Genomic DNA, 143,012 nt, shown 5'->3' with positions numbered 1-143,012 from the left:
CAATTACTGTTCATTTCTGAATGGACTGGGCCAAGTCTGTCTAAATAAATTAAATGTACTGGTTTAAGTGTCAAAAATACTTCAAAATAGGTGACAGGTACACTGCTGGATGCTCAAACTGAACAGGGACAGTGTCTTGTCAAAGTTTAGTACAGTTTATTTCAGTTCTGAATGTGGGAGCTGACCAGGTCAAAATCCACACCCTAATAGGAAAAAAAAAACACCTGGACATAAGTAGAAAAAAAAAATGGGTGGGTCAGATTTGTGTTACAAAAAATGGACTGTTATCAGACAAAATCGCTTGGCCTCAATAGACTTATTTCGCCTGCTCACGGGCACCTGAGCGGAAATCCCCAAACTCTCAGCTGCAACAATCACATCGGCTTGAGGTGCGCAAACAAAAGTCTGCCAGAAATTTAGGTCGTTATAGTTGTTAAAATAAAAGAAAAGCAACTTTCAGATTAGATTTTAAAGAAATGTATCCGCCAGGAAAAGCCTGATCTGCTTCGCTTCGCCATCCATCATTTTGGATGAACAGTTAAATCATTGAGGGGGGTTTAATTGCGGTCAAAGTCCCTAATTGGATCAGAGCCTGTTAATGGGTCTGCTAGTGATGCTTGGAACCAACATTCTTTCTCTGTCCCACATTACGGCTCTGTAACTAACATAAATGGCTCTGGGAAATTGGATTTTAGTCGGTAAATTACTCTAATAAATCATTAACCCCACTACAGGAATGACGAGGTGAATGATGGGCCTTTCATCACTTTCTATTCCAACATGCCTGTTTTCTTTTTTTTCCTTTCTTTCTTGTTTTCTTAAAACTACTGTCTAAAGTTACTTTGTGTGAGTGTGTGGGAACCACTCCAACAACTCCGGCACCTGTTCCCACACTGCTGTACACTTGCTAATTTGTGCTGAATGGCTCGGCGCGAGATGCCGAGTGGTTCTTCCCTCATCATGAGTGGATATGAGATCCTTCACGTCTGCACAGATTTCGCCGCATGACTAATGAGTATTGACTCACACGTTTCCTTCATATGCTAATCGCACATTCTTCCCTGCTCCTTTTTGTTTCCGTCTATCCGCAGGAGCCAGAGCGTGTTGGTCGCCCAGCATCACCTCTTGCGCAGATTGCCTACAACGTGGACCACAATGTGCTTGGTGTTTCCAGGAGGTGGGAATGTGTACACAAGTGTGTGTGTGTGTGCTCTTGTCCGTAACAGACAAAACAGAAATAAAGCAAACAGTGGGAACGTGGCAGCCTTTCAGCAGCATTCCTTCAGATGACACGCACCAAAGCTTTCGTGGCATTCGCAAATGAGAATATAATGTGTATGTTTGAGCCCAAAGCGGTCTGCGTTGTGTGACCTGTGTGAGCGCGTCAGCCTCTGTGTGAACATTTTCTCCGAGACGGAGCCACACTCTGTCCGTGTGTTTAGTCTCCGTGCTCACGCATATCGCCGCATCTCCCCCTCTGTTTGTCTCTATCTGTCTTTTTCTGTCTCCCTGTCTTGTCTTTCTTGTAAAGAGCCCACCCCTGGATCAGCTTTGAGAAATTCCAAAGCCTCTCAGTGCCACACCAGCTGCCACACACACACACGTGCAGTGACATCACAGTAGAAGTATAATGTCAGCAAGTGTGTGTTTGGACTCTCGCATGCCAAATTTCTTCTGAATGCATGTTGTTGGGCCGAGTCCCTTCAAACATCACCTCCAAAACCTTCTACAAGCTCACACAGCCACGCTCAGACAAGCACTAAAAACAAAGCGTTAGCGGCTTTTATGTAAATCCAAATGTGTGTTTACGTAGGCAGTTACAACCCTAGCCCAGAGAGGAAAGTCCCAGGAAGTCCGTCAGAAACGTCTAGGTGTTAAAGAGCTGGTCAGTGATAACTAAAAATAAACAGAAGCGAGTCTGGCTTTCAGGTTCAGCTCATGGTCATGAAGCTAGAAAGAGTCTCAACTCCTGTTGTAGACTGGCAGACGCTTCGCTCCGGTGGTTTTTTCTGTCTTGCATTAGTAGAAATCCCCCAGTAATTAAGCTGCTCCACTACACGCCTGCACAATCTTGTTGGTCTCGTCACACGCTTGAAATCAGACCCATGGGAGGTTAATAACTCACTGGAAACACACACACACACACACACAGCAGTGAGGTTTTACAACTGTGCTGCCACTGTACTGCATTTCCATGCCTCAGTCAACAAGTACGAAATATTAGTAACTCGTTCCAAAGCTACGAGTCGTGACACTGTTGGGCTGTGCAGTCAAGACAACTAACAATTAACCTTTTTACTCAGTGTTTAGGTGGTCTCTCACCTTATTTTTTTTTTTTCAAAAGCTTAAATAATTGTTATATCTTTATGGAGACATGAGAGATTACATATTAACTGGCAGTACTTCAAGAGGGGAAATTTAAGGGCTTAAATAATGCATGGTCTGTGGTTTTCATGTCTAGTCTCTCTGTCTCAAATCAATACAAACAGAATGAAACGGCTCAAAATAGAAAATGAAACTAAGGTAAGTGATAGTAAAAGTGGTTTCAGTTTTCCATCACCAACGCACCTTGCAAACACCAAAGGTGAAGTGAAACCACATCCTGTTAACGGTGTGTTCATGTACCACTACTGCTATGAATGGGCGAGGAGTGAAACTGAGGAAAGACTGACAAAGAAAATGAAAACTGTTCCACCTCACTATGACAGCTTTTACTCCCGCTTAGTCAGATTAGCCCCACTAATACTGGACGTGGTTCTGTCAGTCCAGTCTTCCATCTTTGTATGTATCCATTGTCATGGATTATGTTAGATCCACTAGGGAAACCCAAACATAAATTTCTGCAGCAACACACTCCTGCTCATTAGAAGAGATAACAAGGCGTTCGTTGTTCTGAAAGATCTTTGCTTTTTGGCTTAGCTTGTTCTCCATCAGCAAATGTAATATTTACACATTGAATAGTCATACTGGATAAAAACTGAAACTTTTTAAAATCTTTTCACACATTTGACACCTAGGACTATCTGCACGGGGCTGAGCAGAGCCATCGCTGCGATCTGCCGGACAACCTTCGCAGGAGAGGTTGCAGGCCTGAGTTCATGGAGCGGTCGGACGTCAAAGTGGAGGTCGATGCCACGCTGAACAGCACACAAGTGTCCCCACGGGAAATCAGCATCACCCTCCGGCCAGGTGCACAAGCTGAAACTCGGGATTTTGTGTCTCATTTAAACCGAAGTCACTTCACGGTTTTCTCATCGTTTGTTGCGTGTCTGTGTGTGTCCAGGTTCAGAGGCCAGTTTTGTTGTCGCCGTGAAACAACTGGAGCGCTATCCTGTAGATCTCTACTACCTGGTGGATGTATCAGCCTCCATGCAGGAAAACCTTGATCATGTAGGCTTGGCTGACTGTCAGTCGTTGTTTTATCGCTGCCCTTGTGTGGGAAAAAAGTGATTCATCACTAAAATTTGATTTCAAAACTGAGTTTACACAAATTCCCTGAAAAATAAAAAAGAGGAACTAGGGGAAGAAATATTGTTCTACTTCTTGTTCAAGCTTTTCCTTCTGCTTTGTCTACTTAATTTTTCTCTGTTGTTCTTTTTGATCCAATAATATCTCCTTCCTTATTCGCTTACGCTCTTTTCCTTCGTCTTTTCTGACCTGCAGCTCAAGACAGTGGGCGTCGCACTGTCCCTCCGGATGACGCAACACACCTCAGACCTTTGGCTAGGTTTTGGCTCATTCGTCGACAAACCTGTCTCCCCTTTCATGAGTGTCCATCCCTCCAAAATCGACAACCCCTGCAGGTACAGAGGAGAATGTGTCATTTGTCTTATCTAGTAATGTCTCACTTCAAAATTTACCTCATTATCCCACATAGCAATCATATTTTCATGATACAAGGAGAGTCATGCAAGGAATCCAGCTATTAATTCCTTGCACCAAATCTAGAGGTGCTCAAAATATAGATAAATATTTTTTTATTGCAGTAGCATAATCTCTCTCTGAAATATTTTGAAAAAGCACATCTTAATTTGAGTACATTTGTTCAGTGGGAAAAGCATAAAGAGTTTGTGAAAGAGGCCAAATTCTCCTAATGAACTCAATTCTATGATTGAGTTCAAATAAATTAAATATTTTATTATGTTCTCAAGTAAATGTCAAATTAAAAATGTCATGTCAAGGCACTTTACTAGAAAAGACACCTCCAAATCATGAATAGTTTTACTGATAATCCTAACAAAATCATATTCAAACTAACCAAATCAAATCATATAGATGTTAGATCCAATGTCCCTGTTTTAATTAACTGATTAGGTTTTATTGATGGACACTGTATTCCTAAAAGTTGTAAATAAAAACTTGTCTCATTCAGTTTTTTTTTGTTGTTTTTGCTTTTTTTTTGCCAGTGATTACCAGATCCGCTGTCGTCCAGCCCACGGTTTCCACCACGTCCTCAGCATGACCGGCAACATCAGCGAGTTCACGCGAGTGATGAAGCGCCAGCGCATCTCCGCGAACGTGGACACGCCAGAGGGAGGACTGGACGCCATGCTGCAGGCCGCTGTCTGCCAGGTGAATAACGCATTGAGCCACCCGTCTGACGCTGAGAGTGGCATTTGTGCTGGAACAATTGGGAGCATTCTGACTCAGCGCTGCGTGTTGCTGCAGGAATCCCGTTTAAGTAATGACACCACTGCACACAGTCACCGAGGCTCACAAAACGACTGCAGGGGGGCTTTGAGTCACATCATGTGAATAGGGGCAGCAGAAGGCAAGATTTCAGTCACCTCGGTGGTGGTCACGTTCAGAAATAGACTCTCCATTACATCATGCATACTATAAACTCAGTGAGTTTCCCTAAATACACAAACGTGCACACATGGTCCCATTTTCTCACACTGTCTCTGATGATTCACAGACATGAAGAAGGAGCCACTCTGACTGATAAAGGGGGGAATTTCTGCTGCTTTTGCTTAAATTTGGCATTGCAGCGAGGCCCGATCATCGAGGAAACTAATGCAGTTCAGATGAATAAACTGCTTCAATATGCATTTTTTTCCTCGACCACACTTGTAAATCCTTAAAATAAGAAGCCTGCAGAGTTTTCCACATCAGTTGCTGTGACTGTATCGATAAGGAGTGATTTAAGAGTTTTTAACAATGGGGGAAATTTTGAAACGGCTTTCCAGAAACAGAGTTGAAGTAGATTTGTGGTGGTATTTGTCATAAAGCAATCACATTTCCAACAAAAAAAGTTGTGGTGCAGTGTGTCATAACCCCCATACAATCATGTATATGAGTTATCTCACATCCAATGCAGAGATTTCCTCCAAAGAGTTCTTTAATTCTGGTGGTGTGACTAAATATGACCTCTTTTTCTTGTTCTATGGCAGCGTTCTGTTGGTTGGCGGCCAGAGGCAAAGCGCCTCTTGCTCCTGATGACAGATCAGCCGTCCCACCTCGCCCTGGACAGCAAGCTGGCTGGGATCGTAACGCCGCACGACGGCCGGTGTCACCTGGACAACAACGTTTACACTGGAAGCACAAAGATGGTGGGAACGTCATTTTTTAAAATCTGTAAATCTGTAAATCTGAATATTTGATTACGCTTTGCTTCACCAGGATCACGGGTAAACTCCATGCAAACATCTCCTTCACAGGACCATCCCAGTTTAGGTCTACTGTCTGACAAGCTGCTTGAAAACCATATCTACCCCATCTTTGCGGTGGAGAAGATGCAGTACCAGTGGTATGAGGTAATTAATGAATCAATACCATTTACTTGTTTTTATTTTGATACAGAAACTTAAGAAAAAATTGCATGTATGCATAATGAAGCCCCTTTTCTGATTTGGACTATAAGATTCGGATAAGAAATGACTTTCAGCTACGTTTCCTTCTTTAGGAGTTGGTGAAGCTGCTGCCTGGAGCAATCCTGGGAAAGTTGGGCCTCTTTCAGGCACCGAACCTTATAGATCTGGTGGTAGATGCGTACAAGGTAAAATCATCCACCTGTGGTTTCTCTTTAAAAATCCCTTTCTTCTTTCATTCATCAAAGGAAGGTGCGAGTGCCATCGAGAAGAGCAAGAGCTTCACATTAGAAAAGCTTTTGTGATGCCTGTATTTTTTTCATCTATTCACATTTCAGAACTTGGGAAATCCGATAAAGGGAGAAGTTTGTGGTTTTGTCTGGGCAGATGAAACAGAAAATAAAATAAAAAATAAAAAAACATGGTTGACCTTGTGTGTGTGTGTGTGTGTGAGAGTCTGTGTGTGTGTGTGAGACTAGGAGGTTCAACTGCCAGTAGTCTCTGGGCTATAAGCTTGCCTCGGCAAAGCAGGGCATTGTTTGCTCCGAGAATCTGTCGAATCCACAGATCTGGGTGTTCTGTGATGCATTCAGGCACACACACACACCTAGACCCATCCACACACACACACACACAAGCAGCGATGCCTGAACAGAAGCTTCCATTATAAAAGCTATCAGATCCCTACAGAAACCATGTGTCCTAATCTCGGACAGACACAAAGATGCTATTTTTAGCCCCACCTCCTTGTCCTCAGAAGTCTTTTAATGAGACGGAAAGCAAGGAAGGAAAAAATAAAAAGAAATAAGGAAGCTTTCACAGTTTGTTTCTTTTATCTTAACCTTGATTTAAATCATCAAATTAACTTTGATTGTTGAACTTCGGACCTTAACCTAATGCTGCCGGTTCATCTGTTTTTTGTTCTCCACAGAAACTGTTGTCTGAGGTGGCGGTGTCAGTGTCAGTGGAGGACAAGGCAGTCAGCAGGTACTGGGTGTCTGTTTCTCCTCTTTGTCCCCGCGGATCCACCGCCAAGGACCAGAGCTGCTCAGGGGTGCAGCCAGGCCAGACGGTAAACACAAAAAAAACCAAGCCATTATCGTGTACTTAAAGAAAAAAATTCTAAAAAGAGGCATCCGGAGAGTGCATTATATCGGATTACTTTAGCACATACAAACACATCACTGAGAGCTTTACGCGACAGAAGAGATTTGGTAAATAATCCGAATTGAGCGGATTATAGTATGTATTTAACAGGAAAACATTCCCATGTGATTCCATGACCTTTACTTTTCATAAGCCTTACCTTGCTCAATATGAGAGCATTAATGTTGGCAGGTAGAGCATTTACTTATTTAGAAACAGACTCCTCTGGTTGCCAGTTCCAACTCAGAAAGCTCCTTTCAGTACTCTACTACAGTAGCTTCTTGCTGCAGTAGTTTTGAATGCTACTGTCAGAAGAAAAAAAATAATTTTTTTTATATCCACTGAGAAATCTTCTGTTCTTCTACTTGCTCCCTAAGATTTGTTCCCACCAAAAGATTTGGTGTTCTCAGTCTAACACTGAGGTGCTTACTCACTGCCACATAATTACTCCTTTGTGCACAAATTAATGCCCAGCATTTTCATCCATGGGCGGATTACACTGTATTATGGAAAGTACCGACATTTACCAGAAGGTTGATAAAAATCAAGAGAGGTTGACTGTAGATTCAAATCTTTATGTATAGTCAACAGCAGTATAATTATTCTGAGTCTTACTGTTACTGTAGTTGGATTTTATTAAAGACTTCCAGTCAGTGAAGCATTGGTTGTACACTGTGCCAAACATCCTGTATTCAGAATTGTCTTCAGCCAAAATCAGCAAGGGAAAGTTTTGTGCTGTCCCGAATCAGCTTTTATATTAGCTTACTTTGTTAACTGAACATTATACCTGATTGTAGACTGTAAAAAAACAAAAGAGTTTGAGAATTTCCGTTTCATTACATAATTATTCCAGGCTTACATTGAAACTGAATTGGTGTATAGGTTCAAATAAGCGTCAGCAGACAACATTCAACATGTTCACAATCGGAGTGCTAAGATGTTTATCCAATATATCATTCAACAAAACAACTTTATTCACAAAGATATTAAAGTTATAAGTCCCAAAATGCCTCGTTATGTATTATATTTTGTTATGTTGTCCAGAATTGTGTTGTATTACACCTATATAATATTGTGTCACATCATATCATAGCATATAGCATCATATCTTTATATTTTTATATGTCACAGTTTTATCACTTGTGTTGTATCTAGTGTGGGCTGCACAGTGGTGCAGGTGTTAGCACTGATGTATTGCCTAAAGAATATCCAGCAGCATTAATCTGTCCCATGCGGACATCTTTTGCCCACACTATTTGTGGAACACGCAGCTTATAAAATATAATCTGCATCAGCTTTTCTGCTCCTTCAGAACATCAAGACATAAAACAGTGTGCTGCCATAAAAGTGAAATTATTTGGTATGACCCACAGCTCAATGTCTGCTTTTCTAAAGGATATTTTAAATCTATATTTTATTATTTTAATTTACTGTTCTTTTAATGCTCCAAATAATTGACAAGTAAAGCCCCCTGTCATTGCATTTCAGCCTCTCTCTTGCCACAGTGAGCACAGATATTTTTGCTTGCCAGTTTGCACCTGCTTTTCAGACATGCTAAAATTAGGTGCAGAAGCAGCATTCACAATTTAGTTTATTTGTTGCACATGCTATTCTTCTCATTTTGCTGACGCAGTCCTGTCTGCGTGTTGTTTATAGATTTGGTTTGTGTGAGCTTTCAACCTTTAGAAACCCTTAGTCATTTTTCATGTATCCTCTGAATCATCAGCAGCCCCCAGATCAATCTATGCTTCTTCTCCTGTTCTGCGGTTTGTAAGTAAACTGACAGGGCGCACAGACCTTCGTTTATGATGCCTCTCTTAAAATACTGCCAAGCTCTATATTGCTTCTGCCTTTTAGAATATTGAAAAACATACATAACTCCATTAGTGAGCAATCAGACACTTAAACATCATTCAGAAGGTGTTGAGCCAGCAAATAGTAAATTGAGGGATGTTACTTTTTCCTGCAGGTCTACTTTAACATCACCGTTGGCCAACACTCCTGTACTGATGATGGTGAAGATGAAGATGTGAGAATGTTGGTGCATCCGGTGGGCTACAATGAGTCCACTGTCGTCAGTATCCGCTCTAAATGTCAGTGCAAATGTGGACCAACAGGTCATTGTGATGGCAACGACCAGTCACCCTGCAGTGGAAGCCACCACGGTGTCAGTCAAGAGCAGAGGCCAGATCACGGACATATGAAAGACTCGAGCTCAGATCCAAATAGAAATTGCAAAGCAGATGGGTCAAATGTGAACTGCAGCGGCAGGGGAGTGTGCGAGTGCGGAAAATGTGTGTGTGAGCAAAGCAGGCTTGGGACGGTATACGGGAAATACTGTGAAATGGATGACTTCTCCTGCCCATATGAGAAGGGACAGCTGTGTGGAGGTAAGGTTGAAAAACATTTCATTTCATTTCCAGTTGAATCACAAATACTTTAAGACGAGGCACTTCTCCTTTAATGCCCCTGAGTTCTTATTGAGACTCTTTTTTTTTTTTTTCAATTTCAGGCCGAGGTGTGTGTGTGTCAGGCGAGTGTGTGTGCGAGGTCGGCTGGACAGGTGACAGTTGCAGCTGTCCCACCTCCAAAACCAGCTGTCAATCTGCAGACGGCTTGCTTTGCAGTGGCTGTGGAGAGTGTGTGTGTGGCAAGTGTGTGTGTACTGATCCCCAACGATCTGGAGACTTCTGTGAGAGATGTCCTACCTGCCAAGTCATCCGAAAATCCTCCTGGTATTTAGTCAATTACTACTTAAATCCTAAATGCACAAAATAAACTCCTGTAGCATTTTTTTCAAACTGTTTTAGCAATGACTTGGTCATTTGTTTTGTCTGTTGTTTGTTTTTCTTTCTCTTAGTAAGAATGTGGACTGCCATCATTCTCAAGGTCTCTCCCAAAAAGAGGCAGAGCTATGCAACACCACCTGCTCTCTTCATATCGGCTCCAAAGCAGATTTTTCAGGTACAACAAGTAGAAACTTGGATTGTGAAGAAATGTCTAATGCCTACATGCTAACAAAAATGAACATATTTTAAGTTGAGATCAGTACCCATGGTTTTATTTAAAGGTGCAGCTCAGCACAGCAAAGAACTTATAATTTCCCCTCATATTTCTATAAATAGCTACAATAACCTAAGATGGGCTAAAAGAAGAAGTTAGTGCCACACAATAATTGTGTTGCAAAGTTATGACAAAACTCAGATAACTGTGGATTGGGCAGTTGTTACTCTGTACACATTGGGTCATGTTTTTTTTGTAGTTTTTTTTTAAGCTAGAGCGCTGCAGTTTCAAGTTACAGTGTCAGCAGAACAATCCTAAAACTCTGAGGACTTCATGGACTTCAAGCTATTTAGTGTTCACCTCACGTGTTGTTGTGCTTATTGGCTTTTCTGAACACACAGCTCAGTGGGACGATGTTCTGGGTTTGACCTGGATAGAGCAGCATTGTTTTGTGTGCACACATTTCAAAAGATTTCCTATCTAACTGACCTTCCTCCTGATATTAGAAACAACAACAGATACGGTAGTGCATCTAGAGCTATTGAAAGATAGTCACAAAGTTTGCACAAAGCTTCTGGACATACATGGAACATAAACAAAAAAAAAATCTGTGACTAAGAATAAGCTATCATGCTGGAATTGAATTGAAGATAATGCTGGTGAGAAAAAGTATAATTCTTCGTATCAATTTCCCAAACCAAACCAAAATCAATCATTGTTTATTTGGACACAGAAGAAAGAGTTCTGCTGCAGACTTAATAAGTAAGGTTTTTATAGGCGTGGCAACAATACCTTGTTGCCACGGTTATTTGTTATACCAACTTTCCCTAAAATAAAAAAAGCGAGAGCAAAAATCCTTCCAGCAACATGACCCAAATCCGGAGGGAATAGCTCTTCAAAACACAATGCCTCAGGACAGAAAAAGTTACGAACAAAAGTTTATGAAAAGAACGAATCAAAACTAACGTCACAGAGTCACTCCGACATCCTCCCACCATGAGCAGCGCAAGGCAATCTAGGCGCAGTCTTACTGGAGCAACTCTGGCTGCCCTTCACACTCGGAAGGATTTTATCGCAATTTGGAAAATAATGTAGGATCTATCTTTCTACAATGAAAAATATCTCTCCCAAGTGAAAAACATTCAAGGCAGCTGCCAGTCTTTCCAGAGGTGGATAGCCATACGAGTTCATCCAGAAGTCGAACAGTGGAATGGAAATAGACGTTACAAAAGAGCTGCGTGTCGGAGTCTCCCTGCTGCAGATTGGACATGAAATCCAAAACTGTACAGATGTTTGAGAGGTTTTACAGAAGAAAACAACCAGCCACACAGTTTAGGTTTTCCATTTGCTTCTACACCAGTTCTTTACATGGACAACACCAAATTAGAGATGTTTCTCCTCAACACAGAGTGCTAAGTTTAGCCTAAACACATCGCATCATCTCAGCACAAATGTGTGACATCAGCTGCCAAGCACGGTGGTGGAAGAATGATAATTTGGGGCTCGCTTTGGTGCAGCGTGACCTAGATAATTTCAGATTTACCATTTGCAACTCTGAATTACATTTGGATTCAATTCAATTCAAAAATATGTTAATGATCCCAAGGTGATAATTAAAGATCATTACCCATCATGACTCCATTTATCGCAAAGACATGTCACAATAATCAGTAAATCAATTAATGATAAATTAAAACAAGCTCAATAATTTCCATTGGCATGATTTTTCGTTTCATTAAGAATTAATCATTCTTGCCTTAAAATCATCTTCTTTAAGGCATCGTTAAAATATCTCTTTGGGACACTTTAATGTATCCCAACTATCTTTATTTAGTACCTCATGTAACACGAGGCACTAAAATTTTAAAATGAATGAATGCTAAGTTAAGCTACATTTGCTAAAGAGGAGCTATTACCAGTATCTCCAGTATTATCAAGATAGTGAAATCTATTGTTTATTTAGTTTTTCACAACTGTTGTCTTTTTCTAAGTTAATAGCAGCATTTTTATATACCAAGACTTTCAAATTGACTTCAGGCTTGTTCTTGGTCTGAATCTTTAACATGTCTGAGATTTGAATTTGCTCGGTAATGACAGCTGTCAGTATCGGTTTCAGATCAACTCGCACTCCGGTCAGGCTCAGCTTCACATTAGCAAAAGACCAGAACAATGTAAACACACACACACATGCTTTCCTGCGAGGTCACTTCCGTTGCTACCACGGCTGCTTCAGTACACCCTGGTGGATTGGAGTCAGCAGGCCGGCTGTCAGTGCTACAGCTGTATTTTACATTTTCTTTCAGTTTCCAGCTCACTTTGTTAGTTTCTCATGCACAGACACTCACCTAATCTGTGCCGGTGTGCGCGCGCACACGATGTTGCACATCCAAGTGTTACAGTTCATCCCCGCCTTCCAAATTTTTGGAACAGGACTGTTCATTGTGCGCCCCCCCCCCCTCTTTTTCCCCAGCCCGACGGGACACTTTCTTCCCGTTCACACCCACTGCTCCCCGGGTGCAGCAGGAACCAGGTCTCTATGGAAACACAGTTACAAAATGTCAGAGCGCTCTTTGGACTCTTTGTTTGGAGCGATCAGCTCGTCATCCGCACATGCACCCCAGCAGACACACAGCCAGCTAAATGTTCAGCAAAGCACCACTGGCACAGCTGCCTCTGACTGAGCACTATGTGTGTGTGGGCGTGGGCGCGCGCGTGTGTGTGTGGTTTTAGTTGTATATGGGTGTGTTTAGTGTATCCCTTTAGGATTTATTTCAGTTATTTGAAAGCTCACAAAAATGTACTAATTTAAATGCAAGGGTCACACTAATTATTCATTTGTCTTCATGAAATGTATGATCTAGATGCACATATATATGAAAAGATGTGCTCTGGGATATTTATGTTGCATCTTACCAGGATAAGATCAATATAATGCATGTTCTTCTGATACTTTTTCACACTCTCTTATAAAAATTATGCTTTTGCCTAGCAGACTCAGTTTTAACTTCTGCTCTAGATAATCAGAAACAGTGGAATACAAGGCATTTTGTGTTCCTTATTTGTTAGACTTTCACAGCTAAGAACACTGAACCAGCTGTCTAGTATGGTGGTGGTAGATGATGCTTTGGGTCTGCTGAGCTAAGCATTTAGAAGGTTTTATGGAAAAGTCTGGAATAGAAAGTGGTTCAGAAATAGTGTCTTCTTTGGGATTAAAGGCATGAACTTTTTAAAAGCAGTGAAGAGGAAGAGGAAAATTTAACAAGTTGATATTTAATCACTCTTGGATTAATCACTTGTAGTTGTTATGGAGCAAAGAGGTTGTAAAGCATTAGAGAACTGAAGCTATTTTCAAATATAGCTTTTCTCAGAAGTATAATGAGGAATTTCTAACCTTATAGATATTATGAATCAAACAAGTTATGTAGCCACAAAGCACAATGCTGTGTGAAGTCTCAATAGTTTGAATGTCATATTGGTTTGGGGTTCAGTTTCAATGAGTTTTAAAAGCAACTAGTCCTTTGCAAGTTTCAATTTCAGAGGTCTTTCTTTATCCAAACAAGTTTAAAAGTATATGTGCAGGCTCAAATGTATGCCTCTAATATTTGGATAAATGCCCCCCAAGAAAGTTTTGGAAAAACCCCCCACCATTTCTCATTGTCCATACATTTGGAAAAGCAGTTAGGTCTGACCTATTCCAGTACTGTTACTTAGAGTTGCATTTTGCTTTTTCTATTCAAAAACTATAGCTTTGATGTGTATTTGGGATCGTTTTCCAGCTGAACACCGTGTTACAGTTGACCGGAGGTTTGGCAACAGCCCAGAAGTCACTAAGGCTCAAACCTATCATAAACTGGAATATTCTGGATACAAATATCCAGAATTATTCCAGAATGATTTCAGAAACTTGTTGGTGGGTAGATAAAGTGTTTGTTTTTTCTTCAACTTGGAAAGGGACATTTAACCAAGTATTAGTTGGGGTGTTAATCCAATCCTTTTTGGATCAGTGAAAAAATCCAGCAGTAATTTAACCATGTGCACACTATTCTTGGTTGTAAAGTTCATCAAATAATCATGGAAAAAAAGTACGCTATTAAAAGATCAAACTCAGTGAGATTCATTTCCAGAAATTGTAAGTATACTGTAAGCATTTATAGGCCAATGAGGAATGCGTTTCATTTCCAATCAATCAATCAATCAATCAAATTTTAGTTGTATAGCACATTTCAGCAGCAAGGCATTTCAAAGTGCTTTACATCATTACATACACAGAAATATATTTTCCATCTTAGTCTTTAGTTATTCCATCTTTTTGCTAGTGCTACATCTTTACAGTGAAGCCATTTGAATGTTAATGTGCTGGCGTGTCCCTCCACAGAGCGAGTCAGCAGCGGGCGGCTGGTTGGAACTTTCCTGTGTGTGTGCGCCCTGACGGTGCTGTGTGGGCTCGTGGTGGTGGCCGTGTCACGGTTGCTGCTGCAGAGGAGAGTCATGCCACGAGGGGGCGCTGGTGCAGATTTAGGCTACCATTGCTCTGGAAAGGTTAGTCCTCAACTGTCATCTCATGAGCACCGCAGGATTTTAATTGAGGGGAAGCCCTATGTCCCTTGAGTCCTGAGAGGCGTAAGGGAGTCCTTCAATCCAGAGAAAATGTATGTTAACGAGTTTTTCTCTACTGAAGACTGAGAAATTTGAGTCTGCTCTGTGGGGCACAGCTGTTTTTAACATTTCCTCCCAACTCCCTGCTCCACATCTAAAGCTCCCAGATTTTTGACCTTACACTGACATACAGCACGTTTGAGGAGCAAGGGTTCGAAGAAATATGGAGATGCAGAAGAGATGTGTTGTCAGGATGTATGGGCTAAAATTGCTCAGCCTGGCTCAAGGGAGGTTTGAATCATCATGTTTATACCTCATAACAAAACTGCAAAACAGTTTAATGGAACTCTCTGCTTTGGCCCTTTAATGCATATACTTGTTTTGGTAATATTTGAAACCTCAATTTGTTATTTTAATGTTTAGTTGCTCTCAAGGGGAGTTTAATTCACAGCACTGATGGTGTGTTAAGATTTAGTCACTTCGATATTTTATAATACAGAAAATTGATATTCTGAAAGTTGCTCAAGTCCACTTCAATGAGGCTGCTGTTGAGTAGACAAAAGAATCTACATCTCATGTTTTTGTTATTAGAAAAACATACGACAAAGCCTCTGAAACGCAGACAGCAAAAGCTTCAAACAGGAAGTTAAAAAGGTTGTTTCATTATTTGCTCCATTTTGCATAACTTTTTGAGAGCAGTACAACACTGATAGAAAGCATCATGAAGAAATGACATTTGGTGGAATTGTTAAAGCAAAATCTCAAGATCTCAGCCAGGAAGTGAAAACGTGGGCACAGATATGTCTTCAAAGAGGACAAGCATACTGCCAAATGAATTACAAAGCATCTTAAGAGAAACTCCGTTTTAGAATTGTCATCACAAATCCCTGATCTTTATATTTGTTGAAGGATTTGTGTGAACATAGCGGTCTACAAACTTGACTCTGCTGTACCACTTCTGACATGAGGAATGGGGCAACATTCCAACTATTGTGAGAAGTTTATAGAAAAATACCCAAAGTATTTGACCCAAGCCATGCAGTTTAAAAAGCTATTCTACCAAACACTAAGTATGTTTTTGCAATCCTGTCAGACCTAAAAAATGAAAGCTATAGTCTGATTTAAAATCAGTGAGAAAAAAAACAGGTTCTGTTTTCTAATGGAGTGTGTTGAAATATTTGACTACAACTGTATATTTTTACCAGGTAGTTATCTCTTAGTATTCTATATACAATATAATACATACAATTAAAAAGTTCAGATTTTAGTAAATCTTTATGCTGGAATGGCTCAGTTGAGGTCCATTTGTGGTAGAACTGATGTTTATAGATGACCTTCATTCAATCTGACTGACCAGGAACAGTTTTGTACAACAGAACGGTCAAAGCAAATCTTGATATCTTGATGATTAAAGCTGGTAGAGACATTAATATGATGCTCAGGCTGTATATGATGCATCTATAAAAGGTAGCTAAGTACAAAAACACTATTCTGTTATTTCCATTTCACGACACTGAAGGTTGTGGTAGTACCGTAACGAAATGAAAATGTTTAAGGTTCACCAATACCTCTAAAAGGCACTGATTGTTTTGCTGGAATGTGGGACTTTTGCTAACTGTGTGTTTCTGTCATCTGCCAGGATCGCTCATATTTTCCTACAACCAATGAGAAAACAGTGACCTACAGGAGGGACCGTCCGCCTGACCAACCCGTGGAGATGCACATACAGGTTCCCAAGATGCCTTTTGATGATCACTGGTAGTTCTAAGCAGGGCACAAATGTTGAAGTCTGAAGGAATGCGTCAAAGACAGAAAGAAGAACTGGACTAGAAACGTCTTTTCTGCTCCCTACAGTCCCAGACATCAAGAAATCTGTATTTGAAGGACAAGGTGATGCTGAACTTGACCCCAAAACCTCAATGGAATTAGACTCTGTGAAATGAACTAGCCAAACCATGGGAGACTTTTTGACTACAGTGGCCAGTATCTTTTGAATCAAGATGAAACAAAGTCGCCCACCTCTTCTTCTTCTGCAGCAGAAAGAGGCCACAGGGTAAAGAGGGATTGTGAAGGTTCCTATTTTCTTAGATATGCAGAGCAACTTATCTATCATATGGATGAGTGAGAGAGTGACTGTGTGTGTTGTGCCTCTGGTTGCATTTGTGCTTTCTATTTATGATTTTAAAATGTAACACTACATGTTTGAAGTTGATATTTGTTTTAGGAGGCAACATTCCACCTCCACCGTCTCACTGTCTTTGTCTGCCCCCATGTGGTCAACTCCATGTACTACAACCTCTCTAAAAACACAATCGACCTCAGCTGCATTAACTGTTCTACCAATGACTGTTCGCTTTTACTAACCCTTTTTTAGTCACGTGTAATGGATGATTAATTTTGTTCTGTGTGTTGACCTGCTCTTTACAGGATAGATTTGCACTAGAAAGCTGCATTATACTACTGAAAACTGTGGGCACTCTGGGGCAGGAGAAATGTGAACTTTGGGCATTAGAGGTCGTCTTTGTGCATTCAAAGCTGATGTAACAAATGCACCCCAACACTGGAACAAGAATGACTAAGATTTATATTTAAAATATGTGTAATCACAAAACAAAAAAGGTTATTTATAGCGATGTAACATCGGACACTTGAGCACGTGAGCTCTACATCCCATCCATACTTTCCTGCTCTTGCTGAAGATCTATTTTCCAAAACCTCTGGACAACTTGAGGCTTTAAGGTACGAATGGGCTCAGATGGCAATGAGGACAGCAGTGGAATCTATGTAAACTTTATGCACTAGTAGAGATTTCCTGAGACTTTTGCTTTTGCTCAATCCTACTCAAATTTCTAATTTTTCAAGTAGTTTTTTTGTACTGTTTTACTTTTTCTGAAAGTTTAAAACACTATTAACTATTTATTTTTGATCAAGTTATAGGAGATCAGGAGATCTGTAACTCATAATAGCGCTGCACAATAAGACAGATATTGTAGTTTTTTAAGTGAACTGCGGAAGGTTTCAGCAATAAGTAGCATTATTAATAATCTCATCTAATATGGTACTGAGTTTTTACATGAAAACAGCACTTTTTGTTGGTAGATTTGTTGTAAGTTATTGTCTGTGACCGTTTTTACCACAATAAAATGTGCAAGATTTTGTTTAGTTATTACTTGAGTTATTGTATGTGTATGAAACAACATAGCCTTATATAAGTAAGTCTTTACCATTTAAATATCTGAATGTAAAATATAATAATAATGACCATCTTTTGATTTTAATGTTAGCATCCAAATCCAATGAAGTTTCTGTTAAAGTAGGTGTTTGATTACTGAAAAAAAAAAAAAAAATTGCAAAAATGAGTAATTCAATTTGTTTTTCAAAATAAAACATGTCTGTTGAATTAACTTGTTCAAATTCTTTGTGAGAGGTGCAGGACACAACTGGAATCATTTTACAGTCTTTATGAAGCAAAAGATCTGAATAAAAACTGCGTGGCCTATTATTATTAATATTTCTTTTCAAGATCTGCAAGGTAACCTTAGTTCAAATTATGGAGAACAATATGTCTTGCCATCCAGACTTTGAATGGCATCTGAACACTGATGTATCAGAAACTATTAGAGGATGTCAACTCTGCATTTTACACAACTGATGACACAGAGAGAGCAGAAACGTGGGAGAGAACTTCTGCTACTTTTCGATAATTTTGTCTTTTATAAATCTGAACAAAAATATGGCATGTGGGGTTCCTCATGGGGCCGTTGTAAGACCACTTCTATGCAATATCGACATGCTCCATCTAGTTTAGTGGTTTGTGAGCTGTGGCTCAAGTGGTTCTTAAAAATGTCTAAAAACAATTTTAAAAATTTGATTTTAGATGCAGGTGTTTGCTTTTTATTGGTGGAAAAATTGCATTGAATGTCCACAACAGAATGCTACTAAAAGTACCAGTGATATTTTTATGTGTGCGTGCGTGGAGGTGTGTGTGTGTGTGATTATGGGCTAAAAACTGCATTTATGTTTTACATCACTTCCTATGCATAGCAACGTCTCATTAACGGAAATGCATCCTTCCTCTTATTTCTAAAATTTCATGTTGTTCTTTATTTTAAAGTCCAAAACTGGAAGTGAAATTGTATTTTAAAAAATTACAACAGCTGTCTTACACGAGAATTCTATAAAAAGAAAAAGAAAGCAGATATCTTTTTATTTTTTCAAAAGGTAATGTAACATTGCCAGTTCTAAACAACTTTTATTGCTCGTTGGGTTGAAGAGGTTGCAGCACAACCCTGCCTGACCTCAAGTTATGAAGTACAGCTACATTGTTCACATGCCTAAACTAATGAGAAAAGAAACTTTACACTTCTGTGCAGTCACAGAAACTGTTTGTTTTCACTGTCATGTAGTGGATAGATCAGAATATTCTAGAACTACTTAAAATTAGTTTTATTGTCCCAGAATTTGTGACATTTGTCTCAGTTGGGACTAAAAACTGCATGGCATGAATGCAGGTGCTCAGATTTCAGTCTGCTGCAATCTCCGATTAAATGTGTCACTGGCACAAAAATGACACGCATGAATTTGGCATATTATTTTTTGGTAATAAATTATAATAATAATAATAATCTCATTCACAGTACTGTTCCTGGCAAACACCAGGAAAACGAGTCGCATTATGAATCACATCAGTCTTTAACTCATTGTGTCCACAGGAAAAAAACCTTTTTTTTTCTGTGCCATAATAAGACACAGATAGATTATAGATGATGTCAATAATCTATAAGGTACTTAATGAAATTGTGTGGAAATGCGTCTTAGAGCTACTTAGGGATGAACCCATTCAACCTCCTTACTCAGTGGTCCCAAGACCAGAGCTAAAAAAGACGAAGAAATATTAAGATTTTTTTATGGTTCTCACTTCTGGAACCAAGAACAAAAAACAAAAACAAACCCTCCACAGTTTTTCAGTTCACTTCTGGAACTGAAAAACGGTGATGTCCAGAAATGTTTGGATTGAAAACATTACTTTAGCTAATTAGATAATGTCGTCTATTTATTTGATCAGTTTTGATTATCATGTCTTATTATTATATCATTATTCCTTAGATTTATTTTATACCCAACAAGTTTTTCTCAACTTTTTTCCCCAATGATGCACTTTAAATTGCCTTAAGAATACATCAAAAGCGTGCCTTTCCATAATTCAATTATAGGTAAGACCTTTGACTATACCATTCTGAACATATTAATAATACGATAAACAGTTCGACATAATAAATCTTGCAAATTTCTCCTGTTTTATTAATTTAACACCAGGTACAAGCAATGATAAATTATAACAATTTAGTTTCGCAAAGTAAGATATTTAAGAACATAAACTTAAATACGTGCGTACTTGTCAGATGCATCAGGATGATTCAAAAGAATTATTGAATGTGAAAAGCACGTGGAATAAATAAGGCGCATGTATCAAATGTGACCAAGAAACTGAAGAAAACATTTCTTTTAAGACTGCGACGATCCGATGAGGTAAGGAAACAGTGTTCACACAACTGAAGTTAACCATAAAGTGCTAGTTCAGTCTTTCAGTGTCCAAAGAAAACCCGTTTCAGCCCTGCTGTCATCAAATTCCTACTCGTTGTGACTGTTTTTCCGCCGGTCTCTCGAGCTTATCGCGCTGGTCGCCCTTTTCCAGGCCCGGTGATTCTCCCGGGCAACTAGAGGCGCCTCTGTCGGTGTCGCCGCTCCCGTTCTGGGACCCCGGGTCCACGCAGCCCTCGGAGCCCTCAGAACTGTGCGTCCTCAAGTGTTTGCTGAGATGGTCGGAGCGCATGAAGCGCTTCTGGCACATGTTGCACTCGAAGCGCTTCTCGCCGGTGTGCGTGCGCACGTGTCGCTGGAGCTCGTCCGAGCGCGTGAAGCGTTTCCCGCAGAAGAGCCAGTTGCAGACAAACGGCCGCTCCCCGGTGTGCCAGCGCAGGTGCGCCTTCAGGTGGGAGGTTTTGCCGTAAACTTTTCCACAGCCCGGGATGTGACAGCTGTGCACGCCCCTCCGCCGTGGACTCGAACCCCCCTGACCGAGGCTCTCTGCCTCCTGACAGTTTGGACAGTCGCAGGTAGCTCTACCAGCGTATTTGCGCGACGAGGACCGGGAGGGGCTGGGTAGAGGAACAGCAGGGGTCCCCGTCGAAGGAGGAGGAGGAGGAGGAGGAGGTGGTGGTCGTGCGCTCGTAGACTCCGTGTAAGCAGGTGGCCGGAAGCCGTCAAACATGTGCTGCGCGCCGGGGAGCAGGTGCTGAGACGCACCGGTGCTGAAGGCGGGGCTGTAGTCGTTACTGTAGCCGCTCAAGGCGCACTGTAACCCGGCTGAGTTCTGCGAGTCCACCCAGCTGGTGCCCGTGTCCCACCATACCGCAGGCCCGTTGCTGACCTCTCCAGCTGGCTTTCTCCAGGAATCGTAAGGATGCATCCTCTGGTAAATCCCTGCTATGCCTTCCACCGAGGGGGGAAATTTTGGCATGAACACCGGGCGCTGAGCGGACGCGGAGTCAGAAACATCGTAATCATAGGACGACACGGCGCTGTGGTACAGCGAAAAATCACTCCCTGAAGAAGAGCTTGGAAGTGTCACTGAGAAGGCGCTGGAGGCCTCTGATGTCAGTCCTGCACCATTATTCCTGGGGATCCCAGAGGAAACTGCGATCGCGCTGCTGTTGGCCTGGAAAGTCTTTCTCCAGGGATGAAACCCTTTGGCGAATGCCGGGACTCCATCTGACACAGCAGGGGAGCAGGAAGGGGTCGGGTCCCCGATTCTACTGCAGGTGGCGGCCAGCATTGCCAGCGGGGTGCTGCCCAGCCTTGGTTCTTCCTGCAGTAAGAGGGGGGGAAAAAACAGCAAAACAACCTTTATGGTTAAAGTTTGATAGTCTTCTCTGCCTGAAAATGTAAACAGTTTTTTGTGACATATTTTTAATTGCAACAGGTTAAAGTGAGTTTTGACATTTAAATCAACAAAGAAAGGGGGTCAGATTTGGATACGAATAAAATGTTCCCTAACACTGAACAATATTTTAAAAAATCACTAAGTTACACCAAGTAATATTGACTAAATGCTACATAAAAGATTTAGAAATTAAAAAAAAAAAAAACAACAGCTTTTTTCTGCAAATACACCGAACTTACGCCTAACAGTGCAGCCATAAACTGAGCGGTGATGCCTTCCTTTGACGGGGATCAATGTGTTTGTCTCCGAGTGTGTGTGTGGAGGTGTGTGTGTGTGTGGGTGTGTTTGTGTGTGTGCCCTGACTGGATCCAATCAGTCTGAGGTTTCGTCTCCGTTCCCTTTACCAGTTGTAGATCCTTTGCGCCTTTGAAGTGCCGTTGGGAACTCCCGGGCCAATCAGAGAGCAGCGCGAGCCGTCTCCAAACTGCGCGCTAACAGGCTCGATGTCATCATCAATCCGACAAAGTCAGCTCTCGCGAGCGAGTTCACTTCAGCAGCTTTTAAAAATAATCATAGGTATTTGAAGACAAAAAGTCCAGCGCATAAAGCTTGAAGACAGTGTTTATAAATATATATTTATGGCAGTTGGCCAATTTTATTTTGTTTTGACATGTATGTAAATTTTCCATAAAATATATCAGATTAGACAAAAGGGCATTATGCGTCTTAATTTCCCTCTGGGATTAAGAAAGCATTTTTGAAATGAAATGAATTAATGTCTACAATAAAGGGAAATAGATTGAGATTTCATCGATAATGAAATGTAGTCAATGATGCAATTTATTATACGGAATGATTGATTTTGTTTAGCAATTTATGGTTTATTTCTAATTGATTTAACTGAGTAAAAAAATGAATGCAAAACAATAATTCTGAGAATAAATGTACAATTTACTAGTAAAACAAAGTAGGACGAGTTTTGTGAAACAGCAATGAACCTTCACAATATTCGCTAAGCTTGTAGAAGTTGTAAGCTTTATTAAAAGTTTCGCTTTCATCTTTCCTCAGGTGGGATTGGGGGGACGTGACAAGCTGATCAACCAATCAGATGTGGATTTTGGGACTTATAAAGCTATATCGCAATAAATACCCTTTAAGGAAAATGTAATATTTTATCAGCATTCTTTCAACTCAAAGTGAAGAAATTTAAATGACCACTGTAGATACTGTTATTTATTATATTATTTCCCGTGATATTTGCTTTTCATTTGAATCATACAGATTATGTCACATTAAAGGTGGAAAAAGTGTTTAAATGTTTTTAGTGCATATTCTTTTCTTGAATAAAAAAAAAACTGGTTTCCACAGAGGTCTGTAAACTTTTGAAATCCATTATGTACATCTGTATGTTTTAAGACACTTTCTAAATCTTAAATGATTCTTTTGTGTGTGCGTGTGTGTGTGTGTGTGTGCGTGTGTTTTTGTGTGTAGACTGGCTTTGTCAGAGAACGCTAAAACCTTTAGGGTTATACTTTTCTCTTTTTTTTCCCGGATGTGAGGCCATGCAGAAGAAGAGGCTGATAAATGAGAAGCTGTGCCCATCCTGTCCCTGGGGCGTTTCCAGCCTGCCCTGGGGGAGGGAAGGAAGGACACCACCACTACCTCCGCAATTTCATCTCTTTTAACACCAAACAAATGTCTTTTAAACTACAACCCTTACTGTGCCTTTCTAAAGCTCAACTAGTCTGAGGATTTCATCTCACCTCTTGAGTGTGAATGAATAAATGGGAAATCCCATTCTTAAACTGAGCACAGTTGACTAAAATCTCCCCAAAACCCTGGGAAATCAGTGAAGTCAGCTGGTCTCATATACTGTGAATAAGTCAATTACTGTATATCTAAAGTACCAAACCACTCCCATGACCAGAAAGCCTACATGTTGTAGAGTCTAAGAGTAAATCTGAAAAATATTATTTAACAATTATCAAAGAAATGGTAAAAATATTCAACAAATGATAATACAATTTAATGTTTGCAGCTATGTAGAAGCAATAATGCTACTGTACAGATGTCTACTTTTTTCTTTGCTACCAAGGAGGCAGAATGGGGCTCAGATGAAGACCATTGATTCAAATTCAAAAACAAAAAGCATTAACAGAGTTTCAGAACAGAATTGGGCCTATTTGAGTTCACCATAAAAATCACAAAACCAGCTCTAGAACTTGCCGGACCTAGCTGCATCTTGCCGGACACTCCCTCCAGCATGTCGGACCACACGCTGGTCTTGGCTGCTCTCTTTACATTTATACCCTAATATTCGTCAAGCACACATGCATGTTTACTGGACTGTCAAAAGAAAACCGCTCAAGTGCTCGGCTTGTCAATACCAGCAAAGTCACAACACATATTGATGGATTGCTCCATGCTGCAGAGCCAACGAACCCAAGACCCAGTCCATCATTTGTCTGTTGGTGACCCGTGCAGCAGAGCGCTGTTTATACACCGCATCCTACCTGAGTGTTATTTCTTACAATGTCTGTCTGTTTGTGATCACAATGTGCCAATCTTCTGCAAATTTATAGAGGATGTTCATGCCTCCACTGGGACGTCCTTAGTGGCACTGTTAACACTTGACCTCCATGCTTCCATTTTTCTATGTATATTCCCACTCTACACAGTATGCTATCTCCAAATCCAAACAGAACAACAATGACAAAGTGGTGAAATTTTAGAGAACCACTAGGACTTGCACAAAAAGTCCTAATCCATAAAAAAGAGGGCTTAGACATTTTAAAAGCAGTGTAAAGTTGCACAGTACTGCACACGACGCAGTAAGCCGGGTCTTCGCAGGCATGGTTCTATAATATTCTGAACATTTACTGCAGATTTTACAATCTACCCAATCTAGTTATCAGAATGCAACAGATCATGGCTGAAAATGTAAAATTGAAAATGAGAGATTTTGAAAAATATTTTAAAGTCATTTCAACAAGGTCCATTATTCTGACAAAATGACTGGCGTCTGCTGTCCTTCGCGGCCTGAGGCACGACTGTGTGCACAGGTGGACTTTACAGTAGGCCATCCTCCCTTTAACCTGATCGCTATCCTCACACGCAAGCCCAACAGCTGTCCCTCTCTTTTAGAGGCATTCTTTTCCCACACTGAAAGTGTGTGTGAGACTGGGCATGTGTGCGCTTAAAGGGCACCCAATGAAACCCTGTCCAAAGCCTCAACCTGTTCCTTTTGGCGATGATAATGACCACATTATCACGCGCCATCGAACGTCGACAAAAAAAGATTGTTGGGAGCTTTCCAATCACTTTGTGGGCGCTGAGACAGAAAGAACAGAGAGAATAGAGTGAAATAAAGATCTGGCACTTCTCAGGGAGAGGGGTGGGTGAAGTATTTTATTTCCTCTTGCTGCTCCCCCCGTACTGTCCCAGTCCCTTGGGGTGCTTTCTGCAGCTACTGTGATCGGCTGTCCCGCTGAGACAATTAGCAGGAGAATTAGAAGAGTCAAAAGACAATCTGCTAAACCTGACATAAAAATATTCAGGGTGGCCAGGTGTTTGGCCAATCTGTCCGTGTTTGAGAAAGAAAAAAGGAAAGAGGGCAATACAGTACCTTGCAGAAGTAGTCATACCCTGTTTCCACATTGTCCCATTAGAAACCCAACCTCGGTATATTGTGTTGGCCTTTTATGTTCTACACCAACGCATAGCAGCGAATCAGAGTTCAAAATGTGAGGCATTCATTCTCTTTTCCTCCGACGCTCTTAATAAAAGTCCAGGGGAACTGATTGCTTTCAGAAGTTGGCTAATTAGCAAACAAAGTTCAGCTGTCTGAGCGGCTCGGAGGTATGTTAGAGAAAATTAGAGGACAAACAGCATCATGAAGACCAAGGAACACAGCTGACGGGTCAGGAGTCAAGTTGTTTAGAAGCAGGCTTAGCTGATAAAGGAATACTCAAAGCTTTGGACATGTGGTATGTTCTGCAGTCCTAAAATACCACAACTGTAAACCTCCTGAGACAATGCCTTCTACCTAAACTGACGGGCCATGCAATAAAGACATTAATCACTGAAGCACACAAAGGACCCAGGCTAACTCTGCAGAGAGCCACAGCTCAGTTCTGTGAATGGAGAAAGAAAGAAATAGAACAACGGTCACAAAAACAACAATTTTCAGGCTGCCACGCAGCAAATAAGTAGAAAAAGGGGCTGCTGTCAGATAACCTTTGATTTTTAACTTTATTTACAATACCTTATATGTTTCAGAAGACATATAGCATTGGTAGAAGCTGTGGAGATGCTTTTCTTCAGGGAAGCTGGTCAACATTGATGGAGAAATAGATCTAAACACATGACAATCCTAAAAGAAAATCTAAATGAGTTGGTCAGGAAGGTCAAAAATTGCAGCAAATTTAGAGCCTGGTATATCAGAGTCAATTCCGAATGGCCCGGTCAAAGTCCAGACCTAAAATAGGAATTGTGGCAAGACTGGAATATTGCTCTTAACGGATGCTTTCCACTGATGAATTACTGGAAGAAGTTTCCAAGTTTTCTCCAGTTGCTTGTGTGGGTTTTCTCCAAACACTCCAGGTTCCACCTGAAAACATGCCTGTTAGGATAACGGGGCACTTTTGATTGTAGTTGCTTATCTTTTCTTTCTGTGTTGCCCTATGTAGGAACTAGTGACATGTTCAGAGTTTAAACTACCGCCGATCTAGTGGCTACTGGAGTTAGGCACCATTCCTCCCATGACCCCACAAGGAGCAAGAACATATAGTTTTTTTTTACAAAGACAAACATTTCAATCTCTGTTTTCAGAGGAATGAAGACTTGCATCTGTAATCACAGCAAAAATCAGATAGACAGGCTGAATACAAATGCTCTGCACACGTCTACATCCACCTATCAGATTCTCTCCACTTTGCAAGAATGCAACACTCTTTGTAGGCATCACATTAAAACATAACGAAATGTTGAAAAACTTCCAGGAGTCTGAACAGAATCTGTTCAGACCTCTTGTGACAACCGTTGGGTGTGAAAACAAGTTTTAAGAGGTGCCTCCTGTTTATCTAATTTGTCTTTTCGTTCCCATAAACTTGTAAGACTTAAAACAAATTGATCTGGTTTAAGAGTTGAGGGAAGTCATCCAGGTGATGCTTGTGCCAGGATGTGCCTGAAGCTGCTCCTCCTTTGCTTCCTGTAATTACGGCTCTGCGAGGGCTTGTCCGCCTACGGTCAGGAAAGGGCTGATAGACGACTGTCGCAGTCGTTGCTCAGATCGAACCATGAGATTCCCATTTAGTTTGGAATCAAATGAATCTCTGCATAACGTTTTTTCTTATAAGTTCATGGTGTTAATTGCAGGAGCGCATTTATTTGCTCATATTTTGCTCTCAATGTGAGAAAGTTTCTGCTCACGGCACACACATGCAGGGGTCGTTTAGCACATTTCTTATTCGTCTATGAAGGCGGGAGGCCAGTTCAATCACCCTGCCGAACCGCTTCATTCACATTCATGTATGCAGCACATCCACCTGTGTACCAGCAGACGCAGCCAATCATATAAAAAGAGGGAAAAGCGCAGAGTTAAAAACCTCTGCAAATTTGGGGCTGGATGTGAATTCAAACTGCATTTCAACAGCAGTGGCACTTTTATGCCCCCCAACACACCAGCACACGCTTTGGTGTGGTGTTGATGGATGCTCTTGGTTTGTTAAGTCATACATCACAGAGGTCATTTAAGCTGCCAACACATCTGCTGTCTCTGCCCTCAGACGGAGAGGAAGAAGAGGAGTGAGGAGCGAGATTTATCAAGGCGGGGGGTAGAATTATGCGGGGCCGGAGAGAATGAGACTGTGATTAGTAAGTGGAGTGGATGAAAAGCTCTCATTCAGTTTCTGCCACACACACACACACACACCCCAACACACACACACATACACATTTGAGGTTCAGAGCTGTGTCTTTTCTAAGAGCATTTTCACCAAAAGCTGCTTACAATATGAGGTTGATCTTAGTGAGCATGGGACTTATTATTGAACAGTTGTTTTTATTTAATAACGCCACATCTTTTTGTACATTACCTCAGTTGCCTAACTGATAAAGAGTTATTGTTTCTTCTAAGTTAAGTTATTGTTTCCTCTAATATGATCACATGTGAGAGGAGAAAGACAAGTACTATGAAGAACGAATCAAAATTCTGCCAGTAACTTAAAGGAAATTGCCAACGAACAAACATCAACTTTTAAAATTCACGATCAAAGACAAAACATCATTGGCCGTAGTTCTGCCATGTTTCTTCAAAACTTGGACGACTTGCTGTACAAAAAACAAATAAAGCAAAGAGAAGACAAAGAGGAGGATTGAGACAGATAAAGAGATAAACTGGTGCCGTCTTATATTTATTGCCTGCAGTTTCTATAAACTTTTGAATTTTTTTTTAATACTTTAACCTGCGCTGTTGTTCAACTCCAACCACCGAAGACAACAAGTTGCTCTAAACCCACATTCTAGGTAACTTGTACTGTCTCTTTCCCCTTGATTAAATCCTGCTCTGACCGTGATCTCTACACTGCTCTCCCCACACATGCCTCCTTGACTTCACACACACACACAGCTTTCAGAAGACGAGATTAATTTACTGGTGTTCATTTTTCAGGGTTTTGTGTCTTCTCCGCGCTTAATGTAGGTGTGTCCACTGATTGATGCCCAGAAACCCAGGAGAATAATCGTACACTTCCAGGCGTCATTTTTCACTTTCAGAACTGATGAATGGACTCGGTGCGTCTGATGAGTGCTGCCTCGACGAACCAACAGGTTCACCTGTTGGTGTGTGCGTACCGGTCTTGCGTCGGGCCATCTGTTTGTCTGAGCAAGTAGTGATTGAACAGACCCCTCTGATAATCAGCAATGGAAAACTCTATTTTTTTGTGATTTAAAAGTAAATAAAATAAGTAAAATAAGTTTTCAAAATTTTGTGACAACATGTGTAGAAAAATTCAAGTAAGCAATTCTTCCCATTAAGTAACTGGATATGCTGTTACTTGTATAAACTTCAGTAGGCAGTATAATGGCAGCCACGTACTTCTCACAGTAACTTTTCAAGCCTTCTTATTGAAAATTTATGATTATTTGCCAGGGCTCAAAATTTGATAGACATGTTGACACATTTTAGATGACGATTGAAAGCTTTTAAGCACAATTCTGTTACTATTTGTTAATGCTTGAGCTGCAACCGATTGCATGGTATCCAATTTACTTGCAGTAAAATCTTATAGGGTTTTTTAAAAGCTTTAAACGTGTATTTCTCAAAGTAAAGCTCTTTGAGAATGTTTAGAGTTCATTAAATGAAATCTAAAAAAATAGGAAGACTCTTGGATTCATTTATCATCAGAATTTATGAAAGTACAGCTGAAGTTAGAAGAAAACAACCATCAATTTTAGACTTGAAGGCTGAGTTAAAAAAAAAAAAAAAACACTTTTGAACTGGCTGGTGATGAGTCTTGATTTATGTTCCACCGAGAATCTCTAAAGTGAACTGAACTCTTTCTCTGCAAAAATTAACTCACACTCCGGACCGTTGAAGAATGGGAGAAAATACCAAAAAGAAGCAACACAAATCCCTTTATTATTACTAAATTAACTAAACTCATCTGGTTTAATACAAAATCCTGTATAGTTCAGGTGGAGCAACATTATCATCAGCTACAGGAGGGAACAAAAAGTTAAAGTAATTTCTTCGACATGCATTCTGTCATTTAAATGCGGAGTTTATGCTATGTCCCTTGTTAACAGCTGTTCCTCCCTCTCAATGCGCTTCAGCTCTCCACAATGCCTGTCCTAAAATTAAGCGGATGGGGGCACGGAGGAGGTGAGGGGGTTAAGAAAAGCTGATGTTAAATTGACTGGAAAGAATCCTCTTGCATTTTTATGCTAATTGCCAGAGCAACAAATTGTTAATTTATTCCACAAAGAAATGCAAAACACCCCGAGATTGGGCTGAAAACAGGCACTTCTTTTTTATGTGCATGTGACAACCAAGTGTCTGAACGGACGAATACACAAACCTAACTTTGCAGGATTCTCAAACAGAGCAGGTTGGTTGAGGGCATTAAAATGCATTTGGTCAGTACGCATCCTCTAGTCTCTTTGAAGCTCTCTGTCTTTCCTCTGACTAACATGTAAATTCGGGCACACTCTCTGAGACCAGGCAGGTTCAGGTGGTTTCTGAGATGATTTCATGGTTGCTGTTTTTTTTTTTCCCTCTTCTCCTTCTGTTTTTTATGGTTCCCGTCAAACATAAAACGTTTATTTCCCTGGCTAACCACACACACACACGCACACACACATCACCTGCCTCTGGGGCTGTCATTGACATACACAGACAGCCAAAAACAAGAGGCTGGCGTCAGCTCTACCAGGTCTGCAAGTTGTGTCTTGTCTTGCCTGAACTACGCGCTCCCATGGTCACATACACACACTTATATAGTTATCTTGGATCTTTATAGTGTGCTGCACCCTCCACTTAGTGCTGGCAGTAAAGGTCTTCCTCTGCTTCATATAAGAGTACCATCTTCAAAGAGGTACATGCACGCACTGGGGCAACACACACCATACATCCATGCAGACTTCTAAGCGGACTTAATCATTTCGCATTTAGCTTCAAAGAGACTGTTTGAACACATACTTGCTCGCAGTCTGAGAGCAGCGCAGCAGGGGTCCCGTCCTCTTTACCAGTCCTTTGGTTCATCTTAGTTCTGTGTCTTTGAGTTCAGATCTTAGATCTCTGAGTTTGGTTGTGTGCTTAAAAATCCTGAACCTATAGTGGACTTCATACAAGAAATGTAGCTAAGTGTTACTCAAAGAATAGGCATTGTGCTCTGTAATTCTCACATTTCAAGCTGTTTAAGCTAAAGCTGAGACGACGAGTTAAATCACAGTTCACTTCCAGTTCAAGGTCCTTCCCCCCGCAACCTGTCCTATAGTACCTTTTTTCCATCCTCCCTCGTGACCTGTGACCTCTCAGTGTCATCAGGTGGACCACAGGTTCTCTGGTCCCTCTCCCTTAATGCTTCTGTCAGGCCTTAAGTGACAATTTGCATCTGTGTATAAAGGAGTAAAAGGAAACTATTTGACCTGGAAGTTGCTGATAAGGAACGGACATGGAGGCACACAGCTCTGCAGATGAATGAGTGGATGGGAGTGAATAACTCAGCAATGTGTCGCCAGCAGACACATTCTGTACATTCTGCCGGTTCGCGGTGTTTCTTTGAAGGCTCGTTGTGAACAGCCGGACTTGTAATTACAGGCCATTCAGGAGTCACAGTTAATGTCAGACAGAGGCAGAGCAGTAAAATGTCGACGTTAGCGCAACTTTAGGACACAACTTGGTGCTGATAACGAGGATTTTGAGATTAATCTAAATCTAAACCGGTCAGTTCTGAATGTAACACATGTTTGAGTTTCGTATGGATCAAAGTGGTGTCATTAAAGATTCACTTTGATTAGTGGCATCCCAGAAGTGCAGTCCCCTACTCAAGTGTTGATGCTAGTCTGCACAGTATTTGGCTTTAGACTCTCAATGTGATTTACATTTGGACTAATCCTTTCAAACACACAAATCTGCTTTGAACTAACCCGTTCCATTGCATCGCTTGAAGTGTGTTTAGGGTCGTTGTTGTGCTGGAAAGTGAACTTCCACCCCAGTCACGTATCCTCTAGCCTTGTAGTAAAGTCCAAACTGGGTTGTTTTCAATTGTGTCTTTCTTGTTGACTCTCATCCACAAAAAAGAAATGGAAGAATGACAAGAAAAAAGTCATTATTAAAAAAAAACGTTTAATAGAAATAGAAAGCAAACCTGGCAGAAAACTTGTTAGAGGTCGCTAAATAGCTAAGACTGGGGCATAACTTCCCATTTGGACAAATCAGTTACCATAAAACAACCAGAATTGCAATAGAAATGTTTAGATCAAAGAACGCTATTGTGATGGAATGACCCAGTCAAAGTTCAGACTTTAATAAATTGAGAATCTGTGACAGGATTTGTAAATTGCTGTTCACAGATGCCGTCAATCCAGTCAAACTGAGCTTGAGCTATCTCACAAAGAGGAATGGGAAAAATCTGAGCTTGCATATGTGCATCTGGAAGAAAGCACAAAAAACTTACAGCTGTCACTTCTATTTCATAGTTATTTGCTATTGTGTATTTGCAAATCAAATAAGAATCCCAATAATAAGGGCAAATATATTAGTGGTAATATGACAAAATGTGAAAAAAGGTTTAAGGGGTATGCAAACATGAAAAAGTTACATTCATTCTTTTTAATATTTTGCAAAGTACCCTGTAATCAATTGTAAATGCCAAATGAACACCAAAACATTCAGCGTACCCTTTCCTGACACAAAAACTGCTGTATGTAAAAGCATGTTGCAGCACTGTACTTGTAAATACGATATAATGGTGCAGAAATGTAAGCAAAAAATATGATCCAATGCGGGATGAGCTGTATAAATGACTGTCAGCCTGACATTAATCAAAATGTGATATGATTAATCATTGTTACGCAACTGGGAGGGACGGTAGGCGTTAAAATTTTTGCAACTCTCCACGTTAAGCAGGAGTTTTATAGTGAACCAGTTTGTCGACTCATGGCGTCAACATTTTAAGGAGGCAAGAAGGCTCAGGGTTGAATTTATTCACAATAACATCGGATTTATCCTGCTAATCTTTATCTTAATGCAGACTAGCATGGCATTTGAATATCATATATGCAGAATACAAAATAGATAGTAAAAAGGTGAGAAACTGTTTTCCTGAAAGCGAAAACAATTTTTTCCCCTTGAGGACTAGACAAGATGCCTTACACACCCTAAAGCTGGCACGGTGTCTGAGGAACGACAGCGGTTGTTTTCCACTTGATCCAGACAGCAGAAGACATCTGTTATCAGCTATCATTAAAGTGCGACTCTTTGTAGAGTTTCCTACGCTGTTTGTCTAATTTGTAGGAGACATGAGTGTGTAGCCACAGACAACTCACCGAATTGTTTCCACAAATTTATAGCTAAAGGAAACAAGTCAGCAGCTAAACATCCAAAGAGATGTCATGATGATGAGCCACAGCTGTGGAGTGACGCCACGTACTTTCAATCATGTTCAGTGGCACAAAGTGGTGAGTAAAGGGATGACTACTTATTATTACTGTTCACATATTTATCTGCCTATCTGTCCATCTTTTGTCATAGTTTGTCTTTTATTGCTAAACATGTATGGGAAAATGCTGTATATATATATATATCTGTTAACACTTTTTTTTTTCTTTTGGCAACCTCCTTTCCTTCCACGCACACACACACACACACCAACACACACACACACACGCCCCCACACACGCGCACCCCCACACGCACACACACACCCACACACACACACACACACCCATTCAAATGTGGCATGAACAACAGAAACAAGTGCCAAAAAATTAACACGTGGCAGCAGAAGTCATAAATCTCTTCATGTTTACAGCCTAACCTTTAGGAGACGGAGACTTTCTGACTCCAAGGCTTCAGGTGACAGACACACACCTATGCTTATGTGTGCCCAGAAAGTCTGAGGATAACACGCAACGAAGGACAAGTGGCACGCAAGCATGCAGCTGATTCACTGTTGCACGGGCTCATGCATTCATCTGTTTTATAGCCCTTACGTTGTTCCACACATCTTCGAGATGTTGATTCACGAAAGAGCAAAATACAGCGTGAAGCAATCACCTTCCAACTCTGGGTGAAATCCATCGTCCTGAGGTGCTCAGTGTAGCTGGATTTGGTGCAAAGGTGGTGTCGTAATCCATTTTCAAAAGAAATTTGCATGCATGTGTCACCAGCCTGAATATCATATTAACATTTGGCTCTTAACGAGATGAAATGATGGTGAAGTAAAGAAGTTGGGAGAGTTTTAATGACAAAAACTAGTTGCACGAGATTGAATTAATTGTGGATTTTCTCCCATTCACATTCATTCTCACATTTAGGCATGCAGCCCCTTTCGTTTGAATTAAAGTGATTACACTTTCTGTAGCCATCAACAAAGATCTAGGCCTAATTCTACCTGGAGATTTGTCGACTGTTCTTTAATTATCTAAAATGGGTTGAGGTCAGGAATTTTGGTGATGCCATTTAGAAAGTCTAATGAATACCTTCCCGAAGTAATTTCAATAAAAACTGTCTCGCTAAGATGAAAGGAAATGTCCAGGGTCAAGTCTATTATACAGTAAACTGAAGAATGCTGGAACACTACTCTTTCTGACTACGTTGAAGCACAAGTTCAACATCGACTTGGATTGATCTATCTACCTCCTTTCCAAAGAAAAAACATGGCTGGTAAAAGATAGATACTTTGCATTTCACCTGTTTTCCATTTTCAAAATTTTAAAGTAACAGTTTTTGTGGGGAAAATGATTTTAAACATCTCACCAATAAAGTCAACATTATACATCAGCGGCCACATTTTAAGTAAAATTTATATAATTACTGTCATACTTTTGTTCTTTAAAATAATTTGACAGCAGTCACTGAAAGTTACGACTACTTAGCAAAAACGTATTATAATAAAGATTGTTTCAATTTTCCAAGTCCGAGTGTTTATTTTGTGAAGCAGGATATGATTTCCTAAAGCTCAAAGACAGAAGAAAGTAAAACATCAGACATCTGGAATACTAAAAATATTTTTTTTTTTGTGAACAATCCTTATTTTTCTGTTCCTTCGTTGTAGTGATAGGTTGTTATAATTAGGTGAGTGTATCATTAATGTCATTTTTGTTTGGCACTGTGAATAATTTTTTTACTATTAAGATTATGAATGACACCGGTGTTTTTATGTGGTTATGATAAATTAACAAGTAAAAGTCCAAGTGAACAAATATAAAGATTTTGGCAGGTACAGGTGTGAAAATATTTGACAGCAATATTTTTGCATTTTATAGTCATCACATAATATATGTGATGACTAGAATTTGTATGCTGCTCCCATACACATTTCAAAGTTTGAACATACATCGTCTACTTTAGTGGACGTGTCAAAGATTACTTTAAAATTTAAAAAATATACCCAAAGAAGATTAAAAATAATTCTCATGTTTAATTTTTTAATTACCATGTTTACTAATAAATCAAATAGTGAACTTTTATGAATTAGTTGTTTTTACACTGAATTTTCTACCAACAGAAATAGGCGCAAAGTGAGCGGAACGCATGGGCCTGTCAGGTCAATGGCGCCATCTTGTGGCAGTCACAGCAAAACAACCAAACAAAAAAAACTAAAAACGCTTTAATATGTTGCGTTAAGCTAAAGTAAGAGGAACTTGACAATTATTGGTTTGTGGCGGACAAATCACAGGTTCCACTTAGATTTTCCTTACCTGTAAACTACAACGTTACCTATTAAAACAGAGGTAAACATTCATGTGAACGTCTTGATTTAACGACGTTGCTGGAAATGAACCTCTCGTCTGTGCATTTCACTTGTCAGTATCAGAAGACGCAGCCGTCTGTTCACCACACCTCTTCCCATCACCGCCACCGTGCATGCAAACGCAGACGACACCCCTTCATCGGAAAAGACCACGTTGCCTAGCAACGCCCTGCCAAGTGGCCCAGGGGGCGGTGACGAGGCCCTCAGCTTCCGCAGTAATTACAGCGCATGTGTGTAAATGTATGTTTCTGGGCCACACCAGGTGTGTGTGTGTGTGTGTTGCTGTACTGTAGTTTCACTGTGAAACCATATTTAAGCTGAACACAGGAACACATCGAGAGATGGTGAGAATATAAAGAGTAGACTTAGAAGCAGCAGTTCTATGTTATACTTGAACGCCGTCTGCCTTTTTAGACTTTTTGGAAAATCCACACATAAAAATTTAAGATGAACATATCAGTTATTGTAATAATGCGGATTCGATTCAAGATGTCTTCTCGAGAACGAGCCAGTACACTGGTTCTTTCTGGTTCACACTAATTATTTCTGCTTGGCAAACTTGGGCTGTTACTCTTCCTGGCTAAGATCAATGGTTTGGGAGAGGCTCTTGATCGTCCAACCCGATCCCACAACATGTTGACTGCTCCACTATTCTGTGCTGAAGGTTTGAAATGCAATTTCCCTGTGGCAGCGCATCACGTTTGCTACTTGGAAATTTTGTTTCTGTTCCAGTTCTTCTGCTCATGTCCCACAGAAACCTCTCTGTGCTTCAGAAGAGGAAATGCCTTTTATAGCATGGATGTTGCATGTTGAAGGTCTATTAGTCAGCAAGAAACGGTTTTGAGGGACGCTGATTCAGTGTAGGGTTAAAAAAAAAGATCTCACAAATTGATTATTGAGGTAGTCTTGAGATAAATCTAGAAGAAGGAGGTGCAAGCCACAAATAAAGTCAAAATGCAATGTTTTGCTCATAAATGAAATGAGCTCATGCTTAGAATTGCACAAAGTAAATGGCGATGTGGGAGGAAAATCTACTCAAAACAAAGTAGCTCTATGCTCAGTCTGATTGGACACCATTTTTTAAGTATTGTTCTAGATTGTCAGCTGGATTTGGGTCTGAACGTTGACTGGCTCATTCTGACACATGCTTCGCTCTATTCTAAATCATTCCACTCTGACTGGATGGTGGAGAGTGAACTGCTTCCTCAGTCTCAAGTGTTTTGCTGTGCTTAACAGATTTTCTTGCAGAATTTCTATGAATATATTGCTCCCTCTGTCTCCCCCTGAATTCTGATGAGTCACCCTATTCCTGCTGAAGAAAAGCATGATGCTGCCACCACCATGCTTAACTGTGGGAGTGGTGTTCAGAGCCATATGAAAATCTCAGTTTTGATCTCACCTGACAGGATCTCCTTCTTCCACATGTTTGATGCCTCCCGTGGCTTAATAACAAATTGTGGCCAGATTTGAGTGAAATACACAAAAAGTGAAATACTAACACCTGTCCTGTTCACAAATTTTCCCACCTGAGCTGCACATCTCTGCAGCTCCTCTAGAGTTACTATGGATCCTTTGGCTGCTTCTCATATTAACCCTCAGACTGAGTGCATGTCCTCACCTCCGATGTGTCAAGACTTTAATTATTTCCAGAAGATGAAATGAGAAAAAGATAGTTTCTACATACTGTTTACTAATTTGGCAAAAGACAATCAATTGTGCTGCACTTTATTTAGGGGTGTAAGAGTGAGTGGAATCACATTTTTTTTATTGGTAAACAAAAAACAAAAAATACATATTTCTATTCCACTTCACAACACATCTCTGTGTTGGTCTATAAATTATGAAATCTCCAGAAAATGCATGAAGCCTTATGGATGAAGTGACTGAACTTAAAATAAGTATGGTGTTTATGAATAATTTGTGAGGCTCTGTAAGTAGGGGTATAAACCCGGGGTCTTCAAATTCAGGCCTCGAGGGCTGGTGTTACTGTGATGTAACTGTTAGATGTGTCCCACGTCCAACATGCCTGAATTAAATGGCTGAATTACTTCCTCAGTTTGAGGTCACGTTTGCAAGAGTCCTAATGACCTCCTTATTTGACTCTGGTGTGTTGAAGCAGAAGCAGCAACTTTTCAAAATGTGTTCAACTTTATGCTCTCTTTTTTCACAAATGTTAACATCAGATGTTTGCCAAGTGACTGCTTGACTATAAAACAGGAAAGGGGCGATGACAAGATTTGGCTGTAAACTCGTTAAGAACTTTAGTGACACTGATCTTCTTTTCTAATATGGTGCTGTTTCACCGTCGTCTAAAGCGTCATCCTGAAACCAGCTCACACGCCTTCCTTTCCCGTTTGCCCAACCCCCCGCGCCATCAAACCTTCTCCCTCGCTCTCACCCCAACATGACTACAAGAATCAACGCTCCTGAGCATCACGGGAGTTGTAGTTCCCGCCTCGCTAGCACGTTTGAGAAGGCGAGGCTTCAGCAAAATACAACTCCCATCTCGACCTTCGCACGCCGAGCCCCGTCGTCCAATCTGAATATGTGGGAGGAGCGCGTCCGCCCACAAAAGCCACAGCTATCTCCCCGTTATCGTACCCAATTGTGCACGAATTAAAGAGAATAGGCTGAAAATACAAACGCAGGTGGCGGCTCGTTTCAGGTACGCGGCGGACGGCGACGAGACGTCCGCGCGTCGTGTGTCGTCGGGGGAAGAAGCGGCGGGTGACAAGAGGCAGGAGCAGCGAGGAGGGTGTTGTCCTGGTGCTTAAATGGAAGTGGGTGGGCCTCCACGGTCACACACCGCCAACTTCTCTGTGGCCATCGTTCTGACAAGCACAAATTAGCTCGTTTATGGACTGCCTGTTCGGCGACAGCGACAGAAGACGGGGGCAGCGAGGAGTCCGAAGGTGCAAAGACGGTCACGGCGCGTGCTGTTGTACCCCTTATTTTCGGGGGGCTGCTTGATTGTGCCTCCGCTTGGCACCGCCCTTCCTGGCTGGTGGGTGGTTTCGTCAAACGGGCTGATCCGCGACGGCCCAGAGCCGAACATATAGGCCGTCCTCCGCCTCTGTACCCGGCCGGCCTTCTACCGTGAACTACACCCTCTCCCTCTCGGTATATTAATGCGTTATGAGTGGTAGGTACCCTCCCCCCTCTCCGTCTCCACCCCTCTCTCGTTTTCTCTCTCTCCGTCTGACAGTTCGAAGGCTCCATGCCCCCTTTGATATTGATGATGAGGTTACTTCTTTCTCTTTAGTCTTTATTGATCACCTTTGTTTAACTATATCTGCTTTCCACTCTCGTTTTATTTACAGTCAACACTATCTATATTACTGTCTGCTTTTGCCCTGTGACTTTGTCCTGGAAGTGATCATAAATGAAAAACAGAATTTGTTCTGAAATAATACTTTCTTTTCCACAGACTCGAAGAAGGAATCATCTGGAACAGAAGGAGGGAAAGCATCTAAACGGGGCAAAAGTTCAGGATCGCAGGTAAAATGAAAACAAGATACTTTGTTTTAGTTCATTAGTTTTTTCTTTTTTGCATTGCCTGTAGGCCAAAAATGTTCTCATTCCCTCTCAGCCAGTCAGCCAGACACCTCTGGGGGCGTTTCTCTGGTGATTTCCACTTCCTGCTTCTGTGCAGCCCTGCTAAGAGCCAGCCCAAAGCCTCATGAATAAGCCTATATGACTGTCACACTCCAGCAGATCTGCTTTTGAATTTGTCTATTTGAATTATAGTCAAATTCAGTTCCACTCATAGTTTTATCTTAAACACCTGCAGTTTTTTCTTTTACTGTTTGGCTGTATAATTTCTATTTTTAGCAAACCTGTAGAGGCTGCATACACATCCTACAGCCAGTAATGTCATGCACATGTTATGCATATGTTGTAAACTGCAGACAATCTAAGACTGTTTCCTTCTTTTTGTTAAGAGGTGTGTGACATTGAACATTTGCTCACGACCTATTTTTTTTTTTCAAAAAAGGGAGGAGAGAGAAGGCAGCATTTTGTTTCCAGTGTTCTGAGAAAAGAGAAATGTGGTTCTCACATGCCCACCCACTCGCTTCCTGTAATACCGCCCACTTCCACTGACAGCTCTCTGTCTCTTTGCTTTCTTTATGTCTTTTTTTTGTCAAACATATTTCCTCCATTCCTCATTATTCCATTAATCTTTCCTCTCTTGTTCCAATTGTTTAATTGGGCAACTGCTCGTAGTGATGATTTTGCACTCCTTACCTTTTTGCTTTATATATTTACACGATGTACTACAGTTTTTTTTGCAAAAGTATTCATTCCCTTTGAACTTTTTTACAGTTTGTCATGATAAAATCACAAACCTTATCGCATTTTATTCGTTTTTTTTGTGACAAACCAGCACAAACTAGTCCATAATTGTGAAATGGAAGAAAATGATTTTAAAAATAGCTCAGTCAGATTGGATGGAGAGTGTCTGCAATTTAGGTCTGGACTTTGACTGGGTCATTCTGACACTTGATCTAAATCATTATGGTGTAGCTCTGGCTGCATGATTGGCAGTTTTTGTCCTGCTAGTGAACCACTGTGTCCATCTCCAGTCTTTTGCAGCTTCTAAAATGTTTTCTTCCAGGATTGCCTTGCATTCAACTCCCACCATTTCTCAGTAAATTCCGAACAACCTCCCTTGTCCTACAGTAGAAAAGCATTCCCACTGCATAATGCTTCCACCACCATGAATCGCCATGTGGTTAGTTTTCCAGAGTTTGAATGGGCCTCTAGGATTAGTGCTCTCCATGCCTGGCCTGTCAGTTTAGGTCGACGGCTGCATTTGTAGGACGTTCAGAGTTTGTTCGGTATTGTTATAAAACCTAACACTGCTTTGAACCTCTCCATATCGTTACTCCCGACCTGTCTGCTGTGTTTTCTGGTTTTCATCCACTGCAAGAACACAAAGGCGTAAAGTATATGTGGTCTAGTTTCCAGTGCAAATATCTTGGTGCACTTAAAATAAGACAAGAATGACTTAAAACTAACTTTTCAGCACGATATAGGAGCTTGTTTTAAGTATATAATTCATTGATATTGATGAAAAAGTTCTAGTTATAAGTGAAATAATATGCCAGCGGAACTACTGCTTTTTCTGTGTGTCTTATTTCAAGTGTACTAAGATATTTGCTTTTTGTTCACTAATGTTGAAACTAGACCAAAACTACTTTACGGCTTTGTGTTTTTTGCAATGTGGTGTTTTTTGTTCAATAATGTTCTCTAACAAACCACTGAGGCCTCCACAGAAAGGCTTTTAAATAATAAACTAGGAAACTCTGGTTACTAATTAATTCCAGAGGCAATGTAGGTTTTATTTAGGGGTTAGACAGTAAAAGGGATCATTTTTGAGTTTTTGCTTTTAAGTTGCGCCATCATCATTTGTCTGTGCCTTTAACAAGATCTCACCTTTTCATTACTTAAAGGATTCCTCTCAGCCGTCTCCGCTGGCTCTGCTAGCAGCCACCTGCAGTAAGATCGGAGGGCAGGGGGGAGCAGAGGGGTCCCAGGCCCAAGCAGGTGCCCAGCAGATCCAAGTCCAGGCCAGTCAGATCCAGCTCCAGGCGGGTCAGCTTCAGGGTCAGATCGTGTTGGACGCAGCCGGGGGCCAGGCCCTGGTGCCCCAGCAGCTAGAACTGATCCCTGCTCAGTTCACGGGGAACGGCTGGCAGATCATTACGACAGCGCCAACGATGGCCAAGGAGAACACCAGTCAGCCTGTTGCTGTGACGGTGGCTAGCACTCTGGCCAATGACAGCTCACCTGGAGGACGCAAGGTAAAGGTTATTGGGGGAATCGTGGCTTTGGCAAACTTGATTTTATGCTTCTGCGCCAGCATGCATTACAACTCGTCTCCTCTTTGGCAGCTGAAAACAACAAGTGGCACCAACAGTATCCCAGCCAATCAGCAGCAGCAGCAATTCCAGATCATCCAGGTTCAGAACCTGCCCAATGCTGGAGGCGGCGTCCAGTATCAGGTCATCCCTCACCTGCAGACTGCTGATGGACAGCAGATCCACATCAACCCTCAGCCGGCCTCCATCGGGGCCCTGTCTGAGCAGGTGCAGCTCATCCAGACCCCAAACTCAGGCCAGGCCCAGGCCATTCTCCAACCAGCCAACCAGCAGGCTATTCTACCAAGCACAGCCAATCAGACGGTCCCGTTGCAGATCCGTCCCGCACAGACTTTTCCCATTCAGCTTCAGACGCTGCAGGGCTCCCAGACTCCCGTTATGACGACCGTACCCATAAACCTCGGCGGCATGACTCTGGCTTTGCCGGTAATCAACAACGTGGCGGGGAGTGGGGCAGTGCAGCTCATCCAATCGGCAGATGGCACGTTCTCTGTCGCTAACGGCAACCAACTGGTGACGACGGCAATGCCGGGAGGAGTACCCACGGCACCCGGCGCCGGGTCGACGCCAATGGCAGCCGAAGGGGACGGTGCGTCAGATGGCGCTCAGGGGGTCGCGGCCGCACCTGACAGCACCCCCGATAACACCCAGGTACAGAGCAGCGAGGCGGACTCCCAGAGCCAGAACCAGGCCAACGGGCTCCAGAACCAGTCGGACGCGGCGGGAACCATCCAGCAGGTGATCGTGGGCCAGGTGGGACACCAGCTGGTGCAGCAGATCCAGCTGCAGCCCCCCGCTCAGAGTCAGGGTCAGACGCAGAACCAGCAGCAACCACAACACATTCAGACCCTCCAGCTGGCGCCTGGACAAACCCTGCAGCCCATCCAGGCCTTCCAGAACCCGGCGCAGGTTCTTATCCGCGCTCCCACCCTGTCCTCCTCTGGGCAGATCACCTGGCAGACCATCCAGCTGCCCGGCGGGGTCTCCTTGCAGGGCGGCCTGGGGGCGGCGGTGCCACAGCAGCTGACTCTGGCTCCGGTGGCCGGTGGGACGGCAGTAGGGGGCGGGGGACTGGTGTCCCTGAGTGGAGCCCCCCTGACGCTGAGCGCGGCCCAGATCAACCCGGGTTCAGGCGTCCAGACGGTCAGCATCGCTGGACTTGGCACTGCAGGGGTTCAGGTGCAGGGTGTTCCTCTCACCATCACTGGTCTACAGGGTAAGACGTTATAGACTATGTATAATTTTCACATTTACAATTCAAAGCTGCTGTATTTGAGCTCGTTTGTTTCAGCCAATTTTCATTTGATGTAACTAAAACCATTTTGGATCTAGTTCTGCTTCCTCTGTTTTCTGGCCACAACAACGTGCTTATATTAAAAAAAACTACACAATGTTTCAATCTCTCGTAGGTCAACCACAGAGTCAGGACGCGGTTAAAGTTCAGCCTTCTCCTGTGACGGTCACTGTCGGCAGCGTGGCCTCGGGTTCGTCAGTGAGTCCAGACCAGCTCGGCTCCGTTCAGAGTTCTTCGGACCAGGAGGGACCGCCCAGCAAGAGGCTACGACGCGTTGCCTGTTCCTGTCCAAACTGCAGGGACGGAGAGGGAAGGTACAGATTAGAGCAACGCACCACAACACACAGGAGCGGGTTGGACTTTATTATTTTTTTACTCAGCAGTCTTTCTTAATTAAAAGACAGAAATATGACAGAATGAATGCCGTATGATGCAGAAGATAGAAATGAAGTGAATGCGGTCTTTCTGAACTTTTCACGTCGACACTTGTGACTCACAGACGGAACACGCTAACATATAATTTGAGTAATCCTGTAGGAAGTTTTTGTTTATTTTTTAGATGGTTTTTGTCTGGGGAAAAAGTTTATTAACAAAACTATTTGATCCACAAAATTAATGCTGGAACACGTCATCATGTCGTGAGGACATGACAAACCAGAAAGTGGGTCAGATTTGATTGGAAGATTGATGGAGCTAAACATAAGAAGAAGAAAAAAAACAACGTTAATGCCACCAAGAGCTTTGACTAAACAACCAGGAATGATTTGAATGAAATGTGTTGGAAGGGTCCAGTCAAAGTCCAGACTCACAATAAATACAATAGAAAATTTGTGGAAAGAATTGAAAATTGCTGTTTATATATCGTCCAGTCTGTCTTAAGCTTGCTTGATTCTGTTGTAATTATAGCAAACATATGCTAATTTGTGAAATTTCTTTCTTTCTTGATGGAGACAATGCATATTAATACATCAACCAAAATATACCAATTTGAGTTTTTTTAGACATGTCTCTCCTCTTTGCATTATGCTACCACAAAAATGTTAGGTACTATAAATATATTTGAATGACACCTTGAAAATACTGGAATTTTCTTTAAAGGTCTTGCTGTACACTGCAGTTAAACTGAATTCCCACCTTTCGTGTTTGTAGGAACAGCGGAGACCCGACCAAGAAAAAGCAGCACATCTGCCACATGGAGGGCTGCGGGAAGGTGTACGGCAAGACGTCTCACCTGAGGGCCCACCTGCGCTGGCACACCGGCGAGAGGCCGTTTGTCTGTAACTGGATCTTCTGTGGGAAGAGGTTCACCCGTAGCGACGAGCTGCAGAGACACCGGAGAACACACACTGGTAGGCCAAACACACGAGCCTGGTCTGAAAGGAAGCGCTAAGGTCCGGTTGCATTTGTGACACTGAACCCATTTCCTTTTGGAAAGCTAAAATCTAAAAGAGGTGGTAAATGTCTGGCAGAATAAACGGCAACATCTAAAAGAAAAAAATTCCAGGATGCTGGTTAGCAGCTGTGATTTAATCTAATTTCCTTTCATCTGCTGTGCTAAAGGAGAGAAGCGTTTCGAGTGTCCTGAATGCTCCAAGCGCTTCATGCGCAGCGACCACCTATCAAAGCACATCAAGACTCACCAGAACAAGAAGGGCGGCGCCGCCGTCGCCATAATCACCACTGACGACATGGAGGAGGACCCTCCCGAAGGTCTGGCAGAATCCCCCCAGATTGTCGCCGTGGGAACCCTCACGCGGGACTCTGAACCCGCTACGCCCACCACCTCCAACCACCTGGAGGAAGAAGAGGAGGAAGAGTTTGAATAGACAAATCGGAAGTTCCTGATATTTTTTTTTTGCTGTTGTTGTTGATTTTTGGAGGCGTTTGCAGGGACTTTTGCATAATTTTAAAATTGTTTTCTTATAAAAAGGAACTTAAAAGAGGATCATTTAATGGTCGTGAAGTGGACAAAAAATATATAGACAATACAATCTGAAGAAAACTAACATATAATGAAATATTAGTTTGGCTTTTATGTAATAATCTATAACATTTCCATGTGCATTGAGGGGACAGAATGTAAGTAAGATGAGCACAAGACAGGGGGACCTGAGGAAAGTAAAACCATCCAACAGTGAGAGGCATTTTCTTAACAAGAATCCAACTCTATGCACAAAGATGTGTTCCTGTTTCATACCTGTCTGACAGTGCTGAGGTCAATCATGGTACAGGGCGGTTGCAGAGCGGCAACAGCGCAGGGGCAGTCTGGGACATTGTGTGTGTATGTCTGTGTGGATAAGTGTGATCCGTGCAGATGAGTGTGTGTGTGTGTTTGTGTTCCCGTTCTGCTCCAAAGATGATCTACCTATGGTGAGTTTTATTCAAGGTTCAGGTTCAGTCCTCAGATCAGATTCAGGTGTTGATTTGTTTGATTAGTCAACAAATTATTCTTAAAGAGGAAATTCTAAAAGAGAAGAAGAGTAGCGGGGGGAAAAAAAGCACATATAAAAAAAAAAGATTTATAAATAATGCATTCCTTATTGAAGCGCAGTGGCCATTAGAATACAAATAAAAGGTTTCTATAGAGAGAGAGAAAAAAACAATCTAGCTTTCTACAACTTTGTTTGTGTAGGGAAAGCAATACTTTAATGACAATCCTTGTGAAACCATGTTTACATTGTCAGGGCAAGTTTTCGTTGTTGATGCGATGAGCCGGTTTGTTTCGAGAATCAGAAAGGAAGTGCTACCGTTTGAGCAAACCCGAGAGCTCGCAGTCGTCGGACGACTGGCTTTCGGCATCAGAGCTGCATCATCGGTTTTTACACGGCCTGGCGACGGTTTTCTCAGGCGGCAGCAACGTCACTGATGCTACTTGGTGCTTCTTGTGCTTTGGTGAACCACAGCGCAAGCAGCTGAAGTAGCTAAGAGCTACAGTTGAGTTAAGCTGTTTAGCAATGTGGATGTAATATTTTTTTGTTGATGTTGCTCTGTGTTAGTTCAGTGCGTACCTTCTTTGAATTAAAAAAAAAACAACAACTTTATTTTAAAGAATTTGAATTTTTTTTAAAGCCCCTTTTCAGGTGTGTGGACACAGGACCCCATTGTGTATGGCTAATTTATTATTTATCCTTTGATTTGTAATATTTGCCTTTTGCTGGACTTGTATTTGTGTGCGTTGGTTCTAAGGTTGTGTACAGCATGTTTCAGTTCTTGCCGTAGTGCTGCTTTTCTCTTCTTCAGTCTGCTCTTTAATTAAATTTTTTTTTTCTTTGTGCCATAATGTGTTTTTGGGAGAAAAAAATAAAATAAAGAAGAAAGCAAAAAAAAAAAATTGTCTAAAGCTAAAAAGATTGATACCAAACAAATTTAGATGTTTTTAAAATCTTTTTTGTGTGACAACTAACTTTTCTTTTCTATTTTGTAGTGACATCTCATTTGTAAAATCTTTTTCTAAAGATGTTTGTTTGTCTCCATGACATTTGATAATGGGTTTTTGCCAGGTTAGCCTTAAAGGCTCCAGTTTATTGATATTTTTAAAACTGGTTTGTACAAATGTGTTATGTCAGCAAAAAAAAAAAGAGACTGAAAAAGAGATAACTTCAAGCAGAAAACATGCTATGCCTGCTTAACACTTGACAATAAAGTGAGTCTTACATTTCTTCAGATGCTTGTGTGTCTGTATAAACAAAGGTTGGGAAACCTGTTTGCATCACAAAGACTTATTAAAAAAAACATTTATTTTATATTTTACTGTGTAAATGTACACTGAAAGTTTTGAAAGGTGTCAAACTTAAGGCGTGGGGGCCAGATTCGGCCCACCAAAACCTTTTATGTGGCCATGTAGAGTCCAGATGGACACTTAAATAGAACCTTTAAGATAAGTTGCTTGCTGTTTTTTTTTAAATCAAATCAATCAAAGCTGTTTTTATCTATATACTGTCAAATTACACCAAAGTGGAAAATATCCAGTATCATTTAATTTTATCGAGTCATCAAATGCAGGCAGCTTTTTATTCAAATCTATCGGTAGTTTTATCAACACCATCTGCCCCAACCATTCCTTCGACGATGTTTGTGATCTTGATATGGCCCAAAATGAAAAGGAGCGCGACACTCCTGGACTAGAACATTTGTTCGACTACTCATGTAAATTCTTACTTTCATTTTTACTCTTCCAAAAAGGCCAGATCTGAGACGTGGCTCTTTGCTGCTCCTCCAAGGTTACCGTCAGCCTCTCGACAGTCAGTGAGTGACCTTGGCTCAGCCGCTCTGATTTTTGCTCCCCTGTTAGTTTAAGTTTGGAGTTCTGCAAGACTTTTTTTCCCAGAACTTTCCCAAAGCTTGAGATGTTGTATTACACAACCCTGGTTTAAACTTTTACACACTGTCCCTGACTTGTGTGATCTGTTCCTTGGTCTTCGTGGCGTTTGTTCACTAATGTCCTCCAACAAACATCTCAGGTATTCTTAGCTCAGATAAATTAATGTGATGTGAATTGCACACATCAGTTAAAAATCTTATAGGTATAAGAGTAATGGGGTCTGAATGCAAATGTCTTTAAAATAAAAACTTCATGCTCCACTTTGGCCCTAAATTACCATACTTCTGGTAGATTTTCTAATGGGACAGGCATATTTCAAAAGATAAAGTAAGATATAAAAAAAATGTTTCAAATAAAAAAGTAATTATGGCTGGGCCACACCAAAACCTTAATAATATTTTCTGTCACAATAAACTACATTAATAATAAATAATGCTGGGCTTTGTATAACATCAGGAAAAAATGAAGCCAGCACTGTTCTCCTTTTCACAAACTTTATTAAGATGTAAAAAGTAAACCAGTGGGAATGGTATAAAGTGTTACAAAGTTATTTGAATCAAAGCTTCATAGTTTTTGCTATAAAAAGGCACACTATAACATTTAGGTAAAAGAAAACAAATCAAGTTTAGGAACATTTTTACAATTTAAAGGTCTGACATAAAGAACAAAAACATCCCTGCAACACAAACCAGGATATACATATAAAAAATATCTATAGTATGATACTCATTAAGGTGACATAAAAAAAAAAATTCCCAACAATGTTGTTTTGTCAAGTTGGATAAAAGGTCAGAAATGTGTTGGGGATTAAAATGTGCGTTAAAATATTTTTACAGTACGGTGAAGCACCAGAAGAGGTTTAGTTTTCTGGATTTCACTGCAGCTCCTTCTGGATACTGCAACAGAAAAAAAAAACAACAACATGAATTTCAACTGTGTGAACGTTTCTTACTAAAACTAACAAAACTTAGTTTTTTCACCCTATGATCTAGATAAAAAATCATGCGATAATTAGCTTATTTTTCCTCAATGTTACAGCTCTACAGCCAAACAGTAGGTCCTTAAAATTGCTCCGACTAACAAATCAGGAGTTAATATGAATAATCCATGTCATCTTAACAAATACCATCTTTTTACATGTTAAACTGAGCGTGGAAACTTTGTGTACTTATCTCTAAGGACACAAATGCATAAACAGCCACAAGAAATGATCTCTAATAGAATCTCCTCTTTATGTGCTTAAACACACCAACAGAACAGATTTCTTTTTTTTTTTATTCCTAAAACTTAAGTTTTAAACTTTTTTTTTGCAACATAGCTGTTTTGGTTTGATTCTGTCCCTTTAACATTCAACCGCACAGTGAAAACGAGGAAGCTCACCTCTCCAAATACTCGTGGACGTTGTCGTGGCCGTTGTAGCGCGCCAGGGCCACCAGGGTCCCCGTGGCGCAGCGGCCCTCCTTCTTACGACACAAACTGCAGTTACACATTCCCCGGCAGATGGGACATGACCACGTCTGACAGAAATAGAAAGCAGGATAAGTAGATGTTTTGTTTGAGATCACAGGTGAGAAATGTAATATTTTGTGAAATGCTGCTGCATTAATATGCATGCAGCATTATCCAACTGTGATATAACTGCTAATGTAGATAGAAAGATGAGAGACAAAAAAAAGGCAGTTCCTTTAAAATGCATGTTTGAAGTTCGAATACAACCTTTAAACACTAAACATAAGCGCCTTCATATAGATTTGCAAAACATTTTCTGGACTTTTATCTAAAGTGTAGTTGAAAACATATCACAGATTACTTGTCAACAGAAGTTAAAACAAGTATTAGCTTATTTACAACCACGATATCCAGGCCCGTTGTTGGAGGTGTGGTTAGAAAAGACAATATATAACGGCTTGCATTTCGGTAAAGAAAAGAAAAACCCAATAACATGGCGGTTCGGGTACTTACATCTGACTTGAGGGTCATTTTTGGGGGCTATTCCTTTAGTTTAAAGTTTTCTGGAGAGAAAGTTTAAGGTCATGAAATGAAATCAATGAAAAAAGGTGGATTTAAAACCGACCCGCTCAAGAGTGTCGCAGAAAATGGGGCTCGTGACGTCGACGTGAACACACGTAAAATTTACTTTTTGCACAGGAACGTCACTAACTTGCCAGCATATTTACAATTTGACAAATAAGTAAAAATATTACTAAGTTTCAGATACAGGCACAGATTCTCCAAGTCTGAAGAAGAAGTGAGTCCACAGATTCCCCTCCTAAACTCAGAATGGTTCGGTCCGACTTCGCGCGGAAACAGCACGTGGGGGTGGCCAGGATCCTCGGCCTAAACAACAGCTCGCGACTCCTTCACTTCTTTACTGTGTGACGTAAATGCGACCATGAAGGCAACATTCTGTAAATCCATCGTCTGTTTCCTAAGCCCCGCTTCTAGATACCTGAATGTTGAAACAACGTCAAGTCTATTTCTGTAGCACATTTAAAGCAAGTGAACGAAAGTACTTCACAAAGCCTTAACAGTAATTTGTTTATTTAAAATAGACTATTAAAAACAGAATAAAACTTAGTGATGCATTTAAATGCAACTGATCTACAGCCCATTACATGAAAGTTGTTTCATAAAAAGACAGATTGACTTTCTAACATGCGAAAGAAGATTGTTTCACCAGAAACTCATTTTAAGGAGTTTCACCTCCTCTTATCCAGGATTTGTTGATATGTAGATATTAAAACTCTGGGAAAAGTTTAGGGAAATATAGAGGCAGCGGCACCATAGGTGTCATGATCCTTGGGATTTTTTTGGCTTAATTTTGTTTTGTATTTTATGTAATGCGTCGTTTGAAGTCTTAGTCTTGGTAATTAAATGCATTCTTTAAGAATCAGCCAGCAAACCATTCAGGAATAAGTGATGACAAATGGAGAGAAAAGTGTTTCCTGGCATTACAAAGTTACAGACGACTTATCACAGAGATTGATATGAATGTGATCAGTCACTGATGACATAAATGTACAATAATAACATCTAAAATACTCAGAGTCTCATTTTCATTGTTTCAGGCAATAGTTTGATCTCTGCACCAAGACAACTTGTGTATATCAATCACATGGTCATGGTATCTAGGGCATGCCTGGACTGATGCTGTTGGTATGCAGACCAGTTTACCTACTGCTCCAATTTTCTCGCTGTGGAAGAACATTTCTCCTTTTCAGACCCCCTGTTTCTGTCTTAATTTGAGAATATCTTTTCTTTTGGGCAACATATTCTATCATTTCTATCCTTTTTAATGTAAGTGGACCTGAATTTGTGTCACGTTTGTTTTCGTATGTCTAGCTGCTCCAGTCAATTCAAGCCATTTTATTTCTAATGGGACAGGCATATTTCAAAAGATAAAGTAAGATATAAAAAAAATGTTTCAAATAAAAAAGTAATTATGGCTGGGCCACACCAAAACCTTAATAATATTTTCTGTCACAATAAACTACATTAATAATAAATAATGCTGGGCTTTGTATAACATCAGGAAAAAATGAAGCCAGCACTGTTCTCCTTTTCACAAACTTTATTAAGATGTAAAAAGTAAACCAGTGGGAATGGTATAAAGTGTTACAAAGTTATTTGAATCAAAGCTTCATAGTTTTTGCTATAAAAAGGCACACTATAACATTTAGGTAAAAGAAAACAAATCAAGTTTAGGAACATTTTTACAATTTAAAGGTCTGACATAAAGAACAAAAACATCCCTGCAACACAAACCAGGATATACATATAAAAAATATCTATAGTATGATACTCATTAAGGTGACATAAAAAAAAAAATTCCCAACAATGTTGTTTTGTCAAGTTGGATAAAAGGTCAGAAATGTGTTGGGGATTAAAATGTGCGTTAAAATATTTTTACAGTACGGTGAAGCACCAGAAGAGGTTTAGTTTTCTGGATTTCACTGCAGCTCCTTCTGGATACTGCAACAGAAAAAAAAAACAACAACATGAATTTCAACTGTGTGAACGTTTCTTACTAAAACTAACAAAACTTAGTTTTTTCACCCTATGATCTAGATAAAAAATCATGCGATAATTAGCTTATTTTTCCTCAATGTTACAGCTCTACAGCCAAACAGTAGGTCCTTAAAATTGCTCCGACTAACAAATCAGGAGTTAATATGAATAATCCATGTCATCTTAACAAATACCATCTTTTTACATGTTAAACTGAGCGTGGAAACTTTGTGTACTTATCTCTAAGGACACAAATGCATAAACAGCCACAAGAAATGATCTCTAATAGAATCTCCTCTTTATGTGCTTAAACACACCAACAGAACAGATTTCTTTTTTTTTTTATTCCTAAAACTTAAGTTTTAAACTTTTTTTTTGCAACATAGCTGTTTTGGTTTGATTCTGTCCCTTTAACATTCAACCGCACAGTGAAAACGAGGAAGCTCACCTCTCCAAATACTCGTGGACGTTGTCGTGGCCGTTGTAGCGCGCCAGGGCCACCAGGGTCCCCGTGGCGCAGCGGCCCTCCTTCTTACGACACAAACTGCAGTTACACATTCCCCGGCAGATGGGACATGACCACGTCTGACAGAAATAGAAAAAGGAAGTAGGGGACAGTTATTGTCTCGACTTACTCTCTAGTCTCTGTAGTACTGGAACTAGAGGTGTTTCATTCAAAAAAATATTACTGGAGGTCAATAAATATTCAACAAATAAGGTGTACCCTGTGTGGTTTATTAGGGAACATCCATTATAGATTTAAATTTGACGACTCAATTCTTGTTTATAAAATTCAATAAAAGTACATTTTTTTTCGTCATTTCATTTTAGGAAAAGCGTCTGCTACGTGTGTAAACACTGACCGGGTCGAGCAGAACAGTGCACACGTCCTCTCCATAGCGATTCTTCAGGCACGGGCCACAGAACTGACCTTTCACCCCCACACAGTAACCACTACGGCACACTGTCTTGGTGTCCAGAGTCTTCTGTCTGCACTGGTGGCATGAGCTTCCCTGAAAAGGGGGGTGAAGAAAGCGACTCAGGCGCTCTGATCGTATCACGAAACAAATGGAGGCCAAAGGTGAAGGACGTGAAGCGACTCACATTGTCTTTGTCCCAGATCTTGTCTTTGCTGCGGTACGCGACGTTTTCCAGGTCCTCGTCCGTGATCTCATCGACCGACTTCACCATGAACTGACTCTTCCTGGACTTGGGGCTTCTTTTCTTTTTCTTTCTCCCGTCTATACGTTCCTCGTCCACCTGACCAGTGGGGAACACATCACAGGCCTCAAACAAGGTTACGCTAAACCTTTGAACTCGTTCTTTTTCAATGATTCGAAATCTCTGGGAATTGGCTAAAAGAACATCTGAATGGATCGTTTAACAGATTGCTTTTAGTAGGAAACTAAAACTAAACACTAGATACAAAGTGCATTCATTTGAATCCTGCTGCAAGAATAAAGTCTAACAAGAACATGCTCCTATGTTCTGCAGTATTCTTTTCAACCTTTTCTTAAAGCGCACCTCCATCAGTCTCCAGATGTCCAGAGTCCTTGGTTTTCTAATGCGACCTGGCTCAGGCTTTTCCTCCACCCCAAAGTTCTCCGGAGGACGAGCCTTTCGCGACGGGTTCCTCCTCTCTGACCCTACATCAGACTTAAACTTGCGCTTCTGCGGCGATACCTTCTGCGATATCCTCTTCCTCTTCTGCAGAAAAACAGAGCAGTTTTTGTTTTGCTTCCTCTGGTTTCCTGATGATTTATTTCGTCTTAAACGAGGACATGGTGAGACCCTCAGGTCTTTAAAACCTAAGCTGCCACGTTGGTTATTTTAAATTGCACATTGCAAAGCTTACATTCCCCACACATACACCAATCAGTTTACTGATTATCACAACCCATTTCAGAAAATTTCAATAGTAACTTAATTTGTATTAGCAAATACAGTAAGTCTCAATTCTTTTCATCCAAGTCTCCAGTCGAGTCAAAGTCCTAGACTTTTAAAGCGGGAGGTATTATGCATTTTCCAGGTATTTGGTGCCATTTTATAGTAAAATCAAGTAACTATGTTACCTTCAGTTGTTATACAAAATGCTGTAAATATCTTAAATGAAATTTGACTTCACAATTTAACAACTTGAAACTGGCCTCTGTCTCTTTAAGAAACTCTTTGCGACACTCTGCCTTCAGCACATCGTCACAACAATGCCTCTCCATTATGCCGTTAACCGTTCATAGGCGCTTCAAGGATTTTTCAAACGCGCATAAAAGAATCAAAGTAACACTTCAGCTAGGTTTTTGATTATGGAAATCGGTGTACTCAGAACCTGAAAGAAAATAAAGACGTTTCCAATCATTTTTGAAGGCCTCCATTCATTTTGACTTGTTTGTGTTACTTGTTTGCACGAAACGCTCACCTGAGGCGTGTCCAGCGGAGTCAGGTCAGCGAGGGAGGTCAGACCAGCAAACAGCTTCGCGAGCTGGAAAAAAAAGAAAGAAAAAAAAAATCACAATTAAGGATGAGTAACAAGTTAACTAGAAAAAATACTAAAATATTCCACTAAGACATTACCATGGCTTTGTTTTCCTGTATGTTGCGATCTCGTTTTCTCAGACTTTGGCACAGGATCTCCTCCTTCTCCTTCTCTTTCACCACCTCCACCTCCACCTCCTCCTCCTCGTTCACCTTCCTCGGCCTTCCTCTCCCTCTCTGAGGCGGGTCACTCCGTCTGATTGGCTTAGTAACATTTTCTTTATTCTGTTTTTTTGGGGAGGCAGGTTCTTTCTTGCCTGGAAACCTAGAGAGCAATTTTTTAAATTTCGGCTAAGCCTATTAGTACCCTCTGCATTTTCTTTCTAGTTCAATCCTGATTGTTTAGTAATCTACAAATCCTCACCTAAGTGCCACTAACAGACTCCTCCTCTTTGGCTCAGGTGGCTCCTCGCCGTCCGAGTAGAAGCCTGTGTCTTTGTCGCTCTCCGACTCTGAGTCAACAACCTGAAGAAAAACCAAAAAGAATAAAAAAATAAATAATCAGGGCGTAAAGGATGGACTTTCACTTTGTGGTCAAAAGCTTTGATTAAGAATATCCTACTTTGGTCTTTTGCTGCTTTTGGAAGCATCCTCTGTCCTCTGCTGCCTCATCCTCGCTGAATCCCTCAAACTCCTCCTCGCTGTCTGATTGGGTGAACAGATGAGCCAGCTCAGCAGTTATATACTTGGATTTGAAAGTTTGAGCCTGTTGGCAGACACACCCAGCATGAAAATAAATTGCTGTGTTTCCGTGGAAGGGCAAGGAAAAAGAAGTGCACAACAGGTATTTATTTGTTCATTTCAAATGATAGATAAGAGAACTGAACTTTTATAGAACAATATTTAGGCTTGCATCCTCGGGATTCTTGAGCTATACACCAGAGGGAGACAAAGTTCATCTCTTAGCATGATCTGACACTAAATTAACTGTGTGCAGCTGGAAAAAGGAGAAGAATTCACGCCGGGATTAACAGAGCTGGAGCTGGCCGGATAAAACTTATCTTTCGGACTTTGAACGAGCAGCACCAGAGAAATCCTTATCGCTGCAGGTCGGCTGGGCCGCAGCTTGGCAGGACAAGTAAGAGCAGTGACAAGATGAAGTGAAAAAGGAAAAAGACACTTAACAATATTTCATTCCTACCAGCTTCACTTCCCCATAGTAAGAATCCTGTATATACAACGGTTTCTTGCCATGTAAATGGGTCATAACTCACCAAGTCCTCCACTTCAGAATTCTTTAAGCTTTTCTGTTTTACTCTAAAGAGTACAAACCAGCAACCACAAAGACCAGTGTTTTCATAATTTATGGCTTATCGTAAGGCCCTGCTAGGTTCAGTTAGGAAGTATTACATGCACACTGCTGTGTTTGTAATTAATAAAGATATAGAAATACACTTTTTTATAAGATAGTGCAACACTGAATTTGTACATCATTCTTATGTATGTTTTTGTTTACATCTTGTCTGCGTTGTCGGACATTAACGATACCAGCTGGACCTTACTGAAAAATGAACGACTTTTTAGATGCAGTTGTTCACCTACAGGATAACATACTTCTTGTAAGCAAACAAAAAATAAGCACCAACGTGCAACTGTTCCTGATGACATTACATAGGGCACAAGCCAACTAACTTACATTTTTTTGAGTAGACACATTTGCATTTGTTTTTCCCCTCTTTATTCAAATCTTTTCAATAAACTTCATCCTTAAAGAGTGGTTAATTGTGTTCTGCACGGCTTCAGGAAAACATTTAAACCATATCTGACAACAAACAGCAGCATTTCCTTAAGAGTAAGAGGATTGGCTGGAATAAAGAGATTTAACCATCAAAGATGTTCAGCAATTATTTAGAACAAGTCTGGGCGACGTGGCTCATTGAGTCCTAAAAACATTTTTCTTGCAAAACCACCAATGATAATAAACGATCATCTGGTAGACACACTTCTAATGGATCAGCATGCTGCAGTACAGCCCATTCCATCACTATCTCTCCACTTAATATCAGCAGGAAGAAAATCACTCAGAAACAGATGAGTTGTTTACAAATCCCTAGTGCCTCTTGTGGCGTCATCAATAAAAACAGCAGGATAAGTAGATGTTTTGTTTGAGATCACAGGTGAGAAATGTAATATTTTGTGAAATGCTGCTGCATTAATATGCATGCAGCATTATCCAACTGTGATATAACTGCTAATGTAGATAGAAAGATGAGAGACAAAAAAAAGGCAGTTCCTTTAAAATGCATGTTTGAAGTTCGAATACAACCTTTAAACACTAAACATAAGCGCCTTCATATAGATTTGCAAAACATTTTCTGGACTTTTATCTAAAGTGTAGTTGAAAACATATCACAGATTACTTGTCAACAGAAGTTAAAACAAGTATTAGCTTATTTACAACCACGATATCCAGGCCCGTTGTTGGAGGTGTGGTTAGAAAAGACAATATATAACGGCTTGCATTTCGGTAAAGAAAAGAAAAACCCAATAACATGGCGGTTCGGGTACTTACATCTGACTTGAGGGTCATTTTTGGGGGCTATTCCTTTAGTTTAAAGTTTTCTGGAGAGAAAGTTTAAGGTCATGAAATGAAATCAATGAAAAAAGGTGGATTTAAAACCGACCCGCTCAAGAGTGTCGCAGAAAATGGGGCTCGTGACGTCGACGTGAACACACGTAAAATTTACTTTTTGCACAGGAACGTCACTAACTTGCCAGCATATTTACAATTTGACAAATAAGTAAAAATATTACTAAGTTTCAGATACAGGCACAGATTCTCCAAGTCTGAAGAAGAAGTGAGTCCACAGATTCCCCTCCTAAACTCAGAATGGTTCGGTCCGACTTCGCGCGGAAACAGCACGTGGGGGTGGCCAGGATCCTCGGCCTAAACAACAGCTCGCGACTCCTTCACTTCTTTACTGTGTGACGTAAATGCGACCATGAAGGCAACATTCTGTAAATCCATCGTCTGTTTCCTAAGCCCCGCTTCTAGATACCTGAATGTTGAAACAACGTCAAGTCTATTTCTGTAGCACATTTAAAGCAAGTGAACGAAAGTACTTCACAAAGCCTTAACAGTAATTTGTTTATTTAAAATAGACTATTAAAAACAGAATAAAACTTAGTGATGCATTTAAATGCAACTGATCTACAGCCCATTACATGAAAGTTGTTTCATAAAAAGACAGATTGACTTTCTAACATGCGAAAGAAGATTGTTTCACCAGAAACTCATTTTAAGGAGTTTCACCTCCTCTTATCCAGGATTTGTTGATATGTAGATATTAAAACTCTGGGAAAAGTTTAGGGAAATATAGAGGCAGCGGCACCATAGGTGTCATGATCCTTGGGATTTTTTTGGCTTAATTTTGTTTTGTATTTTATGTAATGCGTCGTTTGAAGTCTTAGTCTTGGTAATTAAATGCATTCTTTAAGAATCAGCCAGCAAACCATTCAGGAATAAGTGATGACAAATGGAGAGAAAAGTGTTTCCTGGCATTACAAAGTTACAGACGACTTATCACAGAGATTGATATGAATGTGATCAGTCACTGATGACATAAATGTACAATAATAACATCTAAAATACTCAGAGTCTCATTTTCATTGTTTCAGGCAATAGTTTGATCTCTGCACCAAGACAACTTGTGTATATCAATCACATGGTCATGGTATCTAGGGCATGCCTGGACTGATGCTGTTGGTATGCAGACCAGTTTACCTACTGCTCCAATTTTCTCGCTGTGGAAGAACATTTCTCCTTTTCAGACCCCCTGTTTCTGTCTTAATTTGAGAATATCTTTTCTTTTGGGCAACATATTCTATCATTTCTATCCTTTTTAATGTAAGTGGACCTGAATTTGTGTCACGTTTGTTTTCGTATGTCTAGCTGCTCCAGTCAATTCAAGCCATTTTATTTATATAGCACTATTTAAAAGATAATAATTGTTGTATCAAAGTGCTCCAAACCAGCACAAGGTTAAGAATTTATTCATGTATAACATACATATTGAATAAAAGAAATAAGAAGTCACGTCGTTGCTGTCTGGTAGGACTGTAATGTGAAAAGTAACAGGTTTCACAGAGTATATCTTGTATAATTCGATTGGTCAAACACATTTAGCAAAGACTTGCTCTTGTGTACAAAATACACTGAACATATGTTGCTTATGCAGTTAAGCAAGCTCTTGAAAATATCTCATATATCTCATATATGGCTCAGATTTCTTTAAGACACAGAAGAAGAAAGAAATCTCAGTGGTATGAATTAAATCACAACAGTGCTCCGGAACCTTTTAGATATTATCTGGCAGTCAATCAAATTTCTACACAAATTTATTGTTTTTCATTAAATCAAGAAGAAAATAATTTTCATACTTCACAATAAAATTTTGTTAAAAAAGCTACACCATTTTTTTAAAATCATAAACCTTTGTATTAATATTTTCTGGTCAACACATTTAAATTAAAGCATCATAAAAAAAGACTGTGTTAGAATGATAAACAAAAAATCAAATTGAAAAAAAAAGTAAAGAAAATTTGCCATGTTTCATTTCTCATGTCTAGCTTGATCACTTCTGATCAGATTCAGAATTTAATTCTCAGCAGTCATTGACAATATGGACGAAGTTTACAAGCAAAGGAGTATACATCTGTGCACACTTTATCGTTCCATCTCCTGGCCGGGCCCCAATTTGTGTGCACACACGGTTCTGATCCTCCTGCGTTATTTGGTTCTCCTGTGTTCCAAAAGTTAAAGTTGAAAGTAGACCCGTCAGACCAGAAATATGTTCCATCCTTCTGAGCGTCAGAGAGTCCGATCCAGTTGGCTCCCTGAGCGGGATCAAAGTTTTTGATCAGCAGTTTGACAAAGTTCTCTTCTTCCAGACTGTGGATGGACACCAGGTTGGCTCCTTGGGTCACACAGTGCTGCTCCGCATCAGCCCAGGTCATCAAGGTGGCGACGTACTTGTAGCAGCGGCCATTGAAGCTGAACCAGAACGGGGGACAGCCGCCCCGCTGGAGCTTCATCTCCTGTTTGTCTGAAGGAGCCACAGCAGCCAGAGAGAGACCAAACAAGAAGAACAGCAATATCATCTTGGAGTCTGAAGTTTATGATTCTGAGAGATTTCTATGTATTGCTGGACTTTATCTGCAGGGATGAATGCTGAAGAGAGTTCTGGAGAGACAGGAGTTCACCGGGTCTCTTTTATATTCCTCATGAAGGACGTCAATCGTGTTCCTGTTAATGAACTACTTTAATGTTTGTTATGATTTCCCATAAAAACTATCCTTTAAAAGAAACTCTTTATCAGTTTCCTTTTCATGGAAGTATTATTTTATCATTGTGGTTGTGAACACAACCATCTTTTCAAAAATCAGATGCAGCAAATGGCGTTTGCATCAGAGTAAGCATCAGATTCACAGTTCGCTTGTCTTCAGACGCAATTACAGAGGAAGAAGAAAAGGTGAAAAGGGAAAGAAAAACAATGATATTAAAATATTGGGAGCATCAGACACGGATCCTGCTCCCCTTTCAAACTTTGTAAGCAAAATCTGACTGTAACACAAAGGAGTTGTGTTGATCATAAACTAATAAAGGCAAAGATGGTTCCAAGCAACAGTTCTAGATTGTATACAACACTGGGCGAATTCTCTTTAAGTCATTCAAAGGTAAAAGAAAAAAGGAAGAACAAATTACTTGTACTTAAATAATAACCAAGTTCTATCACACTTTGTTAAAAAAACCATTTTCTGACAGTGGTTCATGAAGCTAACACACCATAATGCACCCTAACACTGTTTTACTGAATGCTCTTGCTGCCCTCTAGTGGCTAGAAAACAGCACTAAATCTAATTTAGTTTACGGCTTAAAAAAAATCTTGGCATTGCACAAACAAGAAAAGAAAACACATGGATTTTATTGTAATACAGAAATATTTCAATCAAAAAGTTCTTTGAACATGACAACCGCATGGACAAAATATGTAGGACTTGATAATAACCAAAATATGTTTGTGTAACTCAACTTCAGGAGTTTTTCACAAGTCCAAAACTCAGGGACATTGTCTGCAGGTTTTGTGCACATTGTCCACATCTATACTGAACAGTAAGCAATAGGTCAGCATAACATATTACTTTATAAGAAGAGAATCATGACTTCAAAATTAATTGTTACTGTTGATAGAAACTAAGATCTTTGTAGAATTTCATTGATTCTAAGTGACCCTATGGGTTTACATGATGCAGTATACCTCCAACACCCCAGTTCTATGGCTTTAGATTTTTAACTTAGTCATTTTCTGTCATGTTTGCAAGGAAAAAACAGCAAAACACTATACATAAAGCAATACTACAGTCACATTAAAGTACAACTTTCCCTCTCTTTTGCTTTTCACTATTGCAGCAAAAGTACTTCTTCCTACAGTTTGCATTTTTCCTTTTCTCTCCTTAGTGCCATAGAACAGATTTTCTGCAGAAGTCTAGTCACTTTTGTCAGCAGTCGGCTGCTCCCAGTCATCTCATTCTCCATCATATACACCTCTCTCCTTCTCCACTCCATGACAGTCTGAGACAAAACATAAAAGTTACAGAGGCAACTATTTGAAAAAATGAAAATACATGTGCAAAAAGTGCACATGTATATGCACTTTTTGCACAGTAATGTTTCTGAGAGTGTAGAAACATCACTTTACTTGGGTGTAATGTTTATTGGGCAGTGGAATGTGAGATCCTGAGAAAAATGACTGAACTCTGACAGACAGAGTGATGCACATGACTCTATGATTCGCTTTTTTGCAGTTCATGAAACACATAACATAACGTAATTGAGCTACATTTAGAACCATGGCCAGAAATCAGGATAATGCTTCTTCTCTGTGCTTGTACAGTTTTTTTTTCAATCCTGGTGGTTAGAGCCCACCATCCTTAATGTTTTAGATGTTCCTCTGTCCCAGCAAACCTGAATGAAATTACTGCATAATCTCAGTTGTGTAGAAGCCCATTTATCACCCATTTATCAAAATCAGGTGTGTGGAGTCCTAAACCATGCAGAATAGTGAATCCTGAGGACAAACATGGAAAACCACTGTTCCAGAAGATTGAGACTTGTAGAAAGCATTGCTCTCTTTCAAATTATGTGTCTATTTACTATATTTGTGTTAAATATGTTAATTTGTATTAATTATTTGACAGAATTAAATGGTTTTGTTTTTTGAAGCAAAGCTCATTGTGATAGTCTGATTGACTACTACAGTATATGTGTTTATAGTAACTGGTGGTCTGTAAAAGAAGGGTACTGTTGCAGTCATACTGTCACTTATTGAGACAAGTAAAAAATTAAAGGCTAACATACATCTCCAGAATATGTTTTTCTTCCTCTCAAGGGTTATTTTGGGGAGGGGGAAGAGGAGCGGAGTTCTGGATTCACGTTGAAAGCTAAAGGACTTTAATCCTAAATGGAAGTGTGAATGTGTGGATTTTCACCTAAGGTCAGGTGCAGGCTGGGGTTGAAATCCAGCTCAAGAACTTGGCTTGAGGAGGCGTTTTATTCAACTGTAATTTTTAAAACAAAACAACTTTATTTGCAGAATAAATTCACATTTTATTCAACAACCAAAACAACTTTGTTTATGTATTTAAGGACAAAAGTAAAAATCAATCAACAAGAGTTTATTGAACAAACGGCTTTTGAAAATCAAAGCAAATATTAGGAAACAAAAAACCTCCAAAACTATGCAGACCAATCTTAAGAAGTTAATATAATCCTTAGGAAAAATGTAATGCCAACCTCATACTGCACACTTCACCTTCATCTGGGACTTTTTTGTGGTTTCTATTTCATTGTCATAATTCTTGTTCTCTTTTATTTCCTTCTCCAGTCCCTTTGCATTCTTCTCCTCTCACTTCTATTAAGACAGTCTGGCATTATCCTGTCCCTCTTTTATATCTCTACAACCTTGTCTATTACTTAATTGCAACAATAAAAAACTCTACAGAACTTTTACAAAAAATTCATAATGTTAGAAGAGAAATACAACATAAAAATCAACTTCCTCACAGAAAGTGAATTACTGATGATTTGCACTTGTCTTGAGCTTTAAATGAAAGCATTTCCCTACAGACACAATGAAATATCATATTTTCTTTTCATTTTATTTAGAAAATTAAATCTTGAAATTATACACTGAGAAAAAAAAATTCACCCTGATAAATCTCAAATACTTTTAGTGCATGAAGCTCTTACAAATATTTGATCAAATTAGAACATCTAAAGTCACAGACCGGACTGAGACAGTTTTTCTGTGGCTAACAGCAATTTATACGAGATGCACAAACAAGAGCTTTTTTGTGTGAGCACAAATGATCATTCCAGTAATAGTTCGGACCAAGGTTGGTGTGACCACAATGTTCTTGTCCTCCAACATTGTTAGGCTCAGCAGGAGCCCAAAGGGAGAATTCATATTTGGACCCATCAGACCACATCCACGCTCCTTCCTTATGAACATCAGTGAGTCCAATCCAGGTGAAATCTCGAGTAGGATCAAAGTTCTTGATCAGGTCATTCACAAAATTGTGTTCATCCAGACTGTGGATGGACACTAAGTTGCCTCCCTCTGACAAACAGTGGACCTCTGCTTCACCCCAGGTCATGCGCGAGGCAACATACTTGTAGCAGCGGCCTTTGAAGCTGTACCAGAACATTGGACAGTTGCCACGCAGTAGTTTCACTTCGTTTCCATCAGAAGGAAGTTCAGCAGCCAGACCCAAAGCAAACAGGAAAACGAGCAGCAACATGTTGGAGTTCTGAAGAGTTTTAGTCTGGAAGGTTTTACAGTCTTGAAAGGGTTTATCTGCAGTCATCGATGCTTAAGAAGATTCTGGAGAGGCAGAGTACAGACTGCTTGCTTTTATATCCTTCAGAATGGGAGCCTGCACTACTGATCTAATGTGATTGGTTAGTAAATAGATAACACTATGGCACAGCACCTGGATTGCATGGCTGATTGCAGTTAACCTAGAAATTCCGGAAAAGTATATTAACATGATTTTTTGTGAAAGCAAAATAAGATGAAACTCCATTTCAAACTGTTAATGATCTATTTTAATTATTGATATTCTGCTTGTGGTATTGCTCACGTTGTACAATGCAGCTTTTGCTGATAACAGCAGGTTGTATCCATGTAGGCGATTAGATTAAACACCATATACATTTTGTTTTGCATTGTTATCTATTTAGGGCTGTGGGATAATTCAGGTGTTAGTACTGCCATGCTGAAGAGAGAAGGTTCCGGGTTCAAATCCTGCCTGGGTTAGCATAATATTTTAAAACAACATTTAAAAGATACTACGCATGAAAAAGAAACTTAATTTTCATTATTTAGGCAACAATACAACAAACTGGAATTAATTTACTATGGACGGGAATAGTCAAAACAAGGGTGTGGAGGAAGTGCCCTTGAAGTTCACCTTCTCTGCCATCCTAGGGAAAACATTAAGGCCAAGATTATTCAACAAGAATTTTATGTCAGGAGGAATCATTCAACATGCCGAAAAGTTCCATATGTTTGTTTTTGTCCTTGTTTTCCATGTAACCATGTGTTTATTGTACCATAAAATCTCATTAAAATGATTTCAGTCCAAACAAAGTAGGTTGCCAGAACAGAACAGGAACATAGAAAAGTATGTGAATATCTCCTAAAATAAACAACTTTCATTGGATAACAATAATTTTTAATCTGTTTTTGTTTGTGTTTTGTGTGTGTGTGTTGTTTTACATGATGACTTCAAACAACATAAAACCTAAAGTTTAATTTCTAATTTTGCAGTCCATGATTGGTCTATGGATTGGTTTCTATAGGCCAAACAGAAGTACCTATCAAATATCTAATTAATTTTTGTTTTCTAATGAAACATTTCCACTTTCCAGGGTTGGAAAACTGCACAAAAATTACACCCAATGTTCAAGAGCACGAGCCAGAAGAACCAGTTTGAAAATGTGGAGGATTTTTTTTTTCATTCACATTTGACCATTTTTTCTCATTTGTTTGATGAAAACCCAACATTCATACTGGTTTTGGTAAGGATAAGGTAGCACTAGGCAAAAATACTATTCCACTTAAAATACACCTAAGAACCATGTCTGTGCCAGCATAGGAAACCATTTAAATTTGCAATGAGGTTAAATCTTGTTTCATTTTCAAGATTTAACCCCATAAATAAAACAACGTTTAACCAAAATGTAAATAAAATAAGGATTGTTGGTTTCTATGATTCACCGTCTAATTCTACAAACAATAAACCACATAATCATTTTTATTTATATATAGTGAATCTAATGACTTCAACAACAGCATTGTATCTGGAGATATGTTTAAAAGTGGCCCTTTGTTGAAAATGCATAAAGTATACACGTTATTTTATTGTCTGCAGTGAAGACCAATTTAAAGATTTCAGTTGTCTAAATATCATTATAAGCAAACATAGATGTTAACATAATAAAATATGCACATACTGACTTCAGACTTGTACAAAATGTTTTCAATTCATGTGAGATTTCTCTTCAACTAATTTCTGTACCTCTCACATTAATTACTGATTTTTATTTGCAAAACACAGAAACTTATACTTCATGTTTTGTTTGTTTTTGTCAAAGGTCTGTGGAGGTCCTTCTCCATGCACCTTGGAAGTTGAAGAAGTTATGCCACAAACTTATGCATCTCCAAGTTTTATGGCAAAAACATCTCTGTCATATCTGAGAGCTGCATTAATAGCTTAAATTCCTTATTTAGTGGCTGTCCTAATTATAATTATGTCTTTAATTACAAAGTGAAGTTTTATCTTTTTACTCTACTCAAATATATGTCCTAACAATGTAAATGTGCCATTACTAGTGTATCTAATCTTACTAAAAGCTAGGGCAGATTCAACGTGTCTTATCAAGTGAAACTAAATGTGTGCCAGTGACTGACCTACTTTAATTTCCTTTTTCTGTTCCAATAAATGTTCACGTGTAAGTTTTATCTATAATTATATGTAATTAGATCTATAAGCAGTTTTAATTATCATAAATATGCTGACATCAACCAGCATATTTTGAAAGTCCTATCTGCTGATCACACCTTGAAAGACTACAGCTTGAATGTTTTGATCAGGACTCCTAACAAGGCACAGCATCCCAACAGCTGCATAACATTGCTGCAGCATTGTACAAATGTAGTAACTAACAACTATATGATCTGCTCCTGACCAGTTGGTCTGTTAACTGTTCGAATCTGGAATCTTTCACAGCAATGTTTAATTGTATGTAAATAATAAATAGTGTTGGGAAATACCTAAAACAGACTTGACCTACTTTCATTTCCTTGTGTAGTTCACATAAATGCTAAATACAGCTTTATCTATGTTGTGCTGTTCAGTCCTGTTTTTATCACCATGAATGAACCGACATCAACATAACCGAATCTCGGAGCAAGAAAAGTGAAAAAGACAGTGTCCAAGTGTTCTTGTGTCAGTGCAGGTAATCTTCCCTTTGTCAGGGGTATTGCTTATTTGTTTGTAAACTATTGAAATGAAAAACTCTTGACACATTTTTGTTACAACCAGAATATCTGAAGATGTGATATTTTGGACACTCTCTTGACTATTTTTTGTCCCTGTTTTATTTTTCTTACATATCTGCACAATCACTTACTGAATCTTTTTTCAGTCAACCTTTCTCCAACTGAAGGTAGACTCAAGCTTACACCATCTCACTTTGAAATCAACTCTCTCTAAAGATAAACCTAAAACACCAAAATGAGAGAAACTCATTTAGTTTCTTAATTGTTTAAAATGTTAGCAGGAAGTAATTTTACATGTGATCATTCTTGATTCTTCCCTCGCACACTGATATAGGGGAAAAATATAGCATAAACTGAGCAATATCCTTATGCTCATTGATAGATTAGTGGGATGAGAATCAATTGGTTCTAGAAGCAACACTAATAAAATAATTTATTACATTGTTATATTCTCCCTAATATTTCCACAGAAAAATCATATTAAGTTGGATGTTAAAAGTTTTTCACAAAGATGTATTTTTACATTTAGGGTAGTATAAGAGTGCATACAGTGTATACAACTGTTCTAGAAGCAACTCTAATAAAATATTAGGCATTATAATATTCTTCCTAATACTTCCACAGAGGATAGGACCAAAGAACAGAGAGAAAGCATTTAAAGTTGGAAGTTATAGAGTTTATTACAGTTATATATTTTACATTGATGGTTATGTAAGAGTACACACATGCTATGGAAATATAATAAACAATCACATTTCCATTTCTTTGCCTTTATGTTGGCTTTTTGAAGAAAAAAAATCAGTTGAATCTAAACAGAAAAATCATCAAGAAATGCAAAACAATTAAGATTTTTTTCTTTTTAATTGTTTTGTATCTAGGGACAACCTGTACGAGTTGCACACACAGAAGCAAATCTATTTGAGCACGCATGATCGTTCCAGTAAAAATTGCTTCCGGGGTTGGTGTGAACACAGTGTTCATTTCCACCATCATTGTCAGGCTGTCCAGAATTCCAAAGGGAAAATGTGTATTTAGACCCATCGGACCACATCCACCTTCCTTCCTTATGAATATCAGTGAGTCCAATCCAGGTCCATGACTGAGTAGGATCAAAGTTCTTGATCAGCACATTGACAAAATCTTGTTCATTTAGGCTGTGGATGGAAACCAGGTTGGCTCCTTCAGACACACACAGGAGCTCTGCTTCTCCCCAGGTCACTCTTGAGCCAAAGTACTTGTAGCAGCGACCCTCGAAGCTGAACCAGAACAAGGGGCAGCTGCCACGCACCAGCTTCAGTTCCTGTCCATTTGAAGGAGGCTCAGCAGCCAGAGCCAGACCAAACAGGAAGAGGAACCACATCATCTTGGATCTCGATGTCTCTGAGGTGGAGGGATCTGAAGTTCTTGCTGGAGTTTTTCTGCAGTGATGGATGTTGAAGAGAATCCTGGAGAGACAAAAGGCAGACTGCTTCCTTTTATAGCACCAGAAAGGGCGTCTGCATTGTTGGAGTGTAATGATTGATCAATACATCAGTTAATATTTAGTTAATATTTGTAGGAAAATAACAATAAAAGTTGTACACAGCATCACAGCTTTTTAGACATCTTTTTAAAGTTAAAAGTTTAACATGTTCAGATTTATATATTACATATTTCAGGGTAATATGTTAACAGGATAATCTCAAAAGACAAAGTTTGTTTAATTAAAATAATCTCAAAATTGAAATATTATACATTAAGCAATTAAACAAGAAAACTCCAAGTAGGAGCTCTTTAAATTTCTTTATCAGGTTGCAATGATTCAATACATTAGATCAAGTATACAAAACAGTGACCCTAGTTTGGAAAATTGTTTGGAAAATTGTGGATAAATTTTCCTCCTAACTATTGCTCAGTAAAAAAAGAAATGGTATTATGATTCCGTATAAAACAAAATAATCAGTAACATTAATTCTGTTTGGTTCCTTCTGAAAAAATGAGTTAAGGAACAAGTTCATGTGTACCAGATAGTTATTTCTCTCTTAATTTCCTTGTTTTGTTCCTGTAAATGTTGTTGATTTACCAGGAAACTATCTATTCTCTGAGCATGCAGAAGTTCAGTGATAAGGTTGAGTCATATATTTTATACTCTTTAAAATAAACAATAACACTTCATATATGATCCTGAAAAATAAGATGCCAATACCTAGAAACCAACAAAAAAGTCATGTATGAAGGTTTTCCAGAGCTAGGCACTGATCATTAAAATCCCCCATAAATACACAGCAGAAATTCAAACTTTAATGTTTTCAATTTCTGGAAATTCTGTTTCTCATTTTATTTTCTTATTCTATCCAGCTGTTTGTTTATTACATTGCAAACCAAAGTCCAACCCCTGATCCTAAAAAATTAAACTATCTAAATAGTCTAATTATTTTGAATCCTCATATTGAATAATACCCTAATTATAAAGTTTGCAACCAAAAAATCATCAAACAACATCATCAAATGGCGATGCTATCATTGCACTCTACTCCTCACCTCAAGACCCTCAAGAGGACTTGAGCAAAGTTGCATGTAGATGTTGCATCAACTGTGCTTTGACATCTGATGTTAACTCATTCACACAATAGTTCTTAAACCAACTGCAGTTCAAGCAGAGGATGAGCCTCAATGCACTTAGAAAAAAAGACACAACATGCAGCTCAGTTTCTGTAAGAGAAACCAAAAAGCATTTATGGGATCTAACAAAGATCAACAAAGACCTGAGTGAAGTTGGCCCAGCCATCTTCTTCAAATCAAACAAAATAGTTATGAAACGCTTGTGCAGTTTGGGCAGCAAGATGATCCAGGATGTGAGACTCATATTTCAAGAAAAGAGTGATTGATGAAGGCTTGCATAAATATAATAACCAGTGGACACAGCATTCTTGCAACACAGATTTTTGATCTTAACAAAAAAATCATCCAGGAAAATATTTTATGATTTTAAGCACAAAGCTCTTACAAAACGTTCATATGATTAGAGCATCTGAAGTCATAGACTGGAATGAGACAATGTTTCTGTTTCTAAGGGCAAACTGTTTGAGATGCACAAAGAGCTTTTTTTTGTGAGCATGAATGACAATCTCTGATTGAAATGTGAAATCTTTTATAACAGGGTGTTGAGGAAATACACTTAAAGGTTGTCGTGAATGATTATTGGGAGAAGTCCAAGGACAAGATTACACATTAATCAGCTCCATGGAACATCTTTGATGTGTTTTCCACGTGATCACAGGTTTATTGCAGCATTAAGAAATATGTGCTTGATTGCAGTTCAATAGAAACTAGGTCAGTGGAGTTGAAAATGAAGATAGCTGACAAACACAATAGATAAAATCTCAGATTATGTACGTTAATGTTTGTAGGATTAGGAGATGCGTAATCAAACCAATAATCCTTAAGTTATTTAAGTTTATTCAGTTTCTTTTTTTTAATTGTGACAATATATGACGTATCCCTGCAATATTCTAAAGAATTCTATTTACCAATTCTACCAATACCTTGTCAGGACTCTTACTGAGTCCTTAATAAGAATAAGTTTATCCATCCTGTTAGCTAATGATCTCACCTTGCCCATTACAATGGATGGTAGAGATGGCCTTCTTTTCAACTCCTCTGGGATTTCTGGCTTCAGCTGTGGTATGCTTTCAGCTTTTCTGATGTTGATGAGCTGCTCCCTGTTGTAAACGACCGTGTTGCTATGGTCGTTTACAACATCATATCAAAATAGCAAAAATATAAACAATATTGCCAAAAATCAGCCCAACCACACAGAATCCAAAACAAGAAGGAATAGTTATTTTCCTCTAAAAAAGCAGGAATGAATGTTGGAAATAAAGAAAAAAAATCTCAAAGAAAGCACAGAACTACTCCAACGTGCTGCCACCCCCAGCGGAGCAAATCTAGGACAAACAATTATGGCTTATATTATTTGAAAATTATAATCCAGTTTTGCAAATAGACTTCAGTACAGGCACAGGTATACAAGGGTTCTTTATTACCAAGACACCATAAATGTCAACACAATGTTGAACTAACAGCAACCTGGTTGAATTAGATACTAAACCATCTCAGCTGCTATTGACCGGTTGTGCGGATCACACAAATGAAGGGGTAGTGGACAGAACAAGGTACGTCATTCCATTTTTTATCTCCGATATAGTTAGTGTGCACACAGTGTTCAGCTTCACTGCCGTTGTCTGGCTGCAAGGCACTCCAAGCGAAGAATCTTGCTGCAGAACCATCAGACCACATCCATCCTTTTTCATAATGGAGATCACTGAGTCCAATCCATGTGCGTCCCTCAGCTGGGTCGAAGTTCTTGATCAGAGATTTAACAAAATCATCTTCTGCAGCGCTGTGGACAGACACCAAGTTGGCTCCTTGTGACACGCAGTAGAGCTCTGCCTCAGCCCAGGTCATGTCTGTGGCGAGGTACTTGTAGCAGCGGCCGGTGAAGCTGTACCAGAACATTGGACAGTTGCCACGCAGCAGTTTCACTTCGTTTCCATCGGAAGGAAGTTCAGCAGCCAGACCCAGTGCAAGAAAGAAAACGAGGAGCAACATGTTGGAGTTCTGAAGAGTTTTAGTCTGGAAGGTTTTACAGTCTTGAAAGGGTTTATCTGGAGTTATCGATGCTTAAGAAGATTCTGGAGAGGCAGAGTACAGACTGATGCTTGTATATCCTTCAGAATGGGAGCCTGCACTACTGATCTAATGTGATTGGTTAGTAAATAGATAACACTATGGCACAGCACCTGCATTGCATGGCTGATTGCAGTTAACCTAGAAATTCCGGGAAAGTATATTAACATGATTTTTTGTGAAAGCAAAATAAGATGAAACTCCATTTCAAACTGTTAATGATCTATTTTAATTATTGATATTCTGCTTGTGGTATTGCTCACGTTGTACAATGCAGCTTTTGCTGATAACAGCAGGTTGTATCCATGTAGGCGATTAGATTAAACACCATATAAATTTTATTTTGCATTGTTATCTATTTAGGGCTGTGGGATAATTCAGGTGTTAGTACTGCCATGCTGAAGAGAGAAGGTTCCGGGTTCAAATCCTGCCTGGGTTAGCATAATATTTTAAAACAACATTTAAAAGATACTTCGCATGAAAAAGAAACTTAATTTTCATTATTTAGGCAACAATACAACAAACTGGAATTAATTTACTATGGACGGGAATAGTCAAAACAAGGGTGTGGAGGAAGTGCCCTTGAAGTTCACCTTCTCTGCCATCCTGGGGAAAATATTAAGGTCAAGATTATTCAACAAGAATTTTATGTGAGGAGGAATCATTCAACATGCTGAAAAGTTCCATATGTTTGTTTTTGTCCTTGTTTTCCATGTAACCATGTGTTTATTGTACCATAAAATCTCATTAAAATGATTTCAGTCCAAACAAAGTAGGTTGCCAGAACAGAACGGGAACATAGAAAAGTATGTGAATATCTCCTAAAATAAACAACTTTCATTAGATAACAATAATTTTTAATCTGTTTTTGTTTGTGTTTTGTGTGTGTTGTTTTACATGATGACTTCAAACAACATAAAACCTAAAGTTTAATTTCTAATTTTGTAGTCCATGATTGGTCTATGGATTGGTTTCTATAGGCCAAACAGAAGTACCTATCAAATATCTAATTAATTTTTGTTTTCTAATGAAACATTTCCACTTTCCAGGGTTGGAAAATTGCACAAAAATTACACCCAATGTTCAAGAGCACGAGCCAGAAGAACCAGTTTGAAAATGTGGAGGATTTTTTTTTTCATTCACATTTTACCATTTTTTCTCATTTGTTTGACGCAAACCCAACTTTCATACTGGTTTTGGTAAGGATAAGGTAGCACTAGGCAAAAATACTATTCCACTTAAAATACACCTAAGAACCATGTCTGTGCCAGCATAGGAAACCATTTAAATTTGCAATGAGGTAAAATCTTGTTTCATTTTCAAGATTTAACCCCATAAATAAAACAACATTTAACCAAAATGTAAATAAAATAAGGATTGTTGGTTTCTATGATTCACCTTCTAATTCTACAAACAATAAACCACATAATCATTTTTATTTATTGCGTTTGTCAATATCAGCTCTCGTCTTGTGCAATTCCACTGACCTGTTTTTCATGGAACAGCAATCAAATACTTTTTTTTTTTAAACGCTGCTATAAACACGCAAATACATGGAAACCCACAGCAACAAAGGTGTAATATGGAGCCTATTAATCTGTAATCTTGACCTGGATTCTTGAAGTGGATGTCGCTGCATCTCTTAATAAATCACAGAAATGTATAAGTGTGTAGTCATTTAAGTGTGGTGTATTTTTATACTATGCAGTTTTCAGTTTATTAGGCACACTTTTGCAGTAATCTGTCAGCACCAACAAAATGACTAAAAAGATTGTTGTACTTCATCGTCCCCTTGGGGACATTTGTAGTACGCAATCTTTTGAATTACTGAAGACTGACTGACTGCTTTTGCCATAAACAATCCAAAAACCTGAAGTGAAGCCAGTCCTGCTCATTCTTTATGCAGCTTCTATTATCACTTCAGTCCAATTGATTTTTTTTTTTTAACAAATTATCAACTTAATGCTGCTTTATGACAAAGATTTTATGCATTTGAACATTGTCACTTCAGCTTAATTTGTCAACCTTCCTGTCGATTTGAAAATGTAGATAACTTCCTGACCATCTCATGACCTCCCACATTGTCTGTCTTATTCTTTACAGTTCAGCTTCCACAAGATGGATCCCACTGATTTTGTTTGACGAATGGAATAAAAGTTCTTCTGATGTAGGAAATGTGTTCTATGGCTTTGTTGTTTTATAGCACATTATATTGTATTGTGACATTGTTCTTTATGACATTGCGAATATGTAAATGGATTTTATTTCTACAAATCTGCTGAAAATAAATACCTGTTATTCACAGTACTTGGACTAAAATTTCTTTTCTGAAATTTTTTGGTTTATGGTAAAATATTCTTATATTAAAAAATGTAAACTTTAATTTACAGTAAAACTCTGACATTATAAGAGGAACAGCAGCATGTTAAGGTTTCAGTCTCTTTTGAAGACCAATTTCTAGTAGTTTCTATGGAAAGATGTATGCTTCCACAGGAGAAGTTAATATGATACTTTCTTTTATATTCCAGAAAGGGAGCCGTCTTCAAAGCGCTTTGCAAATTTTTACTAATTTGATTGGTCATTTCTCAGTGACAGGTTTTTCTAGTTGAACACTACTTCATGGAAGTTAAAGGTCATGTATCAAACCCAATGAGCTGAATTGAATATAAAAAATAAATATATATATTTTTTGACATTCAGCAGGAATGACATCATTATTAAAACTGCTGTGTAAAACGAACAGTGTGTGTTTTTCTTGCTCTGTAAACAATATTTTATTGCATGCATAAACTGTAATACCGTCTGCAAATGGGTATTTTATTTAATGCAAAGCCGAAGCAAAAAATAATTAATCTGAATAGATAAATGGATACTGACCTCTAGTGGCCAGGAAATATGACAAGCACTTCCTAAATTTCACATTTTTAGTTGCTGCATTCTGCATGTTCTTTTTTCTCGTTCACAGACTGTAGGAATATGCACAATAATATGTTCTCATAACCTTACTAAACATAAAAGAAATTCTGAATAAATCAAAAATTGCAAAGTTCTCAGTGTGTTACATTGTCATTGTTTTGCAAACACTCCAGAATATTGTCTTCCTCATATTACATTGGAAGTTCATTCCGATGTAAGTTCAAAACAAGTTAATAATTTTATATCATCTTTGAAACAGACATTTGCTATCATAATCTCTTTCAACACATTTGGTTTTTTGGCAAATCTAAACATATTTCAGTCAAATTTCTTCAAAGCTTTATTTTTTCAGTTGCTATATCTGATAAGCACATGTAAGGAATAGCAATATCAGAAAACTCTGCAAGCTTCACAAAAAAGGAGTATTTATAAACAATGATAAACAAAGGTCAAAAATCATTTTTAAAAAAACCAAATTACACAAAACCTTTTGCAAAAACCTTAATACTCCTGTTGAGTTTGATGTTTTCTGATCAACACATTTTAAACAACTGAGCAGATTCCGAATTACATTCTCAGCAAACCGGACGAGCTTTACAAACAAAAGTGTATTTAGCTCTGCACTGTGTGTCGTTCCATCCTTTCGATGGGCCATAGTTGGTGTGCACACACGGTTCAGGTCCTCCTTTATTATTTGGTTCTCCTGCATTCCACAGCTTGAAGTTGTATCTGGACCCGTCAGACCAGAAATATCTTCCATCCTTATGAATGTCAGAGAGTACGATCCAGTTGGCTCCCTGAGCGGGATCAAAGTTTCTGATCAGCAGTTTGACAAAGTTCTCTTCTGCCAGACTGTGGATGGACACCAGGTTGGCTCCTTGGTCCACGCAGTGCTGCTCTGCATCAGCCCAGGTCATCAAGGTGGCGACGTACTTGTAGCAGCGGCCATTGAAGCTGAACCAGAACGGGGGGCAGCCGCCCCGCTGGAGCTTTATCTCCTGTCTGTCTGAAGGAGCCACAGCAGCCAGAGAGAGACCAAACAAGAAGAACAGCAATATCATCTTGGAGTCTGAAGTTTATGATTCTGAGAGATTTCTATGTATTGCTGGAGTTTATCTGCAGGGATGAATGCTGAGGAGAGTTCTGGAGAGACAGGAGTTCACCGGGTCTCTTTTATATTCCTCAGGAAGGACGTCAATCATGTTCCTGTTAATGAGCTACTTTAATGTTTGTTTTGATTTCCCATAAAAACTATCCTTTAAAAAAACCTCTTTATCAGTTTCCTTTCCATGGAAGTATTATCTTATCATTGTGGTTGTGCACACAAAAATGTTTTCAAAAATCAGATGCACACAAAGTGCAGCAGCTGGAGTTTGCATCAGATCATGCATCAGGTCACAGTTCTTCTGTCTTCAGATGCAGCAGAAGAAGAAAAGCTGAAAGAGAAAAAAAAAAACAATATTAAAATTTTGGGAGCATCAGATGATGATCCTGTCCCCCATCAAAGAAGCAAAGTCTAACTATAACACAAAGGAATTGCATAGATCATAAGGTAATGATGGCTCCAAGTAACAATTCTAGGTTGCATTCAACACTGGAATAATTCGCTTTGACTCATTCAAAGGAAAAAGAAACAAAAATCAAGAGGTACAGCAATATATTCTTGGAGTTTGACATTTTTGATTTTGAGACATTTCAGTGTTTTGCTGGAGTTTATCTGCAGGGATAAATGCTGAAGAGAATTATGAATAGACAGAAATATATATTTTTCTTTTATATTCCTCAGACAGGAGATCTATTGTATTCCTGCTAATGAGCTACTATAATGTTTGTTTTCAATTCCCATAAAATTATCCTCATAAAATCTCTTTATCTGTTTCCTTCCCGGAAAGTTATATTATCATCACGATTGTGCAAATATAATTGAGGATATAGATGCCAGCTGCTGGTTGTCTTTATTACTTTCTCCGGTAACTCAGAACAAGTTTGATTACTAAAGAAGTAAATCAAATATGCTTGATATTAACATTACATTTATTCACTTTTTCAACTCCAAAAACTTCCTACTGCACACTTTTCACAACTTTATTTTGAACTGAGTTCACAACATTTTACTTTTTTACAAATTAAATCTCAGGAGCGTGTGTTGGTGTTGCAGGTGTAAAGCGTAAGACTCCTAAATGGAGGCCTCAGTATTTGACACAGCGGTCACAGATTTGAGTCCTGACTCATTGATGTTTGCTGTCTGTCTTTCCCACTTTCCCATCATTTCAGTTTCAAATAAAGGCCACTACAGCCAAAATAAATCCTTAAAAAATGTACATCACACATTCAGCTGTTCGGCACATTTTTTGAGCACTAGATTCAGACATAATTAAAACTTTGGAAGCAACATCTGACTGTAACACAAAGGGCTTGTGTTGATCATAAATTAATAAAGATAAAGTTAGTTCCACGCAACTGTTCTAAATTGCAACTCATTCATAATTTAAATAATAATTACCTGTAGTCTATATAATTATGTTCAGAATTGATTTTGTGGTCTGTTCTTGGAATAATCTCTTTCCTGACCTTCATCCTTTTGTGTTAGATTTACTAAATAAATGAAAATAAGACTTCTGTTTGATTTTGCAGAATGTTTGGAGCAAATTTTCCTTCCCAAGTAGTTTGACAATGAAAGGGACTTGTCAACATGTGTACACATTTATTAATATAACACAAATAGCCTAAAAACATACTAAATAATAAAAAATATGTTCTGGTCCAATAGACCAGATATATGGTCCAATAGATGTAATTTTCCAACAGAAAGCAATGTCTTGATTCTGCCCCATGTTTACAGAATGCAATTTAGGTGAGTAAGTAAAGTTTTATTTCTACATCACTTTTCACAAACATATAGATCACAATGAGCTTCACAATGGCAAAAACAATTACAACAAAACAAAAACAAACAAACCAAAGAAACATTAAGCAAAAGTCTGTCTGAATAAAAATGTCTTTAGTTGTTCCTTAAAAGAGTCTGTGTAGTGGGACAGAGTTTCAGAGCCTGTGAGCCATCGCCCGAAAAGCACAATCTCCACAGGTTAAATACAGGTTTGGGGTTCACTGAACAACATTTTCCATGAAGGCCTAAACCAGGGGTCTCAAACTCCAGTCCTCGAGGGCCGCAGACCTACAGTTTTTAGATGTGCCACGGGTACAAAAAAACGCTGGAATGAAATGGCTTAATTGCCTCCTGCTTGTGTAGATCAGTTCTCCCAGCCTCGCTAATGACCAAATTATTATATTCAGGTGTGGTGCAGCAGAGGCACATCTAAAAGTTGCAGGACTGCTGCCCTCGAGGACTGGAGTTTGAGACCCCTGGCCTAGACAAAGCGAAATGATGCAAAAAGTCAAGAATGTATTTAGGTGATTGGTCATGGATAGCCTTGAAAGTTAAAACTAAAACTTTAAAATTAGTCCTCAAGTGTACGGGAAGTCAGTGCATGGAGGCAAGAACAGGAGTAATGTACTATCCATCTCTGTGTCTGTGGTCTGAAGGATTAATTTCTTACTTTCAAAATGTTATAGGTCGCAATATAAGTAAAGATCATTTATCATGATTAATTAGGCAACTCTGATCCAACAGACTCAAAATATCATATTTAGATCCACTGAACTGAACCCAATCTCCCTCTTTTGTAAAAATCTGTGACTCCAATCCATGTGAATTGCAAAGTTGCATGAAGTTCTCGGTCAACAACTTAACAAAGTTGTTTTCCTCCAAACTGTGGAAGGACCAGAGTTTAGATTTATGGCTCGAGCCTGTTCCAAACGTTCACGCAGGACCAGGTCAGAATTATTTGCTTGATGGTCAGGCTTTGGTGGCGTGTTTAATAAGCTTGCAAAACATGTAGAACAGTAAGAACCAAATGAGAGTGCATGATTTAAAGTTGTGTTGATCTACTTATTACAGTGTAAATAGAGGAGTACATACTTTTACCTGTTGAGGATATAAAGAAAATAAGTAGGTGCAGAAGTTAATCCAGTGGTAACAAGTGCAGCACACTGTGTGAAATTTAGACATTAAAGAGCTATTTTAAAAAATTAACCTGTCTAAATGTTTTATTAGATGAAAACATGGTTAAATATAAATATATATTTTAATGCGATATTTTTTATGCACAAGATGCGGCTTTCGAATATTTCGTTAAACTGGTTGAGTTATTAATTTATCCCCTCCTACACTGATTTAAAAAGAAAATATTGCATGAAAATATGCAATATTCTTATGCTTACTGATTTGTGGGATAAGCCTCCATTGGTTCTAGAAGCAACTCTAATAAAATATTAGGCATTATAATATTCTTCCTAATATTTCCACAAAGAGGAAAGAATCAAAGAACAGAGAGAAAGCATTTTAAGTTGGATGTTAAAAGAGTTTATTACAATTATATATTTTACATTGAAGGTTATATGACATACATATGGAAATACAATAGAAAATCACATTTCCATTTCTTTTCCTTTATGTTGTTGAAAAAAAAACATTTGAATCTAAACAGAAAAATCATCAAGAAATGCAACACAATTAAGATTTTTTCCTTTTTAATTGTTTTGTATTCAGGGACAAACAGTACGAGTTGCTCAGACAAAAGCTAACTGAGTGAAGCACAAACGATCATTGAAGTAAAAATTGCTTCCCTAGTTGGTGTGAACACAGTGTTCATTTCCACCAGCATAAATGGATACTGACCTCTAGTGGCCAGGAAATGTAACAAGCACTTCCTAAATGTCAGATTTTTAGTTTTTTGGCCTGCATGTTCTTTTTTCTCGTTCCCGTCCTGTAGGAATATGCACAATAATATGTTCTCATAACCATACTAAACATAAAAGAAATTCTGAAGAAATCAATTTAGAAAATGGATGTAATTTTGGTCCTTCTAACTAAAACAAGCCTGAAACAAGGGAGGCTTGGTCTGACTCAGCTTCAAATTTCTACTGCAAGAGTTCATGACAAATAGTTTGTGTACAAAATTGTAAATTATGGCTGTAATTTGTGATGAACTTTTAAACTGAAGAATATATATGTTTTTATTTGTAGTAAATATGTTTCTTGGGAAATAAATATTAATTACAACTGTTTAAATACAGTAGACCTGTGAAGTTTCATACCCATGTATAATTCTATTTTAAATAAAAAAGACAACTGTCTACACAAGCATGTGAAGGTCACCTTGTAATTTCCATGGCCAGGTCTTATGCCCACCATAAGCAGGTTGAATTTTTCCAAAACATTTTTTCGATATTCAAACCATCACAAGAGGGCAGCACTGACACACTCCAGCAGAAGATGCTCCAAGGGCTTCTACAGTTCATAGCTGTGACAAAAACATAGGTGAGAGAAAAACATTCTGCTATGATTTTCTCAGATTGTTTAGGGTCAAACAGATGTTGTCTACAATTTACACATTCCAAGATTTTGTCAACTAAAGTGTCTAAAAGAATCAAGATTCTGTTCAAAGAAGAGGATTGCAATGTTTTAACATGCCTATGAAAAAATCTTTATGTAGGTCATCTGAAACAAAAAAAATAGAGTTTTGGCAAATATTCAGTGCTAAAATGTGACAGAAATGTTAAACGGATATTTTTGAAAATAATGCCATTCTACACATTTGATTAATGTTCTTTATTGAATCAGGTATGATAGACAAAAGTCAAACTTTGATGAAAGACAATTTGCACAAAATGTTTGCCATGTGTCATTCTTTATGTTTAGTTTTATAATTTCTGGTTAATGTATTTGTGGATTCAGAATGACATTCACAACAAATATTTACAAGTAGTTTTTTTAGGAGGAGGTTTCCACTCACTCAAAAATAAAAATGCACTCATGGAGAGTTTTCTGGTTTCTAAAAGTGTGTTTTCTTTACTTATAAAAATAATAGAAATATTCTCCGAGTTGACATCATACAAAACATTTAAATATAAACGTTAATTTGTGGTTAAAAAAAACAACAAAACTGTTTCACTCCTTCAAAAACAATCAGATCAACCACAGCAGCTGCTTCTGCTTGTTAATCACAGCAGGAGGCTGACTGACAAGGAGGAGGGTCTAAGACAGGGGTGGGCAACTCCAGGCCTCGAGGGCCAGTCTCCCGCAACTTTTAGATGTATCTCCACTTCAACACACCTGAGTCAAATAATGAGGTCATTAGCAGGACTCTGGAAAACCTGACTGCACTTGGGACGTGATTCAGCTGTTGGATTCAAGTGTGCTTGACAAGGGAGATATCTAAGAGTTGCAGGACACTGACCCTCAAGGACCAGGATTGCCCACCCTTGGTCTAACAAAACAAACAAATAAATAAACAACCATGGATTTTCCATTCAAATAATCTTGGATCTGTAACATTAATAATTTAGCAAAAAAATAATTAATCTGATTCTTAATAGGTTAAAACAGTATGTGTATTTCACTGACAAATAGACTTCTAAGAAGACTGCAGTTTGTCACAAAGATGTTATTCGCTGCTCTTCTTAATATCACAGTATGATTGTGCGGTGTGTCAATCAGTTTATGAACTGGGTTTGAGTTCTTGTGCCCCAATATGGTTTTATTTTGATCAATCTCCATGATCCTATGACATTAACACGTGAACAAATCAAAATAGCTCTTTTATTTGACTCAGATTTCTTTAATGGACAGAAAAAAAAAATCTTAGTGATAATAGTTAAATTGCAAAGTTCTCAGTGTGTTACATTGTCATTGTTTTGCATTCAAATAACACTCCAGAATATTGTCTTCCTCATATTACATTGGAAGTTCATTCCGATGTAAGTTCAAAACAAGTTAATAATTTTATATCAACTTTGAAACAGACATTTGCTATCATAATCTCTTTCAACACATTTGGTTTTTTGGAAATCTAAACATATTTCAGTCAAATTTCTTCAAAGCTTTATTTTTTCAGTTGATATTTCTGATAAGCACATGTAAGGAATAGCAATATCAGAAAACTGTGCAAGCTTCACAAAAGAGTATTTATAAAGAATGATAAACAAAAGTCAAACATCATTAAAAAAAACCCCAATTACACAAAACCTTTTGCAAAAATCTTAATAATCGTGTTGAGCTTCATGTTTTCTCATAAGCACATTTCAAACAACTGAGCAGATTCAGAATTCCATTCTCAGCAAGCCGGTCAAGCTTTACAAACAAACTTGTATTTAGCTCTGCACTTTATGTCGTTCCATCCTTTCGATGGGCCATAGTTGGTGTGCACACACCGTTCAGATCCTCCTTTATTATTTGGTTCTCCTGCATTCCAAAACATGAAGTTGTATCTGGACCCATCAGACCAGAAATATCTTCCATTCTTATGAATGTCAGAGAGTCCGATCCAGTTGGCTCCCTGAGCGGGATCAAAGTTTCTGATCAGCATTTTGACAAAGTTCTCTTCTGCCAGACTGTGGATGGACACCAGGTTGGCTCCTTGGTTCACACAGTGCTGCTCTGCATCAGCCCAGGTCATCAAGGTGGCGACGTACTTGTAGCAGCGGCCATTGAAGCTGTACCAGAACGGGGGACAGCCGCCCCGCTGGAGCTTCATCTCCTGTTTGTCTAAAGGAGCCACAGCAGCCAGACAGAAACCAAACAAGAAGAACAGCAATATCATCTTGGAGTCTGAAGTTGTTCTGAGAGATTTCTCGGTATTTGTTGGAGTTTATCTGCAGGGATGAATGAATGCTGAAGAGAGTTCTGGAGAGACTGGAGTTCACCTGGTTTCTTTTATATTGGTCAGAAAGGGCGTCTATCATGTTCCTGTTAATGAGCTACTTTAATGTTTGTTTAGATTTCCCATAAAACTATCTTTAAAAAAACCTCTTTATGAGTTTCCTTTCCATGGAAGTATTATCTTATCATTGTGGTTGTGAACACAAACATGTTTTCAAAAATCAAATGCCCATAAAGTGCAGCAGATGGAGTTTGCATCAGATCATGCATCAGGTCACAGTTCTCCTGTCTTCAGATGCAGCAGAAGAAGAAAAGCTGAAAGAGAAAAAAAAAAACAATATTAAAAATTTGGGAGCATCAGATGCTGATCCTGTCCCCCTTCAAAGAAGCAAAGTCTAACAATAACACAAAGGAATTGCATAGATCATAAGGCAATGATGGCTCCAAGTAACAATTCTAGATTCAACACTGGAATAATTCTCTTCGACTCATTCAAAGGAAAAAGAAACAAAAATCAAGAGGTACAGCAATATATTCTTGGAGTTTGACATTTTTGATTTTGAGACATTTCAGTGTTTTGCTGGAGTTTATCTGCAGGGATAAATGCTGAAGAGAATTCTGGATAGACATAAATATATCTTTTCTCTTTTGTATTCCTCAGACAGGAGATCTATTGTATTCCTGCTAATGAGCTACTATAATGTTTGTTTTGAATTCCCATAAAAGTTCCTTCATAGAAACTCTTTATCTGTTTCCTTCCCTGGAAGTTATATTATCATCACGATTGTGCAAATATAATTGAGGATATAGATGCCAGCTGCTGGTTGTCTTTATTATTTTCTCCGGTAACTCAGAGCAAGTTTGATTACTAAAGAAGTAAATCAAATATGCTTGATATTAACATTACATTTATTCACTTTTTCTGTAAGTGACGTTTTGAAATTGTTTTTCAACTCCAAAAACTTCCTTCTGCACACTTTTCACAACTTTATTTTGAACTGAGTTCACAACATTTTATTTTTTTTACAAATTAAATCGCAGGAGCGTGTGTTGGTGTTGCAGGTGTAAAGCGTAAGACTCCTATATGGAGGCCTCAGTATTTGACACAGCGGTCACAGATTTGAGTCCTGACTCATTGATGTTTGCTGTCTGTCTTTCCCATCATTTCATTATCAAATAAATTCCACTACAGCCAAAATAAATCCTTAAAAAATGTACATCACACATTCAGCTGTTCGGCACATTTTTTGAGCACCAGATCCAGACATAATTAAAACTTTGGAAGCAACATCTGACTGTAACACAAAGGGCTTGTGTTGATCATAAATTAATAAAGATAAAGTTAGTTCCACGCAACTGTTCTAAATTGCAACTCATTCATAATTTAAATAACAATTACTTCTTGTCTATATAATTATGTTCAGAATTGATTTTGTGGTCTGTTCTTGGAATAATCTCTTTCCTGACCTTCATCCTTTTGTGTTAGATTTACTAAATAAATGAAAATAAGACTTCTGTTTGATTTTGCAGAATGTTTGGAGCAAATTTTCCTTCCAAAGTAGTTTGACAATGAAAGGGACTTGTCAACATGTGTACACATTTATTAATATAACACAAATAGCCTAAAAACATACTAAATAATAAAAAATATGTTCTGGTCCAATAGACCAGATATATGGTCCAATAGATGTCATTTTCCAACAGAAAGCAATGTCTTGATTCTGCCCCGTGTTTACAGAATGCAATTTAAGTCAGTAAGTAAAATTTTATTTCTACATCACTTTTCACAAACATGTACAGTAGATCACAATGAGCTTCACAATGGCAAAAACAATTACAACAAAACAAAAACAAACAAACCAAAGAAACATTAAGCAAAAGTCTGTCTGAATAAAAATGTCTTTAGTTGTTCCTTAAAAGAGTCTGTGTAGTGGGACAGAGTTTCAGAGCCTTTGAGCCACCGCCCGAAAAGCACAATCTCCACAGGTTAAATACAGGTTTGGGGTTCACTGAACAACATTTGGCCTAGACAAAGCTAAATGATGCAAAAAGTCAAGAATGTATTTAGGTGCTTGGTCATGGATAGCCTTGAAAGTTAAAACTAAAATTTTAAAATTAGTCCTCAAGTGTACAGGAAGCCAGTGCAAAAAGGCAAGAACAGAACTAATGTACTGAATGACTAATGGTCTGAAGAAGTAATTTCTTACTTTCAAAATGTTATAGGTCACAATATAAGTAAAGATCATTTATCATGATTAATTAGGCAACTCTGATCCAACAGACTTAAAATATCATGTTTAGATCCACTGGACTGAACCCAAGCTCCTCTTTTGTAAAAATCTGTGACTCCAATCCATGTGAATTCTAAAGTTGCATGAAGTTCTCGATCAACAACTTAACAAAGTTGTTTTTCTCCAAACTGTGGAAGGACCAGAGTTTAGATTTAAAAATATTAACCTGTCTAAATGTTTTTATTAGATGAAAACATGGTTAAATATAAATATATATTTTAATGAAAAACGTTTTACTTTAGACTTTTACAAAATGTCCAAGATGCAGCTTTTGAATATTTCTTTAAACTGGTTCAGTTATTAATTTATCCCCTCCTACACTGATTCAAAAAGAAAATATTGCATAAAATTATGTAATATTTGTATGCAATTTAAATATTGCATAAATATTTGTATTGCAAAATATTGCTTAAATATTGCAATATCTTCCAATATTTATGCAAAATATTGCAAAATATGTTATGCAATATTTTTCATTTTGCATTTGCTTACTGATTCGTGGGATAAGCCTCCATTGGTTCTAGAAGCAACTCTAATAAAATATTAGGCATTATAATATTCTTCCTAATATTTCCACAAAGAGGAAAGAATCAAAGAACAGAGAGAAAGCATTTTAAGTTGGATGTTAAGAGTTTATTACAATTATATATTTTACATTTATTGTTATATGACATACATATGGAAATACAATAGAAAATCACATTTCCATTTCTTTGTTGGCTTTTGTTGAAAACAAAACCAGTTGAATCTAAACAGAAAAATCATCAAGAAATGCAACACAATTAAGATTTTTTCCTTTATAATTGTTTTGTGTTTAGGGACAAACTGTACGAGTTGCACAGACAAAAGCTAACTGAGTGAAGCACAAACGATCATTGAAGTAAAAATTGCTTCCGTAGTTGGTGTGAACACAGTGTTCATTTCCACCAGCATTGTCAGGCTGTCCAGAAGTCCAAAGGGAAAATTTGTATTTAGACCCATCGGACCATATCCACCCTCCTTCCTTATGCATGTCAGTGAGTCCAATCCAGGTCCATGACTGAGTAGGATCAAAGTTCTTGATCAGAAAATTGACAAAATTGAGTTCATTTAGGCTGTGGATGGAAACCAGGTTGGCTCCTTCAGACACACATTGGAGCTCTGCTTCTCCCCAGGTCACTCTTGAGCCAAAGTACTTGTAGCAGCGACCCTCGAAGCTGAACCAGAACAAGGGGCAGCTGCCACGCAGCAGCTTCAGTTCCTGTCCATCTGAAGGAGGCTCAGCAGCCAGAGCCAGACCAAACAGGAAGAGGAACCACATCATCTTGGATCTCGATGTCTCTGAGGTGGAGGGATCTGAAGTTCTTGCTGGAGTTTTTCTGCAGTGATGGATGTTGAAGAGAATCCTGGAGAGACAAAAGGGAGACTGCTTCCTTTTATAGCACCAAGAAAGGGCATCTGCATTGTTATGTAATGGTTAAAGGTTAATGCATCTATTAACATGAACATCTGCACACAGCACCATAGTTTTTTGGACATTTTTTTAACAGTAACAGTTCACCTGAAAACATGTTTAAATATATATTACAGATTTTGGGGTAACATTTTGACTATAAAATCTCAGATTTGTTGATTAAAATAAATAGGAAATTATTTATATTCCATAAGGTAAAAAAATCAAAGCACTTTAATTATTATTTTTTTTATCATGTTGTGCTCATTCCATACAAAGTGACTTTAGTTTGGAAAAATGTGGAGAAATTTTCCTCAGAGTCAAACTAACCATTGGTCACTAAAAATAATACAAAATGTGTAACTATAAATTTGTATATGTTGGCAAAATTATCAGTAACATTAATTTTGCTTAGAAAAAGTGCAGGTGTGCCAGACAGTTATTGCTCAATCATAATTTCTTTGTTCTTTGTTCTGTTCCTGTTATTGATTTACCAGGCACCTTTATCTGTTCTGGTTTTAATGAGGATGTAAAAGTTCAAAAAGATGAGGTTGAGCCACATTAGACAGGTTAATAATGATTTAGTGGTTTTTTTGCCGCCTGTGAGACGCATGGCTTTATGTTGATGAGGGAAAGGTGGGGTTGAACGTCAGCCTGGGAGATTGATTAAAAAGGCTTCTTATCTTATTGGACAACAAATAACTTTATTTGCTGAATAAGAGCAATCAGTTCAACAATTACAACTACTCTGTGTATGTATTTAATGACAAAATTAAAATTACAAATCAATTTATAAAGGTTTATTAAACAAGTACTTTATAAAAATCAAAGAAAATATTATAGGAAACAAATAACAACCTCCAAAGCTATGTAGACCTATAGGGTGTTTTAATCTTAAGAGGTTTATATTAAGAGGTTAATATAATTCATAGGAAAGATGTAATGTCAACCCAATCCTGTACACTCTACCTGCCCAGGTAGCTGGGACTTTTTTGTTGTTTCTGCTCCATTCTTGTGATCCTTGTCCCTCTCGTCTGTGTCCTTCTGCAGTTCCACAGAAATCGTCTCTTCCTCATTCTCTTCACTCCGACTGGTATCATCCTGTCCCTCTTTTACAACTCAGCGACCTTGTCTGTCCCTTAACAACAAGGATAAACTTTATAGCACCATTGCAAAGAATGAATGATGTTAGAACAGAAACACAACATAAAACTCAGCTTAGGAAAAGCACTAAACACACAGGAAATGGATTAATGACTTTATTTGTATTTCTTTTGAGCTGGTAAAAAAATATACATCCATAGCTTATTAATAAAAAACAAAGACAACTGTATAATCTGTATATTGAGATCTTATCCATTTTAATTGCGACACAGCCTTTCCCCTAAAATGTTAATAAGATGTTAAGCAGATTAATGTTATTTAGTTTACATTACTGACATGCTGCCTTTAATATGTGTGACTTTAACATATCCAACACACAAACACACACAATGACAAGCCTGGGCAGAGATGATAGAGACAGGCTGTTTTCGCTAACTTGCTGTAGTGTTGCTGCTTGGTCCCAGTCTGAGACTGACCCAGTTTGATATTTTATTGCCCGAAGTGCCAAATCGGCTGGGATGATGACTGCAAAGACAGTAGTGACTTTTGTTAATGGGGTTCAAAAGAAAAAAATCAGGAGATTCTGCAAATCTCCCGAATCCCCAGTGGCCAACCCACCATTCTTCTAGTTAAATTATTTTAGTACCAAATAAAGTACCAATCATACTCGGTGTGCTAATTACAGATGTACAATTTATATTTGTTTTAGTATAAAATAACTTACCTAACCTAAAAAGCATTGAAAATATTTTATTCTTATTAGGTGAATGTAGTTTGATGGATTAAAACTCAAATGATTTAAGATGTTTTTCTCATTCCTAATTAAACCTGTGAAACATGTCATCTCATCTCTATTATGGTCTTCTTAATAGTCCTCACTTCATACACAGATGGAGATAATGACATGATTAAAAACAGGGACTTTGAAACTTTTGAAATGACATATTTAAAATTTATTATTTTATTTTACAATGGTTATTACAAATGAAACTCTTTTCTTACAGATGAAGTGAAAAATCTTTTTCAGCCCAATTTATCAACTTTTGTTTAGAAGATCAAGCCTTTCATAAAGCTCTTATAAAAATCGTACAAAATTAGAGGATATAAAGACATGCTCATGGCAGCCAGGTTTTATAATTCAAAAAAAACACATTGTTAGCTATTGCGAATCCAGGCGAGCTTTACAAACAGAGGAGTAGTTGTCTGTGCACACTTTATCGTTCCATCCCTTGGATGGGCCATAGTTGGTGTGCACACAGGGTTCAGGTCCTCCTTTATTATTTGGTTCTCCTGCATTCCACAGCTTGAAGTTGAATCTGGACCCATCAGACCAGAAATATGTTCCATCCTTCTGAGCATCAGAGAGTCCGATCCAGTTGGCTCCCTCAGCGTGATCAAAGTTTCTGATCAGCATTTTGACAAAGTTCTCTTCTTCCAGACTGTGGATGGACACCAGGTTGGCTTCCTGGGTCACGCAGTGCTGCTCTGCATCAGCCCAGGTCATCAAGGTGGCGACGTACTTGTAGCAGCGCTCATTGAAGCTGTACCAGAACGGGGGACAGCCGCCCCGCTGGAGCTTCATCTCCTGTTTGTCTGAAGGAGCCACTGCAGCCAGAGAGAGACCAAACAAGAAGAACAGCAATATCATCTTGGAGTCTGAAGTTTATGATTCTGGGAGATTTCAGAGTTTTTATCAGAGTTTATCTGCAGGGATGAATCCTGAAGAGAGTTCTGGAGAGACTGGAGTTCTGTTCTCTTTTATATTGGTCAGAAAGGGCGTCTATCATGTTCCTGTTAATGAGCTACTTTAGTTTTTGCTTTGATTTTCCATAAACGCTGTCCCTTATAGGAACTCTATCTATTTTCTTAACACGGAATGATAATCAATGAATTTATTACGTTTATTTGCATAGTACGTTGAAGCAACAATGCAGTTCAAAGTGTTTTACATCATGAAAACACAAGAATAAAAGGTCATAAAAATATACAGTCACCAATTGAGAAATTATGTAACAAACATTTATGCAATGTACCACAAAGTTGCATAATGTAGCAAACAATATGCATTTATGCAATGTAACAAACATTGCATAAATGTATGTTACACAAACATAAAGTTACATTTGTGTCTTAGAGTCACTGAAGTACTTATTAACTGACCAGAACATTTAGTTCAATATTTAGAAATTATGTCACCAGACAGACAAGAAGTACAAAGTTATATGCAAGTCTGGTATTTTGAAGAAATAACTAAATACGTATAAAATGAATTAAGGCAAAAGAAACCAATTATTTGAACATTTGTAAAAAGAAAAAAAAATAAATTAATTAAATAAAAATATAAATGAATAAATAAAAATAAAGTGTCCCAGACGGTTATTGCTCTATTTTAATTTCCTGGTTCTGTTCCTGTAAATTATTACTGAGGCTGTCTGAAGTCTTTAAGTTAAAGATGCCTCTCCACTGATATCAACACCAGCTGTGCTGGGAGTGTTAAAGGCTCGTTTCTTCTGTATCCTTCGTACCACTTAGTAAGTCCATTAATATTCTGAGCACAAATACTCATAATTACACAGCAGCCATTTATGGGTCAAAAAGAGCACCAACTCACCTGTAGATGTCTCATAACCTAGACTGTATTAATTTTCAATGGAATTTTGAATGATGAAGCTGCATTTTAGAAAAAAAAAAGACTTCAGCTGCCTGAAGTTTGAAAAAGACAAGGAGACGAGTTGCTTTGTGATTCACTTCTTTTCTATTTTACAACTGATAAATAACATACCAAACATAGGCATATTTACACATAAACAATATTACAATTGTACAAAGCCTTTTCCTTAAACTCTTACACTGTGAATTTTGTGATTTTTTTTTTTTATCATGCAAACAGGTTTTGAACAACAGCTTTAAAAAAAAAACAGAACTGTACACTTCTATAACAGCGGCTAATAAAACACTGAATACAGCCTCCTGTTGTATTGTTGTCCGTTCAACGTTTGACAGACTTATTGCACTTCTGTTGCCCTCTAGTGGCTACATTACAGCACAAAACGCATTTGACCCCGGATGCTTCACACCTGCTCTCCTCAAAAAACTGTAGATGGCACAAAAACCAAAAACGTTTAGTCACTATAAATAAACACAGGTTTTTAATAAATAACCAACTTAACTTCTTTACACATGATCGGCAAAGGGTGTCTGTATGTACATCATGCACAACTCTATGCTAACCAAAAAGAAAACATTTCAATGTTACTTTGAACTCAAACAAATGTGTGCTCTGATGTATAAACCTTAGCAACTATTCACTGTGAGAGCATTTTTACAACAAAGCTGTAATATTGTTAAAGAAGATTTAATTGTGATTATCATATAAAAAAGTTGACATCTCAAATTGATTAATCTCAGTAGACTAAGAGGTTGCTGGTACGCTGTTTAACAGGTTTCAGGCGTAACTATGCTGAATTTAAGACTGTAACATTTTTTGCCGTTATCCTGACCAACTTCTAAATGAACAAATACAAACCAGCAGATTTACCGGAATAGTTTCAGTTTCCAAAAGTAAAACTTCTTAAACAACAAACATTTGAACATCTGTCACTTTTATCGGCTCTAATCCTGTTAAGATAAAGTGTTTAAAGCTCTCAACAATGCTTCCAAGTGGATCCAAATCATAATGGTGACAGTCAGACTGAGAACTTTTCAGTTTGAAATATTTCTTCACACCATGAATGTAGAACACATTTGGCACAGTTTGGGTAAATGTCTCCTATTGATGTAACAACCATGAAAAAAAAAAAAAGCTCTTTCTTTGAAATCCAAATAAACACCTGTAAGAGAATCTTCACAGTATTGCACTTTATCCCTAATTTAAACCTTATAAAAGTCCAAAAAAGGCAGCAAATGCTTATCTGAGTTAACATTTAGAATATCACAGCTGCACTGTTGCAAGGAAGTGACAAAAAGAGGGGTGGGGGGGGAAACCAAAAGGCATTTACAGAAATGTAGTAAAATAACCAATGAGCAACAAGAAGGATTTGTTGATTTCTAAGCATCAGTATATCAGACAATAGCTTTCTGCTTTCGTGCTGCATTTGTGTGCGGGCGTAAAATAGAAAATTTTATTATTTAGTCAGGCTTTCCCCCACAGTGACTTGGAAAAAAACAAAAAAAAACAAATCTCAAAGTCATTTCCTTTGGTTCCATTAATCTGTCAGTATCCTGAATTAGTTCTCACAGTATAAATGAGATTGTTTCGAAACAAAACATTATTTTCAGTCAGTAGGTATTAATTATCCGTCTTCTTTCTATGAAAGTGAATCAGTGGAACAAAGCTGTTCTGTTGTGCTGCACTTCGAATAAAAGACATCGACACAATAAACCTTAAAGATATATATGTATATAAAAAAAAAAGAAACATTGATCTCTGCTGGGACCGTTTCCATAGAGACCAGGTTCAATAGCACATCTCGACAGAAAGCATCTCTGCAGGGAGTCAGGTTGGCTTCACATGATCCAAGGAGCGAACGTCATGCTTGTAACAGGGCGAACAAAACAGGAGAGCTGCAGCGCTCAACAGAAACGCTTGGCACTGAAAACTGTCAGGTCCACAGTATGTACAAAGCTAACTAATCGTTTCTATTCACAATAAAACATCATAGAGATGAGAGCATGAGGGTTGTTTCAGGCTTTCAAACCCAGAACCAATTGGCTTTAGTTATTCCTGCACAATAACTAAAAAGCTTGCACAACTAAATAGCATGTCTATGAAAATAAGTGCGAGCTATGCAATAGAAATCATATTGGACAGTCTACGATGCACATTTAGCTTTTTTTGTTTCAAACAAAAAAAGAAAAGAAAATCTTAATGCTTTTGGGTTTGAAATGAAGACGCGGTTATCAAGTCTTTGTTGATGTTCAGTGAGAGCAGCGAGATTTACAAAAATAAAGGAATATTCCACCTGATGAACAGGAAAATAACCAACTGAAGACGAGAACAAAACAAAGGCCTAATCAGCCCAGCAGGAACTGTACAAACTAATCACAGCCTCCTTGACGCTTCGCTCAGTTTCTCCATCTTCCTGCACGGATTCGGTTTCTGTAGAAGGTTCCCAGGGAATGTGTGGAGGTTAAAAACTCCTCACAAGCAAATGTTGAGTGTATGAAAGCCTTTTGAGAGAGGACCGTGTTGGACGACAAACTGGTGTCCATCTCACAGCACTGCTGGTTGTGTGATCTTGCTGCAGTGTACGTGTGACAGTTTGCTGTACAAAGCGTCCCCATTGTCACACAGGCTGGCGTTCCCGCTTATGCTTAAGCGCGCGGCTCCAGCTTGTGTGACAGTTCAAAGAGTGTCTGTTGATTGTCGATGATGTGCAGGTAGTGAACGCTCGCCCTCACCTCCGCGCTGTCCACTCCGATAACCTCATTGCCTAGGAGACAGACGGAGAACATGTGCTGAAGTCAAACACGAGTCTTTCCTGGAAGCCTTCCCACTGTGAAGCTCAACGGACATGTATAAAAATAAATAAATCGAAAACAAAAAGCCCGTGTAGAAACTGTTGCTTGGTAACTGAAAGAGAAAACCAAATCAGCTGACCCAGTACAGATGCAATGCTCTAACTGAGCTGCAGGTGGCAGCAGAACCCTTCCAATAATGAGTAGCATCAAAACATCACAAATTTAGACGTTGCATTTCTCAAATTGACTTTACATTTTATAAAACAGACATTATCCTAAATAACTAGAATAAAGATGCACATGATTCTCATTCTTTGTTTTCTTATGAATGAGTTTAAAGATTCACTGTTTTATATTGTATGCTTTACTGGTCTGTTCAGAGATGTATTCGTGTTCAACATAATCTATTAAATTACACTGTAACACCTCCACTCCCTGTTGACTTTACATGCAAGTGTGCAACATTAAAAAAAAGTTATTTTGAGTGATCAAGGAAGCATTTTATGCAAATGTGCCAAAGGAAACATTTAGTTCCTGAAGTAGCTGTCATTGTGTTAAAACAAACAAACATTATGACTTTGATTCATTGCACTTTCTGATTTAAAAAAGAAAAAAGCCAAGCACTGGTGCATGGTTGGTTGAAACCTGCTTCTTAAGAAGTGTTTGTTTTCCTTCTTTGTTGGACGTAGATCCACATACCAGACACTGACTTGGCTCTTCCTCTGCCCAAAAACATCTGAGTACAGATATCTGTTTCACATCTTTTCTTTGTGTTGGTTCTCCAGACACTTCAGATTTGGTAGACAAGAAACCAAAATGTTCTGACAATTTTCTCTCTGCACGATTCCATTTGAATCCAAAATCCTAATTAACTCTGTTTTTTTTCTGTTTTCTATATCTATTTTGCCATTAAAACAAATATCCATAAATGCTGATACACACCTGGCTGGTCACTTTGGCAGTGGCGAATCATCCTCACCGTGTCTGCTATCATATGCTGTTGAAATGAGAGAGGATGTGTTCAAACACTAAAGATTCTTTATTAGCTGTGGAAAATAGAAGATCTTTTAAGGTAAATCCTACATATTCTGTCACCTACATTTCATTCATATCAAAGGAGGATTTAGTTGAAAATGTTTTCTGCAGAAAAACAATCTCCAGGACTTTCAATAAATAATCTGCTGTAATGTATGATTTAGATGTTTTAATCTGCAAAAACTTAATACTTCACTTACCAGCTTCTCAAAGTTAACCAGGTTGTCATGAAAGGTCTTATTTCCTTCATGGATGAAAGTGATATCTAAAAGCAGTGGAGAGGCATATTAAAGTTTAATTCAGTGTTGTTTTTAAAATCTATATTTATGTGTGAGTGAAGGATTTAGAGGATACCTTTTAGGAGAAGAGGCATGAAAGGGATCTTAGGAGGTTTCATCCTTTTGAAGGCCTCTCTATAAGCTTTGTGGTTCAGAGATGGATCCTGTGAAGAGCCAGAGGAAGAGAGAAATGCTTAAGAAGGCTTGAAAAGAAGGGGAGAAATTTAGGGATTTGTCTATCAAGAAAGAAAGAAAAAGGTTTGCTGGAGCACATTTGAAGCTCTGCCTGCAACACTCTCTCTGTTCTCACCGTGATGAGCTCCAACTCTGAGAACAACTTCTTGAACTTCCCTGGACATTTCTGAAAACAAGAGTATTTGAATGTAATAATCGCCCAGCGCAGAGTTTGCATCTAAATCAAAGTCCAGCAACACACATCCTTACCTCCCATGTCTGGTTTAGTCTGCTGACAGCCGCTGTGTTCAGACCCATTATAATGGCAAACGCAGAGTTCAGATTTCTTTGGGCTTTACAGCTACAAATCACAAAAAAAAAAATGGAAACAAAATCAGAATCTTGATGCTCCCAATTAGTTTTCCTTTTTTCATTTTGTGTCCACTCACTGAGCTGCGATCTTGATGAACTTCTTCAGCAGCTGCACTCTCTTATTAAGCGACACACACATGAGCACCTCGGACATGACCCACTGCTGGACCTCGTTACAGCGCTGGAGGAGGACCGAGAGCGCCGCCGTGTGGCTGGAGCCAGGAGCGCGACTCAGAGTGTAGTACACCAGCTCCTGCTGCATGACACATGGAAACATTTTTGGAAATAAATCACTTATGGAATCAATAGGAGCTATGGCCACAAAAAAAAATAATATATATATATATATATATATATATATATACTGTATATATAAATCTTTATATTTCTTATGGATTTCAATGCAAGTTATAATCATCAAATCACAAATAAGAGTGACAAAATAAAAAGCTTTACTAAGTTTTCTTAACATACATAAACTATGCATGGTACTGGTTGCATTATGTATGGTGACTGTCAACTGAAATGGCAAGCTTCACAATTTCTCCCTCAATATTATATTTGATATCAAAAAGTAACAATATAATAAAATAGATACAATGATATTTTTTCTTCAAATAAATGTGCTTTGCTGTAGATGCAGGTCAAAAATGTTTCAAAGGTGTTAATTTACTTAGGACTGCAAGACAAAAGGAAATCCTACTATTGCAAAATTATTGCAGAATATTGCAATGAAAGCTAGGATAAGTTGGCAATATTCGCGCAAGTCTCTTTCTCTTCTGTCAAAACAAACCATTTGATAGCATTTTTTTTATCTTTAGTATCTTGGGAACTATTTTCTGTGTCAGCATCAACTGCAGTGAGACTTTATCCCGTCCACCATTTTTCCCATTGATATTTCTCACCAAGGTAAGAGCAGAAAAGCAGTATTTATTCAGTATTAGAGTCCAAGTGTTATGAATTAATGCTAAATATGACACAGACGCCAGATCACCGGCAGGTAGAAATGTCAGCTTTATCATAATGACAGTCAATGTGAATGTATTGCTACCAATATCGTTACTGTAATATTCAACAATATTGCTGATTTCCTAATATTGTGCAGCCTTAAATAAATTCTGACAAAAAGTGTATGAGTTATTTTTCACTAACAAGTTAAGTCCCAATTGCAAACTCGATTGTGCGAGACTTGCAGTTATTAAATTTTTGACACAATCTGATTTAAATGTTCAGTGCAACTCATTTATTATTTTGTGTAGATACCTCATGGATGGATTTAAAGAGGCTCCAGTCCAGGTGTGTGAGCGCTGCAGCCACATCCCAGGTGTTGATGCCTAAGAGACGAACAGGCCTCCTACTCAACTCAGCGCAGTCCGTTAGCGGAGGCTGCAGATACAAGCACGGAAAACGTTTTTATAAAATCAAAGAAATGTCACACACATAGACAATCTTTTTATTTAACCTGCATTAAATATTATCTCCTCTTCTGAATAAATTATGTTTTAATAAAAGTGATCCTGATTACAATACTATAACATAAATTAAAGAAAAAAATCTGAATATTCATTCCCATGTCAGATTATAACATATTGTTGGTGACGTAACTAACAATACCTTAAGGAGAAAAAGTTCTTAGGAAGTGCATCACTATCTTGAGATTAGTCTCTACAGAGAAATTGATTCATGAATACAAAAGGATATTTACACACCAAGATCTCAGTGAGGTCCCTGTGACAGGCCACCAGCTTCCCCTGTGGGGTCAGAGACTCTGAATAGACACAGTCGCTGGGCTGCAACATCCTCCGCTCTGCAGAGACAAATAATTTAAAAAATGATGATTATGATATTAAAATAATCTTAAAAAACTCAAGTTCTCTTTGGGCATGATCTAGGAATAGTTGATCACAAAGCATCCAGCAAATCATCACTAGGTCTGAAGTTACATAAGGTTTTATAAACTCTTGCATAAGTGAATATCAGGAGAAACATTTATTTATTGAAAAACGGTGTGAATTCACTGTGTACCTCCAGTATGCGACACCACGGCCAGCACCATGTCCTCCTCTGCTTTGTCCAGCTTCAGACCCAGAATCCGCAGAAGCTCCCGAGCCTCCAGAGCAGGGTGTGTGTGGACACTTAGGTAGGAGTCAGGACTCACGTATACGCAACATATCACTGGAAAATTAATTAAAATATTTACCATAAGGGAGAAAAAGAAAAAGCTTCAGGATCAAACACAAGCAAAGCTCAAAGAGAACAATTTGACTAGATTAATGTTAAGTACAAAATTGGAGACAAAGACGGAAACCGTCTGTGTGTAGGAAATTTACATAAATCAAAATTCTGTTATTATCCGTAATTATGTTGAGCTGTTTTGTATTTTTGTCTCACTCACCCTCTCTCTGGTCCGCTGGTGAATTGCGAAGCTGCAAACTGTTCTCCTTTACGCTGTGCTGGTACGCTTGCTTACTCTGACAGACAAAGAAGAGCAACCACTGAGTTTTAAAAACCTCTAAATATGACGTGACGTCTTTTTAAAGACCTTTTTAACTCAGTGTGAACAATAAGTTTACCTTTACCTACTTTTAAATGTGAAACTGCTTACTTTACATACCTTTTGATTGGGAGGGCAGTTGTCCACTGTGCTACAAGAAAATAACACACACAGTAGTAAGCAGGAATTTAGCAACTAGACACACAAACTTAAATCAATTCCATTTGATAAGAAGTGCTTACTGTCTGCGACGCAGAAGCTTATGAAACTCTTTTAGGTCTTTCTCCAGCGAGGGGAACTCATACACATCCTCTAGAACGTAACTGTACAGCGTCTGACAGACAAAACAGGAAGATGATGATCAATGATGACAGCAGGACTTATTGAAGGAAGAGTTAGACTTTTTCAAAAGGGTTAGTATGATGCTGAGTAGTCAGGATTGTGAGGAAAAAAAACTCAACTTGCAACAAACTGACACCAAATGTGTTAGCTTTACATATTGAATTTTCCAGTAGGCATGGGCTGGTTTATTGTAAGATATACTGAGGTTTTTTGCAGCTGTGAGACATTTTAATGTGAAATTAGTGAAAGTGTGAAAAACATATGTGAATGTTTATCAAGTAAAAGTCTCTTAGAGTATAAAAATCCTTTCAAACAGAATGAACTAATGATTTCAGTTAAAATCTTAAAGATTAACCCAGACTCTAAGTATTTTCTGAGCTTTTCCTGAACAGCAGCTGCATAATTCAAAATGTTATTTTCCTGATTGTTGAACTTTGATAGAAGCCAATGAATAATGTAGAACTATTTCAGCTTTTAAAACAATCTAATTAAATAAAAACAAACAAAGACACACATGAATACCAATTTTATGCATTGCAAGTCCAAACCAACATGTCAACTAACAATACAAGCTTTCTAATTAGTGAGATTAGTCAGATGTTCAAGAAAATATCAGAATAAGAAACAGAAAAAAATCTAAATACCATTAAGCTCATCATTACCAGAGTCTGAGAAGCTGATTTAATAACCAATATGAGATGAAGCACATGCTCTTTAGTGCAGGCGTGTTCACATGTGTGTATGGTGTAGAATTAATAATAACCTTGTACAGCTCAACACACTCTCACACACACACCTCTTTATCACTGTCATTGACCCTCCGTGGCCCCGCAAATCCCAGCTTCCCTCTCATCCCTCTGTTACTAGGCAACTATCACCTGGGTTACGCACTCCATATAAAATGATACCCTTGCCAATCCTACCACTCTGGTTTCTATGGCAACCCGTTGGAGCGCAAAGGAGCAGTCAGTTTATGAAAGAACGAGCAAGTGGAGGGATGTGTGTTGGTTCGCCTTTGAGTGTGTGGATGTAACAGACTCTGTGTTCGCTGCCCTTCTAGGAGAACCCAAAAAAGTCCAGTTAGATTCTTCTGGTAAACTCACTTTTGACTTATTACAGCTAATAAATAAACCTGAGCTAATTATTTCCATCACTGATCAACAACTACAACTATACCCCTTCAATCCATGATGCTTTTATAGAGCCGGAAACATCAACATTTAACAACAAAAAGAGAATCCAATTCAGTAAAAAGTCATAGACAGAGCGCTGCCAGTCCTCAGTTGACCTTATCATAAAAAAGGACACCTTAGGATCAAAATGATGGTGTGTAAATAGAAACCCACTGACAAGCAAGTGTTAGAAGAGTCTGCTACCTTCATGAAGCTCCTGACATGCTCCTCTTCCTTGAGGAAGTCCTTGTAAAGCCTGCTCCAGTGGGACACGAGCCGCAGTACTTTGCGTTTCCTAAAGAGGGCGTCTTTGCCTTCCTCCTGGCCCCTGCAGCGTGCGCTGCTATAAGTGAATGTGGTCAAGGAGACAACAAACCAAGAAGTAGAGTGTGAAGGGTTTGTGTGTGGGGTTTGCATGCTGTAAGGATATTGTCCCAGCAGCGCCTGACAGAGGTCGTGAGTGGACATGAACACAAGGTAGGTCAGCAGGAAGTCGTCCAGCAGCATTTCTGAAACACAAAGCACATCATCATGAGTCATTTCAAATACCTCTGATATTACTTCCTTTATGCTATTAAATATTTAAAATAAACAACATCTGACTGAAGCTACCTGAAGCCCTTTGATTCGTTATATATTTTAGTTATAAACTGTAGCTATCAACGGAAAGAAAATGTTTTTAAACACCACATCTAAACTAGCTGTGACAGATCAGCTGCACGAAGTTACAGGCTTGTGCATGAACATCATAACCCATTAACTCAAGTGTTTTCATCACAGCACGGGTAGAGTAGAACAGATTGAAGTGCAAGTGGGATATCATGAGAGTGCGAGGCTCAGCAGGTGATCATTGGGTATGAATCAAATGGAAATGGCCCTCAGCGCCCATGGGTAATGAGCCATTGTTGTGGGGTAGGAGTACTCTGCGTGTTCATGTGTGTGTGGTGTCAAAGTGTTTTCCTGCGAAAGAAAAAATAAAAAATGTGACCCAAATGTGGCCACGTGAGGCAGAGAGCACAGAAATCAATTATAGAAGACCGAGCACAGGCCGTGGCATTAATATTTGATCAGCTGCCCTTCTTTTAGAAATAAAACTGCAACTTTTTCAGAAATATTTCAGGCACTTTTAGGGTCTGACAGGGCTCGTCAAATTTCAAAAGGCTGTTAACTTGCTTCACTGTTACTGTCTTTACTTTGCGATCGATAGCACTATTTCTCCACCAGGTTTGTTCCTGCTCCAAGTCTCCCCGCTTGGCCTCTCCATCACATCTTCCAACACCCTCCCTTTCTCTCTTCATCCCCCGTTTTTCATTTTCCGCAACTTGCCGTTTATATTTCCTCCTACTACTCCTCTCCTCCTACGCTCACACTCTCTCAGCTCGGTGCGATGATAAATATCCATTTTCATCTTGAACATATGACCCCTGCGTTTGCCCGCTGGCATGCACAAAGTCAAACACATAGTTGCAGATGGCGCAGCGCACACACGCACTCTAATGAATAACTCATTCAGTTCTGACCTTGGGGATTTTATCTCTTGTGAGCAAGAAGGGAAAAAGGTGGATAAAATGTGTGTGCTGAACTAATCGTGGTAATCTGCTGCTTCTGTTTTTTTTCCCCCCTTTGTGTGTTTTTTGTGTTCACAGCAATGGGGTGTTTAGGTAATCGCTCTCTCTCCATGAAAGCATGTTAGAGCACGTTCAACGCTGCACAGCTAAGCCAGTTAAAACAGCACACTGATGCTTGGCACCACCTCAGGGAGTCGCACACACAAACATACAAAACACCATATATGTACATGTTTCCTGCGGCTGCATGAGTGCACAGGACAGGCAAACATGGGCACAGTCTCAGACTCCTGCCTCTCTCTCTCTCCCCTTCTCTTTACGTTCCTTTACTCTCCTCCGTGAATAAATATTAGCCGGACTTTCTCGACAAAGCCCATCTCAGTTCTCTCCCACATTTATCTCGCCCTCTTTCTTCCTCTGCTTCCTGCAATTCAGTGAGATGGCTCCCTGTGGACTATTCGTAGCTGCTGGTACTGAGGTCTGAGCTGATGCATAAAGACTCCTTGTCTTTAATGCAAAAACAAATCCTAACAGGCAGTGGGATAGCTTAATAATACCCAACTAATGTCCCTGATGTACTAAAGTAATAAAAGTAGAATTTAAGCACCTCTTGGCTCAAAGATGATGCTTACAGTGTTTTGTTTTTTTAAATAGACATTTCAGGAAGGTGTGCTGGAACAAATTTTCATAAATGCACATTTTTGTTTTACTTTGTGCAGAAATGTTAATTCCAAATTTAGATAGGTTACTGATAATCAGATTTGGAAATGTTGAACAAATCTCAGACTTTCAATTTAGTTTGCATGCATAAAGCACTGCTATCAAACACAAAAATTTCAAAAGTATTCACACCCATTAACACCCATAACTCTAACTTGGCTACAATTTAGAATAATCAAAAAAATTTATGTTTCTGGAGTGTGGCAGGAAGCCATGCCCTGGACAGAATCCACACATGAACTGGGAGATTTTGTAAACTTTTTTATTAACCAAGAAAATCCCAATGAGATTAAAAATCTCCATAAAACTTCAAATTGGGATTCTACCCAAGACCTTCTTGCTCCAAAGGCATCAGTGATATCAACTGCCCCACCATGCAGCATTTTGCCCATCTAGAAACTAAAATTTGTGCTATGGCACTGCTTTGAAAAAATAGCTTGTGCTCAATCAGTTGCAGAGTCTAAATGAGAAGCAATTTTAATTGCTTAGTTTCAAATGAATTTAGGTCTGAAGTTTGATACGTGAAACAGATTTGATCAAAAACCTTTTCAGTGCAGCTGTGGCTGTATGTTAAGGTTCACAGTCCTGTGGAAAGTCAGATTCAGTATTTCGCTCCATCCATTCTCCCATCAAAACTGCTGGGCTACACTGCCTCAGGTGAAATACGCTATCCTCTCAACCTGATGCTGATAAAGTCCTAAAGTGTTGTTTTTCTACCATATACCATGCGGTTCAAAATGTTCCCTTTTGGTCTGATTTGACCAGATCATATGTTTGCACTGCTGCTTACGGGGTTGCTCAATAGCAACTTTTTCTTCTTGCCACTGATCCATATGAAATTGCTGTCATTTCAGCAGATTGACGGACTTGAGTGGTGGATCTTTGCAGCTCTTCCAGAGTTACAATTCACCTCTTCCTGCTTCTTGGAGTAATGCCCTCCTAGATTACACGGATGGGTCTTGTAATGGTTGGTTTGCAGCTGTGTCATACTCCATTTTCAGATGATTAATTGAGCATTGTTTTGTGTAATCTTCAAAGCTTTGGATTATGTTTAATAACCCTGCTCTGTTTTAATCTTCTCCACAACCTCATAATACTGTTTTTAACTTCATTTCTTAAGTGAAAAAACTTAGAAAATTTTCACCAAACAGTCTGGTTTATACTAAGATTACATTACACACACAAATTGTTTTGAACAATTAGCTGACTCGTGGAGGCTACTGGTTATAATGGATTTTATTGAGAACTATCAGAGTAAGGGGGCTGATTAAAGATGCATGCTACACAGATTTTATTAAAAAGACCACAAGGAACACCAACAAATACCAGCTACAGCTAAAATAAGACATGAATCCAAAACATCTCTGAACATTACCTGCTGCAGAAATGTCTTGAGTGCCCTCAAACTGTTATTTCACAATCTCATTATGGCATTTAACCTCCTAAATGTTCCTCATATTTACAGGCAATCACATGGTTGAATGACTGCACCTGGATGGGCTGACTCATGCAGCTATAATCACATAGAGTCTCTGACAGGAAGTGCACACCTCGTGGGTTTGAAGCCACTTGAGATTAGAGTAAAACTGAAAGCTGAACTGTGTTGGAACTTGTGCTGCACTGAAAAGTAAATTCCTAGGAAGCACTGTGGTAAGAAGCTCCCTGGTATGTTTTTACAAAAATAAAGTCAGGTATGTGATCAGTGCAGTTTGATTATTTGTCTAAAAGCACTTATTGACTTCAGCCGTCACCTTTTAACATCCAAGTTTAGTTTTTTCTAACATTTCAAATCAATATTTTTACTGAGTGTATTTTGTAATACGGAATGTTTGGTGCGTGTTTTTAACCTTACCGCTCTCTCTGTTCTCCATCACTCCTCTCTGATCGTCCAGTCGGAGGTCGCTGAGCAGATGCTCCAAGATCTTCAGCGGCGTTCCTGACACCACCACGTACCTGTAGGGCGAAGGACCGCAAAAGTCTTCTTCAAAAAGACTGGAGAACAAAGTGCGGTCACCTCCATCTCTCCATCTCCTCTCCTTCTCTTCCTCCTCCACATCTTCATCATCGATGTAGGGAAAATGGGGAACATCAAACGCACATGTGTCCGAAATGCCACAATCTCCATCCTCAGTGCCCCCCTCACAGTCGTCTTCGTCATTATCTTCATCGTCAACTATATCCTCCTCTGCCTGTGCAAGAGTAGCTATCTCAGAGTTCATCTTCATGTCTTATCGCATGCCAACAATCTGTCCTCCTCTAAGTTTTGCATCCCCAGGAGGGGAGGGGGTTCCTTCCCTGGGGTTCAATGTCTTGCTGGCTGCTGCTGTCAGCTATAAACCTTTGAGATTAAAGCCCTCTCTCTGACAGCTCCTACAGTAGCCCTGCGAGGGAACTGATTGTTACTGAGAATGCTTTGAATTGTGTACACACACACACGCACACCCAGACTCGTAACCTGTCTGACACTCCCTGTTTTGTGCCTCAGGGTCTTGGCAGACACTGCAGAAAGAAATCAGCTTTGAATGTGTACACTATACGACCCTAAATAAATAGAATCTTGGTGTCATCTTGTTTCTCCCTTTCAGCTGAGAACAAAAAGCCATTCTCTCCCTTCTGCTCCAAGCCAGAAGCTTAAGCATACATTATCTTGGTCACACACAAGTACAGTTTCAACAGCCCTGCTGCTATTTTGCACCTCTGTAAGTTGAGATCCCAAAGCAAAAAGAGTAAAGTAGAGGGAGGAGTACTGTAATTATGTGTTTTTGTTGTTAATGTTAGTGTGAAGGTTTCTCATTATGAAGGGAGAGGGACAAACCTCTTATTGCAGTCGTCCTCTCTGGACACGCCCCCCGACGATGTAGGTGAGGGCCGGTCGGACGGCGACGTCACTGATGATGTTACTCTCCGCAACACCAACACGTCCCGTCCTCTCTCCTTCAGACAAATCTTCCCCACTGCTTCCTGGAGGGCACCAAAAAAAAAAAAAAAAAAACACAGACATGTCACAAAGTGAAGCAAGGACAAAAGTGCTAGAAGACTGAACACACTTAATGTATAAATCACCAAGAATTCATAATGGATTCCAGTCTTAAATTTCAATATCGTAATCTACAGTGTTTCCTGATTATTTAGACAGTAATTGCTTCATATATACATATACATGTATACATATATGTAAACCATCCAGGACTGATGCAACCATGTGTGCAAACAGTACATACTAGCAGAGCACACAAAAGCCTGACATGTTGAAATTCCAGATGCAATTACATGTTTTGTCCACCAGGGTGCAGTGACAATTCTGAATATCAAGAAACATTCTGAACTATAATGAAAAGCAGCTTATAACCACTTTGGTAGGTCATAATAATTAAATCCTTGAAAGAAAAAATTAAATTGTGAAATAAAACTAGCTCAAAAGACATGAAATAGTTATACAGCAAGTTCAAGCATATCAACACAGCCTCATCTGTCACTATCAAAGGGAAGCATTACCTTTCCTTTCTTTTAAAGGGGTGGTGGCACTACATATTAAATTACACTGCAGGGAAAGCTAGCTATGTGGGCTGACACCTGAAATTATCTCATCCTCAAAAAAGGAGCAGCGGCGCTGAGAAATACACAGACACACGTTTGCCGTGACAGTCCAGCGAAATAGGAATAAGTCCCAGGTGAAGGGAAGAAGAAACAGCCTGAGGTGAGAAGTGAAAATGAAGACAAGAGATAGAGATCAAAGGCAGAGGAGTAGGAGCAGATGCTCACTGCAGTCTGTGTCGCAGCAAACGACACCGACATGAAGCTCCTGACATAAGGGTTGACTTTTTGTTTAGTTGGGTCATATATAACAATACTAAACCTAATGATTTTGAGGTGAAAGTTGCTCTAAGGACTAACCTTTTCCAAGCCCTAACAATGCATTTATAAGTAACTGTGGTCAGAGTGTGGAAATTTCTTGAAATGATGACAGATTTCTCGATAACACTGAAAAAAAAAGAGACATGCACCAGCTAGCAAACATAAACAAATCCACACACGCCATCTCTTTGACTGTCGGATAAAAGAGAGCGTCTGATCCTGAGAGGCAGCAGGTGGGACATGACTTGGGTCAGACAAAACAATATGCTCCTAGATTTCCTTGTGATTCCTAATGAGTCATTCTAGCAAAATGTGCTCCAGATGTTCAGCTGCTCCCAGATCCTCCTATCCAGGTGTGATACTGGTGGTTTTCAGCTGCATGGTGCATTTTCAAGGTGTTACAACCACAGAGTTCTGTGACAGACCACAACAAAGTATTTGCGAAATTCAATAAAAATACATTGATTTTTAAATATTTGAAATTATACTCTGATACCACTAAATAAAACACAATTCAAAAAATTTACCAAATTAGAAAATAGAGCCCACCTGGGAGTAATTCAAACTCAATATGAATCCTGTTGTTTTTTAACCATCTTAGAAGTTTGGTGGGACAATTAGTGAACAAACAATATCATGAAGACTGACTGTTCAGGAATGTAGTTTGTCCAGAAGCAGGGTTAAGTACCTCATCTTACCGGCACATTAACATTTGGCGGGAGGATGTTTTCATTTAAATACAACAGCTGTTTGTTTACAATAAATAAATGAGAATGAAATATGTTTAGTTTCTTGCCACCATAATTTTCATCCCCTTTCTGTCCTGCCTTGCTTTAAAAGCAAAAATTTATCAAATAACTGCAATTCTACACATTTTTGATTAAATCACAGGAAACTCCGAAACATTAAAACCTACTACAAATTACAATGTCACGTTGTGAATGTGATAAATTAAACTTCCGTTGCCGTTATCATCATCAAGTTGGAGCCTCAAGATTAGCATTGTTTGCCTGTGACAGCCAATTTAACGAGATGTGACACCGTTCAATTAATTACACTGGGGTCTGGCACCAACACCACACCCAACAGCTCAGATGTGATGTCAAGATATAACATTTACTAAGTGCTGCAGGGGATACATGCAATTAGACCACATTGCCTATGATTCAAAAACCACCCAACGTTATCAGAACTGGCTTCTTCCTGTCTCAAGGGTCAGATATCTAATAAAGGGAAAGCCAGCCAGAACTATAGACGTTATGTAACCAAGAACAAGCACTGTATAAACAAAGTAGAAGAAAATGTGCTGTGTTCCTTTACATCAATGCCAAGAAAAACAGCTCTAGGTTCAAAATAGAGCAATGGAGTGTTAAATACACATTCTGCATCCCCTTTTAAGATAACAATCTTCCAGAAACCAATTCAAAGTTAAGCACAATTATTACAATAATTGTTTCATAACAATAACCTCTGAAAACACTTCTCAATTTGAGCCAGGAGATCATGTTAACCTCGGAAAGGTTGCAAACCTTTAAAAAGAAAAAATATTCAGAGAAGGAACACAAATATTGTGAATGGGAGAGGCCATGAAGCTTATGTAACAAAAAATGAGAAAAGCAAGCAAGATGAAAGATGGGAGTCTGGAAGGTATTGTGAAAGTACACAAATGAGAATGGGAGTAACAAGGACTTACTAACGACAACAAATAGAGCACATTTAAATATGATATACAATGTTCAATAAAGCTTTTTCATTTGTATATTAATTTGTTTTGATTTGCTAATTCCAAGTTTTTTCTAAGGTCGACTAAAACCTCCAGCAGATTTTATATTGGTATTAGTATTGAATTAAACTAATAGTGAAAGAATGAAGGATTAAACATTATAACTAGCAGGGTGTCAGACAAATTCAGTTTTAATTCAGTTAAATACAGTTTTCTTTCACAGATTTTGCCACATCTCTGTTTCACACATGGGAACTTTATGCTAAAGAACCTGGGGGTTTTGGAGCAGATAATAAGCCAACTAAAATATCCTCAACTCAAACTACAAGTAAAATGTTCATCTTAGGTCCATGGAAACAATAATAATAAAAAATAACATGATGTATTTCACAGCCCACAATAAATCAGGATACTTTTTCCATGGTTTTTCATGTTATTCATACAGTTTAACATCTTCCATATGTGCTCATATGATAACATTTCAAGAGAAAAGGTGAACTTCATGGAAACCTGAGAGGAAGTTTTCTCTTCCAGGGACTGGGCCCTATCTGTGCTGTGATAGAGCAGGGCACAATTCCAGGGAAAAATGGATATGAAAATGAAACCCAATCCTTTTAGGTCAGCGGCACAAAAAAAAAACAAACACTGTACTGTAATTCCCTCACCATGTGGGAAGTAACACCAGCACAGCTGTTAATATACCTGAACTTATGAGTGCATCAGAAAGTCAGCGACCTTGTACTCAAGTAAACTTTGATGACCAAATAAAGCGATATAAAAACTGAAGTCAGAAGAGACTAGAAGGCAGAGAGGCACTCGGCTCAGTCTACCGACACCAGTCATATCGCTATGGAAACAGCTCGCATTGGTTTGTCAGCGCTTATCCATCAAGAAAGCAAGGAAAACAAAATAATCTAGACGGGAGAACAGCATCTGTTGTGAATAGAACTGATGGCTTAGTTTTGATTTCCATTCAATTCAGTGGCCTAGGATTATGTGATTCTGAAGAGCCTCGTTAATTTGAATTAAAAGTTTCCTTTTACGGATACAGGTAAAAAAGATGTTTGAAATATAATTAGTGCACAAGGTAGAGTCTGACCTCTGCAGGCTTAACACCTGAAATTAAGGAAAATGTACCAAAAGGTGTGATTCTAAGTATATACTCCAAATACATAATTTTTTACATCATGATCAAAGCACTTCTATGTCTTCTTCTGTCCTCACAGTGATCCCCTAAGAAGCCATTAGTAATGAAGTACAACAACTCAACACTTGATTTGAAAATATTTAATTAGAGACAAAAAATACCTTCACGAATAAATTAAATAATTAGTTTTTATAAGTTCAGGGAAGTCAGATCTTCAAAAATCTATTTAAATGGTTCTTGAATGTTTACATAAAATAACAATTCTAAAGTAACAGAGTTTAAAAATGAAAAAAGTGAGTAGAGCCCTCTTGAAATAAAAAAAATACAATGAGTGTTTATTCGATTGCCTTTATAGTTTTTTCAAGGGATGCACAATATGAGTGTAATGCAATAACAGCTTTTAATTCACAGCGTGTGCTGGAGGACTATATTTCAAGTGCTTGGAATTTCATTGCGAAAAGAGGAAAACATGGGTTAATTGTAACCAATATTATAATTCAACAACATCAATTGTTCTGCTTGTGCAGCCCTTTCTTTTTCTTTTAAAGTACCTCCATGTTACATAGAGGTATACATTACCTATATGTAACATGATTCAGGATCAGGCTAAATAGATAAAGATTTCTAAGATGTTATTATGGACATTTCCCTTCAAGCAACACTGTACCACTTTTTTTGAAACACTTCACTATACAAACTATTCTGATTTGCTGAAAAGAATAATCTTAAAATTACCATAGTTAACCTTTGAGATTTAGATGTTACATTCCCAATGAAAAAAGTCCCACTTTACCAGTCTAGCAATGATAACCAGGTTGCAGCCATAGGGAACTTCTTTGGCTTTGCATGCTTGGATGTGACATTATTGCACATATTTACTTTTGCATCATTGCAAACCAAAAAAAAGTGAAACTGTGCACCAAGCAAAAACATTTCCACAGCTGGGCTTCAAACAAACACTAGCTAATCAACAACAAATCTTACAAGCAGTGTGTGATGTAAGGTGAAGTCAGGCTGCATCTGCTTCCCTTACTGCCTTTAGGTATACACTGTAGAGTGGGATTATAAGTTAGCTTCACTAACACCCCACTCATTATGAGCATCCACTGACTCAGTCTGCCACAGTGCCTGGGAGCACATGAACATACGCATAAAAGCTCTTACAAATGATTATAAGCTCCAGCCAGAACAGTGACACGCACACAAGTGAGCACAACTGAAAGACATACAAAGTTCCTGACAGCTTGTAATAAAAGCGTGAGTTCACATTGCAGCGAGCCATTATTAACACCCACCCTCAGACGAGCTGCAGTGGAGAAGTGGTGGTTGTTAAAAGTAATCTAAATAAAGCTAAGGCCAGATTATCTGCAGTGACAGTTCTAGCTGTTGTTTATGTCAGATCACAGTTCTGTCTTCATGAGTGATAGTCAGACGGGTCAGAGCTGCAGGAAATGTGCACACTTGTGTGCTTGTGTATACCTTGGAGGCACCAATCATGTTGATCAGGATTTACTCTCCTGATCCCTGACCCGAATCCATGACTAACACCTGTGATTGTGTTTCAGAGTGACGACAGTAGTGACAACATTACCCACATGACGTCCATTACGTCCCACTCATGCTAACCATATAGCCACAAATTATTTTGCAGATTACATGTAGGAGTTTGCAAAGTGTCACCATTCATCATGAAGATGCATGGTGTTATTAGGCAAGTTATACTGCTGATATTAGATGACTCTATAAAACAGGTGCAATAGTTTCAAGACAATCCAAAATGTAATAAACTCAATCTGGATGCTGAACAATGGAAATATGACATTTTCAAGGAGAATACAAAAGTGTATAATTATTATGCAATAGTTAAATTACAAAATCCTTCAGCAAATTAAAGAAAAACTGAGCAAAAAGTGTAGGATTGAACACATTTATTGTGTTCACTGACTTCAATTAACTATGCATAAAAGATAATCCCCATCATAACCACTCATGGCACCCAAATATGGTTTAAAAGTTGTTCTGTCTCCTCTCTTTAAGTCTCACACTTTAAATTAGGGTTCAATTTAGCTGGCAAATTCAGAAGGACCTGGGAGTTCTCAATAAGATATAAGTTGGGTGAGGAAGACAGCCATGTTATTATTCCGCCAACTGGGAGAACTTTATTGTATACCCATGATCGAACACTTGGCTGCTTGCAATGATGGATTTCCCTGCATAAAAAACAATCCTCCTGAATGCTGCTGACCTTTCACTGTCTTAATGCAAAAATAAAGTATCCTCTAGAAGCAGATAGATTTTGAAATTTAATACTATCTTCACGTCAAAATGGTCCAACTACACCTCTCTTAATAATAGCCACCCAAACCTTTAGAAGAATCCATTTCTAATCCAGCTGCTCCATCAAGACTTGTTCTTTATACATTTGCCCATAAAATCTGTCTTTAGATCATTTTTGGTTCAGTCTTGACATTTCATCCTATTTAGTTTGGTGATGGTCTTGTTTCAGCTTCTCTCATCTGGTCCAAGTCCCTGTGCTCTAAATGTCTTATGTTTCTACAGTTTTGGAATATTACAACACCAGAAGATAAAGGGGTTCCTGGTTTATCACACTTCGTTTTCTTCTCTACATATATTTCACATTTGCAACAAAAATATAAATTTCTCAATTATTTTGGCATAGTAGTATTTAAAGAGTTATTTCAAAATGAAGTTACCTTATTATTGTGCATAACTTATGTTTCTTAGTATATAAATATACATCCAGCATGTGTAGCTTAGAGTTGGACAATATGCAACAGTAAAAAGAAGAAACAAATGATGTCAAAATACTTCCTTTCTAGATAGTAATGCACAAATTGTAAACTGCTATGTCTGGACAGCATTTTATGATAATAAAGTGAATATAGTAAAACTCTTCTAACCGCTTGGTTCCTGTCAGGTAGACGGTAGTTGTGGTTCTGCAGCAGCCGGCAGCCATCTTTTGCCAGCCGCTGGACGGCCTCCAGACCCAACCGACTGGTGAGCTCCTCTCGGCCACAAACGGTCCCCATCCCACCGCCGCCGCCACTTCCATTCCCGTCCCGCAAAGCACACATCCCGCCCAGCTGCAACACAGGAGGCATGAAGACATATCTCAAACCACAGTCCCAAGACATCCTGGAAAAGTCTGAAAAGCCGAGGTCACAGCAGATCAATGAGTTTCTCTACAGAGCATAATCCAGAAATGATGAAAGGAGAAATCTGTGTCCACGTAACAACGATGAAAAGAAATAGTAATCCTGGGTGTCTCTAGGTTATCTTGTTCTCCCTATTATTCCTCTCCGTCTCTAATTCTTTCAATCTTTTAGAGGCTGTAATTCTTTTTATCTGTTGCACCTCTTTGTGTCAGACTAGCTGCTCTGTGTCAGAGGATCTGGCGGCAAAAAGAGTGAGTGTGTGTGATTAGTAGTAAGTGGGCGGGAGGGGTGTCTGTGTGAGAAGGTAGTGTGTGTTGTGTCTGTCTCCTCCCTTCTGTAGTCAGGCTATTAAAAAAGCCCAAGCAGGGATATCAAAGAGTAATGTCTTAAAAAGGAAAATGACACGAAAATGATTAGAAAGTTTATTTCAAACAAAAGAGCAGAGGGATGGTAGGAGAACTGTTGCTTTTTTCCGTGTCTGCATGCATTCCCTTGGGTGCAGCTCGTGTGATGGTTATCACCTGTGGCGGCCAGCTTGGGCTGTTTATTTTCCTTGGAAGAGAGACAGAGCGGCTTGTTTCGTTTGGCTGAGAGTCGGGCAACCCTTCCTGTAAGCTCAACTATCCCACGGTACCACGCTCTAGCAGAGGGTAACGCGCACACGCACACACACACACATGCTAAACACCATTTGTTTACTAGGAAAGCCTCCCTCCAGCCCCCGAACCCAATGACAACTCTTATCTTGTGGAATACCCACGTACACACAGTGATATAAAACCACCGCCACTTGTCCCTCTCTGCTTCCTGTAGACCTGCTGTAGCCTTCCTGTCCAAGACATAAATTTACATCGCTCTCCCCTATTGTGTCAAATGTTTTTTTTAAATCAAGAAATCCCAAAACATCAATAGATTTAAACTGATGAACTAAAAGTAAATGAGACTCCAGGAAACTTTAGTTGTTTTGCAGTTTAAAAGCTTTGGATTCAAAATGGTGTCCTGGACATTTTGTAGTTGCTTCATTGTCCTAGTTATTTATTGATACATATGATCGACTATGGGAGTGTGTATAACTACCTCTGTTGCATGAATATTAGCAGAGGGACTGGGGGATCAATTCAACAGCCAGTGTCAGGCAAACAAGACTAATGTGATTTTAAAATGTATTAGTGGCTGGATGGTCTGTCGTTCTCTGATAAACATGAAGTGCTTTGCATTCATATCACTTAGACTCTGCTTCATTTTGTCACCTTGCAATCACAAATTCCACGATCACTAGGCTTGAATGTGACAAATGCCAAGTAGTAGGTAATTTTCAACTGTAAGATTTGAATTTGCATTTCTTTATAAAAGAAAAGAAATCCATTGTTAAAAGCTGGAAAGTCTCATATGCTGCTTGCTACACAGCAACCATCTGAAGCAAGGTGTTCAGGCAAGATGAAACAAAATTTTAACTTTCTAGCCAATATGCAAATTGCTGTGTGGCACAAAAGTAGCATTGTACATCACATTTAAAGCACCATCTACATGATGAGACATGGTGGTGGCAGCATTGTGGCGTGGGGATGCTTTTCTTCAGTAGGTAAAGGAAAGTTGTGACGCTTTAAAGATGGAATATAGATTGAGACGCTGCTGGACAGGACACGTTTAAAAAATAAATAAAGAATAAAAGCCTGTAAGCTGGATATAGCTATATACAGGGCAATCTTGGAAGGAGCCCTGCTACAGACTGCAAAAGAGATGAGGTGAAACAGGCAAAATATCAAAATAACCCAGTCAAAGTCCAAACTCAAATCTGCTTAGGAATCTGAGGGAAGAAAACTGATTTTCACAGATTTTCTCCATCTAATCTGTACGTTACTTTGTACAGAAGAATACAATGAAAACTTGTTACTCTAACAGAATAAGTTAGAGTTCCTACTCAATGAACTGGATGCACAACAGTTAATAATTTTGCAAGACAATGTAGATAAATACACTTATTCATAGACGGTGGGGGCATGAACAACAATTTCAAAATATCTAAAATTTTTAACCCATTAAGAAATGTGGAAAATCCTGTAAAATGCTAAAAAGCCTCCCTGCCAACCCTTTAAATCTTAAATCTGCCAACGAGATACTATAATTATGGGCTTAACTGTTTCAAAGTTTTCACCTATTGTACAGAAGTTATTTTTTCAAAATCTGTTTTGCTCTTTTCTTTTTCAGTTTGCTAAGCCCAGATCTGTTGTTGGCTGGGGTATGGGAAACTAGATTATACATTCACCTTTGTAATATAACAACAGCTCATTTTGAAATAATAACCTTTGCAGGTGAAACCAAAATAAAACACATGAACTGGAACTATTTATGCTAACTAGGAAATAACTCATGTAAACCACTGAAATATAAAACACTATATGTGTGTGTGTGTGCTCTTTCCCCCACCTTCCCTGGTCTCAGTGATGTGATGAGAGAACAAATAATTGATGGAGAGAAAAAGGTTTTGACTGTACAGACATGGGATGAGGAAACACATGGGCCTTACTCTGCACTCTTCTCCGACCCCTGAGTTTTCAGAGTTCAGTCATGTGTGTACCTCCACATAAATAAAACTTGAACTCGAATGACCTTTAAAGGAAACCAAGTAGTCAGCACCACCTATTCATTTTAAGTATGGTGCAACGTCTATGCAGTTTGTGTTATTGCTTATGGATTGTGGTCTGTGTATGTGCAGCAGCAATATATGTAGGAAGTGAGGAATATAGTAGGATACTGCAATCTCTTTGCAATACAGCAGCAAAACAGCAGAAAAAAATGAAACAGAGTACAACTTAAACAAACTAGCAGCAGTTGCGATTTATAAGTGTATTATGCTGCAAATCAATCTTTCATGATTGACCTTTCCAAAGATTAAAATTGTTTGAATGCGGGAGTAAAAAATACAAATCATTAAGTGACTGCAAACTGAAACAGCAAGGTAAAGAGTAGAGATGCATCAGTCAGTCAACTTGAGATCAGCGTCTGTGTATTTAGTTTCTGCCATTTATTTAAAAAAGAAGCAGTAGAAACTACCACAATCAAAGAACCCACAACACGTTTCTATTTTGTGTAATATTAAACAAAAGAAAAAAAAAATCAGATTTGGTTGGAAAAGGAATCAGTCAGTCAGAGCTAAAAGAAATCGGTGTCAGCTGGTAAAAGCCTGCTGTACTAGAAATACATTGAGAATGAGGATTGTGTATAAATAATATATATATTATATAAAATGCCATTTGTATTAGTGGGTATATTACCGGGCTGCTCTCCTCACTGGGGGTGCTGGATTCCTGGCGGCTTGTTTCAGTTGTGTCAGAGTCCTGCTCTGATACTGCAAACAAACAAAAGCGTATTGCGGATTATTGTTTGTTACATAAGTGTATGGTTTCACGGTAAATCCAAATAATTCCTACTAACAATGCTTCAAAAAAACGCTTGAACCACAGCATTACTTACGAGCTTTGCGAGTCTTTCTAGCGAGAGCAGCTGCCAACTCGCTTTGTACCTGTTTAAAACAACAACAAAAAAAGAGGGACAAGTTAAAAAATACAAAGTAAATCTGTCAATCATTCCAAGTTTGTTTCAGTTTTGCCACATATTTATCTTGTATTTTCATTCTGGGTGCCACTGACCGTGGAAGTCAGCCTCTCCAGAGCTTTCATCTGAAGAATCTCACTGCAGATGTCCCTGTTACCTTCAGAGTCTTCCTCTGACCTTAAAGAAACAGACAGAGCTTTATTTGCAACTGTTTAATATTCTAATCAAACAGCCCTCAGGTGTAAAACTTCCCTACAGACGTGCCTCTGCAGCCTCTCTACGCTGCCCCCTGGCACTGTGTGAACAGAACTACATCTTATATAATCTTGAAAATCTCTGGATATTTGAATCCATGGACAGAAAAAAAAAACTACATATGTTAAATATTTTACATGCCTTTATTTAAAAAAAATAAAATAAAATTAACCATTTTAATTATGCAGCTGCTCCACATAAATGTTGATGTCTTGTTTCTCACAACACAATATAGAACATTATAAAATAATGGTCCAGGTGCACAAATTAACAAAAAAAAAGTTAAAGATCACATTTTTTTAAAAATTGACACAAATTTAAATGTGATGGTTTTCTGCATTTTAGCACTGATAATGCAAATAGTTTTTTAAATGACTAATGAATGACATTCCCCACCGCATTTCAGTCTCTGGAAGCCAAAGCATCTGTTTTGAGAAGTTTGCTTCTGGTACGTCTATTTTTCATTTATATGGCGGCATGTAAAAAAGCTCCACACACACCCTCTGTGGATGTAAGCGTAGCAATGCAGCAGCTGCGCGCACATGTACGTGGATGTCTAAATCTTGAGGATTTTCCTAAGTCTGTGTGCATTCATGAATATATTAGTGTTTGTCCTCATCAGTGTGCATGTCAGACAGTGTTTGTGTTTGGGGCAAACTTTGCATTATTCTAACAGCAAAGATAAAAGCTTTGCATAGAGGGTCTTGAGCAGCAACAGACGGCACCCGAGGGTTCCTCATCCAACATAAACTCTAAGAAAACTAAAGCCGGGGGTTGGTTTCCGATGCATTGCCTCACCCCCACACATCCACACACACACATACAAAGTAAAAACCCTGAAGCATGTATGCACACACAGGCTCGTCTCCATTTGCATACAATTTGGATTGCATCCACGTTTCCCAGTGAAACTTGTTGTAGAGGAAAGAAGATGAAACCTGGGATGACTTTATGTGTGTATATGTGTGTACAGTGTGATCTGATATAGTGGAATGATAGATGAAGAAGCCAGGGAGTAGGTGATAACACAATAGCCTTCAGCCTGACACAGCAGCTCTAGAGCTCCAGAACAGATATATACACAGGCAGGTGGATTGCTGGATGCCTTGAAGGAGTGTGAAAATACTGTATGTTTACTGCCATTCTCATATTGTAGGGGAAAAAATGTGTTTAACTCTTAAATATGGCAAAACAGATATGCTTACCAAATATTCAAGTCCATTTGCAAGACAAAAAAAAGCTATCTAAATCATCACGCTAAATTTATTCTCTTTGGGATCATTAAGTTTTATTTTCAGCCAGTGTTCAGCTGGTAATTTGGTGACTCAGTGTGAGCCTGAAGGTACCAGCCTGGAGCCTGGAGGCGAAGCACAGTAGGAGGTGTGTCACCAGACATTAAGCGGCGCAGGGAAATAACAGGATCTGTGCCTGGACCACCTCCTCGTTCAAAGCCCATCAAGAGCTTCGTGATGCAAAGAATTGCATAAATTATCTCAAATCATTCTTTATTCAAATTCCTCAAGCAAGAAAAATGTACATTTTCAGCCTTAAGGAAAACATGAAAGCTATGCTGTAACGCAGAGAGTCTTATTTATTGGTGTAGGATGTTAGATGACTGGTGTGTTTCAGGACTTGACTATGCCCTTTTCCATCCAAAAGAGAAATGAACTGGCTGAAACCAGAATGCAATGCAAAGTGGGCGACAACATTCCTCCTCCCAAGCAAAGGTATCATATTTTAGCTTCTGGCAATTCTGTTCATCCTGCATTTCAAAGACAGAAAAAACAGCTGCTTAGTTGTTGATTATTCCCAACTCAAACGGTTTACTACATATAGCATAAGGAGGGTAATAAAGTATTTTGTTTTCTATAGTGAGCTGTGAGGGAATTTTTTTCCTTTTCCTTTAATGTTTAAAGCAGCTGAAGTAGCCAAAGATTTAATGAAAGATGCAGGTACTAGGATTAAAATATTAACGTTGCCCGTTTCATAACGAGTTCATAGCCTGATCAGCAAACTTTAACAAACACAGCCTTCTACTGCAGTTGGCAGAACATCTAAGAATTAAACATTAATGTTGTCTCTCGTTGCACCGTTCCTTTAAAATGTACTTTACACACACATTTCTCTTGAACTCCAAGTGCTAAATTAAAGCTGCACTTAAATTTTCATACATAAGAGATGCATGAAGCTAAGTTGCGTGAACTTAGATGAAATGTAAATTTTGATGATATACTGTATTTTCAAAGAAAAATAAGAGGGTTTTATAGGAAACACTACTTTCTGATGCTAAATGATTTGCTAAATCTTTCATATGAAGTAAATAATAACTCAAATATAATGATCAATGTACACATGATGCAAAAACGTAACTTCATAAAAGACTATGAAACCCATGTCATCAATTATGAAGCATGGCATGCTTTGTTTCAACTCATGCAAGAATCAAAGTAATGCTACCCTCCTTAGGTAAAACACACAGGGAGCAAAAATTAATAAAGAATGGAAATAATTAACAAGAATGACAGTCCAACGGAGGAGACAAGAGAAGCATGAGGAGCAATTATGTCTGGTCGCTGAATGCCTGATGATTTTCTGGTACATCAAGTCTTTTGGACCTGCATGGTGGTTATGTAATTTTGGCTTTTTTCCAATGTAGCTTGAAACATTTTAGCTGAAGAAAGGCGAACAGGAGGAAAGCTGTGAGATGGTTATCTGCAGAGAAATGGAATCAAACAGTAAGAAAGTTAGATTTATTACTAGATTTCTATCTAACGAAAAGAAGAAACTCTAAGGGTCTAATTTAATTTGAAGCAAATAGATGATTTTTTGCCAACAGAGCAGTGTGAATGTTAACTGAAACATCCCATTTTTTTTCCAACCACAAGTTTCAGTGTATATTATTTGGACCAATACAAAGTATTGCATGAATATGAAGCTGGAGGAAAAAAAAGATGGAAACATGTAAGAAACTGCAATGTTAAAAAATGATTTCCATCCAGCCTTACTGAGCATGAGTTTTTGCCTAGGTTAGAATAGTCTAAAATGTCAATCTCAAGACATGCAAAGCTGGTAAAAGTATGTAAAATGAGGCAAACTCATTTCTTGGACTGAGAAGTGCTTGTCTCTGATTTATTTCCTCAGTCAATTAAGTTGCTTGTCAAGCATGACGGATACCTCTGGAAGTGATGCTGTTCTGTTCATAAATGAATGACTGATTATGGTTAAAAATATCAAATTTGAAAGATCTTCAGACAGCAATAAGAAATATTTGTGTAAATTAGTTTAGGAAAATTTCTAGCTTATTGGAATCATACTATAAAGAGGAATGATTGAAGACTTTTGCACAGCACTGAAGCCATGAAAATGCATTGTTTCTTAGCATTTTACTGTCAAAACATGACAAGTTGCAAAATTCAGTCGGACATAAAGTGGCTCTGATGTTTTCCACGCATTAGTCTGAACCCTGCTGACTTGTGCAAGCAGTGAAATAAAGTAAATCAGAGTGCATGTCAACTACTATATTGCATACAAAGGTACTGATCCAAAACACAGAGCCATGTTCGCTTTGATACACAAGATTTACCACAAATATGACATTTGGGTTCGTTTCGTCAGACTCTCTGCATGGTGTCTGTACATGCACTCTTTGAAGCTGACATACAGAAGAATACATTGACGTTTGCATCTCTTCGCTCTCCATATATACACTTCAGTTTCATTACCCGCACATACAAATCTCACTTTATTTCTCTGAGTGACAGATTGAGTTCAGTGGCGGGCTCAGCAGGAAGTCGACTTACAGGCGCAGCAAAGCAGGGAACTCTGAGTGACACAACTCAAAGCGTGTGAGTGGGAGTGCCCTGGAGACCAGCTCATGTATGTTGACTGATCACATCATGTGCCACTTTTTGTATATATGTGCCCTTCCTCTATAGATGTGGTTGTGTATGTGCAAATAAATATCCCTCAAAGGAGGCAGAGGATGTAAAACACTGAACAGAGATTAGGTTTCTCTCAGGGACTTTAAGAGGATCTTTGGTAGGGTGACTTTTATATTCCAAGGACAGAATTGCACACAAAGCAGCATTTTTTTCTTTTTTACTGCAAATCAAACTGACAAATGACCTTCATCACAAATCAAAACTTGAAGCTTGTCACTTGGGGCTTGTATAAAGAGGCAATGAGCTTTCCACTTCAGGTCAGTGGAGACCATCTATGGCTCCAGGGTTCTTACATTTTTCATTCAAAATTTAGAAGTTCCCAGACTCAGATTTGTTGATTCTTTTATTATTTTTTTGGGTCACTTGATGTTGAGACATCTTGAATGGAGCCAAAAAGAGTTAGTCTAGATTTACCGAACATGTTTGCAACTTTCTGTATGCTGCAGTCACCGTGAAAAATCACAGACTCTTTAGAAAAGATTCTTATGAAGGAAACAGTGACGTCTTTAAAGCTTCTTGCTGTAATTCCAGTAAATAACAATTTCACATTTAATTTAATTAGCTTGCACTATTGGCTCGTCAATCGTATGTAATCTAGATTATTTAAAATGATCTAATTTAGAGTCAGAAATTCCACATTAACTGACTGCTTTAAGATTTATTTGTTTCATTATGACTTAAAAACATCATGGCATGCTCTCCATCCCTGAGCATTTAGCCCTAAAAATTCAGCATCAATTGATCCTAATACAAACTGTGTAGAAGTGTTAGAAACACTTGCCTCAATGGCAAGACTTGCAATTAAAAAGTAATGAATTCCCAGACAGTTCTCAGTACCAACAGGCTTCCTTCTGTGCTTAAAATACTAGGAAAATGACCATAAAACTGTGTTTCCACAAAGTTCTGCTGTATGAGACAACTTTGCTTAGACGATCCTGTGTCCAGAAACATAGCATTTTTTCTCAAATCTTTTCGATGGCTTTAAATGTAAAGACAAGAAATATAACATTTATCTTTTAGAGAATGGAATAGGGAGAAAAGTCTGGAAAAAACTGCGAGTTTCTGGAAAAAATAGATGCATAGAACCAACAACGACCTTTATAACAACCCACATCTCAGTTCTATTAGATAGATAAACATAATAAATAACATTCTCCTGTACATTTATTTATTACTTACGGGCTATTGGCCCCACCACCAGAGCGAAACTGGACATATGGAGCAAGCTGTAGGAGGAGTTTCACAGCTTCTGGCCACTCCCCCTCATTGGAGCGAAACTCGCAGGAAGCAGAGTCACACTCTTCAAAACTGAACTGGTAGTAAGTGTTAGAGTCCGAAAACACCACCCGTTGGTCCACTGGAAATAATTAAATAAAAACAGAAAACAGCAGTGAGAAGCAGTAGGGTTAGTCATTAATTAGGGTATAATCATGCTGTTGAAAAAAATATAAAAAATGTTGCTTTCGATACTGTTGTCAAAAACTAATACAGATATGAGGTTAGATATGCCAGTAAAGATTCAAGTTTTGTGCTTGTGTGTAAAGAATGGACTTCCTGTAGAATCTTCCTTCGATGTAGCATCACATAGAAAGTGACAGTAATTAATCTAATTGACAAATAGAAAGTCATTCCAGAAGACATGATACAGCAACTTTTTGGGTGAGTTTACAAATGTGCAGCTATGTTGTGAATTAGCCTGTTTTTTTGTTTTTTTTCCAACAAAAAAACTCGATGACAAAACCATAACAAAACCTTCAAAGTTAGCTATGACACTGTCAAGTGACAGAAAAAGAAACCAGCAAGAGTCAAAACATTAAAAAACCCTTCAGCATGAGGCTGTCTTGGTATGCAGCAGAGGCAGAAGGATAAACAAGGTAAAAGATTCAAACACTAGATATTCAGAAGAATCTGTGATACAACGATGTGAAATTTAAGAAAAAAAAGCATGATTCTTTCCTCAGCGTTGTGCTAAAGAAGAAAAGCACTCAGCATGAGCTAAACAGCCGCAAGAAAAGAACTGAAGTGAGGCAGACTTCAATGATAATACGGAAAACAAGCTTCAGTGGCTATGGGTTGCACGATAAAAACCAAGGGCTGGGTGGGTGAATGTTATAGGATTCTGTGAGTCATTGAGATAACAGAAATAAAACACTGGCTTCCCTGTTCTATGATAATATCTATGGATCCCCCTGCATCCCATCAAACATGATGAGGTCTACACACTGCAAGGCTGATTTCTAACAAAACCAACCAACAGGGATGACGTGTTGATTGTGTAACTTTATTGGAACTTTTTAGGCCACATCCATTATCTTTCAATTTTATCAGCCACCCAAACACTTACACAGTCCTCTTGGGTAGCTAATTTAATAAGATGGATTTTATTCAAGCTATAACAAATGCAAGTCTGAGGATCTAAATCTAGACAAATACAGATTAACACTTAAAATAGGTTTAATTAACCATTACAAAATGGAAAGAGTTGGTTTCTAATGCTGACAGAAAGCAAAATCCCACTGTTAAACAGTGGATCTTTGCACCAGACCAATGAACTTTACCTGAGCAGGAGCAATCATTCTTTTCTGCAGAATAATGAAACAATACAGGAAAATGGGGCTCTGATATATGTGGCTGTAATTCCCAGTTTCAATGTGACAGATCTGCACTAAATTCAAGCTCATGTGCTGAGCAGGTGAATGAGGCAGCAAATGAAGCTCTCCTTTCTGCTGAAAATAACCGAGTTAAGCACTTGTATCTTTAGAGATGTGCTGATGTCGCTGGTAGGTGGCTATAAATTTGGAAGCACAGTTCTAGCTATCTGCTCGTGTGTGTGTGTGTGGGGGGGGGGCGTGTGTGTTACCAGACAGCAGGACTCCCAGCTCCAGCAGCACCTGCCAGACACGCACAGCAGTAGTCCGACAGCGCACGTACACGCACTGCTCACACAGCCACTGCACCAGCTCCACTCCCACATAGCTGCGCCTGTTAAAAGCAGATGCATATATGACCACTCTATAGCACAAGTAGGGCCATATAATGTCATGATGCTCACATATTTTTATTGCATGAAAGCTCTTTTTTTTAAATCAATACCCATTGACTATTCATTAGCTCTGTATAAGGGTTTTCCTCAGAAACAGCGAATGTTTTTCCTCTACTTCCCCATGAAGATAAAGTCTCTGTGTCGGTGTGGCTGTATTTACAGCATTTACAGTTCCGGTATCTATTACAAAAATCATTTGTTTTCTTTTTAAGGACCTGGATGTTCTGTATTTATGTATAATTCCATAAAGTGACTGTATTCCAAAAATATTTGTGCACCACATCTACATTCCTCTTTGTCCATTGTCCTGCATGAACAACCAGACTGACCAATTAAAATGGGGCTCTCCAGTGACTGGTGAGTCAGTCTACACGCTTCGCTGAATTCATCGATCCAGCTCTGCATACAAACAGGCAGAGACGGGCGTACCGTATGATTCTGGCCAGGTGGATCTTATCTTTGGCTGGGTACGGTCCATGAGAGAGGAAGGCATTCCTCACAGATCGACCGGCACATGGAAAACTCTGGGAGCAAGACTGAAACAAACATGTACAAATTAGCAAACAAACACATTTTCTTTAAACAAGCTAAAGTGCTAAAAACTGCAAATAAAAAATAAATAAAACAAGAGCTGCAGAATTTGTTAAACACAGAATTATTTACAGATGGATATCAGATTGTAGGAAGCTAATGTGGTTATGTGCCACTGTCATTGACCGGCTCACAAGGACAGCTCGATTTCTTTCCCCCCTGAGGAATCAACCATTGACTATGTCTACAAACTCTGCAATACTCCCGCTGTCTATGCCATCATAAACACATCTGTATTTCAATTAAACTGTTTACATGGCTGCTGGCACTGTTCTGCTTCTCAGGTCTTCTACTGTACATGAATCAGAGCAGAGCATACTGCCTAAGTAAAGAGGCTTCACACATTATATTAAAACATCAAATGCTTTCTGTGAAATCTTTCACATGCTGCAAGCTGGTTTACACATAATAAAAATCAATAGGTTGCACATGTATTAGCTTAGAGGTCCAACAATAGTGTGTTGGTCCCTCTAGGGGCATGAACTCCAACAAACCGGCACCCAAAAGGTGAACAGCAGGTCCTAAATGTCCTATTAACTGGAAGGTGAGGCATCCATGAATCTGACTCTTTTTGAACAGAACATCCCCAAAACTGCTAAGTAGGATTGATATCTGGGGAAGTTGTATGCCTAGGTCAACCTCACAGAAATTCTTGCTGTGTACTTTATGAGTTCTGCTTTGGTTCAAGAGTAGCTCCAACTACAGGTTGTTTATATTTGCATCGCATCTTAGGTAAGTGGTACATGTCAAGGTGGCATCAACAAGGATGGCAAAGCCCGATGTTTCTCAGCTGAAAATTGCTGGTTACTTGGTGGTGGACAAGAATCAGGTTCTGTATACCCATAACAGTCTGCAAAAAACTGCAATGCCTCCTGTTTTGTGACTTTTATTCTCTGTAAAAACTGAAAATCTGACGTTTCACCAGGTGAAAGGTCTTGCCCACAGGCAACATAAGAGGTGGACGGAGCAGAAATCCAACTTGCAACCCAACAATTGCAGGACAAACTCCTACCACCATTGGTACCATCATCCCATAACATTAACACAGACAAACATCAGTAACTGTTGCTTTTCATTCTGACAAGATATAGGAACTATTCTATCTGAAACTCACTCAGCTATATGATAATAATAAAAAAACATTGAAGAAATTTACCGGAGTGAAAATGCCAAGGTCACCAGGAGGCCTTCCCATGCTGTGCACAACAACATCCCAAAAAAGGAGCTAACTGAATCTACAAGCTTCAGTTGGCAAATTAAATGCTAAAGGTTCATAACAGCGGGTTTAGAAAAGTTGCCAGAACTAGGAAGAAAGTCTCTTCTCTCTGAATAGAAGATGGTTCATGACTTGGCATATTGACCCAAATGATTAGCATTCACCCTGCAGCAATGCCTTCAAACTTCGCAATTACTAGCCTGAGCATAAACTCCCATATAGTTTAAAAAACTGCAGAGTTAAATGTGAGCCCTGAAAGCTAAAACCGTCTCTACTGCCTACTGCAACATTCCAGAATATACCAGCATATCCACAAAAAATGCCTAAACAGAACATAAGTGAGGTGTTGAAGAGCCGAGTCAAAATCACCACCATCACAAAGTATTGTGGAGGAATAAAAAAGGAACCTGCATCTACAAATTCATGTAAATAATAATGAACTGATGAAGAGCTGTGAAAAAAACCCCTGACCTAAAGTTTTACAAAAAGAATGTAAGAGACTCATATGGTCATAGAGCAGCAGATAGCCTGACTAATTTACCAGTTAATACGAGTCTTTTGGGTTGTGCATGGTTGCTCAGTTGTCATAGCTAATTGCAGCAGTGAAGTCATCACAGAAAGCACACTTGATGCATTTTGCAGAAGGTGTCCCCACATTCCTTTAGTTACAAGTCACAGCGTTTGCTCTGTAGCATTTATTTTTCCTGAAGCGGCAAGTTTGATTATAAAAAGAACCACTTGAGCAATGTGATAATTTCCTTATTCTTAATTCTAACATGTGATATGTATGCACCACATGATTTGAGGAAATTTGTAGTTATTTGTGCTGTAATTTTTTTCTGCGTTTTGGTTAGATACTATTTGTATTCTAATACAAAAGGAAGTCAAACTCACAGTGAACAATATAGGTTTCAGATGTGGAAAAGCATTTAAAGGAAATATGTAAAAATGGGTCAAATGTAATTGCAGTGTAATCTGTAGTGCTATCTAGCTACAAAGTGATGTTAGTTGATATTTCACCCTCATCTTCTATTTGTGTAGAAGGAAATAGGACGGTAACAAAAAATGCAAAAACATCTCTAATGGAAACGGTATTTGGTTTGGTTTTTAGTCCAAGCTCCTGTTGAGACCTGGCGGTTCCACATGGAGAAATGAGAATGAGGAAAAAGTGTGATATCACCTTTTAGACATAGATCTATGGTTTAACAAGAGTTACAAAAGCATTTATCAAATTTCAAACATCATTCAATCTAATCTGAATAAGTGGTTCAAAAGTCAGATCCAGTGACTTCATTGGAATCCCCCCAGACTGTAACAGAAACCTGACAAGAGATCCTAACAGTGAACATCCTCTTGTGTGGGTGGCAATGTAATGTTCACATAATTTTAAAAGATAAAATTTTAAAAATGTAATTATTTGGCAAATTTGTTCTTTATATACTTGCCCGGGATGTGGGTTTATGTTTTAACCATTTTGTTTAAACCTTCAGAGATGAAGGACAATAATCTAATATTTGAGCTCTACAGTTAGGCTTTTTGCATAGTGCACTGCTTAAAATATTCCCAAAGCCAAATTACATGATCACATGAGGCCTGTGTCAGCAGTGAAAGTGACTTGGACAATGTTCAAGGTAATATCCCCACTGATGTCATTTGTGAATAAATAAACACTTCATTGTGCTGAACAGAGAAAACTAGAAAGTAATGATGTCATTTGTTTATACTCGTGTTCTTTCTCCCTACCTTGTGTACTGCAGACCCGGTGCTTGGTCCAGGGATAGTGTCGGGTGATTGCTGTTGAAACAAAACACAAGCCATCAGAGCCAACTCACACAAGATATAACACACACACACACGCCCACCCACCCATACACACACGGTAAACACACTAAACAAACAAGTCTGAGAAGGGGATGACTGGTTTTATTATTCTGAAAACATTAGTCAGGTTTGTTTGAACTCGCAGTAGAAGTAAGCGAGAGAGCAGATCCACACATTAATGCAGGACATGTGTTATCATGAAACACTTTTATCAAACTTAAAGAAAATGTGATTGAGTCATCTGGAAGTTTTGTCAGGGGATTGTACCAGTCATAAACTCAAGCAAACCATTTATGCCATTTACTTTATATATTCTCATGTGCCTCCTCCACAAGTAAAACTTGTATTTGACAATTCATTCATCATCAACAAAAACCAACCATCAGTGTAATGGTCACATTTTACAGACAACCCACAATAGATATCTTCCCTCTTAATAACACCATTCTTTCCCCCAGGTGTATCCACTTCTCCTCTACTTCCCCTATCAGGAAATAAACCCTTAATCTTTATGGATCATTGTGGTGCCAGTGCAGGAAGATGAGTGTAGACACGGCGCGGAAAGACTGGTTATAAACCAGATTAACAATGATCAGGATTGTCAAGTAAATAGAGGGGGAGATGACTCACGAAGAGTGTTTAAACATTTAAAGACTATAATAACATGACAAAACGTCACCTTTGAAAGAAGAATTTAACATTTTCTTTACAGGTGTGAAGAGGTTCTCTGTTCATGATATTAACTGCAAAAACATTAATGTAGATGTACAAACAGCACAAAAATAACAAAAATGAACTCCTGATGAAAATTGATAACTATCAGGGCCAAGAAAAAAAAAGTAATTTAAGAAATAAAAACATTTACCCTTTCTGTTCAACTGAATGCCTTCCACACTGGTTCAGGTTGTACTGGTTTACTTTATCAAACAGCAAAGTTGTCAAAGCAACAAAATGAGAGCAAATGTTATCATGTTGAGAAATGTCCATAAAACGTGTGAAGCATCACTGTAAACATAAACTGGTTGCATATTAATCTTTATGCCAACACACCTTAAAATCACGACTGATGTCATAAAGGGATTTCCACCATTTATGCTTTTCTGACCAATGTTCTCACCAATCAAACAGAACATTGTAAGATGTGGGTTAGTGTAGCACAGGCTATTGACTACAGTGTCATAAATGCAACATTAGCATTTTAATATTTGGAAGCAAAACTATATTTAGTCTACTTCTACAGCCCCAGTGAAATCTAAACCTGCTTTATGTCTAATAATAACTTTTCCCAGAACTTTATTAGAAATATTATTTTTGAGTACGTTGAAGATTATAAGGGGTTTTTAGTGGAGAAACAAGAATTGAGTGTGGCTCATTGTGGGGACATTAGATGACATTCTCTTCAGAATACAAGGGATATTGTTCAGAGAGACTAACTACAGTATACTTTAAGTAAACTTTATGCAGGAGAGTTGCCCAAGCTTTGCAATTTGCTGATGTGTGTACACATTTGTTACACCCTGTATTAATTCATCTAGGTTCATTCAGCCAGCTGAAGAAAAAGTGCAGAGGTTTTCTATAAATTACATAAACCACATTTTTGACTGGGTACATACTGTATACTGTCAATCTTGTAACGGATTGTAATTTGAAGCTCTTTAGTTCAAATGTCACCCTCTGTTTGCTTTCCAACAACGTAAGACAGCATGAGAAATATGTAAACGAATGGTGCATTGTAAATTTGGCTAATTAAAAGTAGATACTAAACAATGTAATGATGATTGAGAGCGAATACGCATGCAATGCCAAACATTGGCCCAATGAATACGCCAACTGGTTTATTCCACACTAAACTGAGCTCGGCATTCTTATGTAGCAAATTATTAGAATGAAATGATCCAGTTTAAATTTTTGTGAAAATGAATTTGAAGGTGGCTTTTGTAAAGTGTGAAAATGAACAACATTGAATTTGAAAACATTTAAAATTTGATTGAAGGTGGAAATGGACAACATTGAATTTACAAACATTTTAAATTTGATGCAGGGGTCCTAACTCCAGCAGTCAGTGGAGCCAAGCGGGGCACCATTAATACAGCATTTGCAGGACCTTTTGACTTTTAAAATACTTCAATATGATACATCATCAAAATCAAACCATGTTCTTGTACTCACATCCCCAACATCTGCACTCTTGGAGAGAATATTGCCTACAAGTAAAAATAGAATAAACCACATAAAGAACACCTTCTTAAAATATTGAAAAATGTAGTATATTAACGGACATGGCTGGAGCAAGGGGGCAAAATGTGCATGTTGCACTCCAGGGTAATGCCACCTAGACATATATACGCTGTAAGTCCATTAGGATGATGATCACGTTTCCAGTTGAGTTTATTGGACAGAGACAGATAAGCAGCTCTGGCAGTCAGAGTTTAACAGGTTTGTGAGCTGACTCAGTGAAACATGAATACTCGTGGGGTTATAGCTGTTATAGGAGTCTGTGCTAGTAATTGCTGCTGCCCTTCTACTTTTTATACCCACCGACTAAAAAATGACAAACGCATGCAGGTAGATAAAATGAACAAATGAAAAGCACTTTAATGAACATGAATGATGGATGTAGATTAAAAAAATGAGTTGAGGCGCTAGAGGGGAGAAAAAAAAAGTAAAAGGCTAGACAACTCACAACAATTTATGAATAAATAAGTGGATGTGTATGACAGATGGAGAGGAGGAGAGATGAGGAGGTGAGAAGCAGAAAGATCATTGTAATTATGAAGGAAGCGAGAGAAAGAAAGATGGAGAGGGCGAGTTGTTCAACAGAGGATTTGAGTTGCAGGGAAATGAGACGGAGAGATGATTAGAGGGATGGAGATCAGTCTGGGTGATCCTCATTACAGCAATGACACTATTTGGAATGGCCCATGCTCACACACACAAGCCAAAAGATAAAAACCATACACATCTCCATTATTCTTCATCGTATTGCAGTAAAAAAAAAACAACAATAAAAAACAAAGATCTTTATTTACTTTGTCACCAAAAATTTGACAAATTAGACCAGCGCAGATTTTAGGAATCCCTAAATAACTAATTTTGGCTCAAAAGAAAATTCTCCAAAATATAGTTCTTATCTTGTTTGCTAAATGCATGAATATTATCTGCGCTAAATATTTCGCACTCTTAACCATGCAAAAGCAGGGATTTGATCACTTCCAGCCTGGCAGGCAAAGAGCACCCCAGGAAGTCTTTAGCTAGCTGATTAGATGTATCCAACTACACGGGTGTTATTGATTCAGAACGTGGCAAAACAAAGCTTTAGGTGTGCTTCCAAACACACACAGCCAATGCAGACATCTTCTGTCAAACTGACTCCATTTTACAACTGCAGTTTTTTTCCTTAGTAAAATATTTGCCATAATCCATCAATGAATTGCAGTTGTTCTTCTGTCAGGCAAATGTTTAGTAGTAGATCCTTCTGATTCACAATCTCTTGTTTCTGCTGTCATCTTCACAATTTAACAATAATTTCACTAATCAGAAGAAGATACATAATCCAAACAAATTATGTACAGATTATGCTCAGCCAGAGTGTTCCCCACAAACTGAACAGTTGTGAACCGTTGACATGATCATGGGCGCCAAAGCTCAATGATGCATGGATGAACTGAAGGTTAACCCGTGTGAACTGGACCTAAGAGCAATGGAAGAAGACTTACTTCACATGGATGGCCAAATGTTTGCACTGTTTACCTGTAGAAACACATCCCACCAGGATGCACAATCATAAAAAAGTCAAGCTGTCAGTGACACTGCAACGCTTTGACCAATGAATCTTAGGTCTCCTATCCACATGGACACTTCAAATAAGAAGTCTTACAAGATTGATAGAGACAGTATTCCCTGTTGGCTGTAACCTCTTTCAGAAGGATAAGGCTCCCTGCGATAAAGCAAAAATGATTTGGGAATGTTTGAAGACCACAACAAAGAGTTTGCAGAGATGACTTCCCTCCTTCAACTAAATTCCCCAGATGACAATCCAATCGAGCATCCATAGGATGTGCTAGGAAAACAGATTTGATCAGAACATTTTAGAAGGTGTTTTAAAGGGTTCTGTGGAGTCCATGCCTCAAAAGAAAGAGAGAAAAAAAAAACATAAAGGATGTTCTGGCAGATGTGATCATAATTCAATACCCTATCGATGTATGCATCAATGTAAAAATGTTTTTTTCCCTCATTTTAATTGAAAACACCCACCACTATCAAGGAACCTGGAGCACCTCGGTTTATCTGTGATGAAATTTAATCTTAAAAAGTCTGTTTTAAAAATTGCAATTAAAAAAATCTGATGTAATGCTGAAGTTATGAAGATCGCTTTGTGGCTGTAAAGATGCCAAGTCAGTGTTGATGCAGTGCAAATGCAGCATTTGGACCAGGGGTTTAACAGAGAACACCAGCCAGTCATGCACATAGACAAAATAAAACATTTTCTATCTCTTCCTCTCGCTCCATGTCTCTCCCTTGTTTTTGATTCTCTATCGTGTCTTGTAATCTCTGTCTGTTTTTCTGGTTATAACACAGATCTTTCAAGGGTTCTTTGTTTATCCAGTGTCATCTCTTCTCACAGACACGCTCGGGAATCGCTCCAGCACCAGAGGTGTTTCATTCATACTGTATCACACATCAAGATGGAGTTCTGCCGCTATGTTCCTGTGAGTCTTGACGTTTGTGCATCACTTCCTCTACAGAAAAACACTTCCATGTGACAAGGAGTGAGGACTAATGTCATTGCAGCTTTGAAGAGCGAAGAGAAGAAAGAGAAGAACAGAGAAGAAAGAAAAGCAGAGAAGAGAAAAGAGAAGTGCACATGCTGACACACTTATCAATGCAATGACTTCAAAGTGCATATACAGAGAGTGAGAGAGAGCAGGAGCAGCGAGGTCATTATCTGCAAAAAATGGATTACTCTCAGATTAGATTGCTGAGCACAGTGAAGAGCTGGAACACGCTATGCTTGGTGAGCCCCCTCTCGCACACTCCAGTACACATCCAAGCTAAGCTCCTGTCGACTCCTCGACACGTTCGCCTCTCAGGGAAGTCAAAATGGAGTCATCAAAGGAGACAAACGCAGCAAATGCATTCAAACTCTCCAAAGCATGAGCTTTGGCTTGTCCAAACAAGTCTTAAGATAAATCCTGTAATTAGTATATACACAAGAAGTTTAAATTATTTTATGCTATTTTTGTTCGGTCTAGACAGTAATGAGCATATCCACCTCTAATAATTGCATCAAGAAATAAAAGCGGACCAAAATGTAAGACACGGTAACAGTTGGGGAGTAAAAGCTTTGGACAGTTTGTTTACTTTTATGACAAACATGCTAAATTTTTAAACTCTTAAGAGCTTTAGTTCAGTTCAGTTAAGGTTTATTTGCGTTCCAGGGGGCAATTAATGATACAGCAAGTAAAAATGGAAAACAGTGATAAAAAATACTAAGAAATTCTGAAAAAAAAACAATGAATTATTCAACTAACCCCTCTCAATTTGGGTTATTTTACTATTGAATGTTGAATTGAATTCTTTAGCTTACAGAAACATTTAGATGAAAATGTACTTCATTTGGTAAAGCCTGGAATTCTGAAAAACATGGAAAAAACTAAAATAGTTTAACAAGTTTCCTATAAAATTTTATTTCTTTAATATTACGGTTCTCTTGGTGCATTTAAGGATAACTAAGATATTTCAAAAAAACAAATTTAACATGACAGATTGGCTTTGTTGTATTAAGACAAATGTTATGCAAACCGTATTAATCTTTGAGTGACTGGTAAAACTGCTACCATTTTCTGATCTCTTATAGGAAATGTGTCATTTTTCAAACAAATTTGGTTGGGAAAATCACAGGCAGTCATGATGAGGGAATGAAAGGAGCACTAGCTATCACTCTTATTAAGGTAATGGTTTTTATAAAGATACAGATGCCAAGCTACAAACAGCATGACTAGTATAAAGCATCCAATTATTGCCTCTAGCAAAGTAGATAACCCAACTAAAAAGACAGTTACTATCTTTTTTGCAATATTTGTCACATTGAAACTGTAAAAGAAATATACCATTTTATTTTGGAAATAATTAAATTAAATAATTTAAATATAAGTAATGAAGTAATTTTCCACATTTTTATTTAATTAAGATGGTGTATTTTGGCCGATTCAGGAATCTCAAACCAGCTCATGCCCAAATGCTTTCTGTGGAAAGTTGATGGCAAGAAATTGGATCTTAAAAACTGTTGTGTTTTAAAACAGACCCAAGGCAATCACATAATCAGTATTATCGGTTAAACAATAAACCCATGTTTATGTCAAAGTATGTGTGGCCCTTTAAATCCTTCTCCTGTCTCGTGAATATATTTGCTTATTTACTCCCCCAACATAAATGCAGTCTAAATTTTAAATGAGAATAAATGACCCTAAGCTATTCCACTTGGCACTAAAGTTGCCTTCAAAGGAGTTTGTAATAATGTGAGTTTAACTACTTCTTTCCTCTTTGTTTTATCAGGAATGCCACAAACATCGGCATTGTTATGTAACTTTTCCATTTCATAATTGTCCTTCTGGCTTGAAATATACTCTGTGTGTATAAAGATTGGAGCTTTGTATACGTTTCTTCTTAATGAGACTTTTTTCCCCAACTCACATCTTCATCTTTCTTATTTTATGTATGTATAATGCAGTTAGAGAAGAGAAATATTTATGGCAGAGGCCGAATCACATCCGAAGCTACTGTTCGCAGCATTTATATTGTAGAAATTAGATCAGCTCCTGAGGAATATCAACAACCATTCACAGAGGGAGTTTTAGAAAGGGAGGGGAGCATTTTAGAAAAGCATCAACAGTCACAGGCAATCAACTTTACATTTGAAATTGGCCATAAGTCAATGTGTTTGCATGACAGAGTTTTCATTAAGGTTTCAATCAACAAGAAATATCAAGTAACTCACATCCATGAGTGCATTTAGGTATTGAACACGAGCCATTTACTGGTGAGCGAATTACAACATCCAGGTTGGAACATGTCAAAAATCCTGTATAACGAGGATTTCTTGATCTGATCCCAAGAATTGGTTTATATTGAAGAAAAAAATCTTTATTGTAGTGCCCGATTAAACTCGCAAGTATTCAGCTTGTGAATTTAGATCATTTCTTTAATTTTCAAAAACCTACTGACTTGTACTGTCTTGGAATACACAAAGAAGGAGAGACATTCATGTGAACAACTTAAAAGTTGATCCAAAACTTTGAACCATGAGCTGAATCATCTTAATTGTATCTAGTTCTTTTAAAATGTGAACTTGCCCAACAACTATTTTTAGATGAATAATTGAAATGTAATCACTGATCAATCAAAGCACCAAGACTTCACCAGGGTAAAGTGAACACTGACAGTAAATCTTTGTTTCTTCTGATCCTTGAAACGCCTCTGAGCTCACAGCAGATCCCTCCTTCAGCAGCAGAAACATGGAAAGAACCTGGAAATGATTAACTCAGTTGTCAAAATTCACCATACATGCGATCTAATAGAGCATTTCTGGTCCATAGGGCATTAACCCTGGAATCCACAAGAACCACAGGATTCTCTACAAACATCTCAATGCCAAGCCCCAAAATCTAAACTCGCTTGATGTTTTATCGTGTCTGTCTCAATGTTTCACAAATACCTCAGAGAAACAGCGACGGGCATAGACAACAATACAGATGTAGTTTAAATATTGTGGATATTCACCATAACATGCACAAAAACTATTCAAATTCACCTTTACTACTATTATTTAACAAAGTATTTGGATCTAAATGCACTTAATTCCAATGAAAGATACTGCATTAAAATACGTTTCAGAGAGATCCATCTCACACCACATGCATAGCGATCCATCCAATTTTTTTCTTTTTTTTCCCGCTTCAGTTAAAAAAACGACACGCAGTGTTTTCTGTAAAAGTATTTTTCCATTTTGTTAAATCAAAACCCGTCAAGAAAAAAAAAAAAAACAGTCAAGAACTAGAAACTGCAACAAGTGAATGGGAATTTATCCAGATCCAAGGCAGAGTAACATGGTAAATGTGGTAAAAGTTAAAAACTATGTGTTATCAATTCTTTATGCTTCTTTCACACTGCAGACATTGAAAGAAGCAATAAGAGGAGCAACAGTGCAAGTTAAAACAATGTGAGACAGGATTCTCCAAGGTGAGGCTGCTGGAGGCTAGACTCTGAGGCAATTGATGGCGTTAGTGCAACGCAGCAGTTTCTATTCACTCCGGATTTTTTATGTGATGTGAGAAACTGCTCATGTCAAAAATTCTGCATTAATAAGTAACAGAAAAAAATGTGTGGTTTTGGGAAAGGTAACCAGGTAAAAAAATCTAAATTCATTTTAGAGTAAATCTTTATTAGATTCTCAAGGATTTTTTTTACTGCTATCTCCGTCTCTTTATTGTTTTTGGTTTTTTGTTATACTTATATTGTGTGCACAAGCTATTGTGAGTGAATGGAAGAAACTGGTGGAATCTAGTGAGAACCAGTCTGCAGTGAACAGTCACATATTTGCTCTAATTTTGTCCGTCTCATTGCATAACTCTCAGAAAATAAAAAAAAACTAAACAGAAATATTAATCTACTTGATCTTTCTGTTTCCTTTCCTTCAAATGCAGCAATTTAAAAAACAGAAAACAAAATGTTTCAGAAAAGTGCTCAGGCTTTTTGCAAGAATAAATTAATTTTAAATACTTGTAAAGATTTTCTGGCACCACCGGCCTTTATTCACAGCAGTCAGTCAGGAAACAGGCTGATTGAGAATTGGTGAAAAAATACAAAGAGGAATCGAACCCTTGATAGCTGTGTTGAGTACTACTAGTCATATTGACTAATTTTATGTTAAAAATTTGTATGTATTTTGGATTTTAATATAATAATTTGGATAAGCTTGCAATTCTTTCATTTTTTGTTGGAATAAAAACTATTACATCTATTAGGGAACCTTCAGCCCATTTCCACCACATTTGTAATAGTGCTTAGAAAAATACATATAAATATCAAGATCAGTCAAAATCATAATCTGCAGGTCCACCTCAAAGAAAAAACTAAATCCGCACTGACTACAAAAAGTCAATCAGTTCATCTTTAATTATAGATTATACAATTAAAACCCTAAAGAAACCCCTTGTGCTACTTTCCATGTTTCAAATAACATTTTAATTTGGTTCCATCCATGTTTTATTCACCTCTGTGTCAAGGTCCAATATCAGTGAATAATTAGGCAAGAAGATTTCTATCACATTAACCATTAACAGGACACGGAGTGGCCTCACTCTGTAGTTCATTTGCACATCACTTAAAATTACCAGATGTAACATGACACAAACTGCTCTTCTCAGTGGTCCTATGTGGCTTTAACACAAGAAAAGCTGCATATTTTTAGCACATCTGGCTCCAGCGGGACAGGAAGTCCTGGCACACCACCGATGATTTTCACAAAGGGAACCGGGGACGAGTATTTGAGTGGCCGCCGCTGACGACAAGGATGAGCAGAGCGGACACTCAGAGCAGGCACTTGGCATGTCGGGTGCTTTTTGTTGGACACAGCAAGGCTCAGAAAAAGCTTCACTGGCCGATCTTTAACAAAGAAAAGCAAAAAGCTGTTGACCGATCAATTAAACAACTGGTATTGTTTAAATTAAGAAATACTGAATTTGAGAAGCGAGTCTGACAGGACAAAAAAGGCTTTCAAGGCTGTTTGGCACTAGGAATGGACCTGTTACAAGTCTGAAGGTACACAAAGGCTTTAAAAAGTTAAGTATCAAAGCAGCAATTGTTCCTATGGTTTAATGCACTTTTTATAAAGATGCCACAGAAAGTGCAGGGAGGATGTGAGTTTTATTCTGGCAGCAGTATAAGTTAAGAAAGTGATGCCCCACCCCTACAGTTGCTCTTAGATAAATTTTGTGTGGTAAGGACTTCAAAACCCCAATTGCATTTATTATTGGTGTTTATTCTGTTTCAGTCTATGGATCAAAATTTGTATTAATCTTAATAATAACATATTATGCTATTTTGTAGCAGTAGAAATAAGTATTTTTAGTATTTTAAATCATCGTTTGAATATGAAGTCTGGTACTTTTACTCAAGGTTTGTCTGTCTTTGAAAATACATCAGGTCACGTCAATGATGCACCACTAAGCCCACCTTTATTTTGCAGCTTATTTTTCATCGGAAAGATGTGGTACGCACAAAACTGTGAATCTTGAAACAAGAAAAGAGAATTCTTGATATGCCCTTCAGAATCAAAATTCATTTCAAATTTACATCAAGACTTTTTGTTTTACTTCCAATTCAAATTAGCCTATTCTTATACCGGGACTGCAATAATGTGCTGTCATTATGAGCTCCATTTGCATTGTCAGTCTTTACCACTGTTATTTTAGGCCACAGCTCTGACATTTTGACATGTCATCTAAGACTTTCACTATCTCAATGGAATCCCTTTTCCAATAATGTCATAAATAAACTGACAGATATTTAAAAAAATACAGTTTGATTAGAAAAAAGAAAGAACACTGAGGATTTGAGTGAGAAATGTCATTACCACAGGTACTTTTAATGTGACTGTGAATGATAGTGGGGGTGCTGTTGCCCTGACTACGGGACTGTGAAGGTATGGTGTCCAAAAGCTATTCTGGTCATTATAGATGTAGTAGGTAACAAGCACAGTTGCGCACACACACATTTATATATAAAAAAAAGCTTGCCTCTGCGACATCTATCCCTGTGGGAAAATGAAAAACACCTGAGTCGTGACGAGCTTACAAAACGGCCTCAGAGCACAAAGTGGAGTCATGCAACCTGGCAGTTAAAAGATAACACAGCTAGTAACGCTCATCAAACACGGAAGGACGGACAGTCATTCAGTGGTCTGTTCGAAATACTCACGCTCTTTTTCCGCAGGTGCAGCCCGTGCTTGAGCAGCCCCGGCAGATCCCGAATTTTGTGTTTGAGCTGCGCTTGGTCCCGTGCGCTCCTGTTCCACCGCAAGCCCGCGAGCAAGCCGTCCTCTGCGGGCTCCGAGTCCTCCATGGTTCACCCCCCTTCTTCTCCTCCTCTGACTGCGTGTCCTCGAGCTGCCTGCCGCCTGCCTGACTGCCTCCACTCCCGGTGTCTCTGCCTAGTGTATCCTCAGGAGGCGCACCGCTGCCCGCGCCCGTTCGCCATTTCCCCCCTGTTCCTCGCGCTTACTCTCGCCGACCCGCATCTGCATCCAGACCGCGCGCGGCGCGGTTAACAACCTACAGAATGTGTTCCGCAGCACGCGACGCCGCCTGCTCCACCCAGTGGCTCGCGCGTCCCGCTGCTCCGTAGCCTACTACCAGGTTGACGTGTGCGCTGTCCAGGGAGGGGAGGGGAGTTACAGGTGCATCGACACATTGCATCACTTCCACCTTTCATTCACTGACGGTCAAACCAAGGAAAAGCAACAAACGGACTGTGATCACCTATAGTCATCACTCGGTGTTAGTACTAGTTTATTTTCAAATCAATGCTTGTTTTTCCTGTCCGTTTGTCTCAAAAGTTGTAAAACAACACAAAGGATCATGTTTGGGGGAAGGGAGGGGGGAAAAACAGAAGACAGATCTTCGTGAGGCTACGTCACCACATTACCTGGGTCAAATTTCTAAAAGTAAACAAAGGGACAGTCTCTGTCGTTATGTGTGTATCTGTGAGACAGATAATTTTTCAGGCTTCAAGCTTAGTTTTGTTCTGACAGTGTTGGGAATGTTGTTTAGTCTGAGACAGGTGCGCAAAATGAAATATGAGCGCTCTTAATCCTGTGTTTTGTTGCTTGGTGTAGATGAAACAGTCTATGTAGTGTGTCTGCCAAATGACTGTAAATGTTCTTAATCCCTAAAGTCGGCATCAGACAAAAGCTAGTCTTTAAAAGTCCTTCTTTGGAAGCTTAGTACAATTACACAGGAGAGTCTGTAATATAAGCTTGGGCCAGTGTGGAAACCTGGTGAAAGGTTCAAGATATCATGGCCATTGGGACTGCAGATGAAATTTAGCCTTTTGACTAATTCTGGCTCTTTTTAACTCATGAATTGTCATGTGTTTTATTAATCATATTCCACTGTCCTCTTTCAAATAAATAAATCAAATATCAGTCAACTATATAATAAGAAATGTTACTGATCCATATACAATGTGCAGGAATGCAACATGAAGCAGAGTAAGTAATATAGCAGTTGTATTGTTTTGGCTTTAGAAAAGTAACCATTTCTTCTAAGCAGTTACGATTTCACTGCACTGCTTTGCAAGATTAAGTCTGGATTCATTGTAATCACTAAAAATGCAGGGTTTCCTCTGTGATAGGCGATGAACTTACTCCTCTTAAAAAATAGCAAGTTCACAAAATATTGAGCAATGTACAGAGTATTATTCTTCATGCTTCAAAATGCCTCTTGCTTCTTTGGCTGTTTGTCATCACAATTATTACTTGACTGAGTAAAACCCATGTCAATGTCTTTATAACGTCTGCATATTTTACATGTGATATTGAATGTATCAGATTATGAACCATTACTTTTTTTTTCAATTTTTTTGTTCACATCCAAATACTGCAGGTTGATCTTCTTTTCATCTGTCTAAAGAACGATGCTTTACAACTTCTCTGTTTGACTACATATATTTTGATTACTTGTGCCTTTTAGCGAAACACTTTTGCACTTCTCAAGTCGTCAGTCCAAAAGGCCTTTTCATACAACAGTCCTACAGTTTTGGTGCAAGACTTGGAGCCCCCAACTTTGTGATGATATGTTATTAAATAAAGATTATCAGAATTGTGGACATCTACTATCACGCTTATCTCTAAGATGCTAAGGATCTATTGGGACTTCAGGTTTAACCTTTAATCTTCCCAATGCATCTTGATCCCATAACATAAGCAAAACTGATATAGCAGGAAGCTATCTTTTGCTTGGCTTGAACGTGTTTTCTAGAAGCAACTTCAGACTGAACCCTGTAGTCCTGCCCCTCCTTCTATTCCTTGACACCTAATTGAAGTAATTGGTGAAATATCCCATCAAGTAATGGAAGTCATCATCAGTTCTTAGTGATTACCATGTAAAGATGTCTGACTCATTGTGACTGGAAGTGCCATGTGGACAATAATAAATATATATTTTTTGACAATACGTTTGTTATTTAATTATAAAGATACATTAAATGAGAAAATATTTGTGATTATGCTGTTTGGTTTTTAAGTCTCCCAGTATGCCACAGAAACAGCTGGAAAACCCTAACCACTTACAAATATATAGTTAATGTCTAAGAACAAAGAATGAGGGGTGAAAATGGGATTCAGCCAATAGGTTTTGGTTTTCTTTTTGGTGTTCTTGTGATCATCCACCTTACTCGTGTGGATGAACCCACAGGTGGTGTCTTGGCTCTTTTAAGTTTACAGAATGTTTCCTGCCTTTTATGTACAACAGGCAATTTATTTCTGCATCTGCAATACATGTTGTTTTTGTAGCCAAAGAGCTCACTCGGATGAAAGTTCATAGTTCATATTTGGAAATATCTTCAGAACGTTTATCATCTTCCATGAAGAAGAGATTGGTGAAAACTGGTAATGGTTTGTTAAACAACGTCTGTTTTAATTGTTAAATCACCATCGTTACTAATCCTAAATTAGCAGCTGAGACTTGACACTAAAATATCAGATTTTTTCATAGCTGTAAGTAAACTTGGCTGGTAAACTGCTATTATATTTAATGTCTCAGTGTTTAAATACATATCAAAGTAACACAAAGTGGAAAAACCTTTGAACTGCATTGGCCACACATTTCCTCCTGTAAAAGGTTGATTGCTATTACACATTTTCTCCAGCAGAGAGCACTTAAAAGTCAGTCTAGAAAATATCAACTGAAGGATATACATTCATCACTGTTCATGGCTGTGTTTTTATTTGCTTAGCATCAACATAAATTCATTATCTACTAGGTTAATTTGGCAATTTCTTCTAAGTAACAATGATGATTAAAGTCTAGAATACACAGATGAGCATACGGCAAAAACTAACATGAGGCCTGTAGTGAACTACATGAACTATGAGTGATGTTTTTCTGGGCAAGACTTAGGGAAAATATATTAAACCTATCTGCATGACAGCTGTGAAAAGAATCTAAGAAATTTGCTTATTTGTGTACAGTATATGTTTTTGGGGTTGTTTTTTTTTTTTGCAATTCCTGTAATCAATCACAGCGAGATAAGCAATTACACATGGTCTACCAGATGACAATGACTGATCAACTGTGATTAATATTAGCTGCGCAGTTTCTCTTCCTGTATGTGATGCACACCTCGAGTGGTGTACTTATATTACTTGTCATTCCATCCTTACAGTAAAATTGTTAAAATTACAAATATTTTATTAAACAGCCATCTATGGTCTTGTGATGTGAAGGTAACCAAGGGAAACCCCATCATCGTTCACCCCAGCGACCATCGCCAATTCATTCTAGGGAATCTTCATAGATCTCAGACAAAAATGGATGCATAGCCCTTCCAGTGAGTTCAAGGTCTGCCTCGGTGTCTCCTCCGAGTAGACACTGATTACAGCCGAACTACTTCATTTAAATGTTTTCTTGGCAGAGGAGTAGCATTTATACTCCAAACTTTCTCTAGAGAATGGAGCTCCATGCCTCATCTCTCAGCACCAACCCTGTGAACCTATGAAGGAAGTTTAGTTCAGCCATTTTTATCCTGGATCCATTTTTATCCTTGACCATCTTGAGTCAAGAACCGTCTTGACCCAACCATGATAGTAGGGTGGCAAGAACCATCTTGAGTCAAGACGGTTCTTGCCACCCTACTCATCATCTACCTTTAGACTCTGCATATGAATCTTATAAAAAAAATAATCTATGACAAGGAGCAGCTGTGTCAGAATCCGGCCTGTATTGGGAACAAACCCGATCGAAAGCCAAACTGCTTATTCTCAAGCCGAGGTTCAAAAATAAGTTGTAGCCTTCTTTCCAATACTCAAGGGAAAACTTTTCCCTGAAAGATGGGAAGTGTGATCCCTTGACACTTTGAACACACTCTCTGGCCCATTTTTATCCCATTTAACAGAAATTCATTATGTTTTTCTAAACTGCTGCTGTATACACTTCCTATCAATAACGGTGACCTATGTACCATAATACCTAGCTCTGTGATCCAGTTCTGTAACAATATAAATTTTAAGAATATAGTAGATCACGTACATGCAGTTTGATTAAAACTTCATGCATATTCATGTGTAACTGAAACCATAACCTTATTTTTCTCTCTGTGAATTCAATGTCCAGGTTCTTGAAACTACCACAAATCTACCATTAGCTAAAAAGCTATTGTGTCCTGCCTGAAAACCACCCTATTACACTGACCCTCATAATAACGAAATGTTTTGAGCAGCTTCTTAAATCTCGCATCACAGTCAGACTCTCTGCATTGCTGGATCTGTACAACTTGACATTGCGGCAGCCGTTACACAAAGGATGCAATATCCACCCTGCACACAGTACTTAATCATCCGGACAACAACAAAAAAAAAAAGAACACATGCCTGTACATTGATTTTAGCTTTCTGTTTAATACTGTCTTTCTCCAGAGACTCAAAGAGAAATTTCTATTTAGCCTAAAATATATTGCCTGTCACATTAAGCATCCTGAATCATCCCACAGTGAGTCCATTTTAGATAAGACGTTTGAATCTCTATCATGGTTGGGTAAACTCCAAGGTCGTGCGCTCAGTCCATTGATGTTCAGACTGCTAACGCATGACTGTGATTATACATCCACACCTGAGGAAAACCTTATTGTTACCTTTGCAGGTGGTCTGCAAAGGTAACAAAGCAGGAAGCAATGAATCCATGTTTGGACGGACTGGATAACCCAGAGCACCATTTATATAAGAACCACCTCTGCAACTGGTGCAAAGAGAATACATGGTGCATCGCACAAGTAAATTGCAATAATGTGATTTGATAATCTTGTCAGTTTATATTATTTGACCTCTTTATTGGTTAGAATAAAGTGTATTTTTACTCTTAGCTGAATCGTGATTGAGTAGCTGTACTTTTCCTGCATCGTAGTCAATGTAAATGGAAGCTGCTGTTCATTATGTTTGCGCCATCTTTTTTGTGTGTTTAAACAGAGAACAAAATATGGATAAATAGTAAAATACAACAGTGCTTGGTCTAATAAGAACTTTCTGATTACTGAATAATTTAATTAAAGAATTCCCTCCGATAAGATATGAAAGAGATTTCATTTAAGCTCAGTAGATATGCGAGGGTCTGAGCCCGATATTCCCAGACGACATAAAGTCAAACAGAGTTCAGTCTGAGTGCGGCTGGTTCAGTTGGATAACTCGAGTGTCGGATCTGGCTTTTGATAGGGTTTGTAATTTGGGATGATTGGCTCTCTTTCAGATACTCGGATTATAGCAGCACTATTTCAACGAATTATAGTGAGGCGGTATGTGCTGGAGTGGCTGTCAAATGAATAATACATGAACAGAAAGAAACACCATTTTAACACAACACGAGTAAAATGAAAGTTTTATATTCAAGACTGAGAAGTGAAACAGTAAAAGCCTTGCCTATATTTGAGATACTATTTTAACATTTTCTATGGCAATTTATATACATTACTTAGACCTTATTTGCTAATCAAATGTCATTTTCTTGTAATGTGGTCATATGCTCTGTATGGATGTAAATCAAGTGTTATTTCAAAGCAAAAGTGTCTAACCAAGGTTAACAAATGGGGTGGATTATATTGCAGAAGCCACTACTTACAGTAAAAGCAAATCGGTGTCAAAGTCAGATGGATCAAATCAAAGTGAACATTTTACACAAACCCATGTTATATTATCTATAGACTTTTAAGATGTGGAATCCATCAATAAGGCCACATTAGTCGCTCCCAAATAAATTGCATAGAAAAGACTTTTCAAGAAGATGCATTTAAGAAAAAAAAAAGATCTTATCAAGGGGGTTTTAAAAGGCGACCATGTGCCTGGGTGTAAAATCACAGTAAACTGGTTTCAGAGAGTGTCCCCTGAGATTTTCAGATGACATCAAAGCAAAGGCTGCGTAATATGGTCATCTCCATATGGACAAAATTACTACGGGGGAGGAGTTTGCATGCGTAAAATCCTTTTTTGGGAAAAGGGGGTATTCCCTCTTATTTAGCTTGTTTGTGTAATACCGGGAGAGACCTAAACCTATGTCTAGACCAAAGAAAATGTTTTTACTACCTCAGAACCTCAGAACTGGGTTTTTCTCATTTGCATCATGTTATTCAATAGCGATTCAGCAAGCCTAATTTAACGACCCTGATACTAAATCTAAACCTTCATCCTCCAGCTTTATAAAAAAAAAAACCATCTCACTCTGTCTCATTAAGTTCCTTTTCAAATCAGCTACGATTTGAAAAGAGGAAGTGAGAGGTTTCATAGTGATTTTTACTTATGTAAAAAACGTACTTTTTCTCCCACCAAGTTAAAGGAGACGCATGTTAATGAGAAGCCAGTTTTCAAAGGAATATGGAACAAAACTTCAAGAGCTCTTGTATAAACCCAAAGAGAGTTGCAAATTCCTCCTCTGAAGACCAGAATCAACCTAAAAGTGAAAGAAGGAAGTGAGGAAAGCACTGTCTAACGTAGCAAAATTGCTGAAGATGCAAAAGAAGAGCAGGGAACTTTCTTTCTTTTTTGTGTGTGTTCTGTCTGGACGATGATGAAATATGCTGCTGGGGGTGTCCCTGGGGAGCACCCTGAAACTAGCCCACGGCACAAGCACACACAAGTCACACATGCACACGCAGCAAATTCAAATACACACGACAAGAGGGGGGGAAAAAAGCATTGTTCGCATGCAGTGCAGGGCTATACGGTGCATGATGGTTATAAGATGAGGCAGTGAGAGAAGAATGAGATTTTAGGGGAAGGGCGGGAATAAAGGAGGGGGTGGGAAAAGAAAGCAAAAGAGAGACAATAAACTATTTACCGTGTGGGAACAGCCTTTCATCAACTGTCACCACATGCACAAATATACAGTACACACTCTGCTCTCGGTTTTTCTGCCTGCCCTGCATTTAAATGCAGCAGGCAAGCACACATTGGTCTGACGTCTCTTTTTATCTTTCACTCTCACTCACATTCTGGGCTCTCTTCAAACAAATGCAGTCTTGATTAAATATTGAAGAGAGCCCACAGTGAATTGAGCAGAGATACAATTCCTCTCGTCACTTATGGAACGGCGCGTGCAGTGGGGGTTAAAAAGAAAAAAAGTGGAAGATGGAAGAGAAGAACACACTGACCCGAGAAAAAAGGCACAAACGGTAGCGGTGGATGAAGAGGATGGGAGAGGAGGAGGAAGATGAGATGGGAGACGGGCTGAGGAACTGAGCGATAATGAACGACAGGAGAGAAGAAGATGAGGCAGAATCAGGAAAAAGGAAAGAGATGAGCAACTGTCATGTTAGAGTGAGACGTGAGGCCACATATTGCATACAGACAGATTTGAATCCTCCTTGTCAAACTCGCTCACAAACCTTATCCCTGATAATAAAAAGAACCTCCACTCAAAAGCATTTTTTTTTTTTTTACCCAACACAGCTGCTTGGAATTGGTACTTCTAAATACAGTAGCAATTCTTGCTTCATGCTATTTTAAATCTCAGCTGGCAATATGCTGCTTTGTAAAGTGCAAGGTGTGCACATAAAATGCCTAGTAAAAGTGATTATTCCTCTTAAACATTTTTACGCTTCGTATTACAGACAAAAACAAAAGAGTCATGGTTTTCAAAGATTTTTACAAACAAAAATCTGACAAACATGGCATGCAATTATATTTAATCCCCTTACTTTGATACCTCTAGATAAAATATAATGTAGCCAATTGCTTTCAGAAGTTAAACAATTGCCTTCAGATTTAATAACTGAGTCTACCCGTTAATATATTAGAGTTAGTTAGATTGGACTCAGTAGATTAATATCACTTTTTTAGATGCCTGTAAGTGCCACCTTCAGATCAATGATATAATCAGAATGATATAATCAACCTAAAATTTCAAAACATATTTTTAAGAAACTAAATAGTTCAATGAGTTTAATACTGATGAGCAAATGGTTTCATGAAAGCTGAGCTTCTCAACGAATTACGAACCCATTTAAATGCAAATCACTACATTGCAATGACATGTTCCACAAGCTACCTCTGATCGTTGTGAAAGTTATAAATCATTGGAGTGTGTGCAAGAAGACATTTGCATTTTTTGCCTGAGGACATCACCTCGCAGACAGGAATCAGTCCCTCTTGTCAGAATTTAAGCATGATTGCCACCTAGCTGCAACTTCCAAGAACTGCAGGCTGAGCACCTAACAATCAAAGTCTCTTTCCCAGTTTAAAAAGCCATAGATAGCATTGTTTTATACTAAACATCAAAGCCTTAGTGATTTGGTGCATAAAAGAGCTCTTAAATGAAAGTGGTTAAATGAAAGAAGTCCTTGTATGTGATGCAAATGTAAGCATGCATTGTTTTTGCCATTATTTTTTTCTACGCTTGCTGTTTATGAAAAAAAATAGAGATAGCTTAAATACATTTGTAGAAGTAGACATCTACACAAACTGATCATTCTTTACTCCGTTGTACAATGTGTGATGTAACAAGATGCTAAACTTCCCTAAGTTTCAATTGTGCAAAACTGGTAAAAGAGGATTTTACCAATTTAGTCCCCAAATTTGGTTTTCCAGGGTTGTCCTTAAGACTTGTCAGGGCTTATCTGGACAAGTTCATAAGTTAGAAAGCTGAAACCTTTTTCCTGATGGTGGTGGTGATTTCTACTGGGAGTAACAAATAATTTCCCCTTAAAAAATTTGCAAATTTTTTTTGTTAGAATTTTTCTACTTGAGCCAAATAACTGTCTAAATTTTCTCAAAGTCAGAGATCCTGTTAAAATGTATTTAAAACGTAGGACCATGATGTCACAATTGGTGATATTTATGACAAGCTAAGCTAAGTTCTTCCTCAAATATACAGCTTCTTGAACTAAAAATGTATAAAGGGAAGTGACTGACAGGGATTGCTGATGTAAGCGTGGTGTGTGAGCATGCTGAAATGCACAGCTTTATTATTATTTCAAATTTTAAAGTAGGCCTTTTTTGGAGGCTTAAACATACCAAAAGCCTCAACATATTTAGCACACATGTTACAGCTGGACAAAATTTAAATATATTAAGGGCTGAAAAAAATATATATTCAAAAATTTCTATCTGC

At 38.6% G+C, this 143,012-nt stretch overlaps 13 protein-coding genes and 2 long non-coding RNA genes across 16 annotated transcripts in view; 2 read left to right on the top strand and 13 right to left on the bottom strand.

Annotated features, from left to right (window-relative positions):
* The window catches only part of itgb8 (integrin, beta 8), a 19,741-nt gene extending 1,786 nt beyond the window's left edge, over positions 1-17,955 (top strand). The window contains exons 2-15 of one of the 2 annotated variants that reach the window (XM_032581320.1): positions 1,092-1,177; positions 3,018-3,189; positions 3,284-3,390; positions 3,664-3,803; positions 4,407-4,572; positions 5,394-5,552; positions 5,661-5,756; positions 5,906-5,998; positions 6,742-6,882; positions 8,926-9,346; positions 9,469-9,691; positions 9,817-9,920; positions 14,335-14,498; positions 16,195-17,955. In XM_032581320.1, the coding sequence (XP_032437211.1) occupies positions 1,092-1,177; positions 3,018-3,189; positions 3,284-3,390; positions 3,664-3,803; positions 4,407-4,572; positions 5,394-5,552; positions 5,661-5,756; positions 5,906-5,998; positions 6,742-6,882; positions 8,926-9,346; positions 9,469-9,691; positions 9,817-9,920; positions 14,335-14,498; positions 16,195-16,317 (2,195 nt within the window). In that variant the 3' untranslated portion in view covers positions 16,318-17,955. Of the gene's footprint in view, positions 1-1,091; positions 1,178-3,017; positions 3,190-3,283; positions 3,391-3,663; positions 3,804-4,406; positions 4,573-5,393; positions 5,553-5,660; positions 5,757-5,905; positions 5,999-6,741; positions 6,883-8,925; positions 9,347-9,468; positions 9,692-9,816; positions 9,921-14,334; positions 14,499-16,194 lie in introns of those variants that run through there. The other variant, XR_004341592.1, reaches the window with a different exon arrangement.
* Positions 17,956-19,829: 1,874 nt separating this feature from the next.
* sp8a (sp8 transcription factor a) lies at positions 19,830-22,864 on the bottom strand. Its single transcript, XM_032581322.1, has 2 exons — positions 21,738-22,864; positions 19,830-21,423 (listed from the first exon to the last, which is right to left on the bottom strand). Exons 1-2 carry the CDS (start codon positions 21,753-21,755, stop codon positions 20,179-20,181), a joined length of 1,263 nt encoding a protein of 420 aa, XP_032437213.1. The 5' UTR covers positions 21,756-22,864; the 3' UTR covers positions 19,830-20,178.
* Positions 22,865-37,184: 14,320 nt separating this feature from the next.
* sp4 (sp4 transcription factor) lies at positions 37,185-45,815 on the top strand. The gene is made up of 7 exons (XM_032581373.1): positions 37,185-38,118; positions 38,404-38,474; positions 40,430-40,780; positions 40,871-42,074; positions 42,268-42,466; positions 43,302-43,501; positions 43,713-45,815. Exons 1-7 carry the CDS (start codon positions 38,112-38,114, stop codon positions 43,976-43,978), a joined length of 2,298 nt encoding a protein of 765 aa, XP_032437264.1. The 5' UTR covers positions 37,185-38,111; the 3' UTR covers positions 43,979-45,815.
* A 1,135-nt stretch (positions 45,816-46,950) lies between these two features.
* On the bottom strand, positions 46,951-48,733 carry LOC116730710 (uncharacterized). The gene is made up of 3 exons (XR_004341394.1): positions 48,436-48,733; positions 47,854-47,990; positions 46,951-47,369 (listed from the first exon to the last, which is right to left on the bottom strand). It is a non-coding gene; the product is annotated as an uncharacterized LOC116730710 (long non-coding RNA).
* A 1,293-nt stretch (positions 48,734-50,026) lies between these two features.
* cdca7b (cell division cycle associated 7b) lies at positions 50,027-55,675 on the bottom strand. The gene is made up of 10 exons (XM_032579816.1): positions 55,526-55,675; positions 53,576-53,719; positions 53,378-53,478; positions 53,053-53,278; positions 52,898-52,960; positions 52,006-52,188; positions 51,586-51,741; positions 51,345-51,494; positions 50,930-51,066; positions 50,027-50,445 (listed from the first exon to the last, which is right to left on the bottom strand). Exons 1-10 carry the CDS (start codon positions 55,541-55,543, stop codon positions 50,424-50,426), a joined length of 1,200 nt encoding a protein of 399 aa, XP_032435707.1. The 5' UTR covers positions 55,544-55,675; the 3' UTR covers positions 50,027-50,423.
* Positions 55,676-56,087: 412 nt separating this feature from the next.
* LOC116730518 (uncharacterized) lies at positions 56,088-57,434 on the bottom strand. The gene is made up of 2 exons (XR_004341335.1): positions 57,348-57,434; positions 56,088-56,266 (listed from the first exon to the last, which is right to left on the bottom strand). It is a non-coding gene; the product is annotated as an uncharacterized LOC116730518 (long non-coding RNA).
* A 17-nt stretch (positions 57,435-57,451) lies between these two features.
* Positions 57,452-58,196, bottom strand: LOC116730516 (ladderlectin-like). The gene has a single exon (XM_032579815.1). It carries the CDS (start codon positions 58,111-58,113, stop codon positions 57,625-57,627), a length of 489 nt encoding a protein of 162 aa, XP_032435706.1. The 5' UTR covers positions 58,114-58,196; the 3' UTR covers positions 57,452-57,624.
* Positions 58,197-61,323: 3,127 nt separating this feature from the next.
* On the bottom strand, positions 61,324-61,878 carry LOC116731676 (lactose-binding lectin l-2-like). Its single transcript, XM_032581492.1, has one exon. The coding sequence runs from the start codon at positions 61,876-61,878 to the stop codon at positions 61,324-61,326; it is 555 nt and encodes a 184-aa protein (XP_032437383.1).
* Positions 61,879-65,424: 3,546 nt separating this feature from the next.
* Positions 65,425-66,035, bottom strand: LOC116731905 (lactose-binding lectin l-2-like). The gene has a single exon (XM_032581795.1). The coding sequence runs from the start codon at positions 65,938-65,940 to the stop codon at positions 65,452-65,454; it is 489 nt and encodes a 162-aa protein (XP_032437686.1). The 5' UTR covers positions 65,941-66,035; the 3' UTR covers positions 65,425-65,451.
* A 2,525-nt stretch (positions 66,036-68,560) lies between these two features.
* On the bottom strand, positions 68,561-69,182 carry LOC116731848 (lactose-binding lectin l-2-like). The gene has a single exon (XM_032581708.1). It carries the CDS (start codon positions 69,165-69,167, stop codon positions 68,679-68,681), a length of 489 nt encoding a protein of 162 aa, XP_032437599.1. The 5' UTR covers positions 69,168-69,182; the 3' UTR covers positions 68,561-68,678.
* Positions 69,183-71,699: 2,517 nt separating this feature from the next.
* On the bottom strand, positions 71,700-73,329 carry LOC116731738 (ladderlectin-like). The gene has a single exon (XM_032581571.1). The coding sequence runs from the start codon at positions 73,220-73,222 to the stop codon at positions 72,737-72,739; it is 486 nt and encodes a 161-aa protein (XP_032437462.1). The 5' UTR covers positions 73,223-73,329; the 3' UTR covers positions 71,700-72,736.
* Positions 73,330-79,348: 6,019 nt separating this feature from the next.
* LOC116731675 (lactose-binding lectin l-2-like) lies at positions 79,349-79,822 on the bottom strand. Its single transcript, XM_032581491.1, has one exon. The coding sequence runs from the start codon at positions 79,820-79,822 to the stop codon at positions 79,349-79,351; it is 474 nt and encodes a 157-aa protein (XP_032437382.1).
* Positions 79,823-82,895: 3,073 nt separating this feature from the next.
* Positions 82,896-83,570, bottom strand: LOC116731283 (lactose-binding lectin l-2-like). The gene has a single exon (XM_032580979.1). It carries the CDS (start codon positions 83,473-83,475, stop codon positions 82,987-82,989), a length of 489 nt encoding a protein of 162 aa, XP_032436870.1. The 5' UTR covers positions 83,476-83,570; the 3' UTR covers positions 82,896-82,986.
* Positions 83,571-85,867: 2,297 nt separating this feature from the next.
* On the bottom strand, positions 85,868-87,315 carry LOC116731282 (ladderlectin-like). The gene has a single exon (XM_032580977.1). The coding sequence runs from the start codon at positions 86,354-86,356 to the stop codon at positions 85,868-85,870; it is 489 nt and encodes a 162-aa protein (XP_032436868.1). The 5' UTR covers positions 86,357-87,315.
* Positions 87,316-87,440: 125 nt separating this feature from the next.
* rapgef5a (Rap guanine nucleotide exchange factor (GEF) 5a) lies at positions 87,441-134,142 on the bottom strand. The gene is made up of 26 exons (XM_032580976.1): positions 133,624-134,142; positions 122,569-122,619; positions 119,448-119,554; positions 118,836-118,957; positions 117,155-117,332; positions 111,875-111,956; positions 111,699-111,747; positions 111,500-111,573; positions 107,970-108,152; positions 101,139-101,284; positions 100,176-100,276; positions 96,466-96,544; positions 96,240-96,384; positions 94,764-94,855; positions 94,642-94,672; positions 94,423-94,498; positions 94,053-94,202; positions 93,737-93,834; positions 93,291-93,413; positions 92,105-92,283; positions 91,926-92,016; positions 91,792-91,842; positions 91,558-91,645; positions 91,404-91,468; positions 91,111-91,165; positions 87,441-90,140 (listed from the first exon to the last, which is right to left on the bottom strand). Exons 1-26 carry the CDS (start codon positions 133,765-133,767, stop codon positions 90,022-90,024), a joined length of 2,679 nt encoding a protein of 892 aa, XP_032436867.1. The 5' UTR covers positions 133,768-134,142; the 3' UTR covers positions 87,441-90,021.
* Positions 134,143-143,012: the final 8,870 nt, after the last annotated feature.

The sequence above is a fragment of the Xiphophorus hellerii genome, chromosome 13 (assembly GCF_003331165.1).
Source record: "Xiphophorus hellerii strain 12219 chromosome 13, Xiphophorus_hellerii-4.1, whole genome shotgun sequence".
Lineage (NCBI taxonomy): Eukaryota > Metazoa > Chordata > Actinopteri > Cyprinodontiformes > Poeciliidae > Xiphophorus > Xiphophorus hellerii.
The sequence above is the reverse complement of the archived record's forward strand: the minus strand, read 5'-3'. Positions and strand labels throughout refer to the sequence as shown.

Coding starts and splice junctions, on each gene's coding strand:
- sp4 (XM_032581373.1), top strand. Junction 40,781..40,870: donor GCTCACCTGGAGGACGCAAG/GTAAAGGTTATT, acceptor CCTCTTTGGCAG/CTGAAAACAACAAGTGGCAC. Junction 42,075..42,267: donor CACCATCACTGGTCTACAGG/GTAAGACGTTAT, acceptor AATCTCTCGTAG/GTCAACCACAGAGTCAGGAC.
- cdca7b (XM_032579816.1), bottom strand. Junction 52,961..53,052: donor TACAGGAAAACAAAGCCATG/GTAATGTCTTAG, acceptor TTTTTTTTCCAG/CTCGCGAAGCTGTTTGCTGG. Junction 51,067..51,344: donor GCACTGTTCTGCTCGACCCG/GTCAGTGTTTAC, acceptor TATTTCTGTCAG/ACGTGGTCATGTCCCATCTG.
- LOC116730516 (XM_032579815.1), bottom strand. CDS start 58,113: ATGATATTGCTGTTCTTCTTGTTTGGTCTCTCTCTGGCTGCTGTGGCT.
- LOC116731676 (XM_032581492.1), bottom strand. CDS start 61,878: ATGACTGCAGATAAACCCTTTCAAGACTGTAAAACCTTCCAGACTAAA.
- LOC116731905 (XM_032581795.1), bottom strand. CDS start 65,940: ATGATGTGGTTCCTCTTCCTGTTTGGTCTGGCTCTGGCTGCTGAGCCT.
- LOC116731848 (XM_032581708.1), bottom strand. CDS start 69,167: ATGTTGCTCCTCGTTTTCTTTCTTGCACTGGGTCTGGCTGCTGAACTT.
- LOC116731738 (XM_032581571.1), bottom strand. CDS start 73,222: ATGATATTGCTGTTCTTCTTGTTTGGTCTCTCTCTGGCTGCTGTGGCT.
- LOC116731675 (XM_032581491.1), bottom strand. CDS start 79,822: ATGATATTGCTGTTCTTCTTGTTTGGTTTCTGTCTGGCTGCTGTGGCT.
- LOC116731283 (XM_032580979.1), bottom strand. CDS start 83,475: ATGATGTGGTTCCTCTTCCTGTTTGGTCTGGCTCTGGCTGCTGAGCCT.
- LOC116731282 (XM_032580977.1), bottom strand. CDS start 86,356: ATGATATTGCTGTTCTTCTTGTTTGGTCTCTCTCTGGCTGCAGTGGCT.
- rapgef5a (XM_032580976.1), bottom strand. CDS start 133,767: ATGGAGGACTCGGAGCCCGCAGAGGACGGCTTGCTCGCGGGCTTGCGG. Junction 118,958..119,447: donor CACCTGGCCAGAATCATACG/GTACGCCCGTCT, acceptor TGCTTTTAACAG/GCGCAGCTATGTGGGAGTGG. Junction 91,843..91,925: donor GACTAAACCAGACATGGGAG/GTAAGGATGTGT, acceptor TCTTGTTTTCAG/AAATGTCCAGGGAAGTTCAA.